The sequence below is a fragment of the Phyllobates terribilis genome, unplaced genomic scaffold (genome assembly GCF_046119375.1).
Source record: "Phyllobates terribilis strain yellow unplaced genomic scaffold, ASM4611937v1 Scaffold_136__1_contigs__length_4911898, whole genome shotgun sequence".
NCBI classification, from domain to species: Eukaryota; Metazoa; Chordata; class Amphibia; order Anura; family Dendrobatidae; genus Phyllobates; species Phyllobates terribilis.
In genome coordinates, this window is record NW_027362896.1 from 2977269 (window position 1) to 3121447 (window position 144179).

Below are 144179 nucleotides of genomic sequence, written 5' to 3' on the forward strand. Positions count from 1 at the left end.
ATAACCTTCATACACAGGATCCGTACACACAACATGATTAGTATATAACAGATGACCCCTACAGCATTATCAGTATCTCACCAGGTCACATACCAGTGACCAGACTCCATACATTTGAAGGTGGGGAAGGGGGCTAAAACAGCCCACAGCAGGATGAGTATACCTTGTGCTGACATTGTGTGTAGCATCTCCTCTTACATACCATCCCCCGACCCCCTCTCACCAGTCTCTAGTAAATGTGTCTGTCCAGCTCCACTATAGAGAGCATTGTAATGGCAGACACTGTATGTGTTCATGATCTGTCCTGTACTATTACACTGTGATGGCCATCGCTCGGCTTTCCTAGAAGGTAGCAGTGTACAATCAGTATATAGATGACAGCAGTGTACAATCAGTATATAGATGACAGCAGTGTATAATCTGTGTATAGATGACAGCAGTGTATAATCCGTGTATAGATGACAGCAGTGTGTAATCCGTGATGAGTAATATTTGCTATATCAGCGATGTCTGCAAGGAGGTCACACAGGAGCAGCATCCGAGGCAAGTTGCAGCAGTCACATGAGGACAATGGCGGCTACATGAATTTCTGAGGTAATATTGATCAGATATATGGTGTAGGAGCTGATACTACACTAATACATGGTGTCTGAGGTGAATGTGGTCATATCATCCATAATGAGAGGTGATAATAACCCCCAGTATTATGCTAATACCCGAAATGTGAAATTTATAATATCAGCTGATAGCCTCAGTATTATACTCTCCTGCTACTGCTCCTGTCCATCCTCCATCTTGTCCACAGAAAGAAATATCACACAAAGAGAGGAGTTACCTTCCCTCCCCCCTGTCAGCCCCACCCTCCTTACAATAAGCCCACAGGCCAATAAGCCCCACCCCTCCCCCCCACCCCCCGCCTACTGTGATCCTTCCTCCTAGAGCAGAATCACTCCTTTAAGGCCCTGTCACACTTAGCGACGCTGCAACGATCCCGACACCAATACGACCTGTCAGGGATCGTTGTTGCGTCGCTATGTGGTCGCTGGTGAGCTGTCAAACAGGCAGGCTCACCAACGATCAGGGGAGCAGCGACATCATGGAAAGAATCTTTCCACGATGTCCTGCTCCTGCTTACCAGCCTGCTGAAGCAGATGCAGGCTGGTAACCATGGTAAACATCAGGTTACTAGGGGCACACGCGCACCTAGTAACCCGCTGTTTATCATGGTTACCACTCTGCTACGGTGAGCGGGAGGTTACCGGTCACTTTAGCAGGCTCGTAACCATGATAAACAGCGGTTTACTAGGTGCGCGTGTGCCCCTAGTAACCCGATGTTTATCATGATTACCAGCCTGATCGCTGCTCCCGCTGGTCACACACAGCGATGTGTGCTGACCAGCGGGAGGGCAACGACCAAAAAAAGGTCCAGGACATTATGCAGCGATCAGCGACCTCACAGCAGGGGCCTGATCGCTGCAAAGTGTCACACATAGCGACATCGCTGGTGAGGTCGCTGTTGCGTCACCAAAACCGTGACACAGCAGCGATCTCGCTAGCGATCTCGCTATGTGAGACGGGGGGCTTAAGTCTCAGGGGGTTTCTCTGCCTTCTTTAGATGTTTTTTGCAAAGTCTAAACTGGCCTTTGTATTTTTAAGTCTGATTAATGGTTTCCACCTTGAGGTGAACCCTCTGATTTGCTCTCATGAAGTTTTCTCTTTTATGGTGGACATAAACGCTGAAAAACCTACTTCTTGGAAAATGTTCTTCACTTAAGTTGATATTGTGAAGGGGCTTTTCTTCACCATGGAAAGGATTCTGCAATCATCTACCACTGTTTTCTTCCATGGACGTCAATGCCTTTTTGAGTTTCCAAGCTCACCAGTACACTTTTTTTTTCACAATGTACCAAATTGTTGAATTGGCCAGCTTCAGACCTTTTACCTGCTTAATTGATAGTAGATTAATGAGGGAAGAGCACATACAGCCAATGAAGGAGGTTTTAAGATAATTGTCCAGTTACTTTTGGTCTCTTGAAAAAGTCAGATCCACACGAAAAAGCTGTAATCGCTAAACCTTTACTTCATTTAGGATGTGAATACCCTCAAATTAAGGCCACGGCCCCACTATCAGTATTTGGTCAGTAATCGGTCAGTATTTTCTCTCAGGAGTGGGAGCCAAGACCAGGTGAGGAACAATCAGAGAAAAGGTATAATAGAAACAAGTCACCAATTCTGCTTTGATCACCCACTCCTGGTTTTGGCTCCCACTCCTGGGAAAAAAATACTGACCAAATACTGATAGTGGGGCCGTGGCCTTAAGCTGAGAGTCAACACTTTAAGCCCAGATTGATTATATAATTGTATCTTGAATATGTTTTGGTAAACAGCTATAATAATGCCATAACTTGCATGCATTGCTCAGGTGTTATTTTGTCACATTCTTCCACACAAACCCTCTTCAAATCCTAAATGTCCCGTGGGCTCCTTTTATGAACTCTGAGCTTTAGTTCTTTCCATAAATGTTCTATTCAATTCATGTCAGGTTATTGGCTGAGTTATTCTAGCAGCTTTATTTTTTTTTTACCTGAAACCAAATGAGAGTTTTTTAGGCTGTGCGTTTGGAATCATTGTCTTGCCGAAATGTAAACCCTCATTTTATCTTCATCATCCTGGTAGATGGCAGCAGATTTTTAGCAAGAATGTCTAGGTACATTTGTCCATTCATCCTTCCCTCAATTATATGAAGTTTGCCAGTGCCATGTGTTGAAAAACAGCCCCACACCATGATGTTCCCACCTCCAAACTTCACTTTTGGTATGGTTGAGTGATATGCAGTGCCTTTCGATCTCCAAACATGGTGTGTATTATGGCATCCAAAGAGTTCTATTTTGGTCTCATCTGACAAGACTATTGTTATGAACTGGAACCATTGTGCCGTGGCCTGAGGTGAGCCTGGAGGGGGGTAACTAGGTGCCACACCAAGTCTGACCTTGGATGCACGGCAGCTAATGATACCATGATCCAAGGACGCGGAACCATGTGTACACCATGACTGACCTCGGATGCACAGCAGCTGACTCCCAAGTGACAGGAGGCTAGAACGGCCAGGAATGCGTAGACTTGGCAAGTACAGGTAAGCACGGCAGGTTTAGTGACTGGGACAACTGACACAGGCAGGTGCTGACAGGCACGGCTGATATACTGGCAGGCAGGCACGGCTGGTATACAGGCAGGAAGGTGCTGTGGGCACGGCTATTATACAAGCAGGCAGGTGCTGGCAAATGCTAGAGGGGTTGGTGTCAGCTGTGGGCCTCTCCTTCTTCCCAGGGAAGGGCAAACCTTCCCCCTGATGCCCCAATTGTTCTATAAAGATTCTACACTGTGCAGGGATTTAATTCAGTGGTGATCTGACCTCTGCTTCTTCCTAGCCACATTCAGTAAATAAAGGAGGAAGGAGGGCATGACGTCATTGCAGCCAGTCAGCTTAAAGGGGTCTAAATTGAAGACTCTCCTCTCATTCTTGCTTTTGGACAAATCCAGACATGCAGAGAAAGTGAGAGCTGGGTCTGGTTTCTCACCTTCTTTGGATGCAAGTTATGTCCAAAGGAAGGGAGGAAGAAGCTGCTGAATTGCTACAGGCATCACCTGGAACGCCATCAGCACCAAAGGTGAGTAAAAGTGTTATATTTTTTACTGGGTGTAATAAAGCAATAGTGATTTAGAAGGGATTGTGTTAGAATCTATGTTGATTTACTATCGGCCATCTTGTTGTGGTTTGCTGGCTTCTAGTCTTTTCCTCTGGTGCTGGGTGTCTTGGTCATGTGATCTCTTCACTCTTTATTACTCAGCACCTGTCTCCCATTCCCCGCTGGACATCAGTGTTGTTATGCTCGTGCTCTGGCTAAGTTGCCTTGTTAAGTTTTTTGTGCTTTGGACAATTGATATCCTGGGACTTCTTGTTCAACCAGTTTTGATCCCTTTAATCTTCGTTTCTGCAACTAACTTTTCTGTTAGGAGGTCTCCTGTTTTTGCTCCCAGTCCTTAGGTCTTTTAGGGACCCCTTTCCCCTTCCTACAGGTCTTCGTTTGAGTTCAGTGCAGGAGTTTCGCTGGGGCTATTCACAAGGAATAGGGCACCCACCCCAGCGTAGGGTTAAGCTGAGTCTCAGTGCAGGGACAGCTTTTCCCTCCTATTCCTTAGTTCTAAGTTGCACAACATAACAGATTGTCCAAGTAGTGGACAACCCCTTTAATTTTACATTTATCATCAATCACTAAGCAACAAAAAGGGGCTAATACAGTCATGGTGGTGGTTTAGGTAGTTAGGGCAGCTGACATGTTCCCTTTAATGGTATATTTAGGTGCAGTCAATGCACCTTGTAGGGGTGGCCCAAAGCTAATAATGATTTTCATCCTAAATTACTATTTTTTTTATAATTGAATAGCATTTCTAGTATACTTTAATTAAAAAGCCCTTATTATTCCCTCTCTAATCTAACTGCTTTAGATATTTTTTTTATCTATTTCCTCTTTGATGATGTTCTGTTTGAAAATCCCCATTGCATGCTGGGATACTCAAACGAGTTGTCATCAGAAGGCAGAGGCAGAGGCTGCAGTCAGTCCACAGCCTCTGCACCCTAAAACGAAGTGTCATTCAGGGGGCGGACATATCATTGATGTAACCTGTGGTGCCGCACAGTGGCCCAAGAGGTCAGGGGGCCCATTTCCACCTCCAAAACAGGTGGAATTGTGCATTATGATGAGCTATAGGACTGCAAAGGGCCCATATACTGCTCTTGCACAGGGGCCCTTTTCTGTTTGTGTCTGCCAATGGCATCATCAGTGACATACATTTCAAGGGCTGGGCTAGTCCCTGCTCTACTGTGCATGTGTCATTTATCAATTCTGATGTATGCTCAGTAGGACTTCCCTTGTCACTATGCAATCTTTTTCTCAGTGCACAGTGACAGTGCACAACCTTGCCAGCTCTAATGAGAAGTGATGTGCTGGAAAGAGAGAGCACTGTAATAGTGCATTGTAAGCAGGAAACTGGGAGAGCAGAGACCAGCCCTGCCCCTGATAGTGAAGTCACTTTTGTGGGTGGGCCTGGTCCCTGTTTGCTGCAATCTTTCCTTGACTGACAGCCAGCTGTGCATCAGTGTGTAGCCGGCTGTCAGTCATAGTGCCAGGGCATGCTTACAGCTGCTGCTCTCACTGCTGTGTGCAGTGACTGTAATTATTTTGGACACGCCTGCATGACTGAAAGTCAGTGGCTCCTGGGAGAGATAAAATGTATTTTGTCCCAGGTGCCACACTTTTTAGTACAGCGGCAGGGCACCTTCATAATGCAATTAACCTGCAAATTAACCCTTCATCTGCAAGTAAATAGTTATCTGACCTGACAGGTTCCCTTTAAATTTCACATCGTGTTATTCTGGCTCCACAGCAGTTTGCATTCTGTAAATGTGATATATATCGAGCGATCCACAAAAATCGACGAACATATATCACATTCACTTCATAGCAAATGGGCCTGTGTGCTCTCAAATGCCAGGGCTGAATTTAAGTCCCAGTCCAACCCTGGTATACATGTCCTGTATACTGTATACCTGTATACAGGACAGGTATACAGTAAAACCTTGTCTTACGACGAGTTTAATTAGTTTTGTGACCGAGCTCTTAACTCAATTTACTCTTATATCAAATTAAATTTCCCTATTAAAATGAAATGAAATGCTATTAATCTGTTCGAGCCCTCCAAAAAAACACACCAATTTTTTTTGTTAGGCATTTTTAATTAACAAAAATTAACTTTATTAATAACAAATACAGTAATGTACAGTATGAAAAACTATTAAATGTGTAATAAAAAAATAAATAAAAATAAGTACAGTTTAACTTCACTTAATCATCTTCACATATAGATATAGCAAATATTGAATCCTAAAGCCAACACTCCAAAGAGTCAGAGAGTGCACATAATAGTGTACCTTGCTGCACATGTGAAATAACATACACTACAGCCACAGAAAAAATAGCAGAAGCATAAAGCAAAAAATAACCATTATCCTATGTACAACAGCCCCATGTCAAATGCATGCCGGAAGGAGTGCTAGAAATAGAGTCTAGCCCAGGAAAATGATTCACAAAAAAAGGTCAAAAGCACAACAGCAAAGACAGAGATGCTTACGCAGCAGAATAATCACGTCGCTCGTAACTCAGATCTCGGATCGCATCATATAACAATAAATCAACTGAGCGGTGGCTCGCATCTCAGAAAATTCATAAGTAGATGCACTCATTTATCAAGATATCACGTATCACTGTACTGAGATACGAGCACTAGGGACCTAAGAACTAGCAACCATTTTTGGAAACAGACTAACAACGTTGCACAGGCACCTCCATGCAGGTGGAGGTGCCTTAAATAGTGTCTCCCAGCCATTGGCTGAGGACATTTTAGGATGACGCGCGTGCGGCCCCTTTAAGAAAGGAGTGTGCGCGCTCTAAGCAAAGTGCCTAAGGATCTGTGTATCCCGAGCTACAGCCAATGAGGAAGGAAGAGGGAGCGCTGGACGGGAGCCATGGTGGTGAGTAAGTCGGCTTCCCTGCTGGGGTAGTGGGCCAGCGTGCAAGGACGCTGGTACTACAGAACCCCCACCCCCTTTACGCCCCCTCTTTTTCAAGCCTGCAAGGAATCTCTCCAGAAGGTCTCCTCAGGACAAAACCCCTTCCAATCCACAAGAAAAAAAGTTTTTCCTCTTACCCTCTTGGTGACCAGAATGTTCTCTACCTTGAAAACGTCTTCAGTGCTGACTGGAGCAGGAGTGGCACCAAAATCTTTGAAAAAAGGACTGAGAACCACAGGCTTGAGGAGAGACACATGAAAAGAATTGGGGATATGTAAAGAGGCCGGGAGTCTGAGCTTGTAGGCTACTGGGTAAATCTGTTTTAGAACCTCAAATGGACTGATGAAGTGAGGGCCCAGTTTATAGAAGGGTACCTTGATACAGACATACTTAGACGATAGCCAGACCTTTTCCCCAGGGCAAAACAGGGGCGGATCCAGACGTCTCTTGTCTGCATGTCTTTTCATGCATTCCGAGGAATTCAATAAGGTGGACTTGCTGTGCTCCCAGTTTTTAGAAAAACCCTTGACGAGATTTGGCAGCAGGAATATGGGAGGTAGTGGAAACAGGGAACAGACTATTATGTTGACCATAGACCACAAAAAAACTGAGATTTGGCAGAGGATTCACTAACAAGGTTGTTGTATGAGAATTCGTCCCCAGTCAGGAGTTTGGCAGAGATAACCACTGAGCCACCGTGCTGCCCCAAGGTTCTCTTTAATATACTCGGACATGGATAGGTTCGGCCTGATGGAGGGGATGTACCTGGTAGCCGATCAATAGGGCAGTCATACAGCCTATGAGTTGGAGTCCCCCTTTTATCAAAGATGTCAACGTACGTGCAATATACAGCAGGCAAGCCAGGTAAATTAGATGGAGAAGCCGGAGGTTGAGTAGGATGAATGGGAACTAGACATCTCTCATGGCACTCCTGTCCCCAACGGAGCACTTCTCCAGATTTCCAATCCAAGACAGGCTCATGTTTTCGCAGCTATTGCAGACCTAGAAGCAGATGGTGAGACAGACCTGGCAGCACATAAAGATTAATCTTCTGTGAGTGTAGCATTCCTACTCGAAGTTCCGTAGGCTTGGTCATGAACAGGATTCAGAAAGAGGTTTTCCATCCACCAAAGAAAGCACCAACGGATCCTGAAGACGTTGGATCAGGATTTCATACCACTCCACATAGGCCTGTTGAATGAGATTAACTGTAGATCCAGATTCCAGGTAGGCCGACTCGACAAAACAGATGCCACCACAGGACACGGACATAGACACTGACAGAGTCTGCAATGGAGAGGAACTATTCTCTCCCAGGGTGACCTCTTCAACAGACCGCAGGCTATGGAGTTTCCCGGTCTCTCTGGGCAGGAACGTATTACATGCTCAGGACTGCCACAATAAAAGCACCTTCCTTCAACACAACGGACCTCCTGACGATGTTTGGTCAACTTGCATGGACTCTGGAGAAGGTGCTGGAGCTGATGCTTGCTGCATGACCAGTCTTAGAAAGGTAGGAGCCAGGCGTACAGGTCTTCTCTCTCAGGTCACCTCTTTGGAATGCTCCTGATACCGTGTTGCCAGAGACACCAGGTCATCCAGTGAGGTGGGTATATTGCGACCGGCCAACCTGTCCTTGATTCGCTCAGAAAGTGGCTACCAGAGCCTCATTATTGCAGGAGAGTTCAGACAACAGTCTATGAAAACGCACATCCTACTGGCCCACTTTGAGATTTCCCTAGCGCAGTCTGAGGAGAGAGGAGGAGAGAGGAAGCATGGCCTGGCTCATCGAAGACCTTATGGAAGGCTTCTAGAAAGGACTGAAGGTTCGACACGAGAGGATCCCCTCTATCTCATAGGGGGTTCAGCCACTCCAGTGAGTTGGAACATGATGAAGGCCACTTTGGCCCCATCTGAAATGAACTGATGAATCAAGAGTTTGAAGTGTAGCGTGCACTGATTATTGAACCCCCGACATAGACTAAGTCTGACCATAGATGCATGGCAGCTGACAGCACCATGAACAGAGGAGAGCGTAACCAGGTGCTACACCAGGACTGACCTGAAAGGAACTCATGAGACTAGAGTTCGAAGTGTAGCATGCACTGATTAATGAATCCCAGACATAGAGCAAGGTCACTGCCATAACGTGGAGGAGCTGACAGACAGGGTCAGGGGCCAGGTACAAAGCTGGCAGACTGATGTCACATCTGAAGTTGTTGCAGCTTGGGTAGGTGTGGATGCGGACAGAGTTGTCAGCATATCTAGTTAGGGGTTTACTGTCCGCAGGTAGAATCGGATTTTATTCTATTGATCTTTCTGGCGGGAGACCTCCTGGTACAGGTCAGTGATGGAGGAAGCCCGAGAGCCAGCAGATCCCATGGCCAGTGCAAACTGTTAGGATCGGTGGTGAAACCACTGTGCCATGGCTGGAGGAGAGCCTGGAGGGGCGTGTCTAGGTGCCACACCAAGTCTAACCTCAAATGCAGGGCAGCTGACGATACCGCGATCCAAGGGGAGGCGGAACCAGGTGCTACAACAGGACTGACCTTGGATGAACGGCAGCTGACCCCCAAGGGACAGGAGGCTCTAACTGCCAGGAATGGGTAGACTTGGCAAGCACAGGCAAGCATGGCAGGTATAGTGACTGACATGGCTGACACACAGGCAGGCAGGTGCTGGCGGACACAGCGGATATACTGTTAATATCATAAACAGAAAGTATAATATCTTCGTTACCAAAATTTTATTATGACAAGTTTAGCTGTTCTACAATTTATATATAATTTGTTTATTCTATAATCAGAGGAAAAAGTTGGAAAATCCTAACTCTGAGAAAGCTGAGTCTCTATAGAATGGGATTTGGGCGTTCCAACTCAAACCAATTTACATGTGATTAGGATAATTATTTCACTAGGTAGGTTTTTATAGTGACTATATAACCACCACTATTGACTCTCTTACATTAGACCTGAGGAAGGCTATATATCTTTAATTTTAATAGCCGAAACGCGTTGTTTTATTTATAAGTTTTATCTATTTATTAACTTGAATAAATCTTCTGAAGAAGTAAATCCTTTTTTTGGATAATCATTCCTTGTGACCCTGGGAGCGCTCAATTGGCTGGATACATACTCTGAACCTTATTCTTACGGACTCCAGCTGGGAGATCCGTTTAATCCAGATAGAAGCTGCATACCAGTGGACCAGCTACCTACATTAGACCAAAATTGGTCGATAAGCCTTGGTACAAGATCTGCTAAAGGTGAGCAGTTCATTTTTCTTCTGTTTCTATATATATATATATATATATATACATCTACACTTAGATCTGCGCCTGTTTTTTGTTTCTCCCCCCACCAGACCTACAGCCTTGGGGTCGAATACATTGAATTTATAGAAGCCTAAGGATTCTTTTCCATTGGCTTGGGTGATAAGAAACTTCACTGACCCTTCAGGAAAACAAAGGCAGCGGTCTTAAGATGGATCACTTCAATAATAGACTCTTAAGGAGGCGTCAAGCCTTTGCAGCTATTAATCCACATAAAGACATCTCTACCACTACGATACCAGTGTCCGATGATACGGATCTAGAGACTAAAAAGAAGATCAGGAATTTTTTCTTTGATTTTGAAAAAAATATGAAACTGGAAATACGTCATCAATTGGACGCTGAGTTTCTGGGTTTATGTATAAAACATAAGATCATACCCAAGGGACTACAGATTCATTTTAATAGTACTTTCCACAGGATTTGGATTTTTCTACTAAATGGAGAGATATTATAGACTCCTGTTCATATAATCTAATGCTAATTCTAATAGAGAAACGCAAGGAATTAGCACTCCTTGCCACACACAAATGTGAAATTTTGGTACAAGAACTTGAAGTCTATAATACGACTTCCTATTACAGTGCACTCAACACTGACACTAACAAAAATTTAAAAAATTTTGAGAATGATCTTATGGAAACAAAAACTAAAAAACTTAGAAGGGATGTTTTTTTCAAAGTAAATACTAACAACAATAATAAAAATAATGGGAATAAAATTGATAGAGTTCCCACTAATAGTAATCAATCTATACCCATGAACCCCCTTCCTAAGAAACAAAGAGACACAGTAGATCATTTACGCACCTTTTATAATTCTAGACTACCTACCAATCCTAGATTTATTTCCACTAGTAAACATATAAAAAATATGGGAAAAAATGCTGGAGCAATATCTAAACGGACTAATTTCAAACATTCCACTCCTATTACTATACCAAGTTGTGAGAATACATCAGTTTCTCGTAAAAACACTGAAACAATTACTAAATCTAGCATGGTGATTCCAAGTCATGAACTGCCAGCTCCTAATCCAGGTTTACCCCCCCTGGAATGCACTCAGCAGGGAAACCAAGAAGCTGATATTTGTAATGGGAATAATTCAATTGCGAGTATTAATGATATTACAAATAACGATAATAGTTTTTTTGATTTGAATGACCTTACAACACATAGCATAGATAATTCTCCATGCGCATTTGTTACTGTGCTTCCAGCACCCGCTCCGTCACCCACTTCTTCTAGTTCCCATATCTCTTTTTTAGAGATTGGCCCGATACGCCCACTCCCTTTAGTCGAAACGATTGTCCCTGCAATCCTAAGACACTCAGAATTCGTACCCTCCGTGACGCCGCCAGAAGAAGTTATTCCGTGTTCCCAACCCCAGACCACGAGATACTTCGCCCCAGTGACTACCCTCCCAAAGAAAAGAAAAGGAGGCCCAGAGGGACTAGAGCAGGTAGAAGCACCCAAAAAAATAGGGATAAATACAAAAAACCTTGTCAATCTACCTACACTGATGACATAGGATCGCAGACTGTAAGTACAATCTGTAAACCACCAACAAAAGAACCTAATAGGATCTTCAACTTATCCAAATACCCTTTGGATGAGGTTGAACAAAAAGTCCTTACTGAGGGTCTTAATTTTTGCCCAAGTCAAGAAACGAATCACTTTGATCTCTTTGTTGACTTGAATAAGTTTGTGAGACGTGTTACTCTTACAAGGTACTCTGAATTGAAAAAGAAAAACGCAGAGAAATGCACTACAAAAACAACATCGGATTTGATAATACCCCCTGATAATAGTACGGAACTGGATAAAAATATACATCTGGAGATCAAAACCCATTCAAATTTTAATCCAGTACACCATAGGGGTAGTTATATAGAAACCTTCCTAGCACTAGTTAATGAAGATTTTCGTACCCTAGATTCAAAAAAAATTTTCTAAAAATCAATTAACAATAAAAAATAGGGACAATATTAATAAGAAAGGTGCATTCCAAATGCAGAGACCAAATATTACTAAAAGAGAGAGAATAGCCATTACTAAATTAAAAAACAATGGGGATATTATTATTAGGGAAGCTGAGGAGGGGGCGTGGTGGTCCAAGATAGGGAGACCTATATCAAGGAAGCATATAACATTTTATCAGATGCTAAATATTATGAAAGGTTAGAGGTGGATCCCTCAAAGGATTTCACAAGGGAATACCATGACCTGATCAATTATGCCTACACAGCAGGTATCCTTACAAAAAAAGAAAAAACCTTTTTAAACAATAAAGAACCATCATTGGCATTCTTTTATCACTTGCCGAAAATTCACAAGGATTGTAATAATCCTCCTGGACGACCTATCATTTCAGGAATTAATTCCCTTACTAGTCCACTCTCCCACTTTATAGATCTGTACCTTCAGCAATATGTAAAATCTCTCGCCTCCTATTTAAAAGATTCTACTCAACTTATTTTTGAATTGAATGCACTACAATGGGAAGATAATTATCTCATGATTACAATGGATGTTAATGCACTTTATTCAAATATTGGTCATGATTTAGGTATAAATGCAGTGAAATTTTTTTTACAGCAGGATAAAGATATGCCACAAGGTCAGGTAGATTTCCTTTTGAGAGGCTTAAATTTTATCCTCCAACATAATCTTTTTGAATTTGAGGGACACCTCTATTTACAGAGGCTTGGTACCGCGATGGGGACTCGGGTAGCCCCAAGTTTTGCTAATTTATTCATGGGGCTATTCGAGTCCCAGTCACCCCTATGCTCCCCTAAATATAGCAACAATATAGTACTGTACAAGCGCTATATAGATGATCTATTCGTGATATGGAGGGGCAGCAAAGAGGATGCTCAGTCTCTAGTCAATGGATTGAATGAGAACTCCTGGGGCATTACTTTTTCTTCTAGTATCGAACCAAAAATAGCTGTTTTTCTTGATTTAGAAATTTCACATGAAGAAAAAAAAATAATAACGAAAACTCATTTCAAATCTGTTGATGTGAATGGCTACTTGGATTATCAAAGTGCCCATTACATCAAATAGAAAAATAACATCCCTTTCAGTCAATTCCATCGAATCAGAAAAAATAATACTAAGGATTCGGATTACATCCGACAATCGGATATACTCAAGAAGAGATTTAAAGAGAAAAAGTACCCCAAGCAAATTATCGATGAGGCATACCGTATAAATTTGACTAAAACCCAAACTGATTGTTTGGGGAATGGGGATGAATTGCCCCATAAGGAATCCAGGGATAGTGACACTAGGAATATGAATAAATGGAATCATAATTTTATCACCTCTTATAATAAGTGGAACCAATTGATTAGGAATATTTTGCAAAAGCATTGGCATATCTTGAAACAAGATCCTCTCCTACGAGATATATTGTGAAAAATACCTGCCATTACATTTAGGAGAGGAAAAACTCTAAGAAACCTCCTCGCACCTAGTCGTTTAAAAAAACGGAAACCAGGAGGCCAACCAGTGTTCTCTCAATCTCCTTGGCTCCTGCCAAACAAACCTGATTGACTTCTACGAGGAGGTTAGCTCTCGAGTAGATCAGGGGGAACCAGTGGATGTCGTGTATCTCGACTTCTCAAAAGCGTTCGATAGCGTGCCACATAATAGGTTGGTATACAAAATGAGAATGATGGGGCTGGGGGAAAATGTCTGCAAGTGGGTAGCTAACTGGCTAAAGGATAGAAGGCAGAGGGTGGTTATAAATGGAATATACTCAGATTGGGTAAGCGTCACTAGTGGGGTACCACAGGGGTCTGTACTAGGCCCAATGTTATTTAATATCTTTATTAACGACATAGTCAACGGGATAAATAGTAAAATATCAATATTTGCAGATGACACAAAGTTATGTAAAACAATTAATACAAAAGAGGATAGTGAAGACCTTCAGAGGGATTTGGATAAGCTGGGTAGGTGGAGCATTAAATGGCAAATGAGGTTTAACGAGGAGAAATGTAAGGTCATACATATGGGAAGGAAAAATGGAAGTCACCAGTACTCACTGAATGGGAAATCATTGGGGAATTCAGAGATGGAGAAGGACTTGGGCATCTTGATTGATAGCAAACTAAATTGGAGTGCCCAAAGTCAGGCCGCTGCTGTAAGGGCAAACAGGGTAATGGGATGTATCAGAAGAGGTATAGCTGCAAAGGATGAGAACATTGTTCTTCCACTGTACAAAGCACTGGTCAGACCACACTTGGAATACTGTGCTCAGTTATGGGCCCCAATATATAGAAAGGATATAAATGAGCTTGAAAAGGTACAAAGGAGGGCAACAAAATTAATAAAGGGAATGGAGGGACTGCAATACCCAGAGAGGTTGGCAAAACTAGGACTATTCAGCCTGGAAAAGAGAAGGTTGAGGGGGGACATAATAAATGTGTACAAATATGTTAGGGGACAGTATAGAGACATTGCCCGGGATTTGTTCAAAACGAGGGATATTACGGTAACAAGAGGGCACTCACTAAGACTGGAAGAGAAAAGGTTTCAGCACCAGCATAGGAAGGGGTTCTTTACGGTAAGAGCAGTGAGAATATGGAATTCACTGAGTGAGGAGACGGTAATGTCGGATTCACTACACCAGTTCAAGCGGGGACTGGATGCTTTTCTAGATACCAGGCAGATTTCTGCATATACTTAAAAATAGAATAAAATAGTAGGTTGATACAGGGATTTATTCTGACTGCTGGTTTCAGAGTCGGGAGGGAATTTTTCCTCAGGTGAAGATTGGCTAAATCATTTGGGGTTTTTGCCCTCCTCTGGATCAACTACAGAACTTACAGGTCGAACTTGATGGACGCAAGTCTTTATTCGGCTTTACAAACTATGTATCTATGTATGTAAAAACATTTGTCCCTTGATTAGTACAATTAGACTCACACAGAATGGCACTTATAGGTGCTCTCAGAAAAAATGTCAGTGCTGTCATATAATTACTCATGGGTCCCATTCCATTACATCGAATAGCACAGGATCACCTGACCTGTACTAGTGACTATGTAATCTATGTTATTACATGTGATTGCGGTCTCCAGTACGTGGGTAGGACCACACAAATGGTGAGATCCCGACTCAATGCCCACAGATATAATGCCAAAAATGGCTTATTAACACACAGCCTCTCCAGACATCTTCTTACTACCCATAACAAAAAATTTAAAGTGAGACTTACACCGGTGGAGCAGATCCCGGCTGATATTCCTGACAGGATCCAACAACTTAACAAGAAGGAGGCCTTCTGGATATATAGACTACGTTGTTTGTATCCTGATGGCCTCAATGATAAATTGGAGAATGTATAGAGTTCACGGAGATATCTCCACAATTAATGTTTCATTCACTATGTACAGTGCCTACAAGTAGTATTCAACCCCCTGCAGATTTAGCTGGTTTGATAAGATGCAAATAAGTTAGAGCCTTCAAACTGCAAACGAGAGTAGGATTTATGAACAGAAGCATAAATCTTACAAACCAAAAAGTTATGTTGCTCAGTTGAATTTTAATAAATTTTAAACATAAAAGTGTGGGTCAATTATTATGCAACCCCTATGTTTAATATTTTGTGGAATAACCCTTGTTTGCAATTACAGCTAATAATCGTCTTTTATAAGACCTGATCAGGTCGGCACAGGTCTGTGGAGTTATCTTGGCCCACTCCTCCATGCAGATCTTCTCCAAGTTATCTAGGTTCTTTGGGTGTCTCATGTGGACTTTATTCTTGAGCTCCTTCCACAAGTTTTCAATTGGGTTAAGGTCAGGAGACTAACTAGGCCACTCCAACACCTTGACTTTTTCCCTCTTGAACCAGGCCTTGGTTTTCTTGGCTGTGTGCTTTGGGTCGTTGTCTTGTTGGAAGATGAAATTACGACCCATCTTAAGATCCTTGATGGAGGAGCGGAGGTTCTTGGCCAAAATCTCCAGGTAGGCCGTGCTATCCATCTTCCCATGGATGCGGACCAGATGGCCAGGCCCCTTGGCTGAGAAACAGCCCCACAGCATGATGCTGCCACCACCATGCTTGACTGTAGGGATGGTATTCTTGGGGTCGTATGCAGTGCCATCCAGTCTCCAAACGTCACGTGTGTGGTTGGCACCAAAGATCTCGATCTTGGTCTCATCAGACCATAGAACCTTGAACCAGTCTGTCTCAGAGTCCTCCAAGTGATCATGAGCAAACTGTAGACGAGCCTTGACATGACGCTTTGAAAGTAAAGGTACCTTACGGGCTCGGCTGGAACGGAGACCATTGCGGTGGAGTACGTTACTTATGGTATTGACTGAAACCAATGTCCCCACTGCCATGAGATCTTCCCGGAGCTCCTTCCTTGTTGTCCTTGGGTTAGCCTTGACTCTTCGGACAAGCCTGGCCTCGGCACGGGAGGACACTTTCAAAGGCTGTCCAGGCCGTGGAAGGCTAACAGTAGTTCCATAAGCTTTCCACTTACGGATGATGCTCCCAACAGTGGAGACAGGTAGGCCCAACTCCTTGGAAAGGGTTTTGTACCCCTTGCCAGCCTTGTGACCCTCCACGATCTTGTCTCTGATGGCCTTGGAATGCTCCTTTGTCTTTCCCATGTTGACCATGTCTGAGTGCTGTTCACAAGTTTGGGGAGGGTCTTAAATAGTCAGAAAAGGCTGGCAAAAGAGATCTTTAATCCACACATGTGAAGCTCATTATTCTTGGTGCCTGAACTACTTCTTAATACTTTAGGGGGACCAAACAGAATTCTTGTGGTTTGAGGGGTTGAATAATAAATGACACTCTGAATTAACTTTTAACGTTTAAAAAAAAAACAAAAAACAAAAAAAACATTATTTGCTGCAGTGCATTTCCCACTTCCAGGCTGATCTACAGTACAAATGTCACAATGCCAAGTTAATTCCGCATGTGTCAACCAGCTAAATCTGCAGGGGGTTGAATACTACTTGTAGGCACTGTATAATAATAACCTCTCTCCTTTTTTTTTTTTTTTTTCTTTGCGTTTTTGATGCGTTTTTTTTTTTGTTTGTTTGTTTTTTCTCTCTCTCTCCGTTTCACTACCTTTAGCACAGGGTTCCCCAACTCCAGTCCTCAGGACCCACCAACAGGTCATGTTTTCAGGATCTCCTTAGTATTGCACAGGTGATGTAACTATTGCCTGTGCTGATGATGGAATTATCACCTGTGCAATACTAAGGAAATCCTGAAAACATGACCTGTTGGTGGGCCTTGAGGACTGTAGTTGGGGAACCCTGCTTTAGCATATATATCCATGTGAATTAAACTCCCCTTATCTGAATTTTATTGATATACCTATTGAATGAAAATCTTCTTAAATCCAGGTTCACGGTATAGATTCTTCTACCAATGCACTTATTTTCTCCTCTTAAAGGGATAGAAAAAGAAAGGAAAGAAAGAGAAGGAGAAAGTATAATATCTTCGTTACCAAAATTTTATTATGACAAGTTTAGCTGTTCTACAATTTATATATAATTTGTTTATTCTATAATCAGAGGAAAAAGTTGGAAAATCCTAACTCTGAGAAAGCTGAGTCTCTATAGAATGGGATTTGGGCGTTCCAACTCAAACCAATTTACATGTGATTAGGATAATTATTTCACTAGGTAGGTTTTTATAGTGACTATATAACCACCACTATTGACTCTCTTACATTAGACCTGAGGAAGGCTATATATCTTTAATTTTAATAGCTGAAACGCGTTGTTTTATTTATAAGTTTTATCTATTTATTAACTTGAATAAATCTTCTGAAGAAGTAAATCCTTTTTTTGGATAATCATTCCTTGTGACCCTGGGAGCGCTCAATTGGCTGGATACATACTCTGAACAATATCATAAACAGGACATTCTGACCCATATTATATAATCTATTATTTAAATCCTGAGAGTACCCACAAAAGCAATTTTAATATTAATTACCATCAGGCAAAGAATAGTTCATAAACTCATAATTTTATGAAGTATAATCAGCAAAGTATAATCAGCAAAATTGTATTAGTGAAAGAATTATTACACAAATTATACCAACTACAGATAAATTCCCATAAAAACCCTTTAAAACACTATTAAAAACACAAAGAAATAGGGCAAGCTGTTCATAGAGATGGTGTACATGATATATAGGGTAAAAACTAATAATACATAATACATAATAGTACATAATAATACATAAATAACAATAGTCAATAAATTTATTTTTCAAATATTCAAAAACTATACAATAATATAAATAGTCAATATCATTAGACACATATGCCAAATTCTATTGTACATCCCATGCAGATTCTACATATCATGATTATGATTATACACACCATATGCCATTGCAAAATGATAGCAGCTTGCTTAATATTAACACAGCTGATATACTGGCAGGCAGGTGCTGGTGGGCACTGCTGGAATACAGACAGGCAGGTGCTGGCGGGCATGGCTGGTATACAGGCAGACTGGCGCTGGAAAGTACGGCTGGTACTCAGACAGGCAAGTGTGGACATGCCCCAAATACGCGGAGGTTCTAATCCTTGAAGAGCCAGCGAAAGGGTGAGACTCCGTGACAGTGACAATCTTGTGTCCCTGCAGGGAATGTAATATATGCTGTTAACTGTTGATGACCCAATAAAGTCTTACTGGAGTGTGCTACCCTCACCCTATGTTGCTTGAGTAGGGTTCTGCCCACGGAGAAAGAGTACGAGTGTTCAGTGGGATGCGACCCAGGCCGTGTGTTCTTTCTAAAGAGAGCCAGGCCAGAGGACAAGAGCACCCACTGACCATCGTGTCTACACAGGATGAAAAATTACAAATTTGAATACACTAGTGTAGAATAGCGATGTACTAAATCTTTTGTTAGTCTTTCTCTGAACCATGTGTTTTATTTACATATAAATTCACAGCACGAACATTATTGAGAAAAAAAGAAGAAAAAATTGTGTGGATCTACAAGTGTGGCATTTGAATTATTCCTGAATTGAACCTGAAGGGAACAGAAGGGAACTGGATACCCAGGCAAAGTAAACAATGTTTCTATTTGTGTTCACTCTCTCCCCTATAGTCTTTCACTTTCTACTAACCCCTTTAATCCCTACACCTAGAAAAGAACTCTTCATTTCCCCCTCCATCCTCCCCATTCATCTCACCTCCTCCTCGGAACTATTCCTCAATATTCACTCCTGTGTCTCCAAACACAGACAGCCGCCTCATGCCCTCTCCTGCTCCCACCTGCTAACACTTTCCCTGCTCCTTCTATCTGCTGGCGATATCTCTCCAAATCCTGGTCCTCCTCTCCACATCCCCACAGTCACTTCCACCTCCTATCCACGATCTGCCACAAACTCTCGCAACCTTTCTAACCTTATAACCATCCGCCCAGCCACCGCCTCCCCAGCCCCATTAACAGGAGCTCTATGGAACGCTCGCCCCATGTGCAACAAACTTTCCTACATCCATGATCTTTCCATTACTAATAAACTCCTTCCTCGGCCTCACCGAAACCTGGCTCACCCCCTCTGACACGGCCTCCCCAGCAGCACTTTCGTATGGTGGATTCCATCTTTCTTGCACCCCTCGCTCCAATGGCAAGCATAGTGGAGGAGAAGGGTTTCTCCTGTCAGGCAACTGCTCCTTCACCCATTTCCCACTGCCACCTTCCATTACTCTCCCCTCCTTTGAAGTGCACTGTGTGCGCATCTACTCCCCCTCCAACTGGCGGTCGTTTACCGCCCCCCAGGACCAGCCACTATCTTCTTTGACCACTTTACCACTTGGCTGCTTCATTTCCTTTCCGCAGACATCCCCACTATCATTATGGGTGACTTCGACATCCCCATTGACACATCTCACCCATCTGTCTCCAAGCTTCTATCCCTCGCTTACTCCTTCGGCCTTGCTCAATGGTCTTCAGCCCCCACTTACAAAGATGGCCACACACTGGACCTCATCTTCACCTGCCTCTGTTCCCTATCTAACCTCTCTGCTCACTTCACCCTCTTTCTGACCACAACATACTCACATTCTCTTCACTCTCCTCTCCAGGTGCACAAGCCCCACTCCACAAACTTGCACACCCTCGCAGAAATCTCAAACACCTTGACCTATGTTATGCACACGCCCGGGCTAAGCGGCGTGTGCGTGTGATTGGTAGTGATTCCACTGGACCGTGCCGGAGAGTGAATGCCTGGAGGGGCGTGACTAAGTATTCACCCGATCCGACCAGGGTCGCACGACGGCATACGACGCCAGTGCACCAAGGAGGAACCGAGCAGAGGGACCAGGTGCTACTCCAGGACAGACCCCGGACACGGCTGTTGACCCACACAGGGAAATACAGGAACAGGCTGGTAGGCTGGCACACAGACTGGAGGGTATAGGCAGGCACGACTGGTATGCAGGCAGGCGGGTATGCAGGCAGGGGGGTAAAGGCAAGCACAGCTAGAGTGCAGACAGGGAGGCACTAGCAGGTAGGAACACAGGCGGGATAGGACCCAGTACACACCGGGACTCAGGAACAATACAGGCAGAGGGTTACAGGCAAGCACAGCTAGAGAGCAGACAAGGCTGAGCAGGGAGGACAGGGCTCTGTTCACACGGAACAGACAGGAAGGAAAAGACAGAGCCAGATACTCACACAGTACTTGCAGAGACAACAAGCAGGAGTTAGGTACGAGTTCAGACTCTGCAGAAAAAGGAAGGGAACGGACATAGAGGCAAAACAGGTAAAGGACAGGAGAGAGTTCAGACTGGAACTGAGTGTACGGAGGAGACCGACACTGCAGAGGGATACAGGAGCGGGTCTGGGAATACGGCCCCCAGAGAGGCGGAACGAACAGGCAAGGAGCGTGTTCAGACAGGACAGACCAGACACAGGAGCGGGTCTAGGAAATCGGCCACTAGAAGGCGAGAGGAACAGGCTAGGAGCGTGTTCAGACAGGACAGACAAGAGAACACAGAAAGGAGTCAGTTCAGACACGGGAGCTGATACCGCAAAGCAGGAGACATACAGGACTCAGTTCAGACACGGGAGCTGATACCGCAAAGCAGGAGACATACAGGACTCAGTTCAGACACGGGAACTGATACAAAAAGCAGGAGACAAGAGACGGGACCTGGCACCTTCAGAGTGCAAGCACACACTGAAGGAAACACTATGCTCAGGCAGGGATAGAAGGGAGCTGCTGAGCTATATACCAAGTGACAGACAGCAATAGGCTGAGGACGCACAAGGGGTGTGACCCACAGCAGGTACAAAAGGCAGGAAGTGATCGGGCGCCGCCCTTAAGCAGCAGAAACAGACACAAACAGACAGCATGGAGGGAAGCCAGAGAGACATTCTGGACAGGAGATCAAGTGCGCCCTCTTGCACAGTGGGAGATGGACCACCATGCAAGGACGCCGCCAGGTATGTTACAGTACCTCCCCCCTTACGCCCCCTCTTCTTCAGGCCTGCCAGAATCTTCCGCAGGGAATTCGAGGGCCAGTCGTTCACTGGGTTGGAGGGGGACAGAGACTTAAGGGTAATCTCTGCTTCGAGGTACATCTTGTCAAGCTCACAGGAAGAAATAGACGGGTTATCACGTACATAATGAGGAAAAGTCACTGTCTCTTTGTTATCTGGTGGTATCCCGGAGGATTCAGGAAACAACTGGAGGTCCTCCGCCGGGTCAGAAGAGTGCAGAGGCTCAGAGAAAACAACTGCTTCAGAGTACACTAGGTCGGACTCACTGGAGGAAGCAGGCGAGGTATCGGGTACCGAGTATAGGAAAGTCTCTGTCCATTCACCACCAGGTGGCACCCCGAAGGGTTCTGGAGACAGCTGGCGGTCCTCCGCCTGGTCAGAGGGGTGTAGAGACTCACGGGTAACCTCTGCTTCAGAGTACACTAGGTCGGACTCACTGGAGGAAGCAGGCGAGGTATCGGGTACCGAGTATAGGAAAGTCTCTGTCCATTCACCACCAGGTGGCACCCCGAAGGGTTCTGGAGACAGCTGGCGGTCCTCCGCCTGGTCAGAGGGGTGTAGAGACTCACGGGTAACCTCTGCTTCAGAGTACACTAGGTCGGACTCACTGGACGAAGCAAGCGAGGTATCAGATCCAGGATATAGGAAAGTCTCTGTCCATTCACCACCAGGTGGCACCCCGAAGGATTCTGAACACAACTGGAGGTCCTCCGCCTGGTCGGAGGGGTGTAGAGACTCAGGAGTAACCTCTGCTTCGGAGTACACTAAGTTGGACTCACTGGACGAAGCGAGCGAGGTATCAGGTACAGAGTATAGGAGAGTCTCTGTCCTTTCGCTACCAGGTAGCACCCCGAAGGGTTCAGGAGACAACTGGAGATCCTCCGCCTGGTCGGAGGGGTGTAGAGACTCGGAGGTAACTACCACTTTGGGGTACCCATTGTCAGGCTCACAGGACGAAGCGGACAAAGTATTGAGTACCGGGTGTAGAGAAGTCTCTCTCCATTTGTCATCGAGTGGTATCCCGGAGGGTTCAGGAGGCAACAGGGGATCCTCCGCCAGGTAGTAGAGGTGCACAGACTCTGAGGTAACCACAGCTTTGGAGCATCCTTGGACATGCACACCGGTTAAAGAGAAAGAAGCATCTGATGCCGGGTGCAGGAAGTTCTCCTGTGTGGAGTCTGGATGGGCAGAAGTCTCTTCGGCCAGGAGAACTGGTGCACTACCCACGCACATTACCCATTGGGGTTTCTCCGGGATACAGGGAGATGAAGCTTCAGTAGGGACTCCAAGGCTGGGGTCAGGAGGTCTCAGGGAGGACAGACCCTGGCGTGACGGCTTGCCTCTAAGTCTAGCACGTCTGGACTGCCTCTTGAGGTTGAGAGAAGTATTCCGGAAAGCGTAGTCACCCTGTGAGGATTCTGGGTGGGCAGTAGTCTCATTGGGCTGGAGGACTATTGCGCTACCCACACACATTACCCGTCGGGGCTGCTCCGGGATATTGGGAAGTGAAGCTTCAGCAGGGGCTTCAGAGTTAGGGTCCTCGAAGACCATACGAAAGGCCACCAGGAAGGCCTGCAGGTCAAGGATGACAGGATCCCATGCTTCCCATAGGGGAGTGACCCATTTCAAGGCATCACCCGCTAGGTAGTCAATCATAAAGGCCACTTTAGCCCAATCGGAAGGAAAATAGAGAGGGTAGGCCTTAAAGTGTAGCATGCATTGCTCCACAAATGCACGACACTGTCTTGGATCCCCATAGTAACGTGGCGGATCCGCAGGAACGAGGGCTGATAGATCCATCTGGACGGGTGCGTAACTCGCCTGGAACTCAGCTAAAGGGGGAAAAAAATTTATTTATTTTATTTTAATGCATGTATTCGCTGGAAAAACTTCTCAAAGAGCGAAGGCCGTGGGGCTCAACGGGAACCATGGCCTGAGCATGCTGTTATGCACACGCCCGGGCTAAGCGGCGTGTGCGTGTGATTGGTAGTGATTCCACTGGACCGTGCCGGAGAGTGAATGCCTGGAGGGGCGTGACTAAGTATTCACCCGATCCGACCAGGGTCGCACGACGGCATACGACGCCAGTGCACCAAGGAGGAACCGAGCAGAGGGACCAGGTGCTACTCCAGGACAGACCCCGGACACGGCTGTTGACCCACACAGGGAAATACAGGAACAGGCTGGTAGGCTGGCACACAGACTGGAGGGTATAGGCAGGCACGACTGGTATGCAGGCAGGCGGGTATGCAGGCAGGGGGGTAAAGGCAAGCACAGCTAGAGTGCAGACAGGGAGGCACTAGCAGGTAGGAACACAGGCGGGATAGGACCCAGTACACACCGGGACTCAGGAACAATACAGGCAGAGGATTACAGGCAAGCACAGCTAGAGAGCAGACAAGGCTGAGCAGGGAGGACAGGGCTCTGTTCACACGGAACAGACAGGAAGGAAAAGACAGAGCCAGATACTCACACAGTACTTGCAGAGACAACAAGCAGGAGTTAGGTACGAGTTCAGACTCTGCAGAAAAAGGAAGGGAACGGACATAGAGGCAAAACAGGTAAAGGACAGGAGAGAGTTCAGACTGGAACTGAGTGTACGGAGGAGACCGACACTGCAGAGGGATACAGGAGCGGGTCTGGGAATACGGCCCCCAGAGAGGCGGAACGAACAGGCAAGGAGCGTGTTCAGACAGGACAGACCAGACACAGGAGCGGGTCTAGGAAATCGGCCACTAGAAGGCGAGAGGAACAGGCTAGGAGCGTGTTCAGACAGGACAGACAAGAGAACACAGAAAGGAGTCAGTTCAGACACGGGAGCTGATACCGCAAAGCAGGAGACATACAGGACTCAGTTCAGACACGGGAGCTGATACCGCAAAGCAGGAGACATACAGGACTCAGTTCAGACACGGGAACTGATACAAAAAGCAGGAGACAAGAGACGGGACCTGGCACCTTCAGAGTGCAAGCACACACTGAAGGAAACACTATGCTCAGGCAGGGATAGAAGGGAGCTGCTGAGCTATATACCAAGTGACAGACAGCAATAGGCTGAGGACGCACAAGGGGTGTGACCCACAGCAGGTACAAAAGGCAGGAAGTGATCGGGCGCCGCCCTTAAGCAGCAGAAACAGACACAAACAGACAGCATGGAGGGAAGCCAGAGAGACATTCTGGACAGGAGATCAAGTGCGCCCTCTTGCACAGTGGGAGATGGACCACCATGCAAGGACGCCGCCAGGTATGTTACAACCTACACTCACTCTCTGAATCCCTTCTCCCTCTCACAGGCATAAGTTCATTACACGATGAAAATGCTGCTGCCACTTTATATAACACCTGTGACAGAGTCACTGGTATGATTTATGAGGGGAGGTATATGTCACAGGTTGCTTGCCTGTGTGAACTGAAGCCAATAAACTTTCTGTCAGCATGTTATATGCTGAAGGGTTAATTCACTTAAAGGGTGTGGTTTTATGGGAATGACGTAGCGATGGGAGGGAAGTCATTCCCCATACCTCCACCTCAGGGTGTGGCTGAGCAAGGTATAAATGTCATCATTTTTTTTCTGTTGTTGTGTTTAGAGAAGCGGGGTCTCCAGACCGGACAGCCATAGCTCAGTAGGGAGCTGAAGGCTGGACATAACCTGTGTGGGTGAACCGCGCACACATATATGGACTGTGCTACAGTTTATCTTTTGTTTTGTTGTTTTGCCAATTAAGGCTGTGTTTATTTTGCTGGAGTGCAGAGCTTTATGCTGTTTAATAAAGCCTGCAAAGAAAACCCGGGTTCCTGAGTCTACTTCCGGAAGTGGCCGAGTGAGTCATCCTACCACACACCACAACAGCTGCAGCTCTCAATTCAGTCGCCCCCCTCACATATACAACAGTTCGCCCACTCAACCGGCAACCTTGACACACCAACCTGACTAAAGAACTGCGAAGGGCCTCCAGGATTGCTGAGCGGAAATGGAAAAGGTCCCACTCCCAATGAGCACTTCATCGCATTCAAACAGTCCCTCACTACCTGCAAGTTCACACTTACTGCAGCAAAACAAACATGCTTCTCATCGCTCATATCCTCCGTCACACAACCCTAAACAGTTATTAAAACTTTCAATTCTCTCCTCTGTCCCCCAGCGCCTCCTCCCTCTCCTCTCATCTCAGCTGAAGACTTTGCCTTATTCTTCAAGCAGAAGATTGATAACATCAGAAAAAGCTTTTGCCTAAAGTCCCCACAGCCCCTCCTCACACCTACTCAACCATCCTCCTCCAAAACCAGCTTCTCCACCATTACAGACGATCAACTCTCCTCTTTACTCTCCAAATCACACCTCACCACCTGCGAACTTGACCCAATCTCGTTCCACCTCATCCCTAACCTTACCATAGCCTTCATCCCAACCCTAACCCACATTTTCAACCTGTCACTAACAACTGGTGTCTTCCCCTCACGCTTCAAACATGCCTCGATCACACCCATCCTCAAAAAGCTCTCCCTTGACTCATCATCTCTGACTAGCTCTCACCCCATATCACTTCTTCCTTACGCCTCAAAACTACTGGAACAACACGTCCATTCTCAACTGTCCTCCGCCTCTCCTCCTGCTCCCTCTTTGACCGCCTCCAATCTGGCTTCCCACCGCACCACTCCACTGAAACTGCCCTGACTAAAGTCACCAACTACCTACTAAGTGCTAAATCCAAAGGACACTACTCTGTCCTCCTCCTCCTGGACCTGTCATCTGCCTTTGACACAGTGGACCATTCCCTCTTACTACAGACTCTCTCTTCTCTTGGCATCAAAGACTTAGCCCTATCTTGGATCTTCTCATACTTAACAGACAGGACATTAAGTGTCTCTCACTCACACATCACCTCCTCATCTCGCCCCCTATCTGACGGTGGTCCCAAGGTTCAATCCTAGGACCTCTGCTCTTTTCCATCTACACCTTCGGCCTGGGACAGCTCATAGAATCACATAGCTTTCAGTATCACCTCTATGCTGATGACACACAGATCTACCTCTCTGGACCCGATATCTCCTCCCTACTAATGTTGAGCGAATTTGTTTGGCATTTCAAATTCGGGTTTGTGCTCGAGGTTCCAGCTGATGTTATCTGCGTGACAGCATGGCAAATCAGTGATGTTCATGGAAGGAGCCGATTTTTTTGCGCAAACAGGCTGGAACCCCAAACACGAACCCGAATTTGAAATGCCGAACAAATTTGCTCAACACAACTCCCTACTAACCAAAATCCCACAATATCAGTCCGCTATCTCATCCTTCTTCTCTGACAGATTTCTAAAACTTAACATGGATAAAACAGAACTCATCATCTTTCCACCGTCTCACTCAACCTCCCCAACTGACCTATCCATCAAAGTCAATGGCTGCCCACTCTCCCCAGTCCTGCAAGCCCGCTGCCTCCGGGTAACCCTGGACTCTAACATCTCCTTTAAACCACATATCCAAGCCCTTTCCACTCCCTGCCGAATCCAACTCAAAAATATCTCCTGGATCCGCACATTCCTCAATCACACTAGTGCACGCCTTCATCATCTCCCGCCTCAACTACTGCAACCTCTTGCTCTGTGGCCTCCCTTCTACCACTCTTGCTCCCCTCCAATCTATCCTAAACTATGCTGTCTGAGTAATCCACCTGTCCCCCGCTATTCCCCAGCCTCTCTTCTCTGTCAATCCCTTCACTGGCTCCCCATTGCCCAGACACTTAAGTTCAAAACCCTAATCATGGCATATAAAGCCATCCACAACGTGTCTCCTCCATATATCTGTGACCTGTTCTCCAGGTACTTACCTACACGCAACCTCCAATTCTCACAAGATCTCCTTCTCTACTCCCCTCTTATCTCCTGTACCAGCCGCCGACTTGTATTGTTCAAAATTTATTGCAATTGTTTGTGCTATGTATATCCCTTTCACATGTAAAGCGCCATGGAATGAATGGCGCTATAATAATAAATAATAATAATAGTAGCACTCACTGGTTCTGTAAAATCCAATGTATTTATTTAACACAAGATTATAACTGGCTGCTGAGAGGGACAAAGCACATGGAAAGGATGACGCCCATTTTGCGCTAGCCTGCGCTTCAACGGGTTCTGGAAATTAAATGTTTCCCAAGGACCCGTTGAAGCACAGACTAGCACAAAACGGCAGTCATCCTTTCCATGAGCTCTGTTCCAGTTTTAATATTTTGTTAAATAAAGATATTGGATTTTACAGGACCGATGAGTGCCACTTTTTTTCACCTTTATGTACTTATTTATGTGAGCAACCGGTACCATCAGGCTTGATTGCTGAAGTCCAGTATTTGATTGGATATAAGAACACCAAGGTAGTTGGTGCAAGCAATTTTTTCCTCTTCCAGTACGAACATTATTGAACAGTTTACAGTGCACATATAGACACACAACACTTCTATGTGGACAGTGCACACACACTCAGCTCTGCTACATGTACAGATTTATACATACACACACACAGCTGTTCTACATGCGCACATTTACATACACACAGCTCATATTTAAGGGTGCTGTACATGGGATTATGACCTGCTGAGAGACGAATGACATGAATTTTTGAAACCACAAGTGATCCTACACTTCCCAAAAAGGTTATTTCTAAAAAGCCTCCTGATGAACCTTGAACAGGAATGGGGAAACGTGTTGGGGTCACATTACAATGGTAGCTATGTGGGGTTTCTATATATATAGTTCTGTGACAAGCTGGGATCTACTACATTTTGAATGGAATCGCTATTTACAACATGTAGAGGTATTTTGTCTGTGACAAAATTGTAGCACTATTGGCACCTTATTAGAGGCACGGAAAATGTATTAATTTGTTTCATGAACATTTGAATTCTACCTCTGTAGAAGGAGCTTTATATGTAATATAAGCTATGTGTGAATTTCATGCATGGTCATTTTATTTGCCTGTGACAACACTGTAGCACTATTGGCATCTTTTTAAGAGGCATGGGCACTATTATTTAGTCTCATGTCTTCATATTTGAATTACCGTATTTTTCAGACTATAAGACACACGGGACCATAAGACGCACCTAGGTTTTAGAGGAGGAAAATAGAAAAAAAGATGTAAGCAAAAAATGTGGTCATTTTTATGGGGGAGGGGGTCTGCTGCTGACACTGGTATTGGGATAATGTCCCCCAATTCTGTTAATATCCTCCATCCTTGTATGTATGGTCCCTCCTTCCTGGTATACGTGGCCCTCATCCCCATCCTGGTATACATGGCCCTCATCCCTATCCTGGTATGCATGGCACCCCTTGATCCCCCCATCCTGGCATGCATGGCACCCCTTGATCCCCCATCCTGGTATGCATGGCACCCCTTGATCACCCATCCTTGTATGCATGGCACCCCTCTTCCTGGTATGCATGGCACACCTTGATCCTGGTATGCATGGCACCCCGATTCCCCCAACCTGGTATGCATGGCACCCCTTGTTCCCCCATCCTGGTATGAATGGCACCCCTTGATCCCCCATCCTGGTATGCATGGCGCCAATTGATCTCCTATCCTGGTATGTATGGCACCCCTTGATCCCCCATCCTGGTATGCATGGCACCCCTTAATCCTGGTATGCATGGCACCCCTTGAGCCCCCATCACTCTGCCCACAAAAAAAAATAAAGAATCATACTCCCCTCCTCTCTCCTTCAGTGCTGCGTTCCGCTCTGCTGCTGACACTCACTGTGAGCCGCGCATAGCAGGGTTTGCATGGCGTCCCTGCCATGCACCCTCACACAGCGTGCACACTGTAGCTGCAGTGCTGCTCCTGCTGCGCTCGGCGGTCAGTGTGCACGCTATTAAAGACCATGAATATTCACTACAACCCATGGGAGTGGGTTGTAGCGAATATTCATGAGCTTTAATAGTGGGCACACAGACCGCCGGCTGCAGCAGGAGCCGAGCTATGGTTACAGTGGGCACGCTATTAAGGAGAATGAATATTCCCTGCTCCCCACGCCCATGGGCGTGGGGAGCAGGGAATATTCATTTTCTTTAGCAGCAGGCACAGCGTAGGCTGCAGCAGGTGGCTGCTACCTCCTGTGCCCCGCTGTCGCTCACCCCCAGCCCCCCACCAGCCACAGAACATATGTTCGGACTTTAAGACGCACCACCCACTTTCCTCTAAAAATTTTAGAGGAAAAAAGTGCGTCTTATAGTCCGAAAAATCCGGTATACCTCTGCAGATATTGAAGGAGCCTCTTAATGTAGTATAAGCTATACTGTTGGTTCACGCATTGTGACTTTATTTATGGATATCTTGGCTGATAACTATTTGCCAAAACTATGTTTGGTTTAATTTTTTCCTCCTGTGAGTGGTTGTAGTACCTAGGATCATCTAGGGATAATTAGGGTGATACGACAGAAAGTGGGGGTGCCACAACTTGCGCTCTTTTAGGGTGTAAACCTCAGCGGAAAGGAAGGGTAAATAATGAGGGATAACAAATAGGGAAAGGATTGAGGCTCCATCCCCACCTCCCCTACCTGCCTTTAACCCCTGATTTAATTTATATGGCCTCGGAATTACATACATTTTTTTCATTTCTATAGTGCCAATTTGTAAAATTTGAACGGGAACATATGTAGTAGTTCCTTTTTAATAAGGTATAAATAAAGTATATACATTTTAATGGAGATTTTTCTTTGTGAGACAAATTTACATACACACAGCTCTACTACATATGCACATTTACATACATACACAGCTCTGCTACATATGATAATGTCTGTAAAATGCTGTGGAATATGTTAGCACTATATAAGAATAAAGATTATTATTATTATTATATGCAAATTTGCATACAAAAACACTGTGTACACATTTCCCCATTTTGCAGTTCCTTCCAGGTCATGTGAATGATTACATGATCGGAAAGGTCCTTGAGCTAGTCAGATGGAAGGTTTTTTAGCTGCTCACTCAGGACGTGCAGCCTCTGTACCGGTCCTGGTACCTTCCCCTCCTGCTCAGCACCAATCAGTTATATACAGGTGGGGCTGGAGGAGAGAGAGCAGTACTCTCAGTGATCAGGAAAGACACTGTCTCAGCATTCTCCTCTGTCATGAGATGCTGCCTCCAGTTTATAAGACACACTTATTAACAAGATATTTTCATGATAAAAATGTCTTATAGGCCAAGAAATATGATACGTTCTAAAGTGATTTCCCTTTCTCATTTATTAATACAATGTCTGTTAAATCTCTTTGTACAATGTGTCAATAACACATATAGTTTATCTAAGTCTGAATTATTTTTGATGGTCAACAAAATACAATTTTCCAGTAATTCATTTTTCACACTCTAGGTATGACAATGGCTTCTCTGTGTGAGATTTTTTACTTTTAAAGTGTGGTCCACTACATGGACAACCCCTTCTCAATCCTCATGTTTGGTCGTGTTAAAATAAAAGCACTGATACAAACCTCCCATGGAGGCGTCGTTCAAGCGGTGTCATCACTTGCGTTCCCGGGGCTCATGTGAGGTTGTTATGTCACGTGAGTTCTTCAGCCAATTAGTGCTGGCGTGATTGTCCCCATCTTCAGACAAATTGAACATCAAGAAGTCAGAGAGCAGCCGCAGCCCTGGCTTCCTGTTGATGTTCAATGCATCCGAAGGCAGGGATAGTGAAGCCGTCGCTGATTGGGCACAGGACTCATGTGATGTAACAACCTCACATGAGCCCCGGGAATGCGATTGCCGACAAAGCTGGAATGGTGAATATGAGTGTTTTTATTTTAACGAGCCAAATATGAGGAATGACAAGGGATTTCCCTAATCGTGGACAACCCCTTTAAGAAAGTACAATTTTCGATTAAAACATTTCCAACATTCTGAATATGAAAAAGGCTTCTCCCTTGTGTGCCTTCTCTGATGTTTTTTAATAGTTGATTTCCGTGTAAAACATTTCCCACATTAAAAACATGAAAAAGGCTTCTCCCCTGTGTGAACTCTTTGGTGACTAAGAAGAGACGATTTCTTCACAAAATATTTCCCACATTCTGAGCATGAAAAAGGTGTCTCCCTATGTGGGTTCTCTGGTACATAACTAAACCTGATTTCTGGTTAAAACATTTCCCACATTCTGAACATGAAAAAGGCTTTTCCCTGTGTGGATTCTCTGGTGTCTATCAAGATGCGATTTCTGGTTAAAATATTTCCCACATTCTGAACATGAAAAAGGCTTCTCCCCTGTGTGGGTTCTCTGGTGCTTAATCAAATCAGATTTCTGGATAAAATATTTCCCACATTCTGAACATAAAAAAGGCTTCTCCCCTGTGTGGATTCTCTGGTGCCTATAAAGATATGATTTCCGGTTAAAATATTTCCCACAATCTGAACATGAAAAAGGCTTCTCCCCTGTGTGGATTCTCTTGTGGCTATAAAGATTTGATTTTCGGTTAAAATATTTCCCACATTCTGAACATGAATAAGGCTTCTCCCCTGTGTGAGTTCTCTGGTGACCAAGAAGAATTGATTTTTTCCCAAAACATTTTCCACATTTTGAACATGAAAAAGGCTTCTCCCCTGTGTGAGCTCTTTGGTGACTAAGAAGAGATGATTTATTCCCAAAACATTTCCCACATTCTAAACATGAAAAAGGCTTCTCCCCTGTGTGGGTTCTCTGGTGGTTAACAAAATGTGATTTATAGTTAAAACATTTCCCACATTCTGAACAGGAAAAAGGCTTCTCCCCTGTGTGACTTCTCTGGTGTATAACAAGATTCCATTTCTGGATAAAATATTTCCCACATTCTGAACAGGAAAAAGGCTTCTCCCCTGTGTGAGCTCTCTGGTGTATAACAAGATTCCATTTCTGCATAAAATATTTCCCACATTCTGAACAGGAAAATTGTTTCTGCCCTGTGTGGGTTCTCTGGTGCTTAATCACATCTGATTTCTTGTTAAAACATTTCCCACATTCTGAACAGCAAAAAGGCTTCTCCCCAGTGTGAGTTTTCTGGTGCTTAAACAAATTTGATTTCCGGTTAAAACATTTCTCACATTCTGAACAGGAGTATGCCTTCTCACCTGTGTGAGTTCTCTGGTGTCTAGCAAGATCTGATTTCTGGTTAAAATATTTCCCACATTTGGAACAAGAAAATCTTTTCTCCACAGTGTGAATTTTTTGATGTTTAAGAAAAGGCTTTTCGAAGTGAATATTATTTCCAGATTCTGAATGTGAAAATGGCTTCTTTGCTTTAGGAGCAATTTGTTTTTTAATTCTTATTTTTTTACTTTCATTTTCCTTAGCAGTCGGTAATGAATCAGAAGATGAGACCTGTTTCAAAGCATCAGATGACAGATCTTTGCTGTGAAGGGATGATAGTATGTCTGGAGTAATGGCATTCACTTCAATTGTATCCTGTGGGATATCGAGATCATTTGATTTAAAATTTGAAGATGTCATCTGTCCCTCTGATCTCCTGGTACAGTCATCTGCCAAGAATAAAACCAATTATTTTTGAATAAAATATCCTTGAATTTTATATTGTTCAACATTTCTACTTGAACTGTCTGTAAAAACGGCCAGTTATGTAAAAATATAGAATTATTCACAAAGACAATGACAGTTCACAGTCTAATATAAAACCTCATAGGATGAACCAGTAGAGCGTGGTGTTCAACTGTTTTTTCATTCTGCTTCCCAAATAGGGAATAAAAAGCCACCAAACAATGTTATGTAGGTGAAAATTATAGCAATAACAACTTCTACTGATCTCACCAAAAACAAGTCCCCACTCAGGTCCATCACCTGTCAATGGAAAAACAGAGGTTTCCACATTATTAGTGACTAAAAGGCTCTTAAAAAGAAACATGGCTTCCATAAACCAATCCAGCAGGATCCGCTCTCCCAAAGTCAAATCTCCCCCTCACTTCTGAGCCTTGCAGTGTGCCCAAGCCACATTTAGCATCCATGTATTTGACATTACTATAGTGAGAAGAACCCACTTAATTGATGGTGTGTGTCTCCTGGAGCACAATCTGGGTAATATGTGTTGGGCAATAAAATACTATTTAGCAATTTTCACTCTCCAACATCCACTACATGCTAATTTCTAGAAAGAGCCTGTGGAGTCAAAATAGTCACTACTCCTAGGGGATTTCTACTGCTCTGGTTTTCTGTCATTTTGTCATATTAGGGCTTCTTCAAAAGGGGTGTCCCATCTCCTTTGTGACCTGCTCCTGAGACATCTGCTTCTGTCACCAGGCGCTGTCTTATTCATTCTGCAGGTGGTACTAGTAATGAAGGTGTCGGAGCAAGAAGCTCTAGGCGGCCCAGGCTCTGCCCAGCCACTAAGATTAGGGTGCCTGAGACCTACAGTGGTGGCCAAAGGTATTGGCACCCCTGCAATTCTGTCAGATAATACTCAGTTTCTTCCTGAAAATGATTGCAATCACAAATTCTTTGGTATTATTATCTTCATTTAATTTGCTTGCAAGGAAAAATCACAAAAGAGAATGAAGCAAAAATCAAATCATTGATCATTTCACACAAAACTCCAAAAAAGAGCCGGACAAAAGTATTGGCACCCTCAGCCTAATACTTGGTTGCAGAACCTTTAGCCAAAATAACTGCGAACAACCGCTTCCGGTAACCATCAATGAGTTTCTTACAATTCTCTGCTGGAATTGTAGACCATTCTTCTTTGGCAAACTGCTCCAGGTCCCTGATATTTGAAGGGTGCCTTCTCCAAACTGCCATTTTGAGATCTCTCCACAGGTGTTCTATGGGATTCAAGTCTGGACTCATTGCTGGCCACCTTAGAAGTCTCCAGTGCTTTCTCTCAAACCATTTTATAGTGCTTTTGGAAGTGTGTTTTGGGTCATTGTCCTGCTGGAAGACCCATGACCTCTGAGGGAGACCCAGCTTTCTCACACTGGGCCCTACATTATGCTGCAAAATTTGTTGGTAGTCTTCAGACTTCGTAATGCCATGCACACGGTCAAGCAGTCCAGTGCCAGAGGCAGCAAAGCAACCACAAAACATCAGGGAACCTCCGCCATGTTTGACTGTAGGGACCGTGTTCTTTTCTTTGAATGCCTCTTTTTTTTCCTGTACACTCTATGTTGATGCTTTTTCCCAAAAACCTATACTTTTGTCTCATCTGACCAGAGAGCTTTCTTCCAAAACGTTTTAGGCTTTCTCAGGTAAGTTTTGGCAAACTCCAGCCTGGCTTTTTTATGTCTCGGGGTAAGAAGTGGGGTCTTCCTGGGTACCCTACCATACAGTCCCTTTTCATTCAGACGCCGACGGATAGTACGGGTTGACACTGTTGTACCCTCGGACTGCAGGGCAGCTTGAACTTGTTTGGATGTTAGTCGAGGTTCTTTATCCACCATCCGCACAATCTTGCATTGAAATCTCTCGTCAATTTTTCTTTTCCATCCACATCTAGGGAGGTTAGCCACAGGGCCATGGGCTTTAAACTTCTTGATGACACTGCGCACGGAAGACACAGGAACATTCAGGTCTTTGGAGATGGACTTGTAGCCTTGAGATTGCTCATGCTTCCTCACAATTTGGTTTCTCAAGTCCTCAGACAGTTCTTTGGTCTTCTTTCTTTTCTCCATGCTCAATGTGGTACACACAAGGACACAGGACAGAGGTTGAGTCAACTTTAATCCATGTTAACTGGCTGCAAGTGTGATTTAGTTATTGCCAACACCTGTTAGGTGCCACAGGTAAGTTACAGGTGCTGTTAATTACACGAATTAAAGAAGCATCACGTGATTTTTCAAACAGTGCCAATACTTTTGTCCACCCCCTTTTTTAGGTTTGGTGTGGAATTATATCCAATTTGGCTTTAGGACAATTCTTTTTGTGTTTTTTCATTGAAGACAAATTAAATGAAGATAATAATACCGAAGAATTTGTGATTGCAATCATTTTCAGGAAGAAACTGAGTATTATCTGACAGAATTGCAGGGGTGCCAATACTTTTGGCCACCACTGTATAGTACCATCCAGTCTGGCAGTATGGGTGTGTGTGCTGTCCAGCTTGAGTAATCAGCTTCCTGCTTTAGCCAGCTGGAAAGCACCACACCCTAGTAAAGCTCAGAGCATATTGCTGGAAGCTGCCAGATACAGCCTTGTTCTCCTCTGGTTCAGTCCTCTGTACTCATCTCACAGCTTGTGTATTTGTGTCCTGTTGTGACCTCGGCCCATTTACTGACCACTCTTGTGTCATCTGATTTTGTATTTTCTCTGCCCTCCTGATTCTGACTCGGCTACCTGACTATTCTTCTTGCCAAGTCACATCACAGAGAATAGCAGGTAACACCGTGGCCCAAGCTTAGCGGTCTCTGTGTAAGTCCTTGTTCATCACCCTTTAATGTTTAAAGGGTGATGAACTAGAAAATTCCTGAGATCTGGAAAACGGGGTGGATAGTGCCAAGCCTGTTCGTAGGAGCCATCTTTTGAGCTGCCAGGTGACCACGAAAAGTGCCCTAATACATTGTGTCTGCAAACTATTCCAGCAAGATCTGCATTCAAATAGCTAAATCCTTCCTTTCTTAACCTGCCATGTGTCCAGACAGTAGTGTACAACCGTATATAGGGTATTGTCAAATTCAAGAAAAGTTGGAAAATAATTTGTAAAAGTCCATTTGTTTCTATTATCCTTTGTGAAGAATTCCAAAGTTCTCAGCACATAAAGTGTCACACATCAGATGTGAAAATTGGGGCCTAATTAGGAACACAAAACTGGCTGCAGGAAGTGGTTAAATCAGAGTATTTTGGGCATTAACTACTGTAGTCAAAAATTGAGGCATTTGGTTTTTATACTTTGAGAAAGGCGCCGATCCGGCACAGAAACGTGTTGGTATTAATAAAAGCCGTCTTGGAATCCCAAGCCTCTTCATTCCTGCAGCGCAGCCTGCCTAAACGTGCCAGCTTCCATTTTTTTGCCTAGTCAAAAATTGTGGGTATAGACAATAACACATCTACTAAAATGATCAAACTGAACAGTCTTCATCAATAAAAGATGAGTAACTAGTGGTGAAACCTCCCTGGCGTAATTAGAGTATGGGGCTCGGTGGCTCTTGGCAATCTAAACCATCGTAAGGGACAATATTATCTATCAGATGAGTTTCATGAAGAAATATTAGACATTCAAGGAGACCTTTTTATAATAGTGCAGAGCTGAGGGGTCTTAAATTTAGATCTAAGGCATTTGGAAGAGGCAATGGAGACCTTTTTGAAAGACTACAAGGGAGCTACAGAGTCACATAAGTGAGGCCGGCTGATCCCATCACAATCAAACTATTACACAGAATGAACCTATAAAAAATAGACATAAAATAAAAAAAAATGTTACATTCCCAACATCAACATATGTATGAGGGGAGAGCTCCAACACTAAACTGGAGTCGCACTCATTTATGGTGGACCATTGGAGCTACTATGAGTCCTGACCAGAAGAGTAGAGAAAGTATTAGCGCCCCCATTTCAGGAGAGATTGTGCAGTAATCTGAATTCCTTAGGATTGAAAACATAATGGAATCTATGACGTGGAGTGAATCCATGAAACCAGGGCTCGAGCCAACACATCTCCTGCAGGCGGGAATAAATGTATATTACAGCCATCAGCCACGCACAGCTTAGAGATATATCATGGCACAGGTGTAATGTTTTTTATGTAGTTTATCACATTCCTGTTTGAAGTTAGTTGGTTTTAAAAGAAATTGAAAATTTAAGATAAAGGTAAATTCTATTGTTATTGTACAGAAATTCACACTTGTCCCTCACTGCACATTTAATGTTATCAATCACAAAAAGTGAAGTTTGGCCAGAAAGACTGGACCTGGTCTTGTAGGGACCATATGAGGACATTCAGCAACACAGAAGGGAGAGAAGGTAGATTCATCCAATAAGATATCAGGGTTCTAGGAAGCCAACAGCATCATTACCCTCCACTTTCTGTAATAATATTTTTCTTCAAGTGATTTTCTAAATTGTCAGCACATTCTACGTACGCTGTCATTTGGCTTTTCAGTTTATAGATCTGGGCAGGTAAGGGTCAGCGACTTCTAATTTCAGTTAGAAGGTGTATCCTCCAGGTTGTAAGTTCTAGAGAAAATGGCTTTTAATGCCCAAAGTCATTTGAACAGTTTTTGGTGGAGCAGAATATTGTGGTCTAGGGGTAAAATGGTGATCACACGATTGTAATACGGCCGGATTACACCACCGATAAAGCAGAAACAGACAGCGACGGAGAAGGATCTGTGACTTCTCAGCATTTAGTGGTTACTACTCACCTGGGAGGTTATCTGTAGGAATCTCCTCTTTACACCACTCATCACCCCTCACATATGTCTCTGTAGTATTAATATGGGTCAGATCTTCACCCTGAAAACAAATATTGTAAAAGTCACAGACAGATGAGAAGTCACATCTATGATCAGCTCTAATCCTGCCATCTCCACCCTTCTCATTACACAAGTATAAAACATATAATACTTGTGGATAAAACAAGACTGAACACAAGACCTTCACAGCCATCTACACATCATAGGAGAGATCTCATGACACCTTCTCTCCATCTACCTGATGATCCTGAGGAACATTGGGATCTTCTTGTTTACAGTCCTGTGGAAGAAGAGGACGGGGACATCTGTCTGGTGTTGTCCTCTTACTGTATAGATCTGGAGGAAACACATACAGGGACTGAATTCATTCTTTACATACAGATAATTATAGGCTGTGTGTATTTAGTCCTGTCTATTACCTGGTGATGTGAGGGGCTGGGGAACCTCCATCATGACGTCCCTGTACAGATCTTTGTGTCCTTCTAAATACTCCCACTCATCCATGGAGAAATAGACAGCGACATCCTGACACCTTATAGGAACCTGACACATACAATGATACCGTCATCCCCCCGATCCCTTCATAGCGTTACTGTATAATGTCCCAGCATTCCCAGCAGTGTCACCTCTCCAGTCAGCAGCTCAATCATCTTGTAGGTGAGTTCTAGGATCTTCTGGTCATTGATGTCCTCATGTATCAGGGGTTGAGGTGGAGGCCCTGTGATTGGGCTCAGGGGTCTTCCCCATCTCTCAGACACAGGGTCCTGACAGCGCTCACTAGAGGTCTTCTTCACTACTGTGTAATCCTGGTTATGGAGAGACACATTCATAAATCTCACTACAGACATTTCCAGAGTCCTCACCTCTCCAGTTCTGTCCATCTGTTATTCCCATAGATAAGAATGATGTAATGTGACGTCATCAGAATCTCTCACCTCTCCAGTAAGCCGGAAGAGGATCTCTAGGGTGAGGTGTAATATCCTCTCCGCCATCTTGTCTCTGTCCATATCCATCTTTGATGGGTAAATCAGGAAAATTCTCTTATATAGTAGATCTTCACTGAGAGGATCTGATATTGTAGAGACCTGAATAAGAATATGAGCCGATGTAACATCATAAAAATCCTGTGTAATAATCCAATTACTGGAGATAATAAGAGAAACATATGAGGAGATTTATTATTTTACAGTATTTAGTTTTATTCTTTACATCTACTAATAAAACCTATATATTTTAGGCCACAGACAACAAGCAGTTTCTTCCTTGGAGTCTGCAGCTGAATACGTTTCTCATAAACTTATCTTCCATAAAGTGAATTCTCTAATCATTTACTGACACTGGAATAGGCATTAGCAATACCGCAGGAGATATTCATTACACGTAACATGAGAAATAACTACTTCATGAAGTGGATGACATCTTTATCTTCTACTATGGCTCGGGAACATATTTGGTCAAAGTCAGTCACTGACTACATCATCCCCGGCCGTCTATATGAATTTTAAGTCTTTTGGGCATCAAAACATAGATGTACACTGCAGGGTTGGCTCAAGTGCGGCTGCAACAAAAACCCTGGCAGTTTAACCACTTACTGCTGTCAAAAGCACAGATGGCATCTAAGAAGGTTTGACAGAGTTCGGCTCAATGCCCCTTCTCCCCCAAGTACTCGATAGTATGGGGCTGCCTAGTTACTACGATATTTAAATGCCTAATAATGGTGTCTGGGCCTGCAATGTACGAATGTCTACTATGTCGGGCCAAAGGGAGTGTCCAATAAGTTGCCTTTTAACACCCTCATACGCATTAGACTAAAGTTGCATGAAAGCACAGATTTTGGGGGATTTGGTTGACTATATAATGTATTTGGGGGCCTGAATTACAGAGGTTAATCCGTTTGTTCTTCCTGTAGATAATCCTCCACTAGAGGAGTCTGGAGGCGACTCTCTCATACAGACCACAGGAAAGCTGGAATATTTGTGTATATGGGAGAGATAGCAGTCTGCCAAATGACCGTTCGGCCAATATCTATCATGTGTATAGGGCCGTTAGTATTACACTGACAGTCAAGGGATAACACAGTAGTACAGTGCATCACCTGAGCAATCAGAGGCTTGTATGTTGTATGATTGCACTAATGACAGTTGGTTAGCAAAGATTTAACGTGAATAAAAATATCAATGTTTGCAAGTGGGTAGCTAACTGGCTAAGGGATAGAAGGCAGAGGGTGGTTATAAATGGAATATACTCAGATTGGGTAAGCGTCACTAGTGGGGTACCACAGGGGTCTGTACTAGGCCCAATGTTATTTAATATCTTTATTAACGACAGTCAACGGGATAAATAGTAAAATATCAATATTTGCAGATGACACAAAGTTATGTAAAACAATTAATACAAAAGAGGACAGTGCAGACCTACAGAGGGATTTGGATAAACTGGGTAGGTGGAGCATTAAATGGCAAATGAGGTTTAACGAGGAGAAATGTAAGGTCATACATATGGGAAGGAAAAATGGAAGTCACCAGTACTCACTGAATGGGAAATCATTGGGGAATTCAGAGATGGAGAAGGACTTGGGCATCTTGACTGATAGCAAACTAAATTGGAGTGCCCAAAGTCAGGCCGCTGCTGTAAGGGCAAACAGGGTAATGGGATGTATCAGAAGAGGTATAGCTGCAAAGGATGAGAACATTGTTCTTCCACTGTACAAAGCTCTGGTCAGACCACACTTGGAATACTGTGCTCAGTTATGGGCCCCAATATATAGAAAGGATATAAACGAGCTTGAAAAGGTACAAGGGAGGGCAACAAAATTAATAAAGGGAATGGAGGGACTGCAATACCCAGAGAGGTTGGCAAAACTAGGACTATTCAGCCTGGAAAAGAGAAGGTTGAGGGGGGACATAATAAATGTGTACAAATATGTTAGGGGACAGTATAGAGATCTTGCCCGGGATTTGTTCAAAAGGAGGGATATTACGGTAACAAGAGGGCATTCACTAAGACTGGAAGAGAAAAGGTTTCAGCACCAGCATAGGAAGGGGTTCTTTACGGTAAGAGCAGTGAGAATATGGAATTCACTGAGTGAGGAGACGGTAATGTCGGATTCACTACACCAGTTCAAGCGGGGACTGGATGCATTTCTAGATACCAGGCAGATTTCAGCGTATACTTAAAAATAAAATAAAATAGTAGGTTGATACAGGGATTTATTCTGACTGCTGGTTTCAGAGTCGGGAGGGAATTTTTCCTCAGGTGAAGATTGGCTAAATCATTTGGGGTTTTTGCCCTCCTCTGGATCAACTTTAGCAATTACAGAACTAACAGGTCGAACTTGATGGACGCAAGTCTTTATTCGGCTTTACAAACTATGTTACTATCACAGTTTTGGCAACAAGAAATATCCGTCACTATTGGCACAACAGACTCACTACACAATGTTAAGTCACGTCCATAACAACTTTATTATACTCTATTATCCTATACACAGTGGCGTAGATAGAAATCACAAGTCCTACAGCAATATCTCTAATTGGGCCCCACCAACCTTAACCCCTTTCTGATGTATGACCTAATAGTACGTTTTGGTGACCTGGGCCGATTGGACCAATGACGTACTATTAGGTCATATGGCAATCGCGCCCGCACACAAGCGGTGCGGGGCGATCGCCGCCGGGTGTCAGCTGAAAGTCACAGCTGACACCCGGTACTATGTGCCGCTCCCGGCACATTAACACCCGCAATGCTGTAATAGAAGTCGATCGCAGCATTGCGGTAGCAAGGGGAGGTGATCGGAATACTCACCTCCTCTTCCAGCCTCCAGAGCTGTCTGTCGCGGCTTCCCGGATGTTGCCATGACGACCCGATGTGATCATGACGACCCGATGTCGTCATCACAACATCCGGGTCACCAGACAGCAGGAATATTCTTTGGTCATGCGCAGTGCATGACAAAACTATCTTCTCCCTGTCCAGCGCTGACTATCTGCATGGCACAGGGATGGTGCTGCATTCCTGTGCTATACAGGCGATCAGAATAAAAAAGTGAAAGTCCCAGAGTTGGACACAGAATAAAAGTCCACAAAGTGTTAAAAAATGAAAAAAAAAAATGTAAAAATATTTAAAAAGATAAAAAAAATAATCCACCAAAAATAAAAATATAATGTACCCATCAATAAATATTATTATGAAAAAAAAAACAAAAAAAACAATAAAAGTACACATATTTTGTATCGCCGCATCCGGAACGACCTGACCTATAAACTGTCCCACTAGTTAACCCCTTTAGTGAACACGGTAAAAAAATAAAATAAAAAACAAAGCAAAAAACAATGCTTTATCATCATACCGCCAAACAAAAAATGAAATAACACGCGATCAAAAAGACAAATATAAGTAAAAATGGTACCGCTGAAAACTTAATCTTGTCCCACAAAAAAACAAGCCACCATACAGCTCCATCAGTCAAAAAATAAAAAAGGTATAGCTCTCAGATAAAAGCGATGAAAAAAAATATTTTTTTCTATAAAATAGCTTTTATTGTGTAAAAGCGCCAAAACATAAAAAAACTATATAAATGTGGTACCGCTGTAAAGGTACTGACCCGAAGAATAAAGCTACCTTATCAATTTTACCACACGCGGAACAGCATAAAAAAAAACATTAAAAAAATTCTGGAATTGCTGGTTTTTGTTTATTCTGCCTCCCAAAAATCGGAAAAGAAAGCGATCAAAAAATGTCACGTGCCTGAAAATGGCACCAATAAAAACGTCAACTCATCCCGCAAAAATCAAGCCATCACATGACTGTCGGCCAAAATATGGAAAAATTATAGCTCTCAAAATATGGCGATGCAAAAACTAGATTTTGCAAAAAAATGCGTCTTTTAGTGTGTGACAGTTGTCAATCATAAAAACCCCATATGATTCTGGTATCGCTGTAATCGCACTGACCCAAAGAATAAAGTTGTCTAATTACTTATACCGCACGAGGAATGGCGTAAAAAATAAATTCTAGGGTTAGGGTTAGGGTTAGGGTTGGGCTAGGGTTAGGGTTGGGGTTGTGTTAGGGTTAGGGTTGTGTTGGGATTTTTTTCAAAAGTAAAAAAAAAAAAGATGACGATATGGCGACTAGCGTTGAGTGCAAGTGCTCACTACTTGAATTTGCATCAGGTGCTTGGGTATGCACTGAGTATCGCGGGTGCTCGAGTGACATGCTCGAGTCTCCGCCCCATATGCTTCGTGGCCAAAAAAAACTTGCGGGGATTTCCTGCCATGCATGAGCGATCCCCACATGTTTTTTTTCGGGTGTCTAATAACCGTGAAACATGTGTGCGGAGACTCGAGCATGTCACTCGAGCACCCTTGATACATGGTGAATACCTGAGTACCCGATGCAAACTCAAGTAGCGATCACTTGCACTCAAGACTAATGACAACTTATTCAATATGATGACCTAATGTTATCAAATTCTGTGTCGTACCTCTGGGTTCAAAATGTTCACTATACCCCTTGATAAAATACTTGAGGGGTGTAGTTTCCAAAATGGGGTCACTTGTGGGGGGTTTCCACTATTTAGGCACATCAGGGGCTCTCCAAACGCGACATGGCGTCCGCTCTCAATTCCAACAAATTTTGCATTCAAAAAGTCACACAGTGCTCCTTCCCTTCTGAACTCTGCCATGCGCCCAAACACTGTATTTTCCCCACATATGGGGTATTGGAGTACTCAAGAGAAATAGCAAAAAAGTTTTTGGGGTCCATTTTCTCCCCTTACCCTTGTGAAAATAAAAAAATTGGGACTAAAAGATCATTTTTGTGGAAAAGTTAGATTTTTTTATTTTCACGACTCCATGTTATAAACTTCTGTAAAGTACCTGGGGGTTCAAGGTGCTCACCACTATCTAGATAAGTTCCTTGAGAGGTCTAGTTTCCAAAATGGTGTTACTTGTGGGGGGTTTCCACTGTTTAGGCACATCATGAGCTCTCCAAACGCAACATGGCGTCCGCTAATTATTCAAGCAAATTTTACATTCAAAAAGTCAAATGGCGCTGCTTCTCTTCCGAACCCTGCTGTGCGCCAAGACAGTGGTTTTGCCCCACATATGGGGTATCTGCTTACTCAGGAGCAATTGAACAACAAGCTGCATGGTGAAATTTCTCCTGTTAACCTTATGAAAATGCAAAATTGGGAGCTAAAAAACATTTTTGGGGGAAAATGTGAAAATTTAATTTTACAGCACAATGTTATAAACTTCTGTGAAGCACCTTGGGGTTCAAGGTGTTCACCACACATCTAGATAAGTTCCCTGAGGGTCTAGTTTCTAAAATGGTGTCACTTGTGGGGCACATCAGGGGCTCCTCAAACGCAACATGGTGTCCGCTAATTATTCAAGCAAATTTTACATTCAAAAAGTTAAATGGTGCTTCTTCCCTTCTGAACCCTGCCGTGCGCCCAAGCAGTGGTTTTTCCCCACATATGGGGTATCTGCGTGCTCAGGGGAAATTGTACAACAAATTTTGGGGTCCTTTTTTTCCTGTTACCCCTGCAAAAATAAAAAAAAATTGGGTCTAAAGTAACATATTCGTGAATAAAAAAGTTAAATGTTCATTTTTTTCTTCCACATTCCAAAAATTCCTGTGAAGCACCTGAAGGGTTAATAAAGTTCTTGAATGTGGTTTTGAGCACCTTGAAGGGTGCAATTTTTAGAATGGTGTCACTTTTGGGTATTTTCTGTCATAAAGACCCCTCAAGGTGACTTCAAATGTGAAGCGTTCCCTAAAAATAGTTGGTTTGTAAATTTTGTTGGAAAAATGAGAAATCGCTGGTCAACTTTTAACCCTTATAGCTCCCTAATAATAAAAAAAATTGGTCCCAAAATTGTGCTGATGTAAATTAGACATGTGGGAAATGTTATTTATTACAGTGGTGGCCAAAAGTATTGGCACCCCTGCAATTCTGTCAGATAATACTCAGTTTCTTCCTGAAAATGATTGCAATCACAAATTCTTTGGTATTATTATCTTCATTTAATTTGCTTGCAAGGAAAAAACACAAAAGAGAATGAAGCAAAAATCAAATCATTGATCATTTCACACAAAACTCCAAAAATGGCCCAGACAAAAGTATTGGCACCCTCAGCCTAATACTTGGTTGCACAACATTTAGCCAAAATAACTGCGAACAACCGCTTCCGGTAACCATCAATGAGTTTCTTACAATGCTCTGCTGGAATTGTAAACCATTCTTCTTTGGCAAACTGCTCCAGGTCCCTGATATTTGAAGGGTGCCTTCTCCAAACTGCCATTTTGAGATCTCTCCACAGGTGTTCTATGGGATTCAGGTCTGGACTCATTGCTGGCCACCTTAGAAGTCTCTAGTGCTTTCTCTTAAACCATTTTATAGTGCTTTTGGAAGTGTGTTTTGGGTCATTGTCCTGCTGGAAGACCCATGACCTCTGAGGGAGACCCAGCTTTCTCACACTGGGCCCTACATTATGCTGCAAAATTTGTTGGTAGTCTTCAGACTTCATAATGCCATGCACGGTCAAGCAGTCCAGTTCCTGAGGTAGCAAAGCAACCCCAAAACATCAGGAAACCTCCACCATGTTTCACTGTAGGGACCGTGTTCTTTTCTTTGAATGCCTTTTTTTATTCCTGTACACTCTATGTTGATGCTTTTTCCCAAAAAGCTCTATTTTTGTCTCATCTGACCAGAGAACATTCTTCCAAAACGTTTTAGGCTTTCTCAGGTAAGTTTTGGCAAACTACAGCCTGGCTTTTTTATGTCTCGGGGTAAGAAGTGGGGTCTTCCTGGGTATCCTACCATGCAGTCCCTTTTCATTCAGACGCCGACGGATAGTACGGGTTGACACTGTTGTACCCTCGGACTGCAGGGCAGCTTGAACTTGTTTGGATGTTAGTCGAGGTTCTTTATCCACCATCCGCACAATCTTGCGTTGAAATCTCTCGGCAATTTTTCTTTTCCATCCACATCTAGGGAAGCCACAGTGCCATGGGCTTTAAACTTCTTGATGACACTGCGCACGGAAGACACAGGAACATTCAGGTCTTTGGAGATGGACTTGTAGCCTTGAGATTGCTCATGCTTCCTCACAATTTGGTTTCTCAAGTCCTCAGACAGTTCTTTGGTCTTCTTTCTTTTCTCCATGCTCAATGTGGTACACACAAGGACACAGGACAGAGGTTGAGTCCACTTTAATCCATGTTAACTGGCTGCAAGCGTGATTTAATTATTGCCAACACCTGTTAGGTGCCACAGGTAAGTTACAGGTGCTGTTAATTACACGAATTAGAGAAGCATCACATGATTTTTCAAACAGTGCCAATACTTTTGTCCACCCCCTTTTTTAGGTTTGGTGTGGAATTATATCCAATTTGGCTTTAGGACAATTCTTTTTGTGTTTTTTCATTGAAGACAAATTAAATGAAGATAATAATACCAAAGAATTTGTGACTGCAATCATTTTCAGGAAGAAACTGAGTATTATCTGACAGAATTGCAGGGGTGCCAATACTTTTGGCCACCACTGTAACTATTTTTTGTGACATATCTCTCTGATTTAAGAGCATAAAAATTCAAATTTTGAAAATTGCTGAATTTTCAACATTTTTACCAAATTTCCGCTTTTTCACAAATAAACACAAGTGATATCGAATAAATTTTACCACAATCATGAAGTACAATATGTCATGAAAAAACATTCTCAGAATCAGGGGGATCCCTTGAAGTGTTACAGAGTAATTACCTCATAAAGTGACAGTGGTCAGAATTGTAAAAATTGGCCTGGTCATTAAAGTAAAAACCACCTTGGGTAGTAAAGGGGTTAAATAATCCGCTTTGACGTGGTTCTCCAACAGCTTCATCAGGAGGCTTGATACAAGGATGTTAATTCATGATGTTCAGCATAGTGTGCCTAATAGCCAGTTGCCCATGTAAAATATCCCACTTCATTCAAAAACCCCTCCCAGACTAGGAGACCCATTACCATAGGTGAATTGACACAGGACATATAGAATGGAGTCAGTCTACAATAATGTACTGCACCTGCGCTACTTCTCATGAACCACTCAAGTCCGTGTTGGCCACAATTATATCGTAGTTTTTTCTGGAGTATATTAAAGATAAGGTCACTCTATTGTCGTCAGTTCCTATTACTCGTGTTATCCCATCTTTTCTTGGTCTCTTGGTTAGACATGGAGGAATGTCTGTGTCTCCCGTTTTTCTGTAAACAATCGTGTGGAATCTAAAATGTACTGTAGGTCCCTTCTTCCCTGAATCTGGTGTTCATGTCTATTGCCTGTATATTAGAATCTGTGACATAAGAACAGTTCCTTCTCAACTGTAAAAATTGGCCCTTGGCAGGGGCGTACATAGAAATCATGGGGCCCCATAGCAGAAGCTCTAATTCCCCCCCCCCCCACAAAAAATAAATACATATTTGTCTGTGTCGCAGAAGAGCAGATCTCACACCTTTCCAGCCTTTACATAGTAATTTTCCTCCTGCTGACGTCCTAGATTCCTCTTTCATTGCCCCATAAAGTGTGATTCCAACAAAAGTGCCCCCCAAACACAGTATGATACCCCCATGGTGCATTCCTCCACATTTGCCTCCATATGCACAGTATAATGACACTATTGTACCCAACTTCAACTCCCAAGGCAAAGTATGGTGACCCTAACACAGTATGATTCCCCAACTGTGACCCCCAAAGCTCTCCATACACTATAATGTGCCTACATACACTATAATGGCCCGCACGAGCCCTCCAAACAGTATAATGGACCCCACACAATCCTTCACACTGTATAATTGCTTTCATACAGTATAATGGCCCCCCACATAGCCCTCAAAATATTCTAATGGCTCCACAGCCTTCCATAGAGTATAATACACCACCGATAATCCTCCATATAGTATAATGTGCCCCCCATAATCCTCCATATAGTATAATGAACTTCCCATGGTCCTCCATAGAATATAATGCACTCCCCATAGTCCTCCATACAGTATATTACACACCCCATAGGGTAAAATGCAGCCCTCATATAGTATAATGCACCCCACAGTCCTGCACTATTATGGGCACCACGTACTCACTGATTTTAAAATACCATATATTTTAAATAAGCCGACCAGAGTATAAGCCGAGGCCCCTAATTTTACCACAAAAAACTGGGAAAACATATTGACTTGAGTATAAGCCTAGGGTGAGAAATGCAGCAGCTATTGCTAAATTTCCCCATCATGGTATGTGTGGCACCCCCTCATCCCCCAACCCTGGTATGTGTGGCCTCCCCAACCCTGGTATGTGTGGCCTCCCCAATCCCCCAATCCTGATATGTGTGGCCTCCCAAAATCCCCCAATCCTGGTATGCGTGGCCTTCCCAGTCTCCCAATCCTGGTATATGTGGGCTCCCCAAACCCGGTATGTGTGGCCTTCCCAGTCCCCCAATCCTGGTATGTGTGGCCTCCCCAATTCCCCAATCCTGGTATATGTGGCCTTCCCAGTCCCCCAATCCTGGTATGTGTGGCCTCCCCAATACCCCCCCCCAATCCTGATATGTGTGGCCTCCCCAATCCCCCCAATCCTGGTATTTGTGGCCTCCCCAATCCCCCCCAATCCTGGTATGTGTGGCCTCCCCAATCCCCCCCAATCCTGGTATGTGTGGCCTCCCCAATCCCCCCAATCCTAGTATGTGTGGCCTCCCCAATCCCCCCAATCCTAGTATGTGTGGCCTCCCAAATCACCCAATCCTGGCATCTGTGGCCTTCCCAGTCCCCCAATCCTGGTATGTGTGGCCTCCATAATCCCCCCCAATCCTGGTATGTGTGGCCTCCCCAATCTCCCCCAATCCTGGTATGTGTGGCCTCCCCAATACCCCCCAATCCTGATATGTGTGACCTCCCAAAATCCCCCAATCCTGGTATGTGTGGCCTTCCCAGTCTCCCAATCCTGGTATGTGTGGGCTCCCCAAACCCGGTATGTGTGGCCTTCCTAGTCCCCCAATCCTGGTATGTGTGGCCTCCCCAATTCCCCAATCCTGGTATATGTGGCCTCCCCAATACCCCCCAATCCTGGTATGTGTGGCCTCCCCAATACCCCCCAATCCTGATATGTGTGGCCTCCCCAATCCCCCCAATCCTGGTATTTGTGGCCTCCCCAATCCCCCCCAATCCTGATATGTGTGGCCTCCCCAATCCCCCCCAATCCTGGTATGTGTGGCCTCCCCAATCCCCCCAATCCTAGTATGTGTGGCCTCCCCAATCCCCCCCCAATCCTAGTATGTGTGGCCTCCCAAATCCCCCAATCCTGGCATCTGTGGCCTTCCCAGTCCCCCAATCCTGGTATGTGTGGCCTCCATAATCCCCCCCAATCCTGGTATGTGTGGCCTCCCCAATCTCCCCCAATCCTGGTATGTGTGGCCTCCCCAATACCCCCCAATCCTGATATGTGTGGCCTCCCAAAATCCCCCAATCCTGGTATGTGTGGCCTTCCCAGTCTCCCAATCCTGGTATGTGTGGGCTCCTCAAACCCGGTATGTGTGGCCTTCCCAGTCCTCCAATCCTGGTATGTGTGGCCTCCCCAATTCCCCAACCCTGGTATATGTGGCCTTCCCAGTCCCCCAAACCTGGTATGTGTGGCCTCCCCAATACCCCCCAATCCTGATATGTGTGGCCTCCCCAATCCCCCCAATCCTGGTATTTGTGGCCTCCCCAATCCCCCCCAATCCTGGTATTTGTGGCCTCCCCAATCCCCCCCAATCCTGGTATGTGTGGCCTCCCCAATCCCCCCCAATCCTGGTATGTGTGGCCTCCCCAATCCCCCCCAATCCTGGTATGTGTGGCCTCCCCAATCCCCCCCAATCCTAGTATGTGTGGCCTCCCAAATCCCCCAATCCTGGAATCTGTGGCCTTCCCAGTCCCCCAATCCTGGTATGTGTGGCCTCCATAATCCCCCCCAATCCTGGTATGTGTGGCCTCCCCAATCTCCCCCAATCCTGGTATGTGTGGCCTCCCCAATACCGCCCAATCCTGATATGTGTGGCCTCCCAAAATCCCCCAATCCTGGTATGTGTGGCCTTCCCAGTCTCCCAATCCTGGTATGTGTGGGCTCCCCAAACCCCCCCAATCCTGGTATGTGTGGCCTCCCCAATCCCCCCAATCCTGCTATGTGTGGCCTCCCCAATCCCCCCCAATCCTAGTATGTGTGGCCTCCCAAATCCCCCAATCCTGGAATCTGTGGCCTTCCCAGTCCCCCAATCCTGGTATGTGTGGCCTCCATAATCCCCCCCAATCCTGGTATGTGTGGCCTCCCCAATCTCCCCCAATCCTGGTATGTGTGGCCTCCCCAATACCGCCCAATCCTGATATGTGTGGCCTCCCAAAATCCCCCAATCCTGGTATGTGTGGCCTTCCCAGTCTCCCAATCCTGGTATGTGTGGGCTCCCCAAACCCGGTATGTGTGGCCTTCCCAGTCCCCCAATCCTGGTATGTGTGGCCTCCCCAATTCCCCATTCCTGGTATATGTGGCCTTCCCAGTCCCCCAATCCTGGTATGTGTGGCCTCCCCAATACCCCCCAATCCTGATATGTGTGGCCTCCCAAATCCCCCCAATCCTGGTATTTGTGGCCTCCCCAATCCCCCCCAATCCTGGTATGTGTGGCCTCCCCAATCCCCCCCAATCCTGGTATGTGTGGCCTCCCCAATCCCCCCCAATCCTGGTATGTGTGGCCTCCCCAATCCCCCCCAATCCTGGTATGTGTGGCCTCCCCAATCCCCCCCAATCCTGGTATGTGTGGCCTCCCCAATCCCCCCCAATCCTAGTATGTGTGGCCTCCCCAATCCCCCCCAATCCTAGTATGTGTGGCCTCCCCAATCCCCCCCAATCCTAGTATGTGTGGCCTCCCAAATCCCCCAATCCTGGTATCTGTGGCCTTCCCAGTCCCCCAATCCTGGTATGTGTGGCCTCCATAATCCCCCCCAATCCTGGTATGTGTGGCCTCCCCAATCTCCCCCAATCCTGGTATGTGTGGCCTCCCCAATACCCACCAATCCTGATATGTGTGGCCTCCCAAAATCCCCCAATCCTGGTATGTGTGGCCTTCCCAGTCTCCCAATCCTGGTATGTGTGGGCTCCCCAAACCCGGTATGTGTGGCCTTCCCAGTCCCCCAATCCTGGTGTGTGTGGCCTCCCCAATTCCCCATTCCTGGTATATGTGGCCTTCCCAGTCCCCCAATCCTGGTATGTGTGGCCTCCCCAATACCCCCCAATCCTGATATGTGTGGCCTCCCCAATCCCCCCAATCCTGGTATGTGTGGCCTCCCCAATCCCCCCCCAATCCTGGTATGTGTGGCCTCCCCAATCCCCCCCCAATCCTGGTATGTGTGGCCTCCCCAATCCCCCCCCAATCCTGGTATGTGTGGCCTCCCCAATCCCCCCCCAATCCTGGTATGTGTGGCCTCCCCAATCCCCCCCCAATCCTGGTATGTGTGGCCTCCCCAATCCCCCCCCAATCCTGGTATGTGTGGCCTCCCCAATCCCCCCCAATCCTGGTATGTGTGGCCTCCCCAATCCCCCCCAATCCTGGTATGTGTGGCCTCCCCAATCCCCCCAATCCTAGTATGTGTGGCCTCCCCAATCCCCCCCAATCCTAGTATGTGTGGCCTCCCAAATCCCCCAATCCTGGTATCTGTGGCCTTCCCAGTCCCCCAATCCTGGTATGTGTGGCCTCCATAATCCCCCCCCAATCCTGGTATGTGTGGCCTCCCCAATCTCCCCCAATCCTGGTATGTGTGGCCTCCCCAATACCCCCCAATCCTGGTATGTGTGGCCTCCTCATTCCCCAATCCTACTATGTATGGCCCCAATCACTGCACACATAAAATAATAAACACTTATACTCACCTTCCTTCCTCACCTCTCCTGCAGAGCTGAGTCCTGTCTGCTGTAGTTCATGTCGGCATCTGAGTAGCGCGCGCTCTCAGAAGCCGAGGTGAGCTGCTGCTGCTGCTGCCGGCACATTCACGCTTCTCCATGCCGGGACTATGTGGGTGGAGAAGCGTGAATATGCTTTCTCTTTAGCAGCGGGCACTGACAGCAGGAGCTGCGGCTCAGCGCTCCTCCTTGGCCGCTACTTAAGAGAATGAATATTCATTCTTCTCCACGCCCATGGGAGTGGAGAAGAGGGAATATTCATTTCCCTTTAGCAGCGGACACACGCGGTAGCTGCAGCAGCGGCTACCGCGTGTGCTCGCTCCTCCACCGCCGCAACCTCCCCCCCCCAATAGTCACCTATCCTCCTGGTTCCCACGCTGTTTGGGGCCCTCTCGGCTCAAGGGCCCCCTTCCGGTCACGGGCCCCATAGCAGTGGCGTGGCCTGCCGCCATTAGCGGTACGTCACTGGCCCTTGGGTATTCCTTTTTTTAGTGGGATGGGGTGGTGACTATCCCACTTCAATAGTTTAATAGTGCTTGTAGGTTTATGGTTGATGACTGTCCATAGGGTCCCATCCTGTTCTTTCTTGATTAGTACATCCAAGAAAGGCAACTGGTTATAATTAAAACTCCGATGTAAATCTAACGCCCGCTCTATTGATGTTGAGTTCCCTGACAAATTCAAGAAATTGTTCACTCGTTCCCGACCAGATGATAAAAATGTCAATATATCTATACCACACCCCAATATATGGATGTCACCACTTATGATCATCCCTGAATATTGTGGTTTCCTCCCACCAGCCCAGGAATAGGTTTGTATACAAGGGGGCACAGGGGCTCCCCATCGCAGTACCCCTGAGCTGGTGGAAGTACTTCCTGTCAAAAAGAAAGAAGTTATGAGTAAGAGTGAATTTTAGAAGACCCACCATGAAGTCATTGTTTGCTACACTTTATTGATCTTACTCCTTTGACACCATCCTCAGGCAGTATATTACTGTACAAAGCCTCGATATCTAGTAAGGCCTGCTCCCCTTGTAGCACCCCGAGGGCTCGGATGCTACAGGGGTAATGCACCTCAGTCCAGAGGTGTGATATTCCACTCCCGGGTAAGGATGGAGTGTGGACTAGGGCTCAGTAAGCTGCATGCACCACACACACCCCATTTCCGAGGGACAGCTCAACGGTGCTCCCACAAGATAGAAGTGCAGGCACGACAGCATCTGTCCCTGGCTGGAGTGGGGAGGGGGTGGAATATCCAGTGGTGTAGGAGCAGATAGGGGTGGGTCTCTGGGCATAGGTAGGAGCCCATTGGTTGCTAGTCACCTGGGCTCGGGTGTCAGAAGGAGGTATATAAGGTGGGCACCATCTTAGAACAGGGTTGAGTCCAGTCCAGTTCAGTTCAGTGGAGACAGTCTGAGGAGAAGACGGGAAGCAGAGCCCCTGCATGGGCTCTGCTCTGCAGGCAGGCCTTGTCAGGAGGCTGGAGCCTGAGAGAGAGAGAGAGAGAGAAGAAGGAAGAGAAAGGAAAGTAGGAAAGGAACTGGAACAGAGGAGAAAGGAAGCAAGGAACACAGAGAAAGGCCCAGAGACACGAAGGCAGAAGGAACCCCATATGCCCAGGAGATACAGGGTGAAGGGTTGGCAGAGCAGGGTACCGGAACCCGAATTGGTGGAGGCGACTAATCCTCAGCCAAAACCGGAGGTTGTGACCACATCTTGGTGCGACCCCTCACTACATCCACCAGAAAGGAATACCGTATAGGGTCAGGGAAACCGGAGAGAGGTTTCGCCAACAGAAGGCCCGAGGAAGCTGGACAAAGGTGGGTCCCTGGTGGGGACGGCCAGTAGAAAGGAAGAGAGGGGAGCTCTGAACCACACTCTGGAATTGCCTGGGAGTTGACCGAGTCCCTTGCCTGGTGAACGCAGCACGGCTCAGGCGGTCCCTCATGTGCACAAGTGACCAGAATAACAACCGTGAGTAAAGCTTTGAAAACTGCAACTGCACGTCTCTGTGATTCCTCGCCGCACCAGCACCATAAGTACTGGGACGCTCACACCAGCACTCCCATCATCTCTCTCACATTAGCTGCCCTGAGGCAATACTCCTCCCGTGGGGAGTTATCCCATACTCGGCTGCGCAACCAACATCAGCCTCAGCGGTCGGCAGCGCAGCGGCGGTCCCCACTGACCGCAATCCACGGGTGGCGTAGTCGGACACTTATTACAATACAAATAGACTGCCACTGGCTTGACCACCCTGGACACGGACCGGGACACCGCCACACGGAGACTACAACCCCCAGCATTCTACAACAGGCCGGGTTCCGGGTTCCCCTGCACAACACAGGGCCAGGGGGCGCGTCACCCTACATGAATGTGTACATGCTCGAGGGTATACATGTAGGGGTGCAGGCAAAGGTAAAAACATTTTCTAGAGGGATTTTTCCAACTGTAAGGCTATGTTCTCATGATCAGGAACCAGCAGCGCTTTGGATGCAGCGTTATTTGGCTGCGTCCAAAGCACTGAGTTCTAATCAAGCACTTCAATACGCATTTGTTCACTGAACCATGTAGATTTCATGCATCCTATACAATGTATTGTGGAAATTTCTGTTGCGGAGACTGGCATCTCTGCAGCAGAAATTGACATGCTGCGGCTCGTAGACCCGTGCCGCAGGTCGGTTTGCACATAGTCTAATAGAAGCACAGTGGGCATGGGATTTATAGAAATTCCATCCACTCTACTTCTACTGTAGAATGTAGCATTTTGGACGCAGCGCAGGTGAGCTTCGTCCAAAACACTGCTAGTCCGGATCATGGGCAAGTACCCTTAAACTTCAGGACTTATTCTAACTGCAGGAACTCAGGCGGTGCTGTGGGAACATTATACTGTATGTGGGGGGATGGCAGTTCTGTGGGGACATTATACTGTGTATGGGGGTTAGCGGTACTGTGGCAATATTATACTGTGTGGGGAGGGATAGCGGTACTGTGGGATCATTAAACTGTATGTGGGGGGGTGGTGGTACAGTGGGAACATTATACTGTGTGGGGGCATCATACATACTGTATAAGGGGCATAATGGGGGCATTACACTGTGTGGGGGCATCATACATACTGCATAAGGGGCATAATGGGGGCATTACACTGTGTGGGGGCATCATACATACTGCATAAGGGGCATAATGGGGGCATTATACTGTGGGGGGCATCATACATACTGTATAAGGGGCATAATGGGGGCATTACACTGTGGGGCCAGTAAAGAGGTCCTGTACTATGAGAACAATACGTTTCCTCCCTTCCTGTCTCCATAGTTGGGTCGTATGTATCTATTACAGGAAACAGAACAAAAACCTTATGATTCTTATAAAGGGACAACACAAGACCCCAAAAGAGTCTCCGTGCTGAAGGGGTTAATGCCCCCTGCGCCCAGTAATGGGGTCTCCACATACCTCCACCTGCAGAGCCGCCACCACATATATGGCTGTTCTGTGCGCACAGGACCTGTGATGAGGTCACAGGAGGGGAGGAGTCAGGGGTCACATGATCAGGGGCCTCAGTGGATGCAGGACTCTGCTGTGCTGGTTGTCATGGTGCTGGATGAGCTGAAGTTTATGGGTGGGGTCAGGAGGAATTGAGGCCTCTTTCTCTTTTCAGTATCTCCGGTATGAGTGGTGACAGTTTCCACACATACTGGAGACACTGACACGCAGACCCATTCAAATCTATGGGTCTGTGCATATCTCCGTGTGCTTTAATGGACCGTGTGTCCATTTTTTTACGACAGTACTGATCACACAGACCCATTCAAGTCAATGGGTCTGTGTAAACACGTACCGCACACAGATGACATCGGTGTGCCATCCGCGTGCGTTTGTAATGGTTATAGGGTTAATATAGAAACAATTTGTTTCAATATCAGCCAGGTGTCTAGACCTTGTTTTCTTGAAAAGTTTTGGCTAATCTTGGCAGCATTTTGTGAGAGGTGAAGTTGCAGTAGTATGAGAGTGGTGGTGTTTTGGAAGTGTGGTGAGATTACTCTACAGAATGGCCCCCAGTGTGGACACAGCACAGCTAATATCTCTTGTGGAGCAGCACCCTGAACTTTGGGACACCAGAACAGAGGGATACCATGCAGGTTGTTGGCTGACAAATTTTGGCCTAGGGGGCAAGCATACAGCAGTGGCCCATAAGCAGCGGCACAGCCTCACTGCTCAGGCGCGGGTCCAGCGCCGAACATGTAGAAATGTCATGCGCCCCACAATAATATCAGCGCTTGCCGGGAGCAATATTCAAATACGTGGGCGATGCCAGCAGTGACTGTCTGTGTTTGCTCCGTCCCTGGCCACAGATTCTTGTTTAAAACCTGCAGCAAAGGTTTGGGTGTGTCAATCTTTGGCTTTGCAGGCTGCAGAGCAGGAGGCTCTGTGCTATGGAGGCCTGTGTGAAGGGAACACAGAGAGCCCAGGATGGCCAAGCCTCTGACACACCTTGGAGTGAAACAGCGGTGCAGTCGCCCCCGGCAACGGTTGTTGTTGTATGGACTATTGTGGACAACCCGTTTGCGATCCGGAGGATAAAGCTGCCTTCACTGTGTGAGCTTTTGCTGAATAAAGCCGTTTAAGTAGGACTTTCCTTGGGTCACGGCCTCATTATTGCACAGTGTGAACACCGCCGCACTACAGTATGGCGAATAATGTGGGCAATGTGAACTGAGGCATACCCCAACGCCAGCTGCATGTCTGTTATTAGGCCTGCCACCTTGCAGCCCGGGACCACAGACAAAATGGAGGAGCTACTAAAGCAGTTGGTACTCGCCCAGCGAAACAGCAGGAGCAGCAACAGAATCTCCAGCGGCAACAACAGGAGCGGGATCAGTAGCACAATCATCATCAGCAGCTACTGTACCAGCAGCAGCAAAATACTAATGAACTGATTCTGCAACAGATTGCTGCCCTGCAAGAAACGGCCCCAATGCCGATACCGATTCGACGTGAGGCCCCAGATAAAGTAAGAGCAGCGTTGAGGAAGATGGATCTTGAGGACAACATGGAAGCCTTCCTCACAGTTTTCAAACGCACAGCAGAGCGGGAGTGCCTGCCAGCCGATCAGTGGGCTGAAGTGATGGCTCCGTTTCTGATGAGCAACGCTCAGAAGGCCTACTTTGACCTCAGTCGGGAGGATGCTCAGGACTACAAGAAACTGAAAGATGAGGTCCTTGCCTGACTGGGGGTTAATACTTATGTGCGAGCCCAATGCATGTACCAGTGGTCCTTTGCGAAGTCCCGACCTGCTCGGTCTCAGGCATATGACTTGTTACAGTTGGTCAAAAAGTGGCTCCAGCCTGAGACCTTGAGCCCAGCCCAAATGGTAGAGAGGGTGGTGGTGGACCGGCTGGTGCGAACTCTGCCAGCAGCCATACAGTGTTGGGTGAGGTAAGGGGACCCAGGTAATCTCGACCAGGTGGTTAGCCTGATTGAGCAGTATACAGCCACACAGGACTTTGTACGGGACTCTTCCCCAATGCAAATGGCACGCCGGCCCCTGTAAGCTCCGGAGCCTGGGAAAGGGTCATGTTCCTCTGCTGGGGACAGTAAGAACCAAGCCCACACTAAGGGGGTACCCCAGAGTGAGGGTGGCCGAAGGCCAGTTCCCCTTAATCGGTCTCGAGGACTGGCGGTGCCACCGCTATTAGGTGCCGGGGATGCCAAGGGCCAGGACATATGGCTGCCAACTGCCCCGACTGTTGAACCCATGGACTGCGGGTTTAACCGCAGGTTGTCTATGTATGCTGGGACCGTCTGCACCGTGGACCCCGTCGGAACAACAGGGGAACTCCATCTGTGGGTGTTAATGGACATCGAGCAGAGGCTCGCTTGGACTCAGGGAGCCTAGTTACCCTCGTCCATGGGTTATTGATCTCTGGGTTGGAACCCACTGGGGGGAAAGTGGGGGTCATATGCATTCATGGTGAACTCCGCGAGTATCCGACGGCGGAGGTTACCTCTTCCACTCCGTGCGGAGAGGTTAAACATGTGGCTGGCGTGCTAAAGACTCTTCCTTACGGGACTGTTCTGGGAAGAGATTTGCCACTGTTTTGGTCCTTGTGGGAATGTAAGATTAACCCTCCCAGAATAAAAGTGTGTCCGGGTGCGGAACCTGAAGATCCCGAGTCAGGGATACCTGCCGTAGGGTTCGCCAACCTAGAGAACCCGATAGGTTTCCCCCTAGAGATATTGGCAGGAGAGGTCGAGGAGACCCTATCGATCCCAGAGCTGGAAGTGTCCCGGGGAGCATTTGGGACAGCTCTGCTACAGGATCCTACCCGGGCACGGGAAAGGGTAATAGAGGTAAATGAGGTGGCTCCGCAACCGGGTGCAGAGACTGTCTTTCCATACATGGTGGTCAACCAAGATTTACTCTATAGGGTTAACAAGAACCGGGACGAGGTCATGGAACAACTAGTAGTGCCACAGTCACACCGTCGGGCCCACACACACCTGCTGGGGGGACATCTAGGGGTTAAAAAAACACAAGAGCACTTCTTGCAGCGGTTCTTTTGGCCTGGGATTTACACTGATGTACAGAGGTATTGTGAGTCGTGCACGGAATGTCAGCTGACCACACCAACAGCAAGCTTCCGTAGCCCATTGGTACCTCTGCCGGTTATAGAGGTACCTTTTGAACGGATTGTGATGGATTTGCTGCGGCCCATTGTAAAGTCCACTCGTGGCCACTAACACATACTTGTGGTCGTCGATTATGCAACCCGTTACCCAGAAGCCATTCCACTACGCCACACCTCGGCTAAATTTATTGCACAGGAGCTGTTTGTCATGTTCTGTTGCCTTGGGCTGCCTAAGGAGAACCTTACAGATCAGGGGACTCCTTTTATGTCCAAGGTGACAAAGGAACTATGTGACCTGCTGAAAATAAAACAGGTGCGCATGTCGGTGTACCATCCACAGACCGACGGGCTAGTCAAGCAATTCAATAAAACCCTCAAGTCCATGTTAAAAAAGGTGGTTTCCAAGGTTGGGAGGGATTGCAACATGTCACTGCCCTATTTAATGTTTGCCATCCGTGAGGTACCACAGACTTCCACAGGGTTCTCACCCTTTGAGCTACTGTACGGCAGGCATCCCAGGGGTCTGCTCGACGTAGCCAAAGAGACATGGGAACAGTAGCCGACTCCGCATATGAGTGTAATTGAACACGTAGGAAATATGCAGGATCGGATCGCGGAGGTCATGTCTATAGTAAAAGAGCATCTAATAGATGCCCAGGCAGCACAGAGTCGAACATACAGTACAGACCAAAAGTTTGGACACACCTCCTTTAAAGATTTTTCTGTATTTTCATAACTATGAAAATTATACATTCACACTGAAGGCATCAAAACTATGAATTAACACATGTGGAATTATATACTTAACAAAAAAGTGTGAAACAACTGAAAATATGTCTTATATTCTAGGTTCTTCAAAGTAACCACCTTTTGCTTTGATGACTGCTTTGCACACTCTTGGCATTCTCTTGATGAGCTTCAAGAGGTAGTCACCAGAAATGGTTTTCACTTCACAGGTGTGCCCTGTCAGGTTTAATAAGTGGGATATCTTGCCTTGTAAATGGGGTTGGGACCATCAGTTGTGTTGTCCAGAAGTCAGGTGGATAAACAGCTGATAGTCCTACTGAATAGACTGTTAGAATTTGTATTATGGCAAGAAAAAAGCAGCTAAGTAAAGAAAAACGAGTGGCCATCATTACTTTAAGAAATTAAGGTCAGTCAGTCCGAAAAATTGGGAAAACTTTGAAAGTGTCCCCAAGTGCAGTTGCAAAAACCATCAAGCGCTACAAAGAAACTGTCTCACATGAGGACCGCCCAGGAAAGCAAGACCAAGAGTCACCTCTGCTTCTGAGGATAATTTTATCTGAGCCACAAGCCTCAGAAATCGCAGGTTAACAGCAGCTCAGATTAGAGACCAGGTCAATGCCACACAGAGTTCTAGCAGCAGACACATCTCTTCAACAACTGTTAAGAGGAGACTTTGTGCAGCAGGCCTTCTTGGTAAAATAGCTGCTATAATTCCACATGTGTTAATTCATAGTTTTGATGCCTTCAGTGTGAATGTACAATTTTCATAGTCATGAAAATACAGAAAAATCTTTAAATGAGAAGGTATGTCCAAACTTTTGGTCTGTACTGTATAATAAAAGGGCCACAGTCAGGTCCTTTAAAGAAGGGGATCGGGTATTGGTATTACTGCCCACTGCAGAGAGTAAGCTCTTGGCCAAATGGCAAGGGCCATATGAAGTCCGGGAGAAGGTAGGGGAGGTAAATTATAGAAAATACCAGCGGGATCTCCTTCCATGTGCTTTCCGGACTCTCTCACTCCTTATTGATAGGTCTACCCTGGCTACAGAGACATGAACCTGTTCTGAATTGGCAATCCGGTGAGGTGCTCCGTTGGGGGCAGGATTGCCATAAGACCTGCCTGGTTCCGGCTCGTCCTCCACCTACCTCGGCTAATCTACCCTGTCTATTGGCTCCTTACTGGTCCTATGCAGATGTCTTAGACAAAAAGGAGGCAGAGACACTGCCACCTCATAGGCCATATGATTGCCCTATCGACCTGCAACCCGGTGCCACTCCACCCGATGGGTGTATTTACCTGTTGTCGTCGGCCGAAACCCGGGCCATGTCGGAGTACATCGAGAAAAATCTGGCCAGGGGATTCATCTGGAAATCTACCTCCCCGGCTGGAGACAGATTTTTCTTCGTCAGGAAGAAAGACGGTTCGCTACGTCCATGTATTGACTATAGAGGACTCAACCAAATCACGGTCAAAAACAAATACCCCCTGCCGCTCATCTCTGAGTTGTTTGACCGCCTTAAGGGCGCTTAGATCTTTACCAAGCTGGATCTACGTGGGGTGTATAACCTGGTCTGGATCCGTCAAGGAGACGAGTGGAAGACGGCATTCAATACCCGGGACGGTCATTATGAATACCGTGTGGTACCCTTCGGTCTCTGCAATGCTCCCGCCGTCTTCCAAGAATTAGTCAACGACATCTTCCGTGATCTTCTATATTCTTGCGTGGTGGTGTACCTGGACGACATCTTGGTCTTCTCTCCGGATCTTCCCACACACCGGAGGGATGTTCGTCAGGTCCTGCTTAGGCTCAGGCAAGAGAAGTGCCTCTTCGAGCAGACCTCTCTTCCGTTCCTGGGCTATATTATCTCCCAGACAGGTCTACAAATGGACCCCAAGAAGCTCTCTGCTGTCTTAAAGTGGTCCTGTCCGGAGGGGTTGAAAGCGATTCCTGGGCTTCGCCAACTACTATCGTCTCTTCATCCCGCACTTCTCTTCCCGGACTGCTCCCATCTCTGCGCTCACCTGCAAGGGAGCAAATCCTAAGGAATTACCGCCCGAAGCTGAGGAGGCCTTCCTTTCCTTAAAACAAGCCTTCTCCTCTGCCCCAGTGCTACACCGTCCGGATTGCAACAAACAGTTCTTCCTGGAAGTTAATGCGTCCTCCGCCGGAGCCGGAGTGGTGCTCACCCAAAAATCTTCTTCCAGGAGAATGGTAACCTGCGGCTACTTCTCCAAACTCTTCTCCTCGTCTGAGCGCAACTACTCTATAGGAGACCAAGAACTGCTAGCCATCAAATTGGCGCTGTAGGAATGGCGTTACTTGCTCCAGAATGCCCAAAGACTCAATCCGCGTCAGGCCCGGTGGTCTTTGTTCTTCGCTCGCTTCGACTTTATCCTACATTACCGCCCGACGGACAAGAACGTTAAAGCTGACGCCTTGTCCCGATCCTTCCTGTCCTCCGATCAAGAGGAGGAGTCTATGCACATCATCGACCCCTCCAAAGTGATGAATGTGGCTCCCTTGGATTTGACTCGTCTCCCACCCGGTAAGACGTTTGTATTGGTTCCGGATCGTGAGAAGGTTCTTCACTGGGGTCATTCATCTAAACTAGCCGGCCATGCCAGTCAGAAGAAGACCTTCCTGCTCATTACCCGGCATTACTGGTGGCCTACCCTGCGCAAGGATGTGGTAGACTTCGTCTCGGCCTGTTCGTCCTGTGCCCGCAACAAAGCTCCCAGACATCTTCCAGCCGGTCGCCTCCTGCCTCTTCCCGTACCTGCTGCCCCGTGGCAACAGATTGCTATGGACTTTATTACAGATCTCCCTGTTTCTGCCGGTTGTACGGTCATTTGGGTGGTTGCTGACCGCTTTTCTAAAATGGCCCACTTCATCCCTCTGCCTGGTCTCCAGTCTGAATCTGTACTGGCGAAAGACTTCATCCATCACATCTTCCGTCTCCATGGCCTACCCCTCCACATTGTATCTGATCGAGGGGTCCAGTTCACTTTGCGCTTCTGGGGAGCTACATGTAAGCTGCTGGATGTCACCCTGGATTTCTCCTCCGCTTACCATCCACAGTCCAATGGCCAAGTGGAGCGTATTAACCTTAACAGCTACCTCCGGCACTTTGTTAACGCTCACCATACCGATTGGGTGGAGCTCCTACCTTGGGCCGAGTTCTCCTACAACAACCATGAGAGCGAATCTACTTCCAAATCCCCGTTCTTTGTGGTCTACGGTCAACATCCCCGGATTCCGTTTCCCGTCTCTGCCTCTGTGGACAACCCTGCCGCGGAGTCTCTGGTCAGTGAATTCTCCGCCGTTTGGGAAAATACTAGGTTCGCACTTCTTCAGTCCTCTGAGTGGATGAAGAAACATGCTGACAAGAGACGTCTGGATCCGCCTCAATTCCGTCCGGGAGACAAGGTTTGGATCTCCTCCAAACATGTTCGTCTCAAAATACCCTCCTATAAGTTGGGTCCTCGGTTCATCGGTCCATTTGAAGTCCTCAAACAAATCAACCCCGTGGCCTACAAGTTAAAACTCCCGGCCACCTTGCGGATTCCCAACTCCTTCCACGTATCTCTCCTTAAACCAGTTGTGTTTAATTCTTTTTCCAACAATCCAGGTACTCCCCCTGATCCGGTTTCCACTGAGGACGTTTTTGAGGTAGAGAACATTCTGGCCACTAAGAGGGTAAGAGGAAAAAACTTTTTTCTGGTGGATTGGAAGGGGTTTGGCCCAGAGGAGAGAACATGGGAACCCAGGGAGAACATTCATGGCCCGCTTCTCCTTAAAAAATTTATTTCTGGCCTAAAAAAGAGGTGGCGTAAAGGGGGGGGGGTACTGTAGCATCGGCGTCTCTGCCCCCTTCCAGGCAGAGACGCCTTCACTCTCACCGCCGCGCTCCCCGCCCGGCATCCTCCGGCGCTCCTCTTCCTGCAGCTGCCGGCATGCGCAGCTTCTCGGGCACTGTGCTTGGGGCGCGCGCGCGCTCCCTCCCTCTTAAAGGGGCCACGCGCGCCATCCTAAGGAGTCCCCGGCCAATAGCCGGAGGTCGTCCCATATATAAGGCTCCTCTTCCAAAATGGAGGTGCCCGAGCAAAGTTGTAAGCATAGTGTACTCACCTCTGCTTCAGCCCTCAGGTCCCGCTGCTAGCCTGACTACTAGTCCTGTCCGCCAGCCTGACTACCAGTCCAGTCCGCCAGCCTGACTTCACTCCAGCCCGACAGTCTGTCTTTCGCTCTGTCCGCCAGTCTGTCTATGGGCTCTGCCCGCCTGCTTACCTGGAAGCACCTGCCTGTTTCCTGCCGTGCCTACCTGGAGGCTCCTGCCCGTCACTTGCCGTGACCACCTGACAGCCTACCTAGAGGCTCCTGCCGTCACTTGCCGTGACCACCTGACAGCCTACCTAGAGGCTCCTGCCATCACTTGCCGTGACCACTTGACAGCCTACCTAGAGGCTCCTGCCGTCACTTGCCGTGACCACCTGACAGCATACCTAGAGGCTCCTGCCGTCACTTGCTGTGACCACCTGACAGCCTACCTAGAGGCTCCCGCCCGTCTCTTGCCGTGCCTACCCGTCAGCCTACCTGGAGGTTCCTGCTTGTTACCTGCCGTGTCTTCGAGTCCATCTACCCGGATCGCCTGTCAGCCTGCCTGCTATGCCCATCTGCAATACCTGTCAGTCCCTGCCATCTGTACCGTGGGAGTCACCTGCTCCCTTACAAGGTTGTCCCCAGAGTAGCATCTGGTCCCTCTGCTCGGACCCTCCCTGGTCACGGTGTCGATTGAGCCGCTGTATGACCTTGGTCGCTCCGAGTTGATACCTAGTTACGCCCCTCTGGGTCCCTCCTTGCACCGCAGCACAGAGGTTCCACCACCCGGATCTGTAACATTTAGTACTGATTGGCAGACCCACTTGCCCCAGGTACAAGCACTAGTGGATTCACTCAGAGTAGCGGGCCTGACAGCGAACCCAAAAAAATGTGCGATAGGTCTCAAGGAAGCCCGGTACTTGGGGTACGTGATTGTCCGTGGGGTTGTCAAACTGCCTAAATAAACAAGATCAAGGCCATTCAAAATTGGCCCAAGCCTGTGAGTACTAAACAAGTGAGAGCGTTCCTCGGCATCGTTGGGTACTACCGACGATTTATACCTAACTTTGGTGGGAGAACGGCACACCTGACCGATCCGTTAAAAGGTAAGAAGTCGGTAATGATTTGGTGGAACCCTCAAGCAGAGGAAGCGTTCCAGTCCATGAAGTTGGCGTTGTGTGGACAGCCGGTGCTCATCAGCCCCAACTTCAAGAAAACCTTCATCGTACAAACTGATGCCTTCGAGGTAGGCCTAGGTGCAGTACTGTTGCAAGAGGAGAAGAACATCTGGTCACCCACTTGAGCAGAAAACTTACCCTGGCAGAGAAAAATTATAGCGTAGTGAAGGAGTGCTTGGCAATTAAGTGGGCCTTGGAGTCCCTACGCTATTATTTGCTCGAGCGACAGTTTCGCTTAGTTATGGACCATTCGCCCCTTGTCTGGATGAGAAACGCAAAGGAGAGGAATGCCCGGGTCACCAGATGGTTCCTGTCCCTACAAAACTTTAGTTTTTTGGTGGAACATCGGGCTGGGAAGTCGCAGAGAAATGCAGATGCCCTGTCAAGGACACCCTGTATGGTGATAAGTGTTCAACCCCACAAGTTTGAACAGAGGGGGGGATATGTGAGGCAGTGACGGGAATCATATGCGAGGAACGGTATGTTTCTCCTAGAATGTGCATAGAGGCATATTAAACCTGCTGGAGTGCATTGCAGTCACAGAGATAGCTGTGATTGCAGTGCAGGATAAAAGTAAGTTTGGACTTGGTCAAACTAGTTGTCCAAGGCAGATTTGGTAAAACCCAGCATGGGCTTTTATTCTTGGAGTGGACTACAGGAATGGCAGTGGGGCGGTCCACTCCGTCCAGCCCGGGTCTTACAGGTGGCTCATGGCCCCAGATTCCTGTTTAAAACCTGCAGCAAAGGTTTAGGTGTGTCAGTTTTTGGTTCTGCAGACTGCAGAGCAGGAGGCTCTGTGCTATAGAGGCCTGTGTGAAGGGACGGCCAAGCTTCTGAAACACCTTGGAGTGAAACAGCGGTGCAGTCACCCCCAGCAACGGTTGTTGTTGTATGGACTATTGTGGACAACCGGGCTGCGATCCGGAGGATAATGCTGCCTTCACTGTGTGAGTTTTTGCTGAATAAAGCCGTTTAAGTAGGACTTTCCTTGGGTCACTGCCTCATTACTGCACAGTGTGAACACCGCCGCACTACACCCACTGTGAATTCCTCCACACTCACAGTATGATGACCCTACTGTACTCCTCTCTCTCAATCTCCCCAACAAAGTATGGTGACCCCATCATAGTATCATTCTCCAACTGTAATCCCCACACAGCCCTCCTAACAGTATAATGGCCACAAAGAGTCCTCCATATAGAATAATGGGCCCCACATAGTCCTCCATACAGTATAATGTACCCAACATAGTCCTCATACAGTATAATGGGCCCCACATAGTCCTCCATACAGAATAATGGGCCCCACATAGTCCTCCATACAGTATAATGGGCCCCGCATAGTGCTTCATACTGTATACACAGCCCCGCATAGTGCTCCGTACTGTATACACAGCCCCGCATAGTGCTCCGTACTGTATACACGGCCCCGCATAATGCTCCACACTGTATACATGGCCCCGCATAGTGCTCCGTACTGTATACACGGCCCCGCATAATGCTCCACACTGTATACATGGCCCCGCATAGTGCTCCGTACTGTATACACGGCCCCGCATAATGCTCCACACTGTATACATGGCCCCGCATAGTGCTCCGTACTGTATACACGGCCCTGCATAGTGCTCCGTACTGTATACACGGCCCCGCATAATGCTCCGTACTGTATACATGGCCCCGCATAGTGCTCCACACAGTATACATAACCCTGCATAGTATTCCATGCTGTATACATGGCCCTGCACAGTGCTCCGTACTGTATACATGGCCCCACATGGTGCTCCACACAGTATATATGGCCCCACATGGTGCTCCAAGCAGTATACACAGCCCCACATGATGGTCCATGCAGTATACATGGCCCCACAGGGTGCTCCACAAAGTATACATGGCCCCACATGGTGCTCCACACAGTATACATGGCCCCACATGGTGCTCCACACAGTATACATGGCTCCAGATTAAAAAAAATAAATACTCACCTCTGCCATTCCAACGTAGATCACTACCTCCCTGTGGGCCCACGGGCCATCCCCCTTTCAATAGTGCCGCGGCCACTCTCCTCTGCGCATGCCCTCCCATCAGGTCGCGCGCCCTCCCATCAGGCAGCGTGCCCTCCCATCAGGCAGCGTGCCCTCCCATCAGGTCGCGCGCCCTCCCATCAGGTCGCGCACCCTGATGGGAGGGCGCGTGCAGTGGAGAGTGGCCACGGCAGTATTGAGGTGATGGCTGACGGCCGGGCAGCCCAAAACCTCTGCTGGAGGACCGGCCTGGGGGGCATTTACCTCTCTGCCCCTTGGCCTAACCCGCCCCTGATACCATGACATGCTGACAATAGAGTGAGTTTGGCTCGTTGTAGATGAACAGCTCTTCCCAAGACCAGGCTGGGCCACATATTCACCAGCTAAGCAGGCAAAGTTTAGTAAGTTATCTGATGGCTGTTCCTTTAACATAACAAAATGTACTTTATAAATGCATAGACTGGTCATTGTGCTGTGTGGTTTGTAATTAGAAAGGCCTAAACATCACAGACATTAGCAGACATGTTTAGATTGATTTTACTTTGCTCAAAATAACCTTAAATATTAATATATTACTGTGTGAACTCTTTTTCATATCCATATTTTTAGTTTAAAGTTTGGTTGTTAGTAACCAACCTAGCTTAAACATGTATTAAACATGCAGTGTGTGTCTGTGGCCTGATTTTGGAGCTTGTATTTAGGCGTCTTATCAGGCCAGTGTTATTTCCAGTCTTTTCCTAGAACACATTAAAGTGTTAGTTGATTTTTTAAAAATGAAATAAATGAGCTGCCATGTGCACATCCAGGATGTGTGGTTATTTGTTTGGCCAGATCCCTTTAAATTTTTTCACCAAAACAAAGTGCAATATTGTTTGGATTTGACCATGTTTTATACTGTGGGATGTGATAAGTAGTTTACTGTTTACCTGCGGCTTTAAGGGGGTTTATTTGTATGAATATATTGATATTCTCATCCCCTTTCTTGATACTACATAGAGCAATGTTTGCCTATTTTTTAATGTTTTTATTCTTTGTACTGTGGTAATGGTCTTGTCTGAAGATTCAATAAAAATTTCTTGTTATTTTTTATAACATTGCGGGTGTGCATAGTTTTTATGGTCTGTGCTTTTCTTCATATAATTGTTTGGATTTCCCTTCCATTGCCTTGTAACTTTCTGCTAGCATTTATTTTATTTCTGCTTCTTGTATTGCACCATATGTATAGTGAATTTGATACCTTTGAATTTCTGCAAGGCGAGTGTAAGTTTTCTTGACTTTTTGGGTTTTGGATCCATAATATCTGTGCCAAAATTAAACATTACATGTATCAACCATTAGGTGGCCATGTGATGGCTGGTATTGTTCTCCATGCATATGGCAAAGTTTAGGCTAAGTGCCCACGATGCAGAAATGCTGCATATTTTTTCCGCTTCTCCCTGGCAGGAAAAACGCATGTGGATTTTACATGCTTTTTTCCTGCCAGGTAGAAGCGTTTGTCAAGCGTTTTTGCATGCATTTCTGCATGCGGGTTATCAAGCGCTTTTCCAAGCGGTTTTAGCATCACTTGGAAAAGTGCTTGACAACTTGGTCACACTATATATGACAACCGGCATGGATTTATAAGGTGTGACCGAGTAATAGTTAAAAAAAAAAGAATAGAGATGGTAAAAAATAAAAAATAAAGATTATACTCACTTTCCTATGTCCCCCGGTGTTTTCTCCGCTGCGTCCGGTGTGTTGTATCGGTCGTGGTGGTGTGAAGGAGCTGCGATGACGTCATGTGACAGGTCACGCGACCGCCGACATCAGCGGTCGCGTGACCTGTCACATGACTCAATGACGACATGGCCAGTCCTTCACACCACAGCGACCCATACAGCAGACCAGACAGAGCGGAGAAAACACCAGGGGACATCGGAAGGTGAGGATAATCTTTATTTTTTATTTTAAATTCTTTTTTTTAACAGGTACCATGGTACCCAGGTCTGGAAGAGTCTCCTCTTCTCCAAACCCGGGTACCATCCGCACATTGATCCGCATTACCATCCGCACGTATACATGTATGCATACGGATTGTATGCGTTTCAATGCAAGTCAATGGCGGCAATTACGCTGCGTGTCCGCAAAATGAATGCACATGCTGCGTATTTTTCCGCAATGATAATCCACAGTGGAAATTTCCGCAGCATGTGCACAGCACATGCAAATTATCATTGGGGATCATGGGGGATGTATTACCAAGCATTTTTTAAGTGTTTTCGCTGCGGAAATTCCACGGCAAAAACGCTTGAAAAACGCATAGTGGGCACTCAGCCTTACCCAATACTACCCCTTTGTGTGAATGTTTTTTTTGTGTGTTATCTCCACTGTTTCAGTAAACACTGACCATTTATTGCCCCTGCCAAGCCCACACATATAATGCGTTAATGCACCCACTATTTAAATGTTGGCCTACATACCCTGAGTCCCTCAACCAAGTTTGCTCTAAAACCAATAAAAATACCTTTAGATTTATGAATGTATCCACAAACAGAATTGAATGCTGACATTACAATTTTAAAGGATTATTATTTTTAATTTCATGATTGTTCACTTATCAATTAAATTATCTGTGCAAAACTAATTTTTTTTTTTACATTTTCAAAATAGTATATTAGGCAAGTGTTTTGAACAACTTTAAACACTTACACTCATATTTGTTTCACTATTGTCTTTCAGTTAATTTTGTAAAGCGGCGATGGCGCTCAGCGAGGGATCAGTTCAGGTGAGAATTTCTTCCACTACCCACGACATCAGGTGCCACCAAAAAAAGGCGATATGTCTACTACAAGAATTTAGCTTTTCTGAAGCCAATAATGGAACTCAACCAGTAAGTGACTGTGTATGGCTTTTATTAATTTAGGCATACCATAATCTGATAATATTATATGTTAAGTTGGTAGTTCCCTAAATGTTTATTATCTACATACTAAACAGATATACAGATTATGAGCCTAATGAAATACATATGTCTTAACTTAGAATGGCACATAGTCAATTTTTGATTTTCTTCATGGAAAAGGCCTTTACACAGATGCTTTAGCTTCATATGTTGTTAACATTTAAAAGATGGCAACACTTAGGTAGTTTTAAAGGTCTTTTATAAGAGATAATATTGTGTCAATGTTATTTCTCATAGAACTGATGACAACCTGGAGAACTCAGATGAACCGACAAGAGCAGAACCATCCGCAACATGTACATCAGCATCCGAGACAGACCCCCCAGCTGACCCTAATACCCAAGCATAGGCTGAAGATGTGTCTGATGCTGCTGAAGCCTCCACTGATCCTGCTCCAGTAAGCACACAAGAAAGTTCTCAACCATCAGCCCAAACACAAAATGCACCAGAAACACAGGCATCATTCACAATTCGTCCAAGGATCATTGCCACTAATGTCCGAGGAAGAAGAACCAGGAGACAGGAAGACCTCCGTATGCTGCCAGAGGTGATTGATGCTTGGGATCTTGCGATCATCAATACCCTCAAACCAGAAACATCAGTTGTCTGCTTTTGTAGGTCACTTTCTCCGTCTTGTAAAAGTTCCAGAGGAATGACAGGAATGGGTATGGGCTACAATACTGACACTCATTGATGCAAGCCAGGGACCGCAGGAGCCAAACCAGGTTCTTGCACCAAATGAACAATGGCGAGCTGGCCACCATGAAACTCAGCTACCATCTGCCACGTCAAATACACATAGTGTCAACTATATAGTTTATACTTAAGGAAATCGATAGCATGGGTCGGAGTGAAGACAAACACGATGTAGCGCCGGCGTCCCTGCCCTCTGCTAGGCAGGGACGCTGTTCCCCTCACCTCCCTGCTCCGTGCCCGGCATCCTCCTCCCGCTCTGCTGGCAGCGCGCGCTCCTTCCCAGCCACTGTGCTTAGGGCGCGCGCTCTCCCTCCCTCTTAAAGGGGCCGCGCGGGCCGTCCTAAGGAGTCCCCGGCCAATGGCCGGAGGACTTCACCATATATAAGGCACCTCCTCCAAAATGGAGGTGCCCGAGCAATGTTGTTGCACTGTTCACTACTCTGCTTCAGCCCTCAGGTCCCGTTGCCAGTTACCTGCCAGTTACCTGCCAGATACCTGCCAGATTCCTGCCAGCTTGCTGTCTTATTCCTGCCTGATATTCCGCTACCTGCCTGCTAGCCTGAGGTCCGACGGTCTGCTTTACAACTCCTGTCAGTCTGTCTAAGGACCAGCTTGCCCGCTCACCTGGGAGCGCACTTCAGCTACCTGCCTGCTTGCCTGAGGTCCGACGGTCTGCCTTCCAACTCCTGTCAGTCTGTCTATGGACCAGCTTGCCCGCACACCTGGGAGCGCACATCTGCTACCTGTCTGCTAGCCTACCTGGAGGCTCCGCCGTCACGTGCTGTGACCACCTGCCTGTCCAGTGACTCCTGTCCGCTCACCTGGGAGCGCTCATCTGCTGCCTGTCCGTTAGCCTACCTGGAGGCTCTGCCGTCACGTGCTGTGACCACCCGCTTATCCAGAGACTCTCGCCCGCTCATCTGGGAGCGCTCATCTACCGCCTGTCTGTTGGTCTTCCTGGAGGCTCCGCCGTCACATGCTGTGACCACCCGTTTATCCAGAGACTCTCGCCTGCTCACCTGGGAGCTCAAGTCTACCATCAGCCGCCACAGGTCGTACCAACCCTTTACCCAGAGACTGCCCCGGTCACTTGCCGTGACCATCTGCCCGTCCTTCCAGAGACTGTCCCGGTCACTTGCCGTGACCATCTGCCCGTTCACCCAGAGACTGCTCCAGTCACTTGCCGTGATCTCCTGCCCGTTCTTCCAGAGACTGTCCCGGTCACTTGCCGTGACCATCTGCCCGTTCACCCAGAGACTGCCCCAGTCACTTGTCGTGATCTCCTGCCCGTTCTTCCAGAGACTGTCCCGGTCACCTGCTGTGACTGCCTGCCTGGTCGCCACCTGCTCCCTTACAAGGACCGCCCCCTTGTATAGTAGCTCAGAGGTTCCGCCTCCCAGACCCGTTACACACGATATATCGTATTAACAGGATATATTGAAGCAGGCAAGCATATATTATAGCAGGCAGGTATAGGCAATAAGTGATCAGTACACAGTCTCTGGAAATGGTTGTGATGTCAGTACCAACCGATAGATGTCCCAGGTCCAGAGACGCACAGTCCACGAGATCCTGAGCCCGGACCAGGCTCCTTGCAGAGAGCAGGCTGAACTGCAGGTGGATGCAGAGCGGGTCTTTGCACACAGATGAAAGTCCGGATAAACGGCAGGCAAGTAACAGGTGGGGAATCCCAATGTAGAGAAGCAACAGGCACGAGGCAAGTCCTTCAAGCTTGGCAGCAGGTAAGATACAAGATACACAAGCAAATTATAGTTGGCCAGAGTCTCTTTATATATATAGCAAACAGGAAACAGGAGATATCAGACAGGAAACAAGATGGCCCCCGAGGCTGTCAACTCCATTTTGGATAAGGGCAGAACCAAACAGAACAGGTACATGCAGCTCCATCTTGGATAAAGGCAGTACAGGTACATGATTCAGATCCTTACATTACTCCCCCCTTAAAGGGTGTCCTCCAGACAACCTTGGAGCTGGTTTGTTTGGGTATCTGCTGTGGAACAGTTCAATCAAACGAGCAGGGTGGATGTTCTCCCGAGGTTCCCAAGAATTCTCCTCCGATGGATAGCCTTGCCATTTCACCAGGTACTGGAGCCGTCCTCTATGAATCCGAGAATTGATGATCCCCTCCACAATGAATTCCTCTTGCCCGTCAATAAGAACTGGATCGGGTGGAACAGGTATGCGTCTGGGAAAAGGATTTGGTACTACCGGTTTGAGCAGAGAGACATGAAAAACAGGGTGTACTTTCAAGGATTTTGGCAACTTGAGTTGGCAGGCTACAGGGCTTACCAATTTGCCCATTTTGTATGGCCCAACATACTTCTGCGCTAATTTAGACGTTGGAGTTCTTAGTTTTAAGTTCTTTGTTAAAAGCCAAACCATGTCTCCTACCTTGTATGTTGGTGCTGGCTTGCGGAACCTATCTACCGCCTTCTTATATCTTTCTTGAGCTGTGGCCAGAGTTTCTTTTAAAGACCTCTAGATTCTTTTGAAGCAGGGTAATCCGATTGGCTACTGCGGGTACGGATGTATCTATTGGAAACCGTGGAAGAATGCTGGGATGATACCCCTTGTTAGCAAAGAACTGAGACTGTTTGGTGGACGCACTCTGCGAATTATTATACGTGAATTCAGCCAACGGAAGTAAGTTTACCCAATCATCCTGCAAATGACACACGCAACAATGCAGGTACTGCTCCAAAGTCTGGTTTGTCCGTTCCGTTTGGCCGTTAGACTGCGGATGAAAAGCAGATGACGGCTTTACCTTAATATCCAGAGCAGCACAAACGCTTCGCCAAAATCTTGAAGTAAATTGGACCCCTCGATCTGATATCACTTCATCAGGAACTCCATGTAGGCGAAAAACCTCTTGTACAATAAGATCAGCTGTCTGTTTTGCTGTTGGTAAGCCGGTACAGGGAATGAAATGAGCTGCCTTGGTTAAGCGGTCAACTACTACTAGGATAGTGTTCTTTCCTTTTGACATAGGCAACTCAACAATAAAATCCATAGAAATAGACCCCCAGGGATGGAATAGAAAGGGGTTGCTACAGTCCGGTAGGTGAGGAGCGAGGAACCTTTGATCTTGCACATACCTCACTAGATGAAACGTACTGCTGAACGTCTTTCCGATAAGTTGGCCACCAGAAGAAGCGAGATAAGAATTCCTGAGTCTTCTGAACTCCTCTATAACCAGTGATCTTAGAGTCATGCATTAATTTTAGCACCCTTAATGTAACCATTTCCGGAATATACAGGCGTTGTCTCTGGAACCAAAGTCTATTTTTCAAGGTTAGATTTACCAGGCTGGACGGTTGAATCAGGAACGGGTCTGCAGCGTATGCCTCCCTGATAGCCATTAAAAGATCTTAATTGTGTAACAGACCTATAAAGTTGTTTTCCGACAGTATGGTTCTTGGAGGTGCAGCCGGGTTTATATCAACCGAATAAATTCTGGATAATGCATCTGCTTTCCCATTACGAGAACCCGGCCTAAAGGAGATAACAAAATCAAACTGATTAAGAAAAAGACTCCACCGAGCCTGTCTGGGTTTTAGACACCTAGCCGACCTCATGAATTCAAGGTTACGATGGTCCGCAAGTACGACAACTTGTTGGGATGCCCCCTGTAGTAAGTGTCTCCATTCTTTGAATGCTGTTATAATGGCCAACAATTCTTTGTTTCCAACGTCGTAGTTCCTTTCTGCAGGTGATAACTTCTGTGAAAGAAAAGCACAGGGATGCAAAAGATCTTTCTCACCTGTTCTCTGCGAAAATATAGCCCCTATAGCACAGTCCAAGGCATCCACTTCCACTATGAAGGCCCGATCCGGGTCCGGATGTATGAGAATGGGAGCTGACGTGAATTTAGACTTCAACCTGTCAAATGCTGTCTGTGCTTGTGGCGACCAGACCAACGGCGTCTTTTTCCGTGTCAATTGGGTAATGGGTGAGACAATCTCCGAGAAATTTTTAATGAACCGTCTGTAGAAATTGGCGAATCCAATAAATCTTTGCACCTCCTTTAGTGTGTTGGGAATTGGCCACTCCTGAATGGCTTGAGTCTTGCTTGTATCCATGCTGAGACCCTGGGGAGAAATAACATACCCCAAAAATTGAATTTCCGACTTGTGAAACTCGCATTTCTCCAACTTGATGTACAACTGATTTTGCCGTAGACGATCCAACACCATTCTCACATGCCGCTGATGATCCTCAAAGTTGCTGGAAAAAAATTAAAATGTCATCCAAATAAACGACAACAAAAATATCGAGTATGTCTCTAAATATATCATTTGCCAAGTATTGAAAGGTAGCCGGTGCGTTACGAAGTCCGAAAGGCATAACAAGGTACTCAAAATGTCCGTAACGTGACCGGAAAGCTGTTTTCCATTCGTCACCAGGGCGAATCCGTACTAAATTGTATGCTCCACGAAGGTCTAATTTTGTGAAGATTTTGGCATGTCGTATCCTCTCAAGTAATTCAGGAATTAGTGGAAGTGGATAAGAATTTCTAACCTTAATTTTGTTGAGCTCACGATAATCAATACATGGTCGAAGTGAGCCATCCTTCTTTTTCACGAAGAAGATTGGGGCATCGGCTGGAGAGGAAGATGGTCATATAAACCCCTTAGCTAAATTCTCATCGATATACTCTTTGAGAGCTTTTAGTTCAGGTCCGGCCAGAGGATAAATGCTACTGAACGGAATCGCGGCGCCAGGTAAGAGTTCTATGGGGCAATCATACTGCCGGTGTGGTGGCAGCTTGTCCGCGTTCTTTTTATCACATACATCTGCAAAATCTTGATATTCCATTGGTAGTTTTAGATCACTTACACATGCTGACCCGATTAAAGCTGATTCCCTGGAAGACATCTGCCGTTCTGGAAACTGCAATTCCTTTGTTGCCCAGTTGACAGTAGGGTTTTGTAATTGTAGCCACGGTAAGCCTAAGATTACAGGAAAGTGGGGAGAAGAGATCAGCAAAAACGACAGTCTTTCTGCATGGTCCGCCCCCATACGAACCTTCAATGCTGCTGTTTCAAGGTCAACAGGCCCGGATGCTAATGGGGACTCATCCACGGTCTCCATTAATACCGGTGCGATTCTCCTCTGTGGACGTATACCGTGTTTTTTAGCGAATGCGATGTCCATAAAATTACCACTGGCTCCAGAGTCAACCATAGCAGAACTAGTAACCCAGCCGGACTGAATCTTTATCTTGAGAGGAATGTAGCAGTGTGAATTTTTCTTTGAGCTCTCCGAGGCCGAAGTAGTGGAGCCTACTGAAAGAACGGCTGCATTCACGGGTGAAGATATTTCTGAAGCAGAGTCGGAAAAATCGTAATCCTGGTCGGTTTCTTTATCCCGAGGAGGAATTTGATGAGAAATTACTGAGGCTTCGTCTGAGACGTCGTATTCGATCACTGCAGCCGTAGTCCTGCGAATTTTACTGGGACAATTTGAAATATAGTGACCAGATTTTCCGCAATAGAAACATAAATTTTCTCTGAAACAATGTTCCTTGCGTGCATCAGGGCGAGTTCTTTGAATTGCATCCACCTGCATAGGTTCTGACTCCACCTGAAGAGAGGACTTATCCTGAGTTTCTCTGGAGGGAGGAGAAAAAGATAGCAAGTTGTTACGATTAGCATCTGCCCATCTCTCTTGCCGACGTTCTGTGAGACGAACATCTATCCGAACACAATGGTTGATAAAGTCTCCCAGGGCAACAGGTGACTCCCCTCGTGCCAGGTCATCCTTAATTACGGCAGATAAACCCCTCCTAAACACTGCATGTCTTGCCGAATCGCACCACGTAGTGTCCAGCACCCACCTCCGAAACTCCATTGCATATTCTACAACAGAGCGCTTTCCCTGTTGGAGTGTCAATAGTGCGGCTTCTGCTGTGGCACTCCGATTGGGGTCACCAAACATTTGGCCCATTGCAGAAATAAAGTCTTTGTAATGCACACGCCTGGGCTGAGTGGCGTGTGCGTGTGTATGTAGTGATTCCACTGTGCCATGAACCGGAGAATGCCTGGAGGGGCGTAACTAAGTATCTGCCTTATCCGACCAAGGTCGCACGACGGCATACGACGCCAGTGCACCAGGGAGGAACCGAGCAGAGGGACCAGGGTCTACCCCAGGTCAGACTTCGGACACGGCTGTTGACCCACACCGGGGAATACATTAACAGGCAGAATAGAGCGCAGGCTGGGTAGGGTCCAGTACAGACGTGGTGGACAGGGCTGAGCAAAGCGAAACCGCAGACACGGTGGACAGGGCTGAGCAAAGCGAAACCGCAGACGTGGTGGACAGAGCTGAGCAAAGCGAAACCGCAGACGCAGTGGACAGGGCTGAGCAAAGCGAAACCGCAGACGCGGTGGACAGGGCTGAGCAAAGCGAAACCGCAGACGCGGTGGACAGGGCTGAGCAAAGCGAAACCGCAGACGCGGAGGACAGAGCAGAGCAAAGCGAAACCGCAGACGCGGTGGACAGGGCTGAGCAAAGCGAAACCGCAGACGCGGTGGACAGGGCTGAGCAAAGCGAAACCGCAGACGCGGTGGACAGGGCCGAGCAAAGCAAAACCGCAGACGCGGTGGACAGGGCTGAGCAAAGCGAAACCGCAGACACGGTGGACAGAGCAGAGCAAAGCGAAACCGCAGACGCGGTGGACAGAGCAGAGCAAAGCGAAAACGCAGACGCGGTGGACAGGGCTGAGCAAAGCGAAACCGCAGACGCGGTGGACAGGGCTGAGCAAAGCGAAACCGCAGACGCGGTGGACAGAGCTGAGCAAAGCGAAACCGCAGACGCGGTGGACAGAGCTGAGCAGGCAAGAACCGCCGAAGTGGCAAGCAAGGCAGGGCAGAGGGGACAGGGCTCTGTTCACACGGAACAGACAGGAAGGAAAAGGCAGAACCAGATACCCACAGGGTACTTGCAGAGAAGTAGCGAGTGGACCACAAACTCACAAACGGAAGTACAGTGACAACGAGCAGGAGTTAGGTACGAGTTCAGACTCTGCAGAAAAAGGGAAGGTACGGACATAGAGAAAAACAAAACAGGCTAGGAGAGCATTCAGACAAGAACAGACACAGCAGCAAGATACAGGAGCGGGTCTAGGTATGCGGCCCCTAGAAGGCGGAACGAACAGGCAGAAGCGTGTTCACACAGGCCTGGAAATACAGCCTCCAGGATAGGCAGAAGACAACAGGCTAGAAGATAATACAGACAGGACACAGTTCAGACACGGGAAATGATACCGAAGGCAGGAAACATAAACGGGACCTGGCATATCAGTGACAGAAGCCAACTGACAGAACACAATGCTCAGGCATGGGTTAATTGGAGCAGCTGGTTTAAATACCAGGTGACAGACAGCAATAGGCTGAGGACACACAAGGGGTGTGCCTGCAGCAGGTACAAAAGACATGAAGTGATCGGGCGCCGCCCTTAAGCAGCAGAAGTAGAGGCAAACAGACAGCATGGAGGGAAGCCAGGCTAGCAGACTGGACTGGAGATCAAGTGCGCGCTCTTGCACAGTGGGAGATGGACCACTATGCAAGGACGCCGCCAGGTATGTTACAGTACCCCCCCCTTACGCCCCCTCTTCTTCAGGCCTGCCAGAATGTTCAGCAGGGAATTTGAGGACCAATCCTTCACTTCGAGGCGATCACTTCCACTGTCCACAGGAAAAACTGGTCTCATCAGGTTAGCTAGGATGCTACCTCCTATCCAGCCATCCTCAGGAACAGACGAAATGGGTGGAGTACCAGGAACAGCACACAAGGAAGTCTCTCTCCACATATTTTCAGGTGGCACCCCAGAGGGTACAGAAGACAACTGGAAGTCCTCCGCCGGGTTGGAGGGGGGCAGAGACTCGGGGGTAACCTCCGCTTCGGAGCACACTTGTTCAGACTCACTGGATGAAGCAGGCGAGGTATCAGGTACCGAGTATAGGAGAGTCTCTGTCCATTCGCTATCAAGTAGCACCCCGAAGGGTTCTGGAGACAACTGGAGGTCCTCGGCCTGGTCGGAGGAGTGTAGAGACTCGGGAATAACCTCTGCTTCGGAGTACACTAGGTTAGACTCACTAGGAGAAGCGAGCGAGGTATCAGATCCAGGATATAGGAAAGTCTCTGTCCATTCACCACCAGGTGGCACCCCGAAGGGTTCTGGAGACAACTGGAGGTCCTCCGCCTGGTTGGAGGGGTGTAGAGACTCGGGAGTAACCTCTGCTTCGGAGTACACTAGGTTGGACTCACTGGACGAAGCGAGCGAGGTATCAGGTACCGAGTATAGGAGAGTCTCTGTCCATTCGCTATCAGGTAGCACCCCGAAGGGTTCTGGAGACAACTGGAGGTCCTCCGCCTGGTCGGAGGGGTGTAGAGACTCAGGGTTAACTACCGCTTTGAGGTACCCATTGTCAGGCTCACAGGACGGAGCGGACGAAGTATCGGGTACCGGGTGTAGGGAAGTCTCTCTCCATTTGTCATCAGGTGGTATCCCGGAAGATTCTAGGTGGGCAGAAGTCTCTTCGGGCAGGAGAACAGGTGCGCTACCCACGCATATTACCCATAGGGGCTGCTCCGGGATACAGGGAAATGAAGTTTCAGCAGGGAATTCAAGGTTGGGATCAGGAGGTCTTTGGGAGGACAGACCCAGGCGTGACGGCTTGCCTCTATGCCTAGCACGTCTGGACTGCCTCTTGAGGTCGTGAGAAGTATTCCAGAGAGCGTAGTCATCCTGTGTGGATTCTGGGTGGGTAGTAGTCTCTTCGGGCAGGAGGACTAGTGCGCTACCCACACACATTACCCGTCGGGGCTGCTCCGGGATATTAGGAAGTGAAGCTTCAGCAGGGGCTTCAGGGTTAGGGTCCTCGAAGACCATACGAAAGGCCACAAGGAAGGACTGCAGGTCAAGGACGACAGGATCCCATGCTTCCCATAGGGGGGTGACCCATTTCAAGGCATCACCCGCTAGGTAGTCAATCATAAAGGCCACTTTAGCCCAATCGGAAGGAAAATAGAGAGTGTAGACCTGGAAGTGTAGCATGCATTGCTCCACAAATGCACGACACAGTCTTGGATCCCCATAGTACCGTGGCGGATCCGCAGGAACGAGTGCTGATAAATCCATCTGGACGGATGCGTAATTCGCCTGGAACTTAGCTAAAGAAAATATATATATATATATATATATATATATATATATATATATATATATATATATATATTTTATTATTATTTTTAATGCACGTATTCGCTGGAAAACGTCTCAGAGAGCGAAGGCCGTGGGGCTTAACGGGAACCATGGCCTGAGCATGCTGTAATGCACACGCCCGGGCTCAGTGGTGTGTGCGTGTGTATGTAGTGATTCCACTGTGCCATGAACCGGAGAATGCCTGGAGGGGCGTAGCTAAGTATCTGCCCGATCCGACCAAGGTCGCACGACGGCATACGACGCCAGTGCACCAGGGAGGAACCGAGCAGAGGGACCAGGGTCTTCTCCAGGTCAGACTTCGGACACGGCTGTTGACCCACACCGGGGAATACAGGAACAGGCAGAATAGAGCACAGGCTGGGTAGGGTCCAGTACAGACTGGGAGACAAATTCGAAACCGCAGACGCGGTGGACAGGGCTGAGCAAAGCGAAACCGCAGACGCGGTGGACAGGGCTGAGCAAAGCGAAACTGCAGACGCGGTGGACAGGGCTGAGCAAAGCGAAACTGCAGACGCGGTGGACAGGGCTGAGCAAAGCGAAACCGCAGACGCGGTGGACAGGGCTGAGCAAAGCGAAACTGCAGACGCGGTGGACAGGGCTGAGCAAAGCGAAACTGCAGATGCGGTGGACAGGGCTGAGCAAAGCGATACCGCAGACGTGGTGGACAGGGCTGAGCAAAGCGAAACCGCAGACGCGGTGGACAGAGCTGAGCAGGCAAGAACCGCCGAAGCGGCAAGCAAGGCAGAGCGGAGGGGACAGGGCTCTGTTCACACAGAACAGACAGGAAGGAAAAGGCAGAACCAGATACCCACAGGGTACTTGCAGAGAAGTAGCGAGTGGACCACAAACTCACAAACGGAAGTACAGTGACAACGAGCAGGAGTTAGGTACGAGTTCAGACTCTGCAGAAAAAGGGAAGGTACGGACATAGAGAAAAACAAAACAGGCTAGGAGAGTATTCAGACAAGAACAGACACAGCAGCAAGATACAGGAGCTGGTCTAGGTATGCGGCCCCTAGAAGGCGGAACGAACAGGCAGAAGCGTGTTCACACAGGCCTGGAAATACAGCCTCCAGGATAGGCAGAAGACAACAGGCTAGAAGATAATACAGACAGGACACAGTTCAGACACAGGAACTGATACCGAAGGCAGGAAACATAAACGGGACCTGGCATATCAGTGACAGAAGCCAACTGACAGAACACAATGCTCAGGCATGGGTTAATTGGAGCAGCTGGTTTAAATACCAGGTGACAGACAGCAATAGGCTGAGGACACACAAGGGGTGTGCCTGCAGCAGGTACAAAAAACAGGAAGTGATCGGGCGCCGCCCTTAAGCAGTAGAGGCAAACAGACAGTATGGAGGGAAGCCAGGCTAGCAGACTGGACTGGAGATCAAGTGCGCGCTCTTGCACAGTGGGAGATGGACCACTATGCAAGGACGTCGCCAGGTATGTTACAGTCTTTCAGTGAATTTAAACACGTATCATCGGTTTCAATCAGAGGATTTGCCCAGGCAAGAGCTTTGTTAGTTAACAGCATTATCATGGTTAATACTTTCGCTCGTTCAGTTGGGAAGTGAGCTGCCTGTGTAGAAAAAAAAAGTTGACACTGATTCAAAAACCCACGGAATTTTTCTCTTTCTCCACCAAACCTGAATGGCGGGAGTTTAGGAAAAGTCGGAGCCGGAGTTGGCATTGATACTGGAACCGGAGCTGCGGCTGTAGTCTCTTGAGTTCACAGGCGATTTGCTAATGCGTGAATGGACGAGTCAGCCACATTAGCATTATGATGAATTTGAGTCTCTAATGCCGCTAGTTTTGTTTTAGTAGCCTGCAGGTCCCCATGAAGTCCTGTGATATATGTGCATATTTTCTTTAGACGCACCTCCACAGTATCTGACCCAGCGAACTCCATTCTTTTGAGGCTTGTGTATTCTGTCAACTATATAGTTTATACTTAAGGAGATCGATAGCGTGGGTCAGAGTGAAGACAAACACGATATATCGTATTAACAGGATATATTGAAGCAGACAAGCATATATTATAGCAGGCAGGTATAGGCAATAAGTGATCAGTACACAGTCTCTGGAAATGGTTGTGATGTCAGTACCAACCGATAGATGTCCCAGGTCCAGAGACGCACAGTCCACGAGATCCTGAGCCCGGACCAGGCTCCTTGCAGAGAGCAGGCTGAACTGCAGGTGGATGCAGAGCGGGTCTTTGCACACAGATGAAAGTCCGGATAAACGGCAGGCAAGTAACAGGTGGGGAATCCCAATGTAGAGAAGCAACAGGCACGAGGCAAGTCCTTCAAGCTTGGCAGCAGGTAAGATACAAGATACACAAGCAAAGTATAGTTGGCCAGAGTCTCTTTATATATATAGCAAACAGGAAACAGGAGATATCAGACAGGAAACAAGATGGCCCCCGAGGCTGTCAACTCCATTTTGGATAAGGGCAGAACCAAACAGAACAGGTACATGCAGCTCCATCTTGGATAAAGGCAGTACAGGTACATGATTCAGATCCTTACACATAGTCATAATGTTGTTACACTGTCTTTTGTGCCGGTATATCAAACTGCAGCACAATCCTATCAGCACATGCCTGCACCATCTGTTGTCCCACAAAACCCCGGATACACCCATCTTTATCAGCACATGCCCGGTCCCGCTTCTGTTCCTCAAAACCCTGCCTACAGCCATCATTATCAACACATGCCTGGCCCTTCTTCTGTCCGTCCAACACCACCATCCAACCAACAATATCCACATATGTCTACCCTCATGTCTATGAGGGATACTGGTGGGCCAACATTTTGTGAGCCTCAGCCCTACGCTATGTCTGCAAGGCATCAGATACCTGGGACACAACAATTTGGCCATCACAATCCTCTGGCAAGATCCCAATAAAATAATCCATCACAAACATATGTCAGCCAGATTACAGCACCAAAAAATTACCCACAAGCTGGTGTGCCAGCTCACCAATACGCAGCCAAACAAAATTTCAGACATCACACACAAACAACAGAACAAACAAGGTTTTTTGCCTCTTTGCCACAAGTCCAAGATCAATTCATCGCACTCTCTGTTTTGATTATGCAAAATTCATTTACACACATAAGAAATAGACAAACCAAACGTGGAAGGCAACATTAATAGAAGACGTTTCGGCCTATTTTGGCCTTACTCATTTCTGTCGCTACTATAAAGAAAAGAACAAATCCATCAGTACATTGATAATAGTACGGAACAAAATAAGTAAAACAAATATAGTGATTCCCAATGTTTTACAGAGGAATATGACGGAGGAGGCGGCAGGAAAGTGTGGTGGAAGAGGAGGGGGGCAGGGTAAGAGAGAAGAGGGAGAGGGAAAGGTAAAACAAAAGATCTATATAAAATGTACACACATATACAGTACAGACCAAAAGTTTGGACACACCTTCTCATTTAAAGATTTTTCTGTATTTTCATGACTTTGAAAATTGTACATTCACACTGAAGGCATCAAAACTATGAATTAACACATGTGGAATTATATACTTAACAAAAAAGTGCGAAACAACTGAAAATATGTCTTATATTCTAGGTTCTTCAAAGTAGCCACCTTTTGCTTTGATGACTGCTTTGCACACTCTTTGCATTCTCTTGATGAGCTTCAAGAGGTAGTCACCGGAAATGGTTTTCACTTCACAGGTGTGCCCTGTCAGGTTTAATAAGTGGGATTACTTGCCTTATAAATGGGGTTGGGACCATCAGTTGTGTTGTGCAGAAGTCTGGTGGATACACAGCTGATAGTCCTACTGAATAGACTGTTAGAATTTGTATTATGGCAAGAAAAAAGCAGCTAAGTAAAGAAAAACGAGTGGCCATCATTACTTTTAGAAATAAACAGTGTCCAGGAATGAAATACGTTCTAGGTCATGGTAGAGAGTAAATTGCAGCTCGGGTCTAATAGAATTAATGGTGGTGAAGAAGCATCACTTCCGGCGCCACACCCCCTTCAGTGACGCACTTCCGGCCTAGCGGCCTGGACAGCTTAAGAAGCCCTCTCCCCGCTAGTACACCCCATGCCGAAGCAGCAAGGTACGGGAGCGCCGCTCTATTCACTCCTGCACCAGGATACCGGCACCCAGCCGAGCCCAGGAGCACTTTCATGAGAAGCTATGTCAGGCCACATAGGACACCTGCTGATGCACTTGCACAGACCACATAACTACCCCATTTATTAACTTCCCCTAATCTGTGTTATAGGTTTGATCAACCCTACGCATCACTGGGACCCATGTAAGGTATTTGTGCCACACCTTTTGCTCCCTCGCCTCTAAAACACAGGATTTATTCTCATTACATTCTCCCTACATTACAGCCCCCCAGAGTTGTGGATCTTCCGTTGCCTTCACTCTTGAACCTAACTTGCACACAAACCAGGCAACAAGTAAGGAACTTACACTTATCTATGGTATTCACAGTACATATGTATATACTGTATGTGTATATTTTAAATAGATCTTTTGTTCTACCTTTCCCTCTCCCTCTTCTCTCTTACCCTGCCTCCCTCCTCTTCCACCATACTTTCCTGCCCCCTCCTCCGTCATATTCCTCTGTAAACCATTGGTAATCACTATATTTGTTTTACTTATTTTGTTCCATACTACTATCAATGTACTGATGGATTTGTTCTTTCTTTACAGTAGCGACAGAAATTAATAAGGCCAAAATAGGCCGAAACGTCTTCTATTAATGTCGCCTCCCACGTTTGGTTTGTCTATTTCTTATCTGTATAAATAAATGAATTTTGCATAATCAAAACAGAGAGTGTGATGAATTGATCTTGGACTTGTGGCAAAGAGACAAAAAAAAAACCCAGCCCTGAATGGAGAAGCAACCAAACCCCAAAGAGGAATCATTGTCGAGTCAGGGAGATTTTGTGGATTTATAAATAATGTCAATAATTATCAAAATTTATTTATTTATTTTTAAATATATTTATTGATTTTCTTGCACCAATAAGAGGATGACATGTGTAATAAAAGACGGTGGTTGTGTGTTCAGATGGCTGTTTTTTATTTTCATACATACATTAACAAGGAAACTAAAATCTCATTTTCAACTTCAAATATCATCGATGACAGTGTGTTTGTGTTGTGCTTATGGCTCACATAATGACACCCAGAACATTTTATTAATAAAACATAAGGTTTCATTAACGTTCCATGGGTGGCCAAACAACTCACATGCTCATCGGATTACATGACATTGCACCTAATGCCAGGAAATACGGTACATTCATGGGACCAGAGTGAGCATACGCATGTATAATGATAATCACAACACAATGCGTGTGATGTTGTATAGAGACTGTGTACATCAAGTTTGTGTTATCACTGACAACATAAGCAACAATCCTAAGAATTGTGGGGTAACAGTGGTACAGTAAGCATATGTCACGCTGTCTCTGTGTACTGGAGGTAGGGGGCCTAAGCTGACCCTAAGCTGGGGCCCTGACTAATCCCTCTACCTGGAGGTACTGTTAAAGGTACAGAGGTCCAGGCCGCCAGCGTAACCCCTACCTCCTGAGGATCCCTGCACCTAAGTAATCTAGTCCTGAGAAGGACCCCGATCACACCAAAAGGGGACAGGTAATAATATGCCCACACTCAGTACTTAGACGAACGAGACAGTACAAGGGTAAAACCAAAACCACCTTGCATACAATAACTACACAACAACAACAGAGGGAACACCAACGGGAAAGGAGATAAATGATAAAGCGAGGAAGGTAAAAAACACTCCAAATACACTTAGCTCTGAAACTCCAAATACCACGATCCGCTCTGTTAGTCTGCATGAAATGCTTTCACCGACAACTTCCCTAACAGAGCAGCAGACATATGAAGGAATCTCACTACTGCAGAATTGATTGCAGATGGGCGAGGCTGGACCTTGTCTAGCACAGAGAGAGAGAGTTAACTCCCTCACTGCCGAAAAGCACAAAACACCAAAAACTCAGCTGCGATAAGTCAGGCTGTGCAATCGTGACGATCTTCGTGGCGACACAACCATGACAGCATACATGCAAATGTGTGTGCTAAAATATGGTCTACAACCAAGATTAAAATAACATCATAATATGTATTTTGGGTTACCTAAAAAACAGGATGTAACCACATAATGTATTAAAATTACCAAAAATAATAAAAAACCTGAGGAGAGACAAATAAGGAGATCATATTGAAGTTGGATTTCGGCCTATGCTGAACCAGATAATAAAAGGATCCAGCATGGTGAGAGGGTTGCCCTCATGCCATGGCAATCATGCACATTGGCAATTCACGTGGCCTCTCATGCATATCCCTTCCCCTCACCCTCTCTCCATGCTGCCTCATTTCATTATGTGGCACACCCTTGCCTCACTTCACCACGCCATTATTATTTGTCGCTCATCCTACATATGTTCTTATATTTATTATAACAAAGTGTCATCATCCTCAATGCATTTACTGTTTTCAATGCCCATTATGAGAGCACCAGATGTTTTTAACCTGTTCCCGACCGCCCACTATAGATAAACGTCGGCGCTGCCTGGGCTCTGTGCAGCGCCTACGTTTAAAAACGGTGGGTGGTCCCGCAGCGCTCAGGACCCCCAGGGTCCTGCAAGTGCTGCGATTCCGGTGCAGAGAGTTAGCTCTGACAGGGGACATCATCGGGACCTGATTGGATCAGGTCCCAATGATGTTAAGCCTTTGCTATCTTCTATATGCCGCAATCTATAGTGATCGCGGCATATAGAATATAGTGAGAGGAGAGGGGGTCGTCAACTTACCTCTCCGACGGCCCCCTGATAGCTTCCAGGACCTTCCATTGTTATGGCAGCTGGAGGTCACATGACCGCCTCCAGATCTGCCATATATGGTGTCCTGCTAGGCTCAGCCTGCCGCTGAAGCCTGGCAGGACACACTGACTGTGAAACAGTCAGCAAAGATCTCATCCAATGTAATACATGTCTATTACATTGGATGAGATCAGTGATTAGAAAAATAAAAATTAATGTCCCATACAGGGACTAAGTAAAAATGTAAAAAAAAAGTAAAAAAAAAATGTTTTTAAACTGTTAAAAAAAATCACGAAATAAATAAAAATAAATAAATAAAATTTTAAACCAATAAATCCGTATATTTATGCAAAAACAAAAAAAGTACACATATTTGGTATTGCCGTGTCCGAAACAACCCGATCTATAAAACTGTCACACGAATTAACTCCTTCTGTGCACACCGTAATAAAAATAAATAAAAAGCGGAGCAAAAACTATGCTTTTTCATCATATCGCCAAACAAAAAGGGGAAAAAAATGTGATAAAAAAGCAAAATGGAAATAAAAATTGTACCGCTGAAAACGTCATCTTGTTCCGCAAAAAAAAATCTGCCATACAGCTCCATCAGCCGAAAAATAAAAAAGTTATAGCGCTCAGAATAAAGCGATGCAAAAAAAATATTTTTTCTATAAAATTGTTTTATTGTGTAAAAGCGCCAAAACATAAAAAAATATACAGTAAGTGTAGTATCGCTGTAAACGTTCTGACCTGAAGAATAATGCTGCCTTATCACTTTTACCACACGCAGAACGGCATAAAAAAAAACCTCAAAAAACAATTCCTGAATTGTTGGTTTTTGTTAACTTTACCTGCCAAAAAATGGAATAGAAAGCGATCAAAAAATATCACGTACCCAAAAATGGTACAAGTAAAAATGTCAACTCGTCCCGCAAAAAACAAGCCATCACATGACTCTGTCGGCCGAAATATGGAAAAATTATAGCTCTCAAAATATGGCGATGCAAAAACTAGATTTTTGCAAAAAAAAGCGTCTCTTAGTGTGTGACAGCTGTCAGTCATAAAAACCCCATATAAATCTGGTATCTCTGTAATCGCACCGACCTGAAGAATAAAGTAATCTCATCACTTATACTGCATGAGGAACAGCGTAAAAAATAAATAAAACCAATTCTTCACCTGCTACTGATTTGTTTATTATGTCTCCCAAAGATCGCAGTAAGGCTCTGCTCACATTTATCCTGCGCTCTGCTCTGAGCACTTACACCAGAGTTTCCGTGTAAATCTCTGAAATACGTGATTCAGACAGAACCCATGACGGAAGATTCCCTGTAATGAGGCAGATATAGGCCACTGTGGATGCCGTCTGGCCTGTGATCCCACGGTGTCATTTGTTTTAGGTGTGCATAAAAGTGTGGTTGGCCACAGTTTTGCGCACTTCTGAAAAAAAGGATACCGCTAAACAGAGGCCAGACGGAGTCCAGAGTAACTCTGCTGCCTCATTACAGTGAATGGATCCTGCAGGGGTTTCATCTGAATTACATCACTTGGAAATTTAGATGGAAACCCCGATGTAAGTGCTCAGCCTAGAGCGCCGGATAAATGTTACGTAAAATGTTCCCAGTAAAAGCTTCAACTCAATCCTCAAAAAAGCTAGTCCCCACTCAGGTCCGTCATCTGTTAAAAATATAAGGGACTTCCAAGTTACTGGTAGCAGAAAGGCTCTGGAAAAGCGAAATGGCCCTTGCCCCCCAAAAGAAATTCAGAAAATTTTGTGCTCTCAAATCCAAATGCCTATTCTACAATAATTTGTTCTCCAATTGTCAAATAGCACTCCATCCCCCCCAGATCTCGCCGTATGATATAGCCACATATGGGGTATTGCCACTTTTGGAAGAAATTGTGTGACACATTTCGGCACCATTTTTACCCATTGCCCTGTGTGAAAATGTAAAATCTGAGGGTAAAACATTTTTTTGTGGTAAAAATATAATTATGCTTTTTTCACTGCCCAATGGTATAAATTTAAAAATTAAAAAATACTCACTACTTCCCTAAATGAATTCCTTGAGAGGTGTAGTTTACAAAATGGGGTCACTTGTGGGGGTTTCTGCTGTTTCGGCATGTCAGCAACTCTTCAAATGTGACATGGTGTCTGCAACCTATCCCAGCCAACATAGCGCTCCTTTCTCTTCCGAACCCTGCCGTACACGGAAGCAGTGGTTTTCCCCCACATATGGGGTATCGACGTACTCAGGAGAAATTGCACAACAAATTTCATGGTGCAATTTCTCATGTTACCCTTATGATAATGCAAAATTAGGGAATGAAAAACATTTTTTGTGGGAAAAATGTGAAAATTTTATTTTTACAGCTCAATATTATAAACGTCTGTGAAGCAGCTGGGGGTGCAAGGTGCTCACCACACATCTAAATAAGTTCCCTAAGGGGTCTAGTTTCCAAAATGGTGGCACTTGTGTTTTTTTTTCACTGTTTAGGCACATTAGGGGCTCCCCAAATGCGACATGGTGTCTGCTAATTATTCAAACAAATTTTACATTCAAAAAGTCAAATGGCGCTCCTTCCCTTTCAAACCCTGCCGTGCGCCCAAACAGTGGTTTGCTTCCACATATGGGGTATTAGCGTGTTCAGGAGAAATTACACAACAAATTTCATGGTGCAATTTATCCTATTACCCTTATTATAATGCAAAATTAAGGGATGAAAAACGTTTTTGTGGGAAAAATGTGAACATTTTATTTTTACAGCTCATTATTATAAACTTCTGTGAAGCACCTTGGGGTTCAAGGTGCTCACCACAGACCTAGATAAGTTCCCTAAGGGGTCTAGTTTCCAAAATGGTGTCACTTGTGGGGGGTTTCCACTGTTTAGGCACATCAGGGGCTCTCCAAATGCAACATGGCGTCTGCTAATTATTCAAACAAATTTTACATTCAAAAAGTCTAATGGCGCTCCTTCCCTTCCGAACCCTGCAGTGCGCCCAAACAGTGGTTTTCCCTCACATATGGGGTATCAGCGCGCTCATGAGAAATTGCACTACAAATTGTATATTCCATTTTTTCCTGTTACCCTTGTAAAAATAAAAAAATTGGGTCTAAAGTAACATTTTTGTGAAAAAAAGTTAAATGTTCATTGTTTTCTTCCACGTTCCAAAAATTCCCGTGAAACACCTGAAGGGTTAATAAACTTCTTGAATATGGTTTTGAGCACCTTGAGGGGTGCAGTTTTTTGAATGGTGTCACTTTTGGGTATTTTCTGTCATAAAGGCCCCTCAAAGTCACTTCAAATAAGATGTGGTCCCTTTAAAAATGTTTTTGTAAATTTTGTTGTAAAAATGAGAAATCGCTGGTCAACTTTTAACCCTTATAGCTTCCTAACAAAAAAAAATTTTGGTTTCAAAATTGTGCTGATGTAAAGTAGACATGTGGGAAATGTTATTTATTAACTATTTTGTGTGACATATCTCTCTGATTTAAGGGCTAGTGTTGAGCGATACCTTCCGATATCGGGAAATATCGGATCGGATTGGATCGGACCGATACCGAAAAAGTATCGGATATCGCCGATTCCGATACCGGAAACCAATGCAAGTCAATAGGACAGAAATATCGGAATGAAAATAAACCCTTTCTTTCCTTGTAGGTTAATTCTACATGAAGGAAAGCAACTAAGAATAATGTAGAATGTATTGGGGGAGGTGTGGGAGACAATAAAGGCATAGAGGTTTAGCCAAATCAAATGGAATAGCAGGAATTAATATTTTTTTTAAGACATTCTGAGTTGCGGAAATATTGACTATGTTAAGCTTTTTTATATTTTGTCAGATATTTATGTTTCACTACTTCTATGTGACTCGCCCCCTGGGCCGTGGGGAACCCGGAGCCGGACCTTTTGTAAGATGCTGGGGGGTTGTAGTCTCCATGTGGCGGTGACCCGGTCCATGGCTCAGGGTGGTCAAACCAGTGGCAGTCTATTTGTATTGTAATTGTCCGACTACGCCACCCGTGGGTTGCGGTCAGTGGGGACCGCCGCTGCGCTGCAGACCGCTGAGGCTGATGTTGTATGCGCAGCCTAGAATGGGATAACTCCCCACGGGAGAAGTATTGCCTCAGGGCAGCTGGTGTGGATGATGGGAGTGATGGTGTGAGCGTCCCAATACTAATAGTGCTGGTGCGGCGATGAAACACAGAAACGTGTGGTTGCAGTTCAGGGTCTTTACTGGTGTTATAAGGCAGAACCTCCCGGGAGTACTGGCTAGTATAAGGGGCCTGGTCAGTCTGCGAGCAAGCAGGAGTTCCCCTGGCCAGGTGGAGTTGTAGGCCTCCCCGTTTATCTGCACTCTTCCTGGCTACCTTGCTGTTAGCGGTTACAAGTAGCCCACGTCCCTGAGTATACCGTGTGGTGCTCACCCGTATGGCTGGTGACTTGGGGCCTTCTGTTAGCCTCCGCTCCTGGATGGCGGCACTGGTCCCTTCTTTGTGACTGAGCCTCCGGGCTTCTGTGGCCAGAGGACCTGGAATCCCCTGCCGGCTGGCTTCTGCTGCTGGGTTTATATCAGTCCCCACAGCCTCGGACTCCGGTGTCCGGTTACTAAGTTCCTCTGCCAGGATGAGCTATATCTCTGCTCACAGCCCCTGGTCTTCTGCGTCTTCTCCTACAGAGCTCCTAGGTCTTCCTTTCCCTGTGTCTGCTGTCCTCCAGACCCGACTGCGTCTCTGTCTGGGACTTCACTACCTAATCCCGCCCCAGACCCAGTTTATAAGGGCAGATTCCTTCCCTCCCAGGTCTGGGCGGGCAGTGTTGCATGCTTAGGGCTCCTGACCAGAGCATTATTTCTATTACTGTGGCAACCAGACCCCTGGGGTGCCACATTCCCCCCTAGTATATTTTAGTACTCCGGGACTAAACACATTTTTAAAGAAACATAAATGCAAGGTATAACAATAACACAATAACATATATACAAGAAGCTTTAGTCTGTAGAGGTCACGGCGTGTCCGTAATCGGGTGTCCATATCACCCAAGGTGAAGTTTGTGAAACAAGGGGGTGTCCATGTCACCCAAGGTGAAACTTTAAGCGAAGTAGGGGACCTGTCCACAGCAAACCCCTTGCGTTGGCCTTGGGCGTGGCTGCAAGCCTAGACTAACTACTTTGGGCTGCAAGGAGGCCACGCCAGACAGGTTTTCTCTTCCGCGGCCATCTTCGCAAGAGGCACCAAGGTGCAACTATCTACAAAACTGTTCCGGTTATCCAGTGTCCATAACCTGTCAGTCCAAAGAAATCTGCAGGGTAACTGAGAAACATAATTAATAACAGGCAACAACAAAAAACATAAACAGTTAAACAGATGAATTCACAGTGCATTGGTTTAAATTCTCCAGCGAGCGGGCATCTGTCCTCTAGTGACTCTAGTGGACCTACGGAGCTCACTAACTGGTTCTGCACTACAGGGTGTAGGAGGTGTTATGGGTAGGCTGGGCAGCTGTCTGCGCACTCTTTGGCTCACTAGGGGCACGGCAGGCTCACTACTAGCAGAGGGTTGATTCTCCTGGGCTGCTGGTATGGATTCTTCTGCCTCCTGGGTCGGCTGCTCTTCCTGCTCTACCTGGTCCTCTGTAGGCACTTGAGGGGCTGGCTGGAGAAAGGTGAGGACAGGTACCACGACAGCGCCGTTTACTTGTGTCCAAGACCGGGGGAAGTCTACGAGTACGGTACTGATCATTTCTTCCCTTTCCTCTGCGGGTTGAGGGTTTTCTTGATCTTCTTCAGGGCTTTGCAGCTGCTCGGGACACTTCTTCAGGTGGTCTCTGGAGACAATGGCTGTGGTCTCTCCTCCATCCTTACTGATTACGCAGACTTTTGGGTTCTCATGGCTTGAAGGCAGTACGGTGTACGGGTCCTTCTCCCACTGGTCGTCCAACTTGTGGAGCCGCCTCTTCCTCTTCAAGACCTGCTCTCCAGGTACCAGGGGAACAGCGGGAGCATACTGGTTATAAGCCTTCTCTTGCCTTTCTCTAGCTTGAGACAGACTTCGCTCGACGCTCTCCTGTACTTTCCGATACTGCTGCTGCCGTTCTGTATCCCAGTCTGCCTCTGGCGAGGTGTCCACAGGTGTCAGGACTCCCATATCCAGGTCAATAGGCAGCTTACCAGGTCTTGCTCTCATTAGGTAAGCCGGGGTACAGTTGGTGGAACCTACAGGGATGTGATTGTACAAGTCCACCAAATCGGGCAGTCTCTCAGGCCACAGACTGCGTTCTTCCAGGGGCAACATTTTTAACAAGTCTATCACCACCTGGTTCATCTTCTCACATAGTCCGTTGGTCTGCGGGTGATAGGGCATTGTTCTTATCTTCTTGCAGCCATACAGGCTACAGAACTCCTGGAAGACCTCCGCTTCGAAGGCTGGTCCTTGGTCTGTCAACACTTGCTCCGGATACCCGTGTGGATGGCAGAAGTGCTGCTGGAAGGCTCTAGCTGCTGTTTGAGTCGTTAAGTCCTTAACAGGGACTACCACCAGGAACCGGAAGCAGTGATCTACAATTGTGAGGGCGTAGACATACCCAGATCTGCTTGAAGCCAGCTTCACATGGTCCAGGGCTACCAGTTCCAGTGGCTGCCTGGTGATGATGGGCTGCAGGGGAGTCTTCTGGCTGGCACGATCCTTTCTTCTTAGGTTGCACGGGCCACAGTCTCTGCACCACCTCTCGATGGCTCCTCTCATGCCTACCCAGTAGAACCGTTCACGCAACAAGAACTCCAGCTTCTTCCATCCGAAGTGTCCTGCTCCGTTGTGGTATGACTCCAGAACCATAGCCGCGTCTCGTCTTGGGACCACTACCTGCCAGGTCAACTCATGTGTTCGAGAGTTAACCATTCTCCGGCACAGCTTCTCCCTGTAGAGGAACAGCTTACTTTTCTCCTTCCACAGTTGCTTGGTCTCCTCCGGAGCGTCTGGGTCAAGACAGGCATCGGCCTCGGTCAGCATTTCCTTCACCAAACGGACTGCGGGATCACTGTCTTGCGTTTCCGCCCAGTTGTAGTGGGGCAAGGGATTGAACGTCACGGAGCGCCTGTCCTTCACACGGTGAGAATACAGGGTAATCCCATGATGGTGGAACGCAGGAAGCTCGACTTCTTCCAGATCTTCTGGATCTTCCCCTACGTCCGGTAAGTTCGGCATTCTAGACAGGGCATCCGCGTTGGCATTTGAGCGTCCCGCCCGGTATTTGATGGTGAATTCAAAGTTGGACAGGCGGGCCATCCATCTCTGCTCCAGGGCACCGAGCCTTGCAGTGTCCAGGTGTGTCAACAGGTTGTTATCCGTGTACACGGTGAACTTGGAAGAGGCAAGGTAATGCTTGAAACGCTCGGTCACTGCCCACACCACTGCCAGGAACTCCAGTTTGAATAAGCTGTAATTCTCAGGGTTCCTCTCCATGGGCCGTAGCTTTCGGCTGGCGTAAGCGATTACCCGTTCTTTCCCCTGCTGGATCTGGGACAGTACGGCTCCTAGCCTGATGTTGCTTGCGTCCGTGTGGAGGATAAAGGGCTGGCTGTAATCAGGGTATGCCAGGATTTCATCCCCCGTGAGGGCCATCTTTAGCTGGCAGAAGGACTCCTCTTCCAGCTTTTCCCACCTGAAGGGCGGCTTCTGGTTTTTGGCTTTCCGTGATTGACCTATCAGGAGGTCTTGCATAGGGGCTGCCAGTTTGGTGAAAACAGGAATGAATCTTCGGTAGTAGCCTACCAATCCGAGGAACTGCCGCACTTCCTTTATGCTGGAGGGTCTTGGCCAGTCTTTAATCACGGTGATCTTATCGGGGTCAGGAGCCACTCCGTCAGCAATCACCACGTGTCCCAGGTATTGCACCTTTGGTTTCAGGAGGTGACACTTGGAGGGTTTCACCTTTAAGCCGTAATTTGCCAGAGCTTCAAACACTTCGGCCAGGTGTTTCAGGTGGTCCTCGTAGGTCTTGGAATACACGATGATATCGTCCAGGTATAACAGGACCGTCTCGAAATTCCGGTGTCCCAGACAGCATTCCATCAACCGTTGGAAGGTTCCTGGTGCGTTGCAGAGCCTGAACGGCATACAGTTAAATTCGCTGAGGCCCATTGGGGTGGTGAATGCGGTCTTCTCCCGGTCCGCCTCTGCTACAGGAACCTGCCAGTACCCGCTAGTGAGATCCAAAGTGGAGAAGAAGTTAGGAGATTTTAATGCAGCTAAGGACTCTTCTATCCTTGGTAACGGGTACGCATCTTTGTGTGTGATACGGTTGACCTTCCTGTAGTCTACACACATTCTCATGGTGTTGTCTTTCTTTTTCACTAAGACTAGTGGAGCTGCCCAGGGGCTACAGCTGTCCCTGATTACCCCAGCCTCCTTCATGTCTCTTAGCATCCCCTTGGCGTGTTGATAGTGTGCAGGGGGTACGGGCCGGTATCTCTCCTTTATAGGAGGATGGTCTCCCGTGGGGATGTGATGTTCTACCCCCTTTACTCGCCCGAAGTCTAGCGGGTGTTTACTAAACACTCTCTTGTACTCTTGAACCACCCGATAGACTCCCTGTTTCTGGTGTGAGGGAGTGGAGTCAGTACCCAAATGCAGTTGCTGACACCAGTCCTCCATTGGTTTCTTAGAGCCGTTACCTTCCTCTGGTTGAGATGGAGGTAAGGGTTCCACGGCCTTTACAGAACTCTGGTTGATGGTGAACAATTTGGCTAGCGTGGCATACCGGGGCAGGTGTACTTCTCTCTTCCCGATGTTTATGATGCGAACGGGCACCCTCCCATGGCGTACATCGACCACCCCCCGTGCTGTCAAAATGGTGGGCCTATTGTCTGAGTAGACGGGTTCTACCATTGCTGCCAGACACCAAATCATCATCTCACTTTTCGGGGGCATGGCAATAGGGAACGGGTCACACATTCTCACGCTACCTATCTCACCACCAGATAATTCCACTTGTTGCCGCTTCATCAGCGCCCGGATCTCCTTTTGGAGGACACGCTGCTGGCTGGAACTGGCGTTCTTGGCAACCTGCTGTAAAATGAGAATCACCTCTGCAAGACAATTTTCAATCACATTAGTTCCCAAGGTTATTCTAGGGTGACTCTCATGACGGTCTATGTCCACTATAATCAGTCCTTGTGCCACCAGTTCGACTTTTCCGATCTTAATGGTCACCTCCTTGAATCCCACCTGCGGCACGGGCTGACCATTGCTGGCGATGATACTCAGGTCGTCATCTGGGTAGCGGGTTATGTCCGAGTCATTCCAGTACTGCTTAAAGAGCACGTACGGGATGGTGGTCACCTGTGACTCAGTGTCTAGTAGGGCACTCATAGGAATGCCATCCAGTACCACAGGCAAGATTGGACGTCCCCCTACGTATTTATCATGCCAGTTTGATGGGCCTGATGATCTTATGCCTGGGGGTTGGTCCTCTACCCCAGGTTGTGCCCGTTTAAATGACAGTACCTTGCCATATGTCCGGGTTGATTGCAGCGGCGGCAGATGGGTCGTCCGTCCTCGTTGTACCTGTCGCTGGGCCTTCCTCTGGCCGGTGGGGTCCTCCTCAGTCGGCGCCACGGGACGTCCTCCGGTCCGGATGCCAGCTGGATCTTTCCTGGAGAAGAGAACTGTAAAGACTGCACAGTTCTGGTTAGCGCGGCAACGCTCTTAGTCAGCTCTTGGACCTGATGGTGCAGGTCTGTAGCCGGGTCACTGTTTAAAGCCTGCGCATCAGCTCCCACAGGCCCTGCAGACAAAGGCGCCGTCTCCTGGTTGTAAGTGATAGCAGGGCGCCTGTGGGTCACCGCGCCACCTGGTGCTGGTTCTCGGAGCACCCGGATGGCTTTGTCCTTGAACTGTGCAAAGTCCAGGTCAGGGTCCTGTAAGGCCATTGCCAGCAACTGGGTTTGGTGGGCATTGCACAGTAGACCCTCAATAAATTGTTCGGTCAACAGCTTGTCTTCATTCCCCACGCTGTCAGGGTCTGACTGCTTAATGGCTCTCAGGGCCTCTTGTAGGTTTAGAGCATAGTCTCTTATACTTTCATGTGCCCGCTGTTTGCACCCGTAAAATCTGAGCTTTATTTCGGCTGAGGTGCGGGTGTCAAATGTGTCTTTCAGCCGGGCTAGTATTTCTCTGACAGTTCTCTTCCTCCTAGGTGGCCAGGACTTTACCTCCCTTTGGGCTGCCCCGATTAATTGGGCCACCAGGATGCTCACTTTTTGCTCTTCCGTGAGGGGATATACCTGGAAGAGGCTATCCAGTCTTTCCCTAAAGTCATAGAGGGTATGTGACTCCCCTGAGTACTGGGGTAGCCAGGTTGCCCCCGGGATATAGGGCATGGTGAATGGCATGACCGCTGCAGCGCTTGTGCTGGCGGTGACTGTGGTGGTGGAGCTCCCCTCGGTATCCGACATCCTCCTCCCCCCTAGTGGACCGTGGCCTACCTTGCGATGCTCTTCTTCCGTAGGCCGAGGCTCCGCAGTCAATCGTCGGGGTAGAGGACCTGGCGTCGCGCTCCGATGACGTCAGCGTCGCTCTTCCTCCCTTCCAGGACCTTGCGCAGCGTCAGAGCGTGGGGCGGAGCTTCGGATCTCGCGCGCTTTCGGCGTCCACGCCCCTCTTCTTCCCGTGCGGCGTCCTGAAGATGGCATCCGAAGGCGGGAAGCAGCTGTGGATGGCGGGAAGATGGCGGGAAACGGTCCAAGATGGCGTCCGATGGCGAAAAACGACTCCGGACGGCGGGAAACTTCGCCACAGGTAAATTCAAAAGTCTTTTTTTTCAGGCACGCAGTACCCGGTGGTTGCGGGCACGAAATCCTGCCGACTACGCCAAAGTTGACTCGCCCCCTGGGCCGTGGGGAACCCGGAGCCGGGCCTTTTGTAAGATGCTGGGGGGTTGTAGTCTCCGTGTGGCGGTGACCCGTTCCGTGGCTCAGGGTGGTCAAACCAGTGGCAGTCTATTTGTATTGTAATTGTCCGACTACGCCACCCGTGGGTTGCGGTCAGTGGGGACCGCCGCTGCGCTGCAGACCGCTGAGGCTGATGTTGTATGCGCAGCCAAGAATGGGATAACTCCCCACGGGAGAAGTATTGCCTCAGGGCAGCTGGTGTGGATGATGGGAGTGATGGTGTGAGCGTCCCAATACTAATGGTGCTGGTGCGGCGATGAAACACAGAGACGTGTGGTTGCAGTTCAGGGTCTTTACTGGTGTTATAAGGCAGACCCTCCCGGGAGTACTGGCTAGTATAAGGGGCCTGGTCAGTCTGCGAGCAAGCAGGAGTTCCCCTGGCCAGGTGGAGTTGTAGGCCTCCCCGTTTATCTGCACTCTTCCTGGCTACCTTGCTGTCAGCGGTTACAAGTAGCCCACGTCCCTGAGTATACCGTGTGGTGCTCACCCGTATGGCTGGTGACTTGGGGCCTTCTGTTAGCCTCCGCTCCTGGATGGCGGCGCTGGTCTCTTCTTTGTGACTGAGCCTCCGGGCTTCTGTGGCCAGAGGACCTGGAATCCCCTGCCGGCTGGTTTCTTCTGCTGGGTATATATCAGTCCCCAAAGCATCGGACTCCGGTGTCCGGTTACTAAGTTCTTCTGCCAGGATGAGCTATATCTCTGCTCACAGCCACTGGTCTTCTGCTTCTGCTCCTACAGAGCTCCTAGGTCTTCCTTTCCCTGTGTCTGCTGTCCTCCAGACCCGACTGCGTCTCTGTTTGGGACTTCACTACCTAATCCCGCCCCAGACCCAGTTTATAAGGGCAGATTCCTTCCCTCCCAGGTCTGGGCGGGCAGTGTTGCATGCTTAGGTCTCCTGACCAGAGAAACCTCCCACTTGCTCTCAGACATAATATTTCTATTACTGTGGCAACCAGACCCCTGGGGTGCTACACATGCTCTTCACCTTCTTTTTTACTTCTCCCACACTTTCTCCTTCATCATCCTCAGCATCAGCATCTTTTTCATTAACTTCTTCTTCACCTTCTTCATCTTCTTCTTCTTCACCTTCTTCGTATTATTTTTTTTTTTACATTCTTCATATTCTTCTTATTCAACTATTATTCTTCTTCATATTCTACTTCTTCTTCTTCTTCATATTCTTCTTCATCATATTCTTATTTGTGACAGGCATTCCTGTAGTTGTTATCTATAAAAGTTTGAACATTACATCATTCGTTCTGCCCGTCACAAAAGATTTACAACAGGATTTGTCCGCGTTCAGTTTGGCCTGCAGCAGCAGGTATTTTCCAGGGGCACCACGAGGAGGAACGGACTCACCCCCATACACTGCTTAGTCATCTTCTGCTTATAATTTAGATAATATCTTTTTCTCTGATTTTTAGTCTTATGCTTAATGTTCTTCCGCTTTTTGTTCTGCAGATTCTTGTACTTCTGCTTCTTGGTTTTCTGTCTCTTGTTCTTCTGTATCTTGGTGGTTGTCTTCTTGTTCTTTGTCCTCTTGGTCAACTTCTTCAGGGTCATCTTCTTGGTCTTCTTCGGGGTGGTCTTCAGGGTCGTCGTCTTCAGGGTCGTCGTTTTCGGGGTCATCGTCTTCGGGGTCCTCGTCTTCAGGGTCCTCGTCTTCGGGGTCCTCGTCTTCTTTGGGGTGGTCTTCAGGGTCGTCGTCTTCAGGGTCCTCGTCTTCAGGGTCCTCGTTTTCTTCGGGGTGGTCTTCAGGGTCCTCGTCTTCAGGGTCCTCATCTCTTCAGGGTCCTCGTCTTCTTCGGGGTGGTCTTCAGGGTCCTCGTCTTCAGGGTCCTCGTCTTCAGGGTTCTCGTCTTCTTCGGGGTGGTCTTCAGGGTCCTCATCAGGGAGATCCAGTGTGATTGCCAAGTACCATTTCAAAAAGCTTGAACTTGGAAATGTAGCAGAAGGTACAAGTAGGCTGAGGAACTGCCGAGAACCAGCTGATGGTACTGGAACCTGGATGGGTAGCAGAAGGTACAAGAGCCAGTGGAACTACCGAGGACCAGCTGACGGTACTGGAACTCGGTTACTAAGCAGGAGGTACCTGTGCCAGAAAGCACTACCAAGGACCAGCAGACGTTGGTGGAACTTGGATACCGAGAAGGAGGCACCAAAGCCAAAGGCACTGCCGAGAACCAGTTGACGGTAATGGTACCCGGATGGGTAGCAGAAGGTACAAGAGCCAATGGAACTACCAAGAACCAGCTGACGGTACTGGAACTCGGTTACTAAGCAGGAGTTACTTGTGCCAGAAAGCACTACAAAGGACCAGCAGACGTTGGTGGAACTTGGATAACAAGAAGGAGGCACCTAAGCCAAAGGCACTGCCGAGAACCAGCTGACGGTACTGGAACTCGGATGGGTAGCAGAAGGTACCCATGAAAAAAAAGTTGCAAGGCCGCGAGCCGGCCTGAGTTACCGAAACCCACAGTCCTACAGGGGGTGCTTGTCCTATTGGCACTATGGAACCAGCCTTCATTGCCAGATCCCGCAGCCCACATAGGAGTCACCTAAACTGCAGGCACCATAGAGTCGGCTAACCCGAACGCAACACGACAGGACAACGCATTGGAGGCAAAGTGACGTTGACACTACCCGGAAACAGCTGGTGTGCTGGAACCAGGCTGGGCAGGAGGGAGTACCCATGCCAAAGACACTGCTAGGAAACAGCTGGCGGTGCTGGAACCCAGGGTAAATACTAAAAACAGAGTGGAGCCAGAGGTGTAATTGGAGCAAGTTTTAAATCTGTAGTAGTGTGAATGTGGACAGAGCAGGAGAAATTGCCATATGCACAGCAGGGGAACAGCTGACGTTACTGAACCCCAATAACACTGGAGCAAGCGTTGACTGTGCAGACAGCATTTCTGAGCAGCAACTAGCGGTATTGGAGCCCAGGGTAAATACTAAAAACAGAGGAGCCAGAGGTATAATTGGAGCAAGTTTTAAATCAGTAGTACAGTGGATGTGGACAGAGCAGGAGAATTTGCCGGACACACAGCTGGGGATCAGCTGACGTTACTGAACCCCAATAACACTGGAGCAAGCGTTGACTGTGCAGACGGCACTTCTGAGCAGCAACTAGCGGTATTGGAGCTCAGGGTAAATACTAAAAACAGAGGAGCCAGAGGTGTAATTGGAGCAAGTTTTAAATCAGTAGTACAGTGGATGTGGACACAGCAGGAGAATTTGCCGGACACACAGCTGGGGATCAGCTGACGTTACTGAACCCCAATAACACTGGAGCAAGCGTTGACTGTGCAGACGGCACTTCTGAGCAGCAACTAGCGGTATTGGAGCTCAGGGTAAATACTAAAAACAGAGGAGCCAGAGGTGTAATTGGAGCAAGTTTTAAATCAGTAGTACAGTGGATGTGGACAGAGCAGGAGAATTTGCCGGACACACAGCTGGGTATCAGCTGACGTTACTGAACCCCAATAACACTGGAGCAAGCGTTGACTGTGCAGACAGCACTTCTGAGCAGCAACTAGCGGTATTGGAGCCCACGGTAAATACTAAAAACAGAGGAGCCAGAGGTGTAATTGGAGCAAGTTTTAAATTAGTAGTACAGTGGATGTGGACAGAGCAGGAGAATTTGCCGGACACACAGCTGGGTATCAGCTGACGTTACTGAACTCCAATAACACTGGAGCAAGCGTTGACTGTGCAGACAGCACTTCTGAGCAGCAACTAGCGGTATTGGAGCCCACGGTAAATACTAAAAACAGAGGAGCCAGAGGTGTAATTGGAGCAAGTTTTAAATTAGTAGTACAGTGGATGTGGACAGAGCAGAAGAATTTGCCGGACACACAGCTGGGTATCAGCTGACGTTACTGAACCCCAATAACACTGGAGCAAGCGTTGACTGTGCAGACGGCACTTCTGAGCAGCAACTAGCGGTATTGGAGCCCAGGGTAAATACTAAAAACAGAGGAGCCAGAGGTGTAATTTGAGCAAGTTTTAAATTAGTAGTACATTGGATGTGGATAGAGCAGGAGAATTTGCCGGACACACAGCTGGGGATCAGATGACGTTACTGAACCCCAATAACACTGGAGCAAGCGTTGACTGTGCAGATGGCACTTCTGAGCAGCAACTGGTGGTGTTGTAGCTCAGGGATTACAGTTCAGGTGGTAGAAACATGAACACAACAGGAGACCTGGATACTGTTGCCAACCAATTATTTATTCTGGAAGAGGACTGGCAAATTCATGCGAGATCCAGGCCTTGTTCATTTTGAGAAAAGTAAGCTGGTCAACGTTATCAGAGGATAGTCGCATGCGACGGTCTGTTAGTACACCACCTGCGGCACTAAAGACGCGTTACGATAATACACTAGCAGCAGGGCAAGCTAGCACCTCCAATGCATACTGGCTAAGCTCTGGCCATGTATCCAGCTTACAGACCCAAAACTTGAAGGGGGAAGAGCCGTCTGGGAGTACACTGAGAGGGCAAAACATGTAGTCTGTCACCATCTGATGGAAACGTTGCCTCCTGCTGACTAGAGCCGTCTGTGATGGTGTAGACATTTGTTGCGGCAGGGACGCAAAACTTTGCCACATTTGGGCAATACTGGTCTTGCCTTGTGCTGAGGCGCTGCTTCTGCTCCCTCTTTGTGCAGAGCTTCCTCCACTGCCTCGGTGCACTGAGCTGCTTTGTAAAGCACTAGCAGCACTGCTCTGGGTTGGAATGGAGAACATGATGGAATGCACCAGTGCGTCTTGGTACTCCCGCATTTTACGCTCCCGGTTCAACGGTGTTATGATGCTTTGTAAGTTGTCCCGGTAGCGAGGATCTAGGAGGGTGGACACCCAATAATCAGCCAGGTTGACAATGTGGGCGATGCGGCGGTCGTTTTTCAGGCACTGCAGCATGAAATTAAACATGTGCTGCAGGCTGCCAACTGGCCAAGAAAAGCTGTCCCCTGCTTGAGGCGTGATCTCTGCCTGCTCTGCATCACCCCACCCTCGCTCTAGATACTGACTACTAGAGCATTGTGTACCTCCCTCCTCTGGACAGATGTCTTCCTCCTCCATTGACTCCTCCTCATCCTCCTCACAAAGTGTCCCCTGCCTAGGCCTTTGTGAGGAACCACGTTGAGCAGACTGTACAGAAGCAGATGGCATTTGTGACTCCTCATCCTCCACCTCTTCCAAAACCTCGTCCCTTAGTGCTTGCAGTGTTTTTTCAAGCAGGCAGATAAGGGGGATAGTCATGCTGACTAGTGCATCATCTGCACTAGCCATCCTCATGGAATAATCGAAGGCACGCAAAACGTGGCAAATGTCCTTCATAGAGGCCCACTCAGTGGTGGTGAAGTGTGAACGGCGCGCACTGCGACTTGTTTGTGCCTGCTGCAGCTGGTACTCCATTACTGCTGCCTGCTGCTCACACAACCTCTCCAACATATGTAACGTTGAATTCCACCTGGTGGGTAGGTCACATATGATGCGATGTTCCGGAAGATGTAATCGGCGCTGCAGAGCTGCAATACGCGATCTTGCGTTGCTGAAACGCCACAAGTGAGCGCACTCTATGCGGACCTTGTGAAGCAGTGCATCAGGATCCGGATAGTCCCTCAAAAAACTCTGCACGACCAAGTTGAGCACATGTGCCAGACATGGGATGTGAGTGAGGTTGCCTAGGCCCAGAGCTGCCACCAGATTTCTGCCATTGTCACACACCCACATGCCTGGCTGGAGATTCGCTGGCACAAACCACACGTCGCTCTGCTGCTTGATGGCATTCCAGAGCTCCTGCGCTGTGTGGCTTCGATTCCCCAAAGAAATTAATTTTAATATGGCCTGTTGACGTTTGGCCACGGCTGTGCTCATATCGGTCATCATAACAGGTAACCGTTCACGGGTCGATGTGGAGGTAGACCGTGACGGCTCCTGCAGCGCTGATTCAGAGGAACTGGAGTATGAGGAGGAATCAATGTGTACAGACTGGATTCCTGCAATCCTTGGAGTTGGCAGAACACGTACAGCGCCACTCTCAAGATCTGTACCTGGCTCCACAACATTTACCCAATGGGCAGTGAGGGAAAGGTATCGTCCCTGTCCATGCTTACTGGTCCACGCATCGGTGGTCAGGTGGACCTTGCTACTGACGGTGTTTTGTAGCGCATGTTTAATTTTTCCTTCCACATGCTGTTGCAGGGCAGGAACGGCTTGCCTGCTGAAATAAAAGCGGCTGGGCACGTTGTATTGTGTGCCAATGCCATAAATTTACGGAAGGTGTCAGTCTCCACCAGCCTGAATGATAGCATTTCAAGGGCCAGTAGTTTAGCAATGCCAGCATTCAGAGCCTGTGCTCAGGGGTGGTTTGCCGAATATGGGCGCCTTTTCTCCCATGCCTGTGCTAACGATGGCTGTAGACTGGCCTGGGAGTGGGAGGATGACAGGGAAAGTGGTGCTGTGGGTGGAATTACATTGTGTCTCTGTACAACAGTGCCAGAGATTCTTCCATGGCGATCCTGTGAGGAAGCCGAACCAGCTGTGTGTGAGCTGGAGGAAGAGGCTACAACACGAGCTGAAGAGGTGGTAGGTGGCGCTGTAGGTTGGCCTAGGTCTTCAGTGTGTTTTTGTAACTCCACCACGTGCTTGGTCCGCACATGTTTCCACATATTTGTGTTATTGAGGTTGCTGACACTTTTCCCTCTTTTCACCTTATGATTACACAGCTTGCATTTGACAAAGCAAATGTCATCTGCAACTGTGTCAAAAAAGGACCAGGCACTGCAAGTCTTGGGAGCACCCGCTTTGGATTTTGGAAGAGCCATGCTCCTAATGGGTGCCAAAGTGGAGGCTACAGGCAACCAAGTCTGCCCCCTCCCTCTCCCTCCTTTTTGGGCCGTTCGGGGAATCTCTTCCTCAGAGCTGCTTCCACCACCTTCCTGTCCATCACGCTATGACGAGTCAAGGACCTCATCATCTACACCACCCTCTTCAAACAACTGCTTCTCCTGGGTAGTCTCGAGAGCACAGTACGCACCAGAAAGTGGCACCTGAGTCTCATCATCAGATGCGTACTGAGGTGTGCTGACCATAGGCACTGGCCCACCCACCTCTTCAGATTCAGAGAGACAAAGCAGTTGCGCATCGCTGCATACTACCTCTTCTTTAAATTCTAGAATTCTGCTTGGCTGGCCCCCTCTTTCCAAGCCAAGAGATTCAGAGAACAGAAGTAGAGATGGCTCCTGTCCAGGGCTCTCTGACTGCCTGGGCAATTTGGCAGGTGGTGAAGAGACAGATTGGTGCTCTTCAGTGCTCAGGACCTGAGAGGATCTGGAACTAATTGAAGTCGATGCGTTAGCTGCCATCCATCCGACAACGGCTTCAATTTGGTCCTCCCACAGCAGTGGGGTACGGCTAGCTCCTACAAAGCTGCGCATAAAGGACTGTTCCCTGGTAAAACTGTGGGATGCTGAGTCACTGGTGCCCGCAGCAGGCACAGAATCTCCACGTCCTCTCCCTGCAGGCACAGAATCCTCACGTCCTCTCCCTGCAGAACCTCCACGCCCACGACCACGACCACGACCACGACCACATGCCTTATTCCCTGCCTTCTTCATCTTGGTAGACTGGTAAATATAGGCAGAAAAGTACTAAGGGCTTAGTGTGCTTATTCCTGAACAGCAGCTAACTGGTATAAGAAACACTAATTTTATAAAGTGTGGACTAGACTTTAATATGAGCTAATGTGGCCTACACAACTGTAAAGTGGAGTGTTTGGTGAACTTTATTTAGGTTTTTTTTGTCACAAAAAGACACTGGGTGTGCCCAAAGATGTAATACCAATAGTATCACAAACTTTTTGTAGCTATTACAATGTAGGAAGGTAACCTACAATGCAATAGATGAGGCTACAAAAAATAGGCTAATACTAATCTGTTGGGGCTGCAGGGCCCAATGCTGCAGAAAGGCTCCTCTATCTACTCCTATATAGTGTGTTTGCAACCAATGTAGCTGAATACGGATGGAACCACCACACTAATAGGAGATATCAGGAAAAATTATCAATTAGCAAAAAAGGATAATGTATGAGGCAGTGACGCACGCTGAGCGCACTACAACCAGACGTGGCTGAAGTACACACTGCAGGATGAGCTGCGCTCACACACACAGACCTTGCAGACAGCGGTGCACAGTACAGATGCAGAGCACTGTGCACTAGCGCTGCAAGACAAAAAAAAAATTCTCCATCTACTCCTATATAGTGTGTTTGGAACCAATTTAGCTGAATACGGATGGAACCACCACACTAATAGGAGAAATCATGAAAAATTATCAATTAGCAAAAAAGGACAATGTATGAGGCAGTGACGCTCGCTGAGTGCACTACAACCAGACGTGGCTGAAGCACACACTGCAGGGTGAGCTGCACTCACACACCAGACCTTGCAGACAGCGGTGAACAGCACAGAGAACTGTGCACTAGCACTGCAAGGCACAACGATTTATAAAGTAGCTTGGGTAAAGCAGAATAGAGCAAATAGGTAGCTAAAACTGTCCCTCAGAACAATAGCGTCCTATCCCTAACTGAATTCACAGCAGAGTGAGCTCAAAATGGCGGCGGCGGCTTTTATTGTGCATCATGACATCATTTCAGCAGCCAATCACAGCCATGCCATTAGTCAACATGCCTAACAGGATGTGCCCACACTTCTTAGGATCCTCATTGGCTGAATAAAATGAAACTGGCTCATTGCATTATGGGAACTTCCGATTCCGGTATACGATATTCTAAAAGTATCGGAATTAAGTATCGGAATTCCGATACCGCGAATATCGGCTGATACCCGATATTTCAGTATCGGAATGCTCAACACTATTAAGGGCATGAAAATTCAAAGTTTGAAAATTGCAAAATTTTCAAAATTTTCGCCAAATTTCCGATTTTTTCACAAATAAACGTAAGTGATATCAAAGAAATTTTACCACTATCATGAAGTACAATATGTCACGAAAAAGCAATCTCAGAATCAGGGGGATCCGTTGAAGCGTTCCAGAGTAATTACTTCATAAAGTGACAGTGGTCAGAATTGAAAAAATTGGCCCGGTCACGAAGGCAAAAACAGGCTCTGGCGCGAAGTGGTTAATGGATCAGACGATGCTTCAATGACACAGACATTTGTGGTAATTAAAACATTTATTATGTAAACACAGATATCAGCCTAGTTGAAAAATAACTAATTGAAAATTTGGTTAAGTTAATTTTTTTTTGTTTTTTTATTTTATGTTAAATTTAGAAATGAGGTATTTGTTATTTTGTCTGGGAAAGAGGAAGGCTTTGTGAAGAGTGTGTAACCTTTTCCACAAACAAAAATAAGCTCACAACCCCCGTCAAGGATCCTCATTGTCTCGCGAGTCCCTAACTAATGTTTCTAAGCAATTTTGAAACAAAGCCAATTAAAAAAAACCTTTACCTACAATTCTATCTAATGTTGACATTATTTGTTTCACTCTATTTGCCATGGGACACTACACTCTGGTGACATAAAATAATCACAAAATATATTCCTGACTCGAAGGCCAGAGGGACCAGGTTGTGGACCACGCTGAATAACGTGTGGTAATAGCACGCTGAACATTCTCACATCCTCAACATCATCCAAGGATGATTCATATGTTCGTTATGTAAGAGGATGCTTGCCTTTATGGCTGCCTTGACATTGGCAGGATGCCTTTGTATAGCACTGTCAAATATACGCCACTTAGAGGTTAACAATCCAAAATCACGCTCAACAAAACAACAGGCTTTCGTCAATCGCATGATAAAAATGCGCCTCTGTGTCTCCAAACTCTCCACGCAAACTGCCTCAAAACATGGCTTGAGAGCACAAAACCCTCATCAGCAACCATAATAAATGGTGCAGGTGGACCAGAGGCTCCTGGAAGTGCACATGGCTGGGGAAGGTTGGCATTCGTTTCAGCAAGCCGCCTTGCAAATCTGGAGGAGCGAATAATACGAGCATCTGTCAGCAAAAGCCAGCAGCACTGCTGAGAAAAAAATGTAATTTATTAAAGAATCATGAGCCTGAGTTTGGCGGCTTCTTGACACGAATGTGCTTCCCATCTAGTGCATCTATACAATTGGGAAACTGTGCTGCTTCCATGAACCCCTGGGCAATCCTCACCCAGTCATGTGCTGTTGGCTGAGGCATCAACCGGCTCTTCAGCTTGTCCCAAATAATATCACAGGTTGTCCGCACAATCTGTGAAATTGTCGAAGTGCCAAGGAGGAACTGGAAATGGGGGGAACTAAAGGAATTGCCAGTAGCCAGGAATCTGAAATTACTAATAAAAACATTTTAAAAACCAAATTCAGACATAATGACCAAAAGATTTCAGTTCACAAATAAGCAATGTACACTGATTGGGTTATAAAATGGGGAATATAGTGAAAACATATTATAGGCAGAAAATGTAATCCCCAAAAATTCACATCCAACCATATTCAATACATGGCCAGTGTTTGGGCAGAACAGAAACCACAACTATGAAGGAAGCACACAGGTGTGACATATACTGGAGAGCTGCCAAATGATGGATAACACATGTGGGGGAGGGGAATGGCCTTAGCTTCGCTATCATTTCACATATGCAAATAATTGTGGTTGCATTTGTAAACTTTAACCTTGGAGATTAATAAAACATGGGCAGCATTAATGTAACATACCTGGCGGCGTCCTTGCATTGTGGTCCATCTCCCACTGTGCAAGAGCGCGCACTTGATCTCCAGTCCAGAATGTCTCTCTGGCTTCCCTCCATGCTGTCTGTTTGTGTCTGTTTCTGCTGCTTAAGGGCGGCGCCCGATCACTTCCTGCTTTTTGTACCTGCTGTGGGTCACACCCCTTGAGCGTCCTCAGCCTATTGCTGTCTGTCACCTGGTATTTAACCAGCTGCTCCAATCAATCCCTGCCTGAGCATTGTGTTTCATTTAGTGTGCTCTTGCACTCTGAATGTGCCAGGTCCGTTCTGTGTTCTCTTGTCTGCCTATCCTGGAGGCTGTATTTCCAGGCCTGTCTGAACACGCTCCTAGCCTGTTCCTCTCGCCCTCTAGGGGCTGCATTCCTAGACCCGCTCCTGTATCTAGTCTGTCCTGTCTGAACAGGCTCCTAGCCTGTTCCTCCTGCCTTCTAGGGGCCGATTACCTAGACCCGCTCCTGTATTTTGCCTGTCCTGTCTGAACACGCTCCTAGCCTGTTCCTCCCGCCTTCTAGGGGCTGCTACCTAGACCCGCTCCTGTATCTTGCTACTGTGTCTGTTCTTGTCTGTATACTCTTCTAGCCTGTTTTCCCGTGTTTCTCTATGTCCGTACCTTTCCTTTTTCTGCAGAGTCTGAACTCGTACCTTACTCCTGCTTGTTGTCTCTGTACTCCCGTTTGTGAGTTTGTGGTCCACTCGCTACATCACTGCAAGTACCCTGTGGGTATCTGGCTCTGCCTTTCCCTTCCTGTCTGTTCCGTGTGAACAGAGTCCTGTCCCCCCTGCTCTGCCTTGCTCACCGCTCCGGCGGTTCTAGCCTGCTCTGCCTTGCTCACCGCTCCGGCGGTTCTAGCATGCTCTGCCTTGCTCACCGCTCCGGCGGTTCTAGCCTGCTCTGCCTTGCTCACCACTCTGGCGGTTCTAGCCTGTTCTGCCTTGCTCACCGCTCCGGCGGTTCTAGCCTGCTCTGCCTTGCTCACCGCTCCGGCGGTTCTAGCCTGCTCTGCCTTGCTCACCGCTCCGGCGGTTCTAGCCTGCTCTGCCTTGCTCACCGCTCCGGCGGTTCTAGCCTGCTCTGCCTTGCTCACCGCTCCGGCGGTTCTAGCCTGCTCTGCCTTGCTCACCGCTCCGGCGGTTCTAGCCTGCTCTGCCTTGCTCACCGCTCCGGCGGTTCTAGCCTGCTCTGCCTTGCTCACTGCTCCGGCAGTCTCGCTCCGCTCTGACTCCTTTGCTCACTGCTCCGGCAGTCTCGCTCCGCTCTGACTCCTTTGCTCACTGCTCCGGCAGTCTCACTCCACTCTGACTCCTTAGCTCACTGCTCCGGCAGTCTCGCTCCGCTCTGACTCCTTTGCTCACTGCTCCGGCAGTCTCGCTCCGCTCTGACTCCTTTGCTCACTGCTCCGGCAGTCTCGTTCTGCTCTGACTCCTTTGCTCACTGCCCCGGCAGTCTCGCTCTGCTCTGTCTCCTTGCTCACTGCTCCGGCAGTCTCGCTCAGCTCTGACCTCTTGCTCACTGCTCCAGGCGGCCTCGTCCTGCTCTACTCTTGCTCACCGCTCCAGGCGGTCTCGTCCTGCCCTGCTCTCGCTCACCTCTCTGGGCGGCCTCACTCTGCTGTGTTTGTCCGCCACATCTGTGGTTCTGTTCCTGAGTCCCAGTGTGTACTGGGTCCTATCCCGCCTGTGTTCCTACCTGCTAGTGCCTCCCTGTCTGCACTCTAGCCGTGCTTGCCTGTACCCCCCTGCCTGCATACCCGCCTGCCTGCATACCAGTCGTGCCTGCCTATACCCACCAGTCTGTTCCTGTATTCCCCTGTGTGGGTCAACAGCCGTGTCCGGGGTCTGTCCTGGAGTAGCACCTGGTCCCTCTACTCGGTTCCTCCTTGGTGCACTGGCGTCGTATGCCGTCGTGCGACCCTGGTCGGATCGGGTGAATACCTAGTTACGCCCCTCCAGGCATTCACTCTCCGGCACGGTCCAGTGGAATCACACGCACACGCCGCTCAGCCCGGGCGTGTGCATTACAATTAATAAATAATGTTCACTGGCAAACATAGTTAAGGGGTTATCAAAAAATGAGTGAGGAAGAAACTTACCTCGGTTACTAGCAAACGCTCCTCTGGAGAAATGCTTAGTCTCATGCAGGTGTCTTGTCTAAGTATGAAAGGACACAAATCCTCCAGACGTTTGTCCAAACAACACATGGACAGGCGACAGAAAGCCACAAACTTTGCTGTATATTTGCGAAGTTTATTTTCCAATGTATGAAAATGTCCATATGCCCCACGTTGCAAGAGGAGAGGGTGAACCCATAGTGTTTGGGACGCCGTGGTTCTTCACCAAGAATATGACGCAGAACCACAAAGCGACGGGACAGAAGCCAGTCCAACCACAACAACGCCTCATTGGAAACAGACATATCTGTCAAACCACAGAACTACTAACACACGAGCCAAAGCATAAATGTGTGAGCTAATGGTGCTTTTAAGGATTTTAGTACCTAATTACTAAATTGGCACACCTTTTCCATATCAAACCATTTAATTATAGATAAAATTATCATTTCTGAAACAAATTGTAACTTCCAGTACATATTCACACGGAAAGCACACGGATGATAAACATGGACAGCACACGGATGCAACACGTAACACGGATAGCTCCGGTACTGGAAAAAAATGGAGATGTGAAACCGACCTAAAGATTTTGTATCCACTTGAGAAGTTTGTGCAAACGCTAAAGTCTGTCATAAGCGGCCGGCCGGTGTATTAGCCCCATTGCCAATTCCAGAACGACAGTGGACTCATCTGTCCATGGATTTCATCATGGATTTGCCTCTGTCTGGTGGGAAGACTGTTATTTGGGTGGTTGACCGATTCAGTAAACGGGCTCATTTTGTTCCTTTGTCAGGGTTACCTGATGGGAGACACTCTCCAGGTTGTTTAATTGTCATGTGGTGAGGTTACATGGAATTCCTCATAACATTGTGTCTGATAGGGGAGCGCAATTTGGCTCCAAATTCTGGAGAGCGTTTTGTAATAAGCTGGGGATTGACTTGTCATGTTCCTGTGCCTACCACCCTGAAACCAATGGTCAGGCAGGAAGGATAAATCAATCTTTGGAACAAATTTTAAGGTGTTTTGTTGCGCCTCAGCAGAAGGACTGGTCTTCATTCTTACCTCTTGCTGATTTCACCTTTAATAGTCAGATCAATCAGTCAACTGGAACCTCACTTTTTTGGTAATTATGGTTTTCATCCCCATTTTGGTGAATTTTCTAAGATAAGTTCTGAATGTCCTGGAGTGGAGATCGCCATACATTAACATGGGGGATGTTACATATTTACATAGGTTGAAAAAAGATCATATAATTGTCCCCATATATTGCTCCATACAGAATAATGGGCCCCATATAATGCTCCATACAGAATAATGGACACTATATATTGCTCATACTGAATAATGGACCCCATATAATGCTCCATACAGAATAATGGACCCAATATAATGCTCCATACAGAATAATGGACCCCATATATTGCTCTATACAGAATAATGGGCCCTATATAATGCTCCATACAGAATAGTGGGCCCTATATAATGCTCCATACAGAATAATGGGCCTCATATATTGCTCCATACAGAAAAATAGGCCTCATATATTGCTCCATACAGAATAATGGGCCTCGTATAATGCTGCATACAGAATAGTGGGCCTCATATAATGCTCCATACAGAATAATGGACCCCATATAATGCTCCATACAGAATAATGGACCCCATATATTGCTCCATACAGAATAATGGACCCCAAATAATACTCCATACAGAATAATGGACCCTATATAATGCTCCATACAGAATAATGGACCCTATGTATTGTTCCATACAGAATAGTGGGCCCCATATAATGCTCCATACAGATTAATGGACCCCCATATATTGCTCCATACAGAATAATGAGCCCCATATAATGCTCCATAAAAAATAATGGGCCCCATATAATGCTCCATACAGAAAAATGGGCCTCATATATTGCTCCATACAGAATAATGGGCCCCATAAATTGCTCCATACAGAATAGTTGGCCCCATATAATGCTCCATACAGAATAATGGACACCATATATTGCTCCATACAGAATAGTGGACCCCATATAATGCTTCATACAGATTAGTGGACGCCATATAATGCTCCATACAGAATAATGGACCCCATATAATGCTCCATACAGAATAATGGACCCCATATAATGCTCCATACAGAATAATGGACCCTATATATTGCTCCATACAGAATAATGGGCCTCATATAACGCTGCATACAGAATAATGGACCCCATATAGTGCTCCAAACAGAGTAATGGACCCCATATAATGCTCCATACAGAATAATGGGCCCAATATAATGCTCCATACAGAATAATGGGCCTCATATATTGCTCCATACAGAATAATGGGCCTCATATAGCGCTCCATACAGAATAATGGACCCCATATAATGCTCAATACAGAATAATGGGCCCCATATAATGCTCCATGCAGAATAATGGACCCTATATATTGCTCCATACAGAATAATGGACCCCATCTAATGCTCCATACAGAATAATGGACCCCATATAAGGCTCCATACAGAATAATGGACCCCATATATTGCTCCATACAGAATAATGGGCCCTACATATTGCTCCATACAGGGTAACGGACCCCATATAATGCTCCATACAAAATAATGGGCCCCATATAATGCTCCATACAGAATAATGAACCCCATATATTGCTCCATACAGAATAATGGACCACAAATGATACTCCATACAGAATAATGGGCCCCATATAATGCTCCATACAGAATAATGGACCCTATATATTGCACTATACAGAATAGTGGGCCCCATATAATGCTCCATACAGATTAATGGACCCCCATATATTGCTCCATACAGAATAATGACCCCATATATTGCTCCATACAGAGAAACGGACCCCATATAATGCTCCATACAAAATAATGGGCCCTATATAATGCTCCATACAGAATAATGGGCCCCATATATTGCTCCATACCGAATAGTGGGCCCCATATAATGCTCCATACAGAATAATGGACCCCATATATTGCTCCATACAGAATAGTGGACCCCATATAATGCTCCATACAGATTAGTGGACGCCACATAATGCTCCATACAGAATAATGGACCCCATATAATGCTCCATACAGAATAATGGGCCTCATATAACTCTGCACACAGATTGATGGACCCCATATTGTGCTCCATACAGAGTAATGGACCCCATATAATGATCCATACAGAATAATGGGCCTCATATATTGCTCCATACAGAATAATGGGCCTCATATAGCGCTCCATACAGAATAATGGACACCATATAATGCTCAATACATAATAATGGGCCCCATATAATGCTCCATACAGAATAAAGGGACTCATATAGCGCTCCATACAGAATAATGGGCCCCATATAATGCTCCATACAGAATAATGGACCCCATATATTGCTCCATACAGAATAATGGGTCTCATATAATGCTCCATACAGAATAATGGGCCACATATAATGTTCCATACAGAATAATTGACCCCATATATTTCTCCATACAGAATAATGGGTCTCATATAATGCTCCATACAGAATAATGGGCCCCATATAATGTTCCATACAGAATAATGAACCCCATATATTTCTTCATACAGAATAATTGACCCCATATATTGCTCCATACAGAATAGTGGGCCCAATATAATGCTCCATACAGAATAGTGGGCCCCATATATTGCTCCATACAGAATAATGGACCCCATATATTTCTCCATACAGGATAATGGGCCTCATATAATGCTGCATACACAATAGTGGGCCTCATATAATGCTCCATACAGAATAATGGATCCCAAATAATGCTCCATACAGAATAATGGACCGCATATATTGCTCCATACAGAATAATGGACCCCAAATAATACCCTGTACAGAATAATGGGCCCTATATAGTGCTCCATACAGAATAATGAACCCCATATATTGCTCCATACAGAATAATAGGCCTCATATAATGCTCCATAGAGAATAATGGACCCCATATATTTCTCCATACAGAATAATTGACCTCATATAATGCTCCATACAGAATAATGAATCCCATATAATGATCCATACAGAATAATGGGCCTCATATAACTCTGCACACAGATTGATGGACCCCATATTGTGCTCCATACAGAGTAATGGACCCCATATAATGATCCATACAGAATAATGGGCCTCATATATTGCTCCATACAGAATAATGGGCCTCATATAGCGCTCCATACAGAATAGTGGACACCATATAATGCTCCATACATAATAATGGGCCCCATATAATGCTCCATACAGAATAAAGGGCCTCATATAGCGCTCCATACAGAATAATGGGCCCCATATAATGCTCCATACAGAATAATGGACCCCATATATTGCTCCATACAGAATAATGGGTCTCATATAATGCTCCATACAGAATAATGGGCCACATATAATGTTCCATACAGAATAATGGACCCCATATATTTCTCCATACAGAATAATGGGTCTCATATAATGCTCCATACAGAATAATGGGCCCCATATAATGTTTCATACAGAATAATGAACCCCATATATTTCTTCATACAGAATAATTGACCCCATATATTGCTCCATACAGAATAGTGGGCCCAATATAATGCTCCATACAGAATAGTGGGCCCCATATATTGCTCCATACAGAATAATGGACCCCATATATTTCTCCATACAGGATAATGGGCCTCATATAATGCTGCATACACAATAGTGGGCCTCATATAATGCTCCATACAGAATAATGGATCCCAAATAATGCTCCATACAGAATAATGGACCGCATATATTGCTCCATACAGAATAATGGACCCCAAATAATACCCTGTACAGAATAATGGGCCCTATATAGTGCTCCATACAGAATAATGAACCCCATATATTACTCCATACAGAATAATAGGCCTCATATAATGCTCCATAGAGAATAATGGACCCCATATATTTCTCCATACAGAATAATTGACCTCATATAATGCTCCATACAGAATAATGAATCCCATATAATGATCCATACAGAATAATGGACCCCATATATTGCTCCAAAGAGAATAATGAACCCCATATAATACTCCATACAGAATAGTGGGCCCTATATAATGCTCTATACAGAATAATGGGACTCATATATTGCTCCATACAGAATAATGGGCCTCATATATTGCTCCATACAGAATAATGGGCCTCGTATAATGCTGCATACAGAATAGTGGGCCTCATATAATGCTCCAAACAGAATAATGGACCCCATATAATGCTCCATACAGAATAATGGACCCAATATATTGCTCCATACAGCATAATGGACCCCATATAATGCTCAATACAGAATAATGGGCGCCATATAATGCTCCATGCAGAATAATGGACCCTATATATTGCTCCATACAGAATAATGGACCCCATATAATGCTCCATACAGAATAATGGACCCCATATAATGCTCCATACAGAATAATGGACCCCATATATTGCTCCATACAGAATAATGGGCCCTATATATTGCTCCATACAGAGTAACGGACCCCATATAATGCTCCATACAAAATAATGGGCCCCATATAATGCTCCATACAGAATAATGGACCCCATATATTGCTCCATACAGAATAATGGACCCCATATATTGCTCCATACCGAATAGTGGGCCCCATATAATGCTCCATACAGAATAATGGACCCCATATATTGCTCCATACAGAATAGTGGACCCCATATAATGCTCCATACAGATTAGTGGACGCCACATAATGCTCCATACAGAATAATGGACCCCATATAATGCTCCATACAGAATAATGGGCCTCATATAACTCTGCACACAGATTGATGGACCCCATATTGTGCTCCATACAGAGTAATGGACCCCATATAATGATCCATACAGCATAATGGGCCTCATATATTGCTCCATACAGAATAATGGGCCTCATATAGCGCTCCATACAGAATAATGGACACCATATAATGCTCAATACATAATAATGGGCCCCATATAATGCTCCATACAGAATAAAGGGACTCATATAGCGCTCCATACAGAATAATGGGCCCCATATAATGCTCCATACAGAATAATGGACCCCATATATTGCTCCATACAGAATAATGGGTCTCATATAATGCTCCATACAGAATAATGGGCCACATATAATGTTCCATACAGAATAATGGACCCCATATATTTCTCCATACAGAATAATGGGTCTCATATAATGCTCCATACAGAATAATGGGCCCCATATAATGTTCCATACAGAATAATGAACCCCATATATTTCTTCATACAGAATAATTGACCCCATATATTGCTCCATACAGAATAGTGGGCCCAATATAATGCTCCATACAGAATAGTGGGCCCCATATATTGCTCCATACAGAATAATGGACCCCATATATTTCTCCATACAGGATAATGGGCCTCATATAATGCTGCATACACAATAGTGGGCCTCATATAATGCTCCATACAGAATAATGGATCCCAAATAATGCTCCATACAGAATAATGGACCGCATATATTGCTCCATACAGAATAATGGACCCCAAATAATACCCTGTACAGAATAATGGGCCCTATATAGTGCTCCATACAGAATAATGAACCCCATATATTGCTCCATACAGAATAATAGGCCTCATATAATGCTCCATAGAGAATAATGGACCCCATATATTTCTCCATACAGAATAATTGACCTCATATAATGCTCCATACAGAATAATGAATCCCATATAATGATCCATACAGAATAATGGGCCTCATATAACTCTGCACACAGATTGATGGACCCCATATTGTGCTCCATACAGAGTAATGGACCCCATATAATGATCCATACAGAATAATGGGCCTCATATATTGCTCCATACAGAATAATGGGCCTCATATAGCGCTCCATACAGAATAGTGGACACCATATAATGCTCCATACATAATAATGGGCCCCATATAATGCTCCATACAGAATAAAGGGCCTCATATAGCGCTCCATACAGAATAATGGGCCCCATATAATGCTCCATACAGAATAATGGACCCCATATATTGCTCCATACAGAATAATGGGTCTCATATAATGCTCCATACAGAATAATGGGCCACATATAATGTTCCATACAGAATAATGGACCCCATATATTTCTCCATACAGAATAATGGGTCTCATATAATGCTCCATACAGAATAATGGGCCCCATATAATGTTTCATACAGAATAATGAACCCCATATATTTCTTCATACAGAATAATTGACCCCATATATTGCTCCATACAGAATAGTGGGCCCAATATAATGCTCCATACAGAATAGTGGGCCCCATATATTGCTCCATACAGAATAATGGACCCCATATATTTCTCCATACAGGATAATGGGCCTCATATAATGCTGCATACACAATAGTGGGCCTCATATAATGCTCCATACAGAATAATGGATCCCAAATAATGCTCCATACAGAATAATGGACCGCATATATTGCTCCATACAGAATAATGGACCCCAAATAATACCCTGTACAGAATAATGGGCCCTATATAGTGCTCCATACAGAATAATGAACCCCATATATTGCTCCATACAGAATAATAGGCCTCATATAATGCTCCATAGAGAATAATGGACCCCATATATTTCTCCATACAGAATAATTGACCTCATATAATGCTCCATACAGAATAATGAATCCCATATAATGATCCATACAGAATAATGGACCCCATATATTGCTCCAAAGAGAATAATGGACCCCATATAATACTCCATACAGAATAGTGGGCCCTATATAATGCTCTATACAGAATAATGGGACTCATATATTGCTCCATACAGAATAATGGGCCTCATATATTGCTCCATACAGAATAATGGGCCTCGTATAATGCTGCATACAGAATAGTGGGCCTCATATAATGCTCCAAACAGAATAATGGACCCCATATAATGCTCCATACAGAATAATGGACCCAATATATTGCTCCATACAGCATAATGGACCCCATATAATGCTCAATACAGAATAATGGGCGCCATATAATGCTCCATGCAGAATAATAGACCCTATATATTGCTCCATACAGAATAATGGACCCAATATAATGCTCCATACAGAATAATGGACCCCATATAATGCTCCATACAGAATAATGGGCCCTATATATTGCTCCATACAGAGTAACGGACCCCATATAATGCTCCATACAAAATAATGGGCCCCATATAATGCTCCATACAGAATAATGGACCCCATATATTGCTCCATACAGAATAATGGACCCCAAATAATACTCCATACAGAATAATGGGCCCTATATAATGCTCCATACAGAATAATGGACCCTATGTATTGCTCCATACAGAATAGTGGGCCCCATGTAATGCTCCATACAGATTAATGGACCCCCATATATTGCTCCATACAGAATAATGACCCCATATATTGCTCCATACAGGGTATCGGACCCCATATAATGCTCCATACAAAATAATTGGCCCCATATAATGCTCCATACAGAAAAATGGGCCTCATATATTGCTGCATACAGAATAATGGGCCCCATATATTGCTCCATACAGAATAATGGGCCCCATATATTGCTCCATACAGAATAGTGGGCCCCATATAATGCTCCATACAGAATAATGGACCCCATATATTGCTCCATACAGATTAGTGGATGCCATATAATGCTCCATACAGAATAATGGATGCCATATAATGCTCCATACAGAATAATGGGCCTCATATAACTCTGCATACAGAATAATGGACCCCATATAGTGCTCCATACAGAGGAATGGACCCCATATAGTGCTCCATACAAAATAATGGGCCCCATATAATGATCCATACAGAATAATGGGCCTCATATATTGCTCCATACAGAATAATGGGCCCCATATAATGCTCCACACAGAATAATGAACCCCATATATTGCTCCATACAGAATAATGAGTCTCATATAATGCTACATACAGAATAATGGGCCACACATAATGTTCCATACAGAATAATGGACCCCATATATTGCTCCATACAGAATATGGGTCTCATATAATGCTACATACAGAATAATGGGCCACATATAATGTTCCATACAGAATAATGGACCCCATATATTTCTCCATACAGAATAATTGACCCCATATATTGCTCCATACAAAATAGTGGGCCCAATATAATGCTCCATACAGAATAATGGACCCCATATATTGCTCCATACAGGATAATGGGCATCATATAATGTTGCATACACAATAGTGGGCCTCATATAATGCTCCATACAGAATAATGGACCCCATAAAATGCTCCATACAGAATAATGGACCCCAAATAATACCCTATACAGAATAATGGGCCCTATATAGTGCTCCATACAGAATAATGAACCCCATATATTGCTCCATACAGAATAATGGGCCTCATATAATGCTGCATAGAGAATAATGGACCCCATATATTTCTCCATACAGAATAATTGACCTCATATAATGATCCATACAGAATAATGAACCCCACATAATGCTCCATACAGAATAATGGACCCCATATATTGCTCCAAATAGAATAATGGACCCCATATAATACTCCATACAGAATAGTGGGCCATATATAATGCTCTATACAGAATAATGGGCCTCATATAATGCTCCATACAGAAAAATGGGCCTCATATATTGCTCCATACAGAATAATGGGCCTCGTATAATGCTGCATACAAAATAGTGGGCCTCATATAATGCTCCATATAGAATAATGGACCCCATATAATGCTCCATACAGAATAATGGACCCCATATATTGCTCCATACAGAATAATGGACCCCAAATAATACTCCATACAGAATAATGGGCCCAATATAATGCTCCATACAGAATAATTGACCTCATATAATGCTCCATACAGAATAATGAACCCCATATAATGCTCCATACAGAATAATGGACCCCATATATTGCTCCAAACAGAATAATGGACCCCATATATTGCTCCATACAGAATAATAGGCCTCGTATAATGCTGCATACAGAATAGTGGGCCTCATATAATGCTCCATACAGAATAATGGACCCCATATATTGCTCCATACAGAATAATGGACCCCAAATAATACTCCATACAGAATAATGGGCCCTATATAATGCTCCATACAGAATAAGTGACCTGATATAATGCTCCATACAGAATAATGGACCCCATATAATGCTCCATACAGAATAATGGACCCCATATATTGCTCCATACAGAATAATGGACCCCAAATAATACCCCAAACAGAATAATGGGCCCTATATAGTGCTCCATACAGAATAATGAACCCCATATATTGCTCCATACAGAATAATGGGCCTCATATAATGCTCCATAGAGAATAATGGACCCCATATATTTCTCCATACAGAATAATTGACCTCATATAATGCTCCATACAGAATAATGAACCCCATATAATGCTCCATACAGAATAATGGACTCCAAATAACACCTCATACAGAATAATGGGCCCTATATAGTGCTCCATACAGAATAATGAACCCCATATATTGCTCCATACAGAATAATGGGCCTCATATAATGCTCCATAGAGAATAATGGACCCCATATATTTCTCCATACAGAATAATTGACCTCATATATTGCTCCATACAGCATAATGAACCCCATGTAATGCTCCATACAGAATAATGGACCCCATATATTGCTCCAAACAGAATATTGGACCCCATATAATAATCCATACAGAAGAGTGGGCAATGTATAATGCTCTATACAGAATAATGAGCCTCATATATTGCTCCATACAGATTAATAGGCCACATATATTGCTCCATACAGAATAATGGGCCTCATATAATGCTGCATAGAGAATAGTGGGCCTCATATAATGCTCCATACAGAATAATAGACCCCATATAATGATCCATACAGAATAATGGACCCCATATATTGCTCCATACAGAATAATGGACCCCAAATAATACTCCATACAGAATAATGGGCCCTATATAATGCTCCATACAGAATAATGGGCCACATATAATGCTCCATACAGAAAAATGGGCCCAATATAATGCTTTATACTGAATAATGGGCTCTATATAGTGCTCCATACAGAATAATGGACCCCATATATTGCTCCATACAGAATAATGGGCCTCATATATTGCTCCATACAGAATAATGGGCCTCATATAACTGCATACAGAATAATGGACCCAATATAGTGCTCCATACAGAGTAATGGACCCCATATAATGCTCCATACAGAATAATGGGCCCCATATAATGCTCCATACAGAATAATGGACCCCTTATAATGCTCCATACAGAATAATGGACCCCATATATTGCTCCATACAGAATATTGGACCCCAAATAATACTCCATACAGAATAATGGGCCCTATATAATGCTCCATACAGAATAATGGACCCTATGTATTGCTCCATACAGAATAGTGGGCCCCATATAATGCTCCATACAGATTAATGGACCCCCATATATTGCTCCATACAGAATAATGACCCCATATATTGCTCCATACAGAGTAACGGACCCCATATAATGCTCCATACAAAATAATGGGCCCCATATAATGCTCCATACAGAAAAATGGGCCTCATATATTGCTCCATACAGAATAATGGGCCCCATATATTGCTCCATACAGAATAATGGGCCCCATATATTCCTCCACACAGAATAGTGGGCCCCATATAATGCTCCATACAGAATAGTGGACCCCATATATTGCTCCATACAGAATAGTGGACCCCATATAATGCTCCATACAGATTAGTGGACACCATATAATGCTCCATACAGAATAATGGACCCCATATAATGCTCCATACAGAATAATGGGCCTCATATAACTCTGCATACAGAATAATGGACCCCATATAGTGCTCCATACAGAGTAATGGACCCCATATAATGCTCCATACAGAATAATGGGCCCCATATAATAATCCATACAAAATAATGGGCCTCATTTATTGCTCCATACAGAATAATGGGCCTCAGATAGCGCTCCATACAGAATAATGGACCCCATATAATGCTCCATACAGAATAATGGGCCCCATATAATGCTCCATACAGAATAATGGGCCTCATATAGCGCTCCATACAGAAAAATGGGCCCCATATAATGCTCCATACAGAACAATGGACCCCATATATTGCTCCATACAGAATAATGGGTCTCATATAATGCTCCATACAGAATAATGAGCACAATATAATGTTCCATACAGAATAATGGACCCCATATATTTCTCCATACAGAATAATTGACCCCATACATTGCTCCATACAGAATAGCGGGCCCAATATAATGCTCCATACAGAATAGTGGGCCCCATATATTACTCCATACAGAATAATGGACCCCATATATTGCTCCATACAGGATAATGGGCCTCATATAATGCTGCATACACAATAGTGGGCCTCATATAATGGTCCATACAGAATAATGGACCCCATATAATGCTCCATACAGAATAATGGACCCCATATATTGCTCCATACAGAATAATGGACCCCAAATAATACCCTCTACAGAATAATGGGCCCTATATAGTGCTCCATACAGAATAATGAACCCCATATATTGCTCCATACAGAATAATGGGCGTCATATAATGCTCCATAGAGAATAATGGACCCCATATATTTCTCCATACAGAATAATTGACCTCATATAATGCTCCATACAGAATAATGAACCCCATATAATGCTCCATACAGATTAATGGACCCCATATATTGCTCCAAACAGAATAATGGACCCCATATAATACACCATACAGAATAGTGGGCCATATATAATGCTCTATACAGAATAATGGGCCTCATATATTGCTCCATACAGAATAATTGACCTCATATAATGCTCCATACAGAATAATGAACCCCATATAATGCTCCATACAGAATAATGAACCCCATATAATGCTCCATACAGAATAATGGACCCCATATATTGCTCCAAACAGAATAATGGACCCCATATATTGCTCCATACAGAATAATGGGCCTCGTATAATGCTGCATACAGAATAGTGGGCCTCATATAATGCTCCATACAGAATAATGGACCCCATATAATGCTCCATACAGAATAATGGACCCCATATATTGCTCCAAACAGAATAATGGACCCCATATAATACTCCATACAGAATAGTGGGCCATATATAATGCTCTATACAGAATAATGGGCCTCATATATTGCTCCAAACAGAATAATGGACCCCATATATTGCTCCATACAGAATAATGGGCCTCGTATAATGCTGCATACAGAATAGTGGGCCTCATATAATGCTCCATACAGAATAATGGACCCCATATAATGCTCCATAGAGAATAATGGACCCCATATATTGCTCCAAACAGAATAATGGACCCCATATAATACTCCATACAGAATAGTGGGCCATATATAATGCTCTATACAGAATAATGGGCCTCATATATTGCTCCAAACAGAATAATGGACCCCATATATTGCTCCATACAGAATAATGGGCCTCGTATAATGCTGCATACAGAATAGTGGGCCTCATATAATGCTCCATACAGAATAATGGACCCCATATAATGCTCCATACAGAATAATGGACCCCATATATTGCTCCAAACAGAATAATGGACCCCATATAATACTCCATACAGAATAGTGGGCCATATATAATGCTCTATACAGAATAATGGGCCTCATATATTGCTCCATACAGAATAATGGTCCTCGTATAATGCTGCATACAGAATAGTGGGCGTCATATAATGCTCAATACAGAATAATGGACCCCATATAATGCTCCATACAGAATAATGGACCCCATATATTGCTCCATACAGAATAATGGACCCCAAATAATACTCCTTACAGAATAATGGGCCCTATATAATGCTCCATACAGAATAAATGACCTCATATAATGCTCCATACAGAATAATGGACCCCATATAATGCTCCTTACAGAATAATGGACCCCATATATTGCTCCATACAGAATAATGGACCCCAAATAATACTCCATACAGAATAATGGGCCCTATATAATGCTCCATACAGAATAATTGACCTCATATAATGCTCCATACAGAATAATGAACCCCATATAATGCTCCATACAGAATAATGGACCCCATATATTGCTCCAAACAGAATAATGGACCCCATATATTGCTCCATACAGAATAATAGGCCTCGTATAATGCTGCATACAGAATAGTGGGCCTCATATAATGCTCCATACAGAATATTGGACCCCATATATTGCTCCATACAGAATAATGAACCCCAAATAATACTCCATACAGAATAATGGGCCCTATATAATGCTCCATACAGAATAAGTGACCTGATATAATGCTCCATACAGAATAATGGACCCCATATAATGCTCCATACAGAATAATGGACGTCATATATTGCTCCATACAGAATAATGGACCCCAATAATACCCCATACAGAATAATGGGCCCTATATAGTGCTCCATACAGAATAATGAACCCCATATATTGCTCCATACAGAATAATGAACCCCATATAATGCTCCATACAGAATAATGGACCCCAAATAACACCTCATACAGAATAATGGCCCGTATATAGTGCTCCATACAGAATAATGAACCCCATATATTGCTCCATACAGAATAATGGGCCTCATATAATGCTGCATAGAGAATAATGGACCCCATATATTTCTCCATACAGAATAATTGACCTCATATAATGCTCCATACAGAATAATTAACCCCATGTAATGCTCCATACAGAATAATGGACCCCATATATTGCTCCAAACAGAATATTGGACCCCATATAATACTCCATACAGAATAGTGGGCAATATATAATGCTCTGTACAGAATAAAGGGCATCATATATTGCTCCATACAGATTAATGGGCCTCATATATTGCTCCATACAGAATAATGGGCCTCATATAATGCTGCATAGAGAATAGTGGGCCTCATATAATGCTCCATACAGAATAATAGACCCCATATAATGCTCCATACAGAATAATGGACCCCATATATTGCTCCATACAGAATAATGGACCCCAAATAATACTCCATACAGAATAATGGGCCCTATATAATGCTCCATACAGAATAATGGGCCACATATAATGCTCCATACAGAAAAATGGGCCCCATATAATGCTTCATACTGAATAATGGGCTCTATATAGTGCTCCATACAGAATAATGGACCCCATATATTGCTCCATACAGAATAATGGGCCTCATATATTGCTCCATACAGAATAATGGGCCTCATATAACTCTGCATACAGAATAATGGACCCTATATAGTGCTCCATACAGAGTAATGGACCCCATATAATGCCCCATACAGAATAATGGGCCCCATATAATGCTCGATACAGAATAATGGACCCCATATAATGCTCCATACAGAATAATGGACCCCATATATTGCTCAATACAGAATAATGGGCCCTATATATTGCTCCATACAGAGTAACGGACCCCATATAATGCTCCATACAAAATAATGGACCCCATATAATGCTCCATACAGAATAATGGACCCCATATATTGCTCAATACAGAATAATGGGCCCTATATATTGCTCCATACAGAATAGTGGGCCATATATAATGCTCTATACAGAATAATGGGCCTCATATATTGCTCCATACAGAATAATTGACCTCATATAATGCTCCATACAGAATAATGAACCCCATATAATGCTCCATACAGAATAATGAACCCCATATAATGCTCCATACAGAATAATGGACCCCATATAATGCTCCAAACTGAATAATGGACCCCCATATATTGCTCCATACAGAATAATGGGCCTCGTATAATGCTGCATACAGAATAGTGGGCCTCATATAATGCTCCATACAGAATAATGGACCCCATATAATGCTCCATACAGAATAATGGACCCCATAGAATCATAGAATCATAGAATGGTAGAGTTGGAAGGGACCTCCTGGGTCATCTGGTCCAACCCCCTGTTCAAAGCAGGATTCACTAAATCATCTCAGACAGATGTCTGTCCAGCCTCTGTTTGAAGACGTCCATTGAAGGGGAACTCACCACCTCTCGTGGCAGCCTGTTCCACTCATTAATCACCGTAACTGTCAAAAAGTTTTTTCTAATATCTAATCTGTGTCTCCTCCCATTTAGTTTCATCCCATTGCTTCTAGTCTTTCCTTGTGCAAAAGAGAATAAAGATGATCCTTCTACAATGTGACAGCCCTTGACATATTTGTAGACAGCTATTAAGTCTCCTCTCAGTCTTCTTTTTTGCAAGCTAAACATTCCCAAATCCTGCAACCGTTCCTCATAGGACATGGTTTGCAGACCAGTCACCATTCTGGTCGCTCTTCTCTGAACTTGCTCCCGTTCTATGTCTTTTTTAAAATGTGGTGCCCAAAACTGTACACAGTATTCCAGATGAGGTCTGACCAAAGAGGAGTAAAGACCAATAATGACTTCACGTGATCTAGACTGTATGCTTCTGTTAATACATCCCAGAATTGTATTTGCCTTTTTTGCTACTGCATCACACTGTTGACTCATGTTCAGTCTATGATCTATTAGTATACCTAAGTCTTTTTCACATGTACTGTTGCTTAGCTCTATTCCTCCCATTCTGTATATGCTTTTTTCATTTTTATTGCCCAGATGTAGTACTTTGCATTTTTCCCTGTTAAAAACCATTCTGTTGGTTGCTGCCCACTGCTCCAGTTTATTTAGGTCTTTTTGAATCCTCTCTCTCTCTTCTCTAGTATTAGCTATCCCTCCTAGCTTTGTGTCATCAGCAAATTTAATCAGTTTACCCTCAATTCCTTCATCTAAATCATTGATAAAGATGTTGAACAATACAGGTCCCAGGACGGAGCCCTGTGGTACCCCACTTGAGACATTCATCCAGCTGGATGTGAAGCCATTTACAATCACCCTTTGAGTCCGATCACTAAGCCAGTTATGAATCCACCTAACAGTTGCCTGGTCCATTGCATACTTGGTCATTTTTTCAATAAGGATGGTGTGAGATACTTTGTCAAATGCTTTGCTGAAGTCAAGATATACTATATCTACAGCATTTCCCTGATCCACCCAGTCAGTGATTCTGTCATAGAAGGAAATTAAGTTAGTCTGACATGACTTGTTAGTTATAAACCCATGCTGACTCTGGTTAATCACTTCATTCTTATCCAGGTACTTACATACATGTTGTTTAATAATTTGTTCAAAGATCTTTCCTGGTATAGAAGTCAGACTCACCGGCCTATAGTTCCCTGGGTCCACCTTCTTCCCCTTTTTGAAGATAGGAACAACATTTGCTCTTCTCCAGTCTTCTGGGACTTCTCCTGTTCTCCAAGAATTTTCAAAGATTATGGAGAGTGGTTCTAAAATTTCTTCTACGATCTCCTTCAGTACTCTGGGGTGTAATTCATCTGGACCTGGAGACTTGAACTCATTTATGTTAGCTAAATATTCCCTCACAATCTTTCTGTTTACAGATAACTTGGATTCTTCTATTCCTTTAAAAGGACAGTGAAGATCAGTTGATGTTACATTTTCTTTCTGAGAGAAAACAGATGCAAAATAGGAATTAAAAAGTTTGGCCTTCTCAACATCCTCTCTTACCATTTCTCCATTTTCATCCTGTAAAAATCCTATAGCATCTTTGACTTTTCTTTTACTTTTGACATACCCCCAAAATCCTTTTTTATTGCTTTTGACATCTCTTGCAAGCCTTAATTCATTGTCAGCTATAGCTAACCTGATACATGCCCTGCAGGATCTGCAGACTGCATTATAATCTTCTTTAGATATGCCTCCCTCTTTCCATTTAATAAACATTTCTTTCTTTCTTTTTAGCATGTGTTTAAGTTCTGTGTTCATCCATCCTGGTTTCCTTAAATGCTTCCCATTCTTCCTACTTTTCGGGATTGTTAACGATTGTGCTTTGAGAATCTCATTTTTAAAAATTTCCCATCCTTCCTGGACATTTTTGTCCTTAAGGACATCCAGCCATTGGATCCCTCCTATTCTCTTTCTGAGTCTCTTAAAATCTGCCTTTCTAAAATCTAACCTTGAAGTTTGAGTCTTCACATGTCTTCCTCCTCTAGTTATCCAAAATTCTATAATAGCATGATCGCTGCCTCCTAGGGTCCCAGCCACTTTTACCTCCTCAACCATTTCCTCCTTGTTTATAAGGATTAGATCCAAAGTAGCAGATCCCCTTGTTTTCTCCCCTACCTTTTGGAAGATAAAGTTGTCAGCAAGAGAGGATAAGAATTTGCTTGACCTGTTAGTTTTACTTGAGAGAGATTCCCAACAAATATCTGGATAGTTGAAATCTCCCATGACCACTACGTCATATTTTTTGGAGAACTTGGTCATTTGATACATAAAGAGTTCATCCATATCTTCAGCTTGCCCAGGTGGCCTGTAGTAAATGCCTACAATGGTGTCCTTTCCGTTGTTCTCTCCTTGTATTCTTACCCAAACAGTTTCCACAGAACTCCCAGTCTCTGAAGCTTCAATCTCTGTGCAGATATACGCTTTTCTAACATACAATGCAACACCTCCTCCTCGTTTATCAAGTCTGTTTCTTGCAAATAAGTTGTATCCTTTTGGCCTTTTATTCCAATCATGTGTATTGTCCCACCAAGTTTCAGTGATTCCAATGACATCATATTTCTTTTCCTGCGTTAGTAGTTCTAATTCTCCTTGTTTGTTGCCCATGCTTTGTGCATTTGTATAAAAACATTTTAGTTTGTGATTGGTTTCTCTTCCTCCCATATTTTTATTATTTAAATTGTTTTGTCTTTGTTCTTCCTTTCCACTTCCAGTAGCAGAGATCTCAATAGTATTTGTCAGCTGTATGGCTTTTTCTGGCCTTTTGCTTCCCTTCCCACATTGTTCTAGTTTAAAGCTCTCCTGATGAGTGCAGCAAGGCAATTTCCAAATACATGTTTTCCAGTCTTCGTAAGGTGCACCCCATCTCTAGCAAGTAGTCCATCGTATAGGTAATTCATTCCGTGATCCAGAAATCCAAATCCTTGTTGACGGCACCATCGACGTAGCCAGTTCTTCACCTGTAGAATCTTATTCCACCTCATTGTTCCATGGCCATCCACTGGGAGGATGGATGAGAAGACCACCTGCGCTCCCAATTCTTTCACTTTCTTGCCCAAGTCTTCAAAGTCACTGCAGATGGTTTCCAGGTCCTTTCTTGCGGTGTCATTTGTCCCCACATGTATTAGCAGGAATGGGTAGTGATCTGTAGGTCTGAAGAGTCTTGATATCCTGTCAGACACATCTTTAATTTTTGCTCCTGGAAGACAGCACATTTCTCTTGAGGTTATGTCTGGTCTGCAGATAGCAGCCTCTTTTCCTCTTAACAGGGAATCCCCCATGACCACCACTCTCCGTTTTTTCTTCACAACATTCTTCTTTCTCCATCCAGGAGGATTCTGAGGGCTTACAAGGTTATTCATTGCTGGCAAAGTCTTATCTTGCTGTATTTCTTCATGGTTCTCCTGCGAGAGAGCCTGGTACTGGTTCCTGAGCAGTATAGGTGCTGACTGCCTCTCTATCCTCCTGCTTCTCTGGGTCACATGCTTCCATTCCTCTGTTTCCTCAGGTGCAGTTTGAATTTCTTCTCTTTCTGAATCATGAAGAGATAATTCTGCTCTGTCTAAGAACTCTTCACCTTCCTTAATGATTTTCAAGGTAGTTAACCTCTCTTCTAGATTTCGCAACTTTTCCTCCAACAGGGACACAAGCTTGCATTTCTGGCATGTGAAGTTTGGCTTTTCCACTGGCAAGTCTGTGAACATGTAGCAGGATATGCAGCTCACCAAATGGCTCCTGGACTCTTCCATGTTCTTACTGTTAATGTTCTGAAAACAGTGAAAAAAGCTTAAAAAAAAAGCTTCAAAATGCGCGCGCCTATCGGCGCGCGGTTTACCGATGTCCTCTTTTCAGCTCCAACAGCCAAAATCCAGTGTTCTTTGAGCTCACGGAGACTCTTCACTTACCCCAAAATGCAGTGGGAATATGCAAATTATCTCCTCAGGACTCCTCCCCTGGACCCCATATATTGCTCCAAACAGAATAATGGACCCCATATAATACTCCATACAGAATAGTGGGCCATATATAATGCTCTATACAGAATAATGGGCCTCATACAGTATATTGCTCCATACAGAATAATGGGCCTCATATATTGCTCCATACAGAATAATGGGCCTTGTAAAATGCTGCATACAGCATAGTGGGCCTCATATAATGCTCAATACAGAATAATGGACCCCATATAATGCTCCATACAGAATAATGGACCCCATATATTGCTCCATACAGAATAATGGACCCCAAATAATACTCCTTACAGAATAATGGGCCCTATATAATGCTCCATACAGAATAAATGACCTCATATAATGCTCCATACAGAATAATGGACCCCATATAATGCTCCTTACAGAATAATGGACCCCATATATTGCTTCATACAGAATAATGGACCCCAAATAATACTCCATACAGAATAATGGGCCCTATATAATGCTCCATACAGAAAAATTGACCTCATATAATGCTCCATACAGAATAATGAACCCCATATAATGCTCCATACAGAATAATAGACCCCATATATTGCTCCAAACAGAATAATGGACCCCATATATTGCTCCATACAGAATAATAGGCCTCGTATAATGCTGCATACAGAATAGTGGGCCTCATATAATGCTCCATACAGAATAATGGACCCCATATATTGCTCCATACAGAATAATGAACCCCAAATAATACTCCATACAGAATAATGGGCCCTATATAATGCTCCATACAGAATAAGTGACCTGATATAATGCTCCATACAGAATAATGGACCCCATATAATGCTCCATACAGAATAATTGACCTCATATTGCTCCATACAGAATAATGGACCCCAAATAATACCCCATACAGAATAATGGGCCCTATATAGTGCTCCATACAGAATAATGAACCCCATATATTGCTCCATACAGAATAATGGGCCTCATATAATGCTCCATAGAGAATAATGGACCCCATATATTTCTCCATACAGAATAATTGACCTCATATAATGCTCCATACAGAATAATGAACCCCATATAATGCTCCATACAGAATAATGGACCCCAAATAACACCTCATACAGAATAATGGCCCCTATATAGTGCTCCATACAGAATAATGAACCCCATATATTGCTCCATACAGAATAATGGGCCTCATATAATGCTCCATAGAGAATAATGGACCCCATATATTTCTCCATACAGAATAATTGACCTCATATAATGCTCCATACAGAATAATTAACCCCATGTAATGCTCCATACAGAATAATGGACCCCATATATTGCTCCAAACAGAATGTTGGACCCCATATAATACTCCATACAGAATAGTGGGCAATATATAATGCTCTGTACAGAATAAAGGGCATCATATATTGCTCCATACAGATTAACCCCTTAAGCCCCGCGGGTGGTTTGCACGTTAATGACCGGGCCAATTTTTACAATTCTGACCACTGTCACTTTATGAGGTAATTACTCTGGAACGCTTCAACGGATCCCCCTGATTCTGAGATTGTTTTTTCGTGACATATTGTACTTCATGATTGTGGAAAAATTTCTTCGATATCACTTGCGTTTATTTGTGAAAAAAATGGAAATTTGGCAAAAATTTTGAAAATTTTGCAATTTTCAAAATTTTAATTTTTAAGCCCTGAAATCAGAGCGATATGTCACACAAAAGAGTTAATAAATAACATTTCCCACATGTCTACTTTACATCAGCACAATTTTGGCACCAAAATTTTTTTTTGTTAGGGAGCTATAAGGGTTAAAAGTTGACCAGCGATTTCTCATTTTTCCAACAAAATTTACAAAACCATTTTTTTAGGGACCACATCATATTTGAAGTCACTTTGAGAGGTCTTTATGACAGAAAATACCCAAAAGTGACACCACTCTAAAAACTGCACCCCTCAAGGTGCTCAAAACCACATTCAAGAACTTTATTAACCCTTCAGGTGCTTCATAGGAATTTTTTGAATGTGGAAGAAAAAAATGAACATTTAACTTTTTTCACAAAAATGTTACTTTAGACCCAATTTTTTTTATTTTCACAGGGGTAACAAGAAAAAATGGACCGCAAAATTTGTTGTGCAATTTCCCCTGGGCACGCAGATACCCAATATTTGGGGAAAAAACACTGTTTGGGCGCAATGTAGGGCTCGGAAGGGAAGGAGCGCCATTGGACTTTTTGATTGTAAAATTTGCTTGAATAATTAGCGGACACCATGTTGCGTTTAGAGAGCCCCTGTGTGCCCAAACATTGGAGCTCCCCCACAAGTGACCCCATTTTGGAAACTAGACCCCCCAAGGCACCTATCTAGATGCATAGTGAGCAGTTGCAACCCCCAGGTGCTTCACAAATTGATTCGTAAAAATGAAAAAGTGAAAAAAAAAACCACTTTTTCATTTTTACGAATCAATTTGTGAAGCAACTAGGGGTTCCAAGTGCTCACTATGCATCTAGATAGGTGCCTTGGGGGGTCTAGTTTCCAAAATGGGGTCACTTGTGGGGGAGCTCCAATGTTTGGGCACACAGGGACTCTCTAAATGCAACATGGTATCCGCTAACAAATTGAATGGAAAATCGGCTCAAATTGTTAGCGGACACCACATTGCGTTTGGAGAGCCCCTCTGTGCCCAAACTTTGGAGCTCCCGCACAAGTGACCCCATTTTGGAAACTAGACCCCCCAAGGCACCTTTCTAGATGCATAGTGAGCACTTGGAACCCCCAGGTGCTTCACAAATTGATTCGTAATAATGAAAAAGTGAAAAAAAAAAACACTTTTTCATTTTTACGAATCAATTTGTGAAGCACCTAGGGGTTCCAAGTGCTCACTATGCATCTAGATAGGTTCCTTGGGGGGTCTAGTTTTGAAAATGGGGTCACTTGTGGGGGAGCTCCAATGTTTGGGCACACAGGGACTCTCCAAATGCAACATGATATCCGCTAACAATTTGAGCCGACAATTTGTTAGCGGATATCATGTTGCATTTGGAGAGTCCCTGTGTGCCCAAACATTGGAGCTCCCCCACAAGTGACCCCATTTTCGAAACTAGACCCCCCAAGGCACCTATCTAGATGCATAGTGAGCACTTGGAACCCCTAGGTGCTTCACAAATTGATTCGTAAAAATGAAAAAGTGGTTTTTTTTTTCACTTTTTCATTATTACGAATCAATTTGTGAAGCACCTGGGGGTTCCAAGTGCTCACTATGCATCTAGAAAGGTGCCTTGGGGGGTCTAGTTTCCAAAATGGGGTCACTTGTGCGGGAGCTCCAAAGTTTGGGCACAGAGGGGCTCTCCAAACGCAATGTGGTGTCCGCTAACAATTTGAGCCGATTTTCCATTCAATTTGTTAGCGGATACCATGTTGCATTTAGAGAGTGCCTGCGTGCCCAAACATTGGAGCTCCCCCACAAGTGACCCCATTTTGGAAACTAGACCCCCCAAGGCACCTATCTAGATTCATAGTGAGCACTTGGAACCCCAGGTGCTTCACAAATTGATTCATAAAAATGAAAAAGTGTTTTTTTTTTTCACTTTTTCATTTTTACGAATCAATTTGTGAAGCACCTGGGGATTCCAAGTGCTCACTATGCATCTAGATAGGTGCCTTGGGGGGTCTAGTTTCCAAAATGGGGTCACTTGTGGGGGAGCTCCAATGTTTGGGCACACAGGGGCTCTCCAAACGCAACATGGCGTCCGCTAACAATTTGAGCCGATTTTCCATTCAATTTGTTAGCGGACACCATGTCGCGTTTGGAGAGCCCGTGATGTGCCTAAACAGTGGAGCTCCCCCACAAGTGTCCCCATTTTGGAAACTATACCCCTCAAGGATTTTATTAAGGTGTATAGTGAACATTTTGAACCCCGAGGTACGGCACAGAATTTGTTTACATTAGGTCATCATATTGAATAAGTTGTCATTATTCTTGAGCGCAAGTGCTCGCTACTTGAGTTTGCATCGGGTACTCAGGTATGCACCATGTACAGCGTGTGCTCGAGTGACATGCTCGAGTCCCTGCTCCGCATGTTTCACGGCTATTAGACACCCAAAAAAAAACATGCGGGGATCGCTCGTGCATGGCAGGCAATCCCCGTAAAGTTTTTTGGCCGCGAAGCATATGGGGCAGAGACTCGAGCATGTCACTCAAATACCCACGATACTCAATGCATACCAGAGCACCCGATGCAAACTCAAGTAGCGAGCACTTGCTCTCAACACTAGTCGCCATATCGTCATCTTTTTTTCTTACTTTTGAAAAAAATCCCAACCCCAGCCCTAACCCCAGCACAACCCTAGCCCCAGCACAACCCTAGCCCCAAACCCAGCCCTAACCCTAGCCCAATCCTAACCCAAGAGTTTATTTTTGACGCCGTTCCTCGTGCGGTATAAGTGATTAGACGACTTTATTCTTCGGGTCGGTGTGATTACAGCAATGCCAGAATCATATGGGGTTTTTATGACTGACAATTGTCACACACTAAAAGACGCATTTTTTGTAAAATCTAGTTTTTGCATCGCCATATTTTGAGAGCTATAATTTTTCCAGATTTTGGCAGACAGTCATGTGATGGCTCGTTTTTTGCGGGATGACTTGACGTTGTTATTGGTGCCATTTTCAGGCACGTGACATTTTTTGGTCGCTTTCTATTCCGATTTTTGGGAGGCAGAATAAACAAAAACCAACAATTCAGGAATTGTTTTTTTTTTTTATTCTGTTCCGCGTGTGGTAAAATTGATGAGGTAGCTTTATTCTTCGGGTCAGTACGTTTACAGCGGTACCACATTTGTATAATTTTTCTATGTTTTGGCGCTTATACACAATAAAAGCTATTTTATAGAAAAAAATATTTTTTAGCATCGCTTTATTCTGAGAGCTATAACTTTTTTATTTTTCGGCTGATGGAGCTGTATGTCAGCTTGTTTTTTGCGGGACGAGATGTCGTTTTCAGCGGTATCATTTTTATTTATATGCGTCTTTTTGATCGCGTGTTATTGCACTTTTTGTTTGGCGGTATGGTGATAAAGCATTGTTTTTTGCTTCGTTTTTTTTTTTTTTTTTTTACCGTGTTCACTGAAGGGGTTAACTAGTGGGAAAGTTTTATAGGTCAGGTTTTTCCGGACGCGGCGATACCAAATATGTGAACTTTTATTGTTTTTTTTTTATTTTTTTTATAATAATATTTATTGATGGGTACATTATATTTTTATTTTTGGTGTATTATATTTTTTATTTTTTTATAATATTTTTGCACATTTTTTTTTTTTTTTTCCACTTTCACACAGTTTATACACTTTATTACTTTGTCCCACTCTGGGACTTTCACTTTTTTTTTTCTGATCGCCTGCATGGCACAGGAATGGAGCACCATCCCTATGCCATGAAGGCTGTCAGAAATGCACAGTGTGAAGATTGCTTGGAGATGCACTGCGCATGTCCAAGCAATCTTCCTGCTCTCTGGTGACCCGGATGTTGTCATGACGACATCGGGTCGTCATGGCAACACCCGGGAAGCCTTTGCAGACTGCGCTGAAAGCCGGAAGAGGAGGTGAGTATCGCCGATCACCTCCCCTTGCCCCCGCAATGCCGCGATCGACTTCGATCGCAGCATCGCGGGGGTTAATGTGCTGGGAGCGGTGCAGGACCGCTCCCTGCACATAGTACCGGGTGTCAGCTGTGACAATCAGCTGACACCCGGCGGCGATCGCGCCCGCACAGCCTGTGTGCGCGCGCGCGCGATCGCGATGACGTACTAATACGGGTCTGGCTCTTAAGTCCCAGGTCACAGACGCGTATTAGTACGTCAGATGTTATTAAGGGGTTAATGGGCCTCATATATTGCTCCATACATAATATTGGGCCTCATATAATGCTGCATAGAGAATAGTGGGCCTCATATAATGCTCCATACAGAATAATAGACCCCATATAATGCTCCATACAGAATAATGGACCCCATATATTGCTCCATACAGAATAATGGACCCCAAATAATACTCCATACAGAATAATGGGCCCTATATAATGCTCCATACAGAATAATGGGCCACATATAATGCTCCATACAGAGAAATGGGCCCCATATAATGCTTCATACTGAATAATGGGCTCTATATAGTGCTCCATACAGAATAATGGACCCCATATATTGCTCCATACAGAGTAATGGGCCTCATATATTGCTCCATACAGAATAATGGGCCTCATATAACTCTGCATACAGAATAATGGACCCCATATAGTGCTCCATACAGAGTAATGGACCCCATATAATGCTCCATACAGAATAATGGGCCCCATATAATGCTCCATACAGAATAATGGACCCCATATAATGCTCCATACAGAATAATGGACCCCATATATTGCTCAATACAGAATAATGGGCCCTATATATTGCTCCATACAGAGTAACGGACCCCATATAATGCTCCATACAAAATAATGGACCCCATATAATGCTCCATACAGAATAATGGACCCCATATATTGCTCCATACAGAATAATGGACCCCATATATTGCTCAATACAGAATAATGGGCCCTATATATTGCTCCATACAGAGTAACGGACCCCATATAATGCTCCATACAAAATAATGGACCCCATATAATGCTCCATACAGAATAATGGACCCCATATATTGCTCCATACAGAATATTGGACCCCAAATAATACTCCATACAGAATAATGGGCCCTATATAATGCTCCATACAGAATAATGGACCCTATGTATTGCTCCATACAGAATAGTGGGCCCCATATAATGCTCTATACAGATTAATGGACCCCAATATATTGCTCCATACAGAATAATGACCCCATATATTGCTCCATACAGAGTAACAGATCCCATATAATGCTCCATACAAAATAATGGGCCCCATATAATGCTCCATACAGAAAAATGGGCCTCATATATTGCTCCATACAGAATAATGGGCCCCATATATTGCTCCATACAGAATAATGGGCACCATATATTGCTCCATACAGAATAGTGGGCCCCATATAATGCTCCATACAGAATAATGGACCCCATATATTGCTCCATACAGAATAGTGGACCCCATATAGTAACATAGTTTGTAAAGCCGAATAAAGACTTGCGTCCATCAAGTTCGACCTGTTAGTTCTGTAATTGCTAAAGTTGATCCAGAGGAGGGCAAAAACCCCAAATGATTTAGCCAATCTTCACCTGAGGAAAAATTCCCTCCCGACTCTGAAACCAGCAGTCAGAATAAATCCCTGTATCAACCTACTATTTTATTTTATTTTTAAGTATACGCTGAAATCTGCCTGGTATCTAGAAATGCATCCAGTCTGCGCTTGAACTGGTTTAATGAATCTGACATTACCGTCTCCTCACTCAGTGAATTCCATATTCTCACTGCTCTTACCGTAAAGAACCCCTTCCTATGCTGGTGCTGGAACCTTTTCTCTTCCAGTCTTAGTGAATGCCCTCTTGTTACCGTAATATCCCTCCTTTTGAACAAGTCCCGGGCAAGGTCTCTATACTGTCCCCTAACATATTTGTACACATTTATTATGTCCCCCCTCAACCTTATCTTTTCCAGGCTGAATAGTCCTAGTTTTGCCAACCTCTCTGGGTATTGCAGTCCCTCCATTCCCTTTATTAATTTTGTTGCCCTCCTTTGTACCTTTTCAAGCTCATTTATATCCTTTCTATATATTGGGGCCCATAACTGAGCACAGTATTCCAAGTGTGGTCTGACCAGTGCTTTGTACAGTGGAAGAACAATGTTCTCCTCCTTTGCAGCTATACCTCTTCTGATACTTCCCATTACCCTGTTTGCCCTTACAGCAGCGGCCTGACTTTGGGCACTCCAATTTAGTTTGCTATCAATTAAGATGCCCAAGTCCTTCTCCATCTCTGAATGCCCCAATGATTTCCCATTCAGTGAGTACTGGTGACTTCCATTTTTCCTTCCCATATGTATGACCTTACATTTCTCCTCATTAAACCTCATTTGCCATTTAATGCTCCACCTACCCAGCTTATCCAAATCCCTCTGTAGATCTGCACTGTCCTCTTTTGTATTAATTGTTTTACATAACTTTGTGTCATCTGCAAATATTGATATTTTACTATTTATCCCATTGACTATGTCGTTAATAAAGATATTAAATAACATTGGGCCTAGTACAGACCCCTGTGGTACCCCACTAGTGACGCTTACCCAATCTGCTCCATACAGATTAGTGGACGCCATATAATGCTCCATACAGAATAATGGACCCCATATAATGCTCCATACAGAATAATGGACCCCATATAATGCTCCATACAGAATAATGGGCCCCATATATTGCTCCATACAGAATAATGGGCCTCATATAACTCTGCATACAGAATAATGGACCCCATATAGTGCTCCATACAGAGTAATGGACCCCATATAATGCTCCATACAGAATAATGGGCCCCATATAATGATCCATACAGAATAATGGGTCTCATATATTGCTCCATACAGAATAATGGGCCTCATATAGCGCTCCATACAGAATAATGGACCCCATATAATGCTCCATACAGAATAATGGGCCCCATATAATGCTCCATACAGAATAATGGGCCTCATATAGCGCTCCATACAGAAAAATGGGCCCCATATAATGCTCCATACAGAATAATGGACCCCATATATTGCTCCATACAGAATAATGGGTCGCATATAATGCTCCATACAGAATAATGAGCCCCATATAATGTTCCATACAGAATAATGGACCCCATATATTTCTCCATACAGAATAATTGACCCCATACATTGCTCCATACAGAGTAGTGGGCCCAATATAATGCTCCATACAGAATAGTGGGCCCCATATATTGCTCCATACAGAATAATGGACCCCATATATTGCTCCATACAGGATAATGGGCCTCATATAATGCTGCATTCACAATAGTGGGCCTCATATAATGCTCCATACAGAATAATGGACCCCATATAATGCTCCATACAGAATAATGGACCCCATATATTGCTCCATACAGAATAATGGACCCCAAATAATACCCTATACAGAATAATGGGCCCTATATAGTGCTCCATACAGAATAATGAACCCCATATATTGCTCCATACAGAATAATGGGCCTCATTATAATGCTCCATAGAGAATAATGGACCCCATATATTTCTCCATACAGAATAACTGACCTCATATAATGCTCCATACAGAATAATTAACCCCATATAATGCTCCATACAGAATAATGGACCCCATATATTGCTCCAAACAGAATAATGGACCCCATATAATACTCCATACAGAATAGTGGGCCATATATAATGCTCTATACAGAATAATGGGCCTCATATATTGCTCCATACAGAATAATTGACCTCATATAATGCTCCATACAGAATAATGAACCCCATATAATGCTCCATACAGAATAATGAACCCCATATAATGCTCCATACAGAATAATGGACCCCATATATTGCTCCAAACTGAATAATGGACCCCATATATTGTTCCATACAGAATAATGGGCCTCGTATAATGCTGCATACAGAATAGTGGGCCTCATATAATGCTCCATACAGAATAATGGACCCCATATAATGCTCCATACAGAATAATGGACCCCATATATTGCTCCAAACAAAATAATGGACCCCATATAATACTCCATACAGAATAGTGGGCCATATATAATGCTCTATACAGAATAATGGGCCTCATATATTGCTCCATACAGAATAATGGGCCTCATATATTGCTCCATACAGAATAATGGGCCTCGTATAATGCTGCATACAGAATAGTGGGCATCATATAATGCTCAATACAGAATAATGGACCCCATATAATGCTCCATACAGAATAATGGACCCCATATATTGCTCCATACAGAATAATGGACCCCAAATAATACTCCTTACAGAATAATGGGCCCTATATAATGCTCCATACAGAATAAATGACCTCATATAATGATCCATACAGAATAATGAACCCCATATAATGCTCCATACAGAATAATGGACCCCATATATTGCTCCAAACAGAATAATGGACCCCATATATTGCTCAATACAGAATAATGGGCCTCGTATAATGCTGCATACAGAATAGTGGGCCTCATATAATGCTCCATACAGAATAATGGACCCCATATAATGCTCCATACAGAATAATGGACCCCATATATTGCTCTATACAGAATAATGGACCCCAAATAATACCCCATACAGAATAATGGGCCCTATATAGTGCTCCATACAGAATAATGAACCCCATATACTGCTCCATACAGAATAATGGGCCTCATATAATGCTCCATAGAGAATAATGGACCCCATATATTTCTCCATACAGAATAATTGACCTCATATAATGCTCCATACAGAATAATGAACCCCATATAATGCTCCATACAGAATAATCGACCCCATATATTGCTCCAAACAGAATAATGGACCCCATATAATACTCCATACAGAATAGTGGGCAATATATAATGCTCTATACAGAATAATTGGCCTCATATATTGCTCCATACAGAATAATGGGCCTCATATAATGCTGTATACAGAATAGTGGGCCTCATATAATGCTCCATACAGAATAATGGACCCAATATAATGCTCCATACAGAATAATGGACATCATATATTGCTCCATACAGAATAATGGACCCCAAATAATACTCCATACAGAATAATGGGCCCTATATAATGCTTCATACAGAATAATGGCCACATATAATGCTCCATACAGAAAAATGGGCCACATATAATGCTTCATACTGAATAATGGCCACATATAGTGCTCCATACAGAATAATGGACCCCATATATTGCTCCATACAGAACAATGGGCCTCATATATTGCTCCATACAGAATAATGGGCCTCATGTAATGCTCCATACAGAATAATGGATCCTATATATTGCTCCTTAGAGAATAATGGACCCTATATATTGCTCCATAGAGAATAATGGACCCCATATATTTTTCCATACAGAATAACTGACCCCATATAATGCTCCTTGCAGAATAATGAACCCCATATATTGCTCCATACAGAATAATGGACCTCATATAATACTCCATACAGAATATTGGGCCCTATATAATGCTCCATACAGAATAATGGGCCCCATATAATGCTCCATACAGAAAAATGGGCCTTATATAATGCTCCATACAGAATAGGCCCCAAATAATGCTCCCTACATGATGGGCCCCATATAATACTCCATACAAGATGGGTACAATATAAGGGTCCATACATGATGGGCCCCAAATAATAATTATTATTTATTTATATAGCGCCATTGATCCCATTGGTACAGTGGGAAGAGGACCCTGCCCTTGCACGCTTATATTCTACAACATATTATGCTGTGTACATGAAAAAAAAATCAAATACTTCTCTGTCCTCATTCCTCGTTGGCTACAGCTCCAGTCTATTCAGCGTCGCCATCTTCCCACTCTCTGCCCTGTGACGCTCATAGCAGAGGGCGCGCTGTAGTGATGCTATCGCTCCGTCTGACCTGAGATGTAACAAGTCAGCAGACACAGAAGAACCTGGAGCTGGGGAATGAGGAGAGGTAAGTATTCCAAGTGTCCCCGACTTACTGGCCCCATAGAGCGCCAATGTCCCTGAAGGCGAGTGGCCTCCCCCACTGGCTCAAGGCCCAGGCACTTGCCCATATGTGTCGGGTGCTGATGCTGGCCCTGGCTAGCACTTTTGGAGGAAGTTGCAATAAGATGGAGAGGGGGCGCCAATAGCGCTGTTACCCAGACAACTCATATGATGGTAAAATGGAGTGCTACAGGAGACACCAAGCCTCAAGGGTCCGAGTATCATAAGTCGTGGATGCAAGAAAGTGCCATAAATCTTTGCTCCTCCGGGTCCAAAAAAGGATGCAATATCCAGTGCTTAGCTATGAGTCCATTTATTGAAGCTAAAATCAGACGCGTTTCGTGGACGTCCTGTCCACTTCATCAAGTGCATAGCTTATACCGGGTATAACAAGGTGTGGACATACATACAGTGGGTACGGAAAGTATTTTCAGACCCCTTTAAATTTTTCACTTTTTATTTCATTGCAGCCATTTGGTTTATTCTAAAAAGTTCATTTTTTTTTCTCATTAAAGTACACTCGGAACCCCATCTTGACTGAAAAAAAACAAATGTAGCATGTATTCAGACCCTTTGCTCAGACACTCATATTTAACTCACATGCTGTCCATTTCCTTGTGATCCTCCTTGAGATGGTTCTACTCCTTCACTGGAGTCCAGCTGTTTTTAATTAAACTGATAGGACTTGATTTGGAAAGGCACACACCTGTCTATATAAGACCTCACAGCTCATAGTGCATGTGAGACCAAATGAGAATCATGAGCTCAAAGGAACTGCCCAAGGAGCTCAGAGACAGAACTGTGGCAAGACACAGATCTGGCCAAGGTTATAAAAGAATTTCTGCATTACTCAGAGCACAGTGGCCTCCATAATCCTTAAATGGAGGAAGTATTGGACCACCAGAAGACTTCCTAGACCTGGCCGTCCAGCCCAACTGAGCAATCGTGTGAGAAGAGCCTTGGTGAGGTAAAGAAGAACCCCAAAATCACTGTGGCTGAGCTCCAGAGATGCAGTAGGGAGATGGGAGAAAGTTCCACAAAGTCAGCTATCACTGCAGCCCTCAACCAGTCGAGCCTTTATCGTAGAGTGACCCGACTGAAGCCTCTCCTCAGTGCAACACATATGAAAGCCCGCATAGAGTTTGCTCAAAAACACATGAAGGACTCCCAGACTATGAAATAAGATTCTCTGGTCTGATGAGACGATGATAAAACTTTTTGATGATAATTCTAAGCGGTATGTGTGGAGAAAACCAGGCACTGCTCATCATCTGCCCAACACAATCCCAACAGTGACACATTGTGGTGGCAGCATCATGCTATGGGGGTGTTTTTCAGCTGCAGGGACAGGACGACTGACTGCAACTGAAGGAAATATGAATGCGGCCAAGTACCGAGATATCCTGGATGAAAACCTCTTCCAGAGTGCTCTGGAACTTAGACTTGGCCAAAGGTTCACCTTCCAACAAGACAATGACCCTAAGCACACAGCTAAAATAACAAAGGAGTGGCTTCAGAAAAACTCTGTGACCATTCTTGACTGGCCAAGCCAGAGCCCTGACCTAAACCCAATTGAGCATCTCTGGAGAGACCTGAAAATGGCTGTCCACCAACGTTCACCATCCAACCTGACGGAACTGGAGAGGATCTGCAAGGAAGAATGACAGAGGATCCCCAAATCCAGGTGTGAAAAACTTTTTGCATCAATCCCAAGAAGAGTCACGGCTGTACTAGCTCAAAAGAGTGCTTCTACTCAATACTGATCAAAGGGTCTGAATACTTATGACCGTGTGATATTTCAGTTTTTCTTTTTTAATAAATTTGCAAAAATTTCTGCATTTCTGTTTTTTTTTCAGTCAAGATGGGGTGCAGAGTGTACTTTAATGAGAAAAAATGAACTTTTTAGAATTTACCAAATGGCTGCAATGAAACAAAGAGTGAAAAATTTAAAGAGGTCTGAATACTTTCCGCACCCACTGTATATACAAGTCAAAAAGAAAAAAATGTGAAAAAACCTGGCACCAAACCAGAGTGGGCGTTAGGGAACAAAAGTTCGTTCAATATGAGAAAAGCATAAATTTGAGTCTCCATCAATGTATATATGTGTCAAGAATAAAATAATGTTAGTGACGCGCCCCTGGGCCTGTGTCGCGCAGCGTTGCGCACGCGGGAGCTTACCCGGAGCCGGATCTGTTGAGGGTTGTAGTCTCGTGGCGGTGATCCGGTCCGTGCCCAGGGAGTCAGACTAAGTGGCGCTGTATCAGCAGTAGATGATGGACGACTACGCCACCCGTTGAATGCAGCTATGGAGCTGCCGCTGCAGGGCAGACCGCTGAGGC

The 144179-nt window shown here is 45.4% G+C and overlaps 1 protein-coding gene and 1 pseudogene across 1 annotated transcript; both read right to left on the reverse strand.

Moving 5' to 3' along the window:
• Positions 1-28509: 28509 nt before the first annotated feature.
• Positions 28510-74694, reverse strand: LOC141204949 (uncharacterized). The gene is made up of 11 exons (XM_073663987.1): positions 74645-74694; positions 73887-74350; positions 73716-73845; positions 73512-73618; positions 72090-72330; positions 38766-38973; positions 38457-38636; positions 38250-38373; positions 38069-38166; positions 37780-37870; positions 28510-32958 (listed from the first exon to the last, which is right to left on the reverse strand). Exons 1-11 carry the CDS (start codon positions 74692-74694, stop codon positions 31568-31570), a joined length of 3084 nt encoding a protein of 1027 aa, XP_073520088.1. The 3' UTR covers positions 28510-31567.
• A 32091-nt stretch (positions 74695-106785) lies between these two features.
• Positions 106786-110303, reverse strand: LOC141204950 (uncharacterized; annotated as a pseudogene).
• Between the last annotated feature and the right edge of the window lie 33876 nt (positions 110304-144179).

Coding starts and splice junctions, on each gene's coding strand:
- LOC141204949 (XM_073663987.1), bottom strand. CDS start 74,694: ATGGCTCACTTCGACCATGTATTGATTATCGTGAGCTCAACAAAATTA. Junction 73,619..73,715: donor TGTCGTACTTGCGGACCATC/GTAACCTTGAAT, acceptor TATCTCCTTTAG/GCCGGGTTCTCGTAATGGGA. Junction 32,959..37,779: donor TCCTACAGATAACCTCCCAG/GTGAGTAGTAAC, acceptor TATTCTTGGCAG/ATGACTGTACCAGGAGATCA.